The sequence below is a fragment of the Oncorhynchus clarkii genome, chromosome 6 (assembly GCF_045791955.1).
Source record: "Oncorhynchus clarkii lewisi isolate Uvic-CL-2024 chromosome 6, UVic_Ocla_1.0, whole genome shotgun sequence".
NCBI lineage: Eukaryota > Metazoa > Chordata > Actinopteri > Salmoniformes > Salmonidae > Oncorhynchus > Oncorhynchus clarkii.
Window position 1 is genome coordinate 79,075,171 of NC_092152.1, and position 122,500 is coordinate 79,197,670.

The 122,500-nt window shown below is 43.8% G+C and overlaps 3 protein-coding genes across 4 annotated transcripts; 2 read left to right on the top strand and 1 right to left on the bottom strand.

Annotated features, from left to right (window-relative positions):
- Positions 1–946: 946 nt before the first annotated feature.
- Positions 947–21,635, top strand: LOC139411672 (lactase-like protein). Its single transcript, XM_071158297.1, has 13 exons — positions 947–1,060; positions 2,764–2,926; positions 3,798–3,958; positions 4,107–4,194; positions 5,989–6,098; positions 8,064–8,192; positions 9,863–9,958; positions 10,074–10,290; positions 11,811–12,085; positions 13,224–13,353; positions 17,201–17,400; positions 17,562–17,625; positions 19,914–21,635. Exons 2-13 carry the CDS (start codon positions 2,806–2,808, stop codon positions 20,027–20,029), a joined length of 1,707 nt encoding a protein of 568 aa, XP_071014398.1. The 5' UTR covers positions 947–1,060; positions 2,764–2,805; the 3' UTR covers positions 20,030–21,635.
- A 3,020-nt stretch (positions 21,636–24,655) lies between these two features.
- LOC139412448 (TIMELESS-interacting protein-like) lies at positions 24,656–43,996 on the top strand. The gene is made up of 8 exons (XM_071159237.1): positions 24,656–24,669; positions 29,051–29,192; positions 29,569–29,662; positions 32,789–32,864; positions 33,284–33,406; positions 34,200–34,263; positions 38,608–38,970; positions 43,251–43,996. The coding sequence occupies exons 2-8, from the start codon at positions 29,072–29,074 to the stop codon at positions 43,994–43,996; spliced, it is 1,587 nt and encodes a 528-aa protein (XP_071015338.1). The 5' UTR covers positions 24,656–24,669; positions 29,051–29,071.
- A 4,104-nt stretch (positions 43,997–48,100) lies between these two features.
- Positions 48,101–90,355, bottom strand: LOC139411673 (DIS3-like exonuclease 1). Of its 2 annotated transcripts, none has more exons than XM_071158299.1 (20): positions 90,095–90,355; positions 89,412–89,565; positions 82,189–82,317; positions 79,160–79,295; positions 76,831–76,998; positions 75,162–75,240; positions 73,326–73,502; positions 72,757–72,926; positions 72,486–72,647; positions 71,423–71,682; positions 68,368–68,460; positions 67,528–67,682; positions 64,056–64,134; positions 62,467–62,596; positions 57,714–57,874; positions 55,576–55,730; positions 53,925–54,103; positions 53,517–53,662; positions 50,181–50,352; positions 48,101–49,966 (listed from the first exon to the last, which is right to left on the bottom strand). In XM_071158299.1, the coding sequence occupies exons 1-20, from the start codon at positions 90,222–90,224 to the stop codon at positions 49,598–49,600; spliced, it is 3,204 nt and encodes a 1,067-aa protein (XP_071014400.1). In that variant the 5' UTR covers positions 90,225–90,355; the 3' UTR covers positions 48,101–49,597. The 2 variants fall into 2 exon arrangements, with proteins under 2 accessions (XP_071014400.1, XP_071014399.1); XM_071158298.1 differs by having other exon boundaries at positions 49,438–49,966; positions 89,412–89,568.
- Between the last annotated feature and the right edge of the window lie 32,145 nt (positions 90,356–122,500).

Here is a 122,500-nt window from a genome sequence, read left to right on the forward strand (position 1 = left end):
AGGTACACCTCCAATTGACTCAAATGATGTCAATTAGCCTATCAGAAGCTTCTAAAGCCATGACATAATTTTCGGGAATTTTCCAAGCTGTTGAAAGGCACAGTCAACTTAGTGTATGTAAACTTCTGACCCACTGGAATTGTGATACAGTGAATTATAAGTGGAATACTCTGTCTGTAAACAATTGTTGGAATAATTACTTGTGTCATGCACAATATAGATGTCCTAACCGACTTGCCAAAACTATAGTTTGTTAACAAGAAGTTTGTGGAGTGGTTGAAAAACGAGTTTTAATGACTCCAACCTAGGTGTATGTAAACTTCTGACTTCAACTGTAAATCTAACATAATTTACATATAACATTCCTATATACACTCTTCAGCAGTTCTTCAGCTGTCCCCCTAGAAGAACCCTTGTTGGTTCCAGGTAGAACCCTTTTTGGTTCCAGGTAGAACTCTTTTAGGTTCCAGGTAGAACCCTTGCTGGTTCCAGGTAGAACCCTTTTTGGTTCCAGGTAGAACTGTTCCCTGGAGCCAAAAAAGGGTTCTTCAAATGGTTCTCCTATGGGGACAGCCGAAGAACCCTTTAATAGGTCTTAGATAGCATCTTTTTTTTTCTCCTAAGAGTGTAGAAATCAAATCCGGATATTTCAATGAATCTAATTGTAGACATAGTCCCATTGATATGAGCCTATAGTGAAACTCTCTGAGGCTGACCTGCATGTGTATAGATCACACTGTCTGACACTCACTTTGCTTACAGTGGGGAAACAACAAACCCATTTCCAAAAGATCTGTTTGCCCCAGCAGATTACGCTCACACTCCATTGGCTTTGAATGGGGTGGGGATGGGGGGGGGGGTCCTGACTGCTCGCCCAATGGGGCCCCTGAATAGAGGTAAAAACTTACTGGACGTTTCGCGGTGCCGTTCCTGTGACATCGGGTGCTGTAACCTCGACCCCTGAGGATCGGTGAGAATGAATTAGGTCCAGAAACCTGTGGATCTTTCTTCCATTTTTGGATTTGTTTCCAACGGGGACAAACGCAGGACCTTTAAACAGGTGGGCATGTAACTATATGTGGTTCTGGGGAGAGCTAGAGGACTGGTGATGAAAGACAGCAGGGACAGAAGGAACAGACAGAGAGACAGGGACAGAAGGAACAGACAGAGAGACAGGGACAGAGATAGCTACCTAGATACACTGTAGGTAGGCTGTGGAAGGGGGCATATTTTTTGGTCTATATTCGTAAACGTTTTCACTCACGTTTCTAAATGAGACACTGAAGGATGTTGATGATCAGTTACTAGACCTGGGTACCTCTGCCGGGACGGGATCAGTTTGACATGTCGCTGATACTGACTGTGTTAGACAAGTTGACGTACTTCCTGTCTTTAATTACGTTTTGCGTCAGTGTATCTCATGGCTGGTTGAAATGAGACTAGATCATTCCTTCAATCTTAATTTGGGGCCTGAGGATTACATGGTGTCAGTGTATCTCATGGCTGGTTGAAATGAGACTAGATCCTTCCTTCAATCTTAATTTGGGGCCTGAGGATTACATGGTGTCAGTGTATCCAATGGGCTGTTGCTAATTTCTGAGTTCAGTCCATTCTGTAGAGATGTTTTCCCGTGTGAGTTCATCAGGATGCTTTTATCCACAGGCGTGGGACACCTGTCACCTCTGTGTAAGTCTCTGTTCAATCTTCATTTGATAATGGAGCTGGAAGGCTTTTATTTGTGTCATTTCGATCAGTATTATATGCAAATATATTAGCATATTGTTTGTATCAACTCAGAGCGGTAGAATTGTCTTGAGATAATAAAAAAAAATATCTGCAGTTTGAGCTCTGCATCATATGAAGACAATGGTGTTAATTACACAGATGAGTGTTTATGTATGATCTGAGATCAGTTTTTACTCGTTGGCATTAAAGTTAAAGTTGTTAATTACACAGATGTAATTGTACCCATTAGATGAGTGTTTATGTATGATCTGAGATCAGTTTTTACTCGTTGGCATTAAAGTTAAAGTTGTTAATTACACAGATGTAATTGTATCCATTAGATGAGTGTTTATGTATGATCTGAGATCAGTTTTTACTCGTTGGCATTAAAGTTAAAGTTGTTAATTACACAGAGGTAATTGTATCCATTAGATGAGTGTTTATGTATGATCTGAGATCAGTTTAACCTCATTGGCATTAAAGTTAAAGTTGTTAATTACACAGATGTAATTGTATCCATTAGATGAGTGTTTATGTATGATCTGAGATCAGTTTTTACTCGTTGGCATTAAAGTTAAAGTTGTTAATTACACAGATGTAATTGTATCCATTAGATGAGTGTTTATGTATGATCTGAGATCAGTTTAACCTCATTGGCATTAAAGTAAAAGTTGTTAATTACACAGATGTAATTGTATCCATTAGATGAGTGTTTATGTATGATCTGAGATCAGTTTTTACTCGTTGGCATTAAAGTTAAAGTTGTTAATTACACAGATGTAATTGTATCCATTAGATGAGTGTTTATGTATGATCTGAGATCAGTTTTTACTCGTTGGCATTAAAGTTAAAGTTGTTAATTACACAGATGTAATTGTACCCATTAGATGACTGTTTATGTACGATCTGAGATCAGTTTTTACTCGTTGGCATTAAAGTTAAAAGAATAAGACTTTCTATGAAAGTGCAGTGTTTATGACACTGACTACGAGTGTCCATAGTAACCGTATGCCGTGTGGTTCTTCCTTCTATGTGCAGGTGTGACCGGAGACAGTGAGCCACCTGTGAGAAATCAACACCATGTCACTACAGCGGATGCTGAAGCTGCTCTATGCGCTGGTGCTGTGTGTGTCCGCCAACGAAGACTTCGACTGGACCAAGAATGAACGAGGATCATTCTACTACGGCACTTTCCCAACTGGTAGGCTACCGGACAGGGAGAAATGCAGAAGTGACTGAATCATTATTCTTTTTTAAATAAAGGTCTATTACTGACAGCAAAACATGGTTATAAAAAATATATATGATCTGCAGAGAAAAAAGATAAACAAACTGCTAAAAATATAAATTTAATGGCAGAAATTAAGATGAGAAAGAGAGAGCGCAAAGAGAGGACGAGAGAGAGAGAGAGAGAGAGAGAGGCCTACATTTTATCACAGAAATCAAGATTTTATAGCTAATAAAGAAGAGAGAGAGAGAGAGAGAGAGAGAGAGACAAAGAGAGAGAGAGAGAGACAGAGAGAGAGAGAGAGACAGAGAGAGAGAGAGAGAGGGAGAGGGAGAGGGAGAGAGAGAGAGAGAGAGAGAGAGGGAGAGGGAGAGGGAGAGGGAGAGGGAGAGGGAGAGGGAGAGAGACAGAGAGAGAGAGAGAGAGAGAGAGAGAGAGACAGAGACAGAGACAGAGAGAGACAGAGAGACAGAGAGAGAGAGGCCTATATTTTTCACAGAAATCAAGATTTTAGAGCTAATACAGAAGAGAGAGAGAGAGAGAGAGAGAGAGAGGGGGAGAGGGAGAAAGACAGACATAGAGACAGAGACAGAGACAGAGACAGAGAGAGACAGAAAGAGACAGAGAGAGAGAGACAGAGAGAGAGAGAGAGAGAGAGAGAGAGAGAGAGAGAGAGAGAGAGAGAGAGAGAGAGAGAGAGAGAGAGAAGAGAGAGAGAGACAGAGAGAGACAGAGAGACAGAGAGACAGAGAGGGAGAGGGAGAGAGACAGAGAGAGGGAGAAATTGTAAAGTATTTTCTCCCAGGAAGGAAGAGTTCTTGCTAACCTCTATATCTCTCTGAAGGGTTTTCCTGGGGGGCTGGGGGCTCTGCATACCAGACAGAAGGAGCCTGGGACAAGGATGGCAAAGGGATGAGCATCTGGGACGTGTTCGCCCACAAGAAGGGAAAGATCTTCCTCAACGACACCGCAGACCACTCCTGCGAAGGATACTACAAGTTCAAGGTGAATAGACTGAATAGATGGTAGATGCATTATCCCCATGTAGTCAGAAGTAGTGCACTGCACAGTGAATCGGGAGCCATTTGAGATTTGAACCATATGGCTCCGTCACAATTGACACCCTTGACATGTCATCGTCAATATCTCCTAGGATGACATCACCTTGATGAAGGACATGAAGTTTAACCACTATCGTTTCTCCATCTCCTGGCCAAGGATATTTCCTAACGGAATCAAAGGTAAATGCTCCATACCTCATAGACCAGATTCCCCACTGAAAATACTTCATACTCTCCACTGAACATACTTTAGATTCTCCACGGAACATACTTCACACTTTAGATTCTCCACTGAACATACTTCATACTCTCCACTGAACATACTTTAGATTCTCCATGGAACATACTTCATACTTTAGATTCTCCACGGAACATACTTCCGATTCTCCACTGAACATACTTCATGGACCAGATTCTCCAGTGAACATACTTCATAGTCCAGGTTCTCCACTGAACATACTTCATAGTTCCAGATTCTCCAGTGAACAGACTTCATCGTCCAGATTCTCCAGTGAACATACTTCATAGACCAGATTCTCCACTGAACATACTTCATACTCCAGATTCTCCACTGAACATACTTCATACTCCAGATTCTCCACTGAATCTACTTCATACTCCAGATTCTCCACTGAACATACTTTATACTCCAGATTCTCTACTGAACATACTTCATAGTCCAGCTTCTCCACTAAATCTACTTCATACTCCAGATTCTCCACTGAACATACTTTATACTCCAGATTCTCCACTGAACATACTTCATACTCCAGATTCTCCACTGAACATACTTCATACTCCAGATTCTCCACTGAACATACTTCATAGTCCAGATTCTCCACTGAACATACTTCATAGTCCAGATTCTCCACTGAATCTACTTTATACTCCAGATTCTCCACTGAACATACTTCATAGTCCAGATTCTCTACTGAACATACTTCATAGTCCAGATTCTCCACTGGACATACTTTATACTCCAGATTCTCCACTGAACATACTTTATACTCCAGATTCTCCACTGAACATACTTGATAGTCCAGATTCTCCACTGAACATACTTGATAGTCCAGATTCTCCACTGAACATACTTTATACTCCAGATTCTCCACTGAACATACTTCATACTCCAGATTCTCCACTGAATCTACGTTATACTCCAGATTCTCCACTGAACATACTTCATACTCCAGATTCTCCACTGAATCTACGTTATACTCCAGATTCTCTACTGAACATACTTTATACTCCAGATTCTCTACTGAACATACTTCATAGTCCAGCTTCTCCACTAAATCTACTTCATACTCCAGATTCTCCACTGAACATACTTTATACTCCAGATTCTCCACTGAACATACTTCATACTCCAGATTCTCCACTGAACATACTTCATACTCCAGATTCTCCACTGAACATACTTCATAGTCCAGATTCTCCACTGAACATACTTCATAGTCCAGATTCTCCACTGAATCTACTTTATACTCCAGATTCTCCACTGAACATACTTCATAGTCCAGATTCTCTACTGAACATACTTCATAGTCCAGATTCTCCACTGGACATACTTTATACTCCAGATTCTCCACTGAATCTACTTTATACTCCAGATTCTCCACAGAACATACTTTATAGTCCAGATTCTCCACTGAACATACTTTATACTCCAGATTCTCCACTGAACATACTTGATAGTCCAGATTCTCCACTGAACATACTTGATAGTCCAGATTCTCCACTGAACATACTTTATACTCCAGATTCTCCACTGAACATACTTGATAGTCCAGATTCTCCACTGAATCTACGTTATACTCCAGATTCTCTACTGAATCTACTTTATACTCCAGATTCTCCACTGAACATACCTTTTTGTCCAGGACAAATCTTAATAATCTGTGTCCGGGAAACAGGCCCTATACGTTCTCGTGAATGTTATAGCTAATGGTAATGTCCATTTCTCTTCTCCAGCTGATCACATCAATGAGAAGGGAATTAAATACTATGATGACCTGATCAACATGCTCCTGGACAATAACATCACACCAATAGTCACCCTGTACCACTGGGATCTGCCACAGGTGGGTACTGACTGACTGGGTACTGACTGACTGACTGACTGGGTACTGACTGACTGACTGACTGACTGACTGACTGGGTACTGACTGACTGACTGACTGGGTACTGACTGACTGACTGACTGACTGACTGGGTACTGACTGACTGACTGACTGACTGACTGACTGACTGACTGGGTACTGACTGACTGACTGACTGGGTACTGACTGACTGACTGGGTACTGACAGACTGACTGGGTACTGACTGACTGACTGACTGGGTACTGACTGACTGACTGACTGGGTACTGACTGACTGACTGACTGGGTACTGACTGACTGACTGACTGGGTACTGACTGACTGGGTACTGACTGACTGGGTACAGACTGACTGGGTACTGACTGACTGACTGGGTACTGACTGACTGACTGACTGACTGGGTAATGACTGACTGACTGGGTACTGATTGACTGACTGGGTACTGACTGACTGACTGGGTACTGATTGACTGACTGACTGGTTACTGACTGACTGACTGACTGACTGACTGGGTACTGACTGACTGACTGACTGGGTACTGATTGACTGACTGACTGGGTAATGACTGACTGACTGGGTACTGATTGACTGACTGGGTACTGACTGACTGGGTACTGATTGACTGACTGACTGGGTACTGACTGACTGACTGACTGACTGATTGACTGACTGACTGAGTACTGACTGACTGACTGACTGACTATGTGACCTATGGTAACCTTCCTCCCTGTTACCACCCAGGTCTTCTGTGACCTATAGTAACCTTCCTCCCTGTTACCACCCAGGTCTTAATTAAGTGACCTATAGTAACCTTCCTACCTGTTACCACCCAGGTCTTGTGTGACCTATAGTAACCTTCCTCCCCGTTACCACCCAGGTCTTGTGTGACCTATAGTAACCTTCCTTCCCCGTTACCACCCAGGTCTTGTGTGACCTATAGTAACCTTCCTCCCTGTTATCACCCAGGTCTTAATTAAGTGACCTATAGTAACCTTCCTCCCTGTTACCACCCAGGTATTAATTAAGTGACCTATAGTAACCTTCCTCCCTGTTACCACCCAGGTCTTGTGTGACCTATAGTAACCTTCCTCCCCGTTACCACCCAGGTCTTGTGTGACCTATAGTAACCTTCTTCCCCGTTACCACCCAGGTCTTGTGTGACCTATAGTAACCTTCCTCCCCGTTACCACCCAGGTCTTGTGTGACCTATAGTAAGCTTCCTTCCCCGTTACCACCCAGGTCTTGTGTGACCTATAGTAACCTTCCTCCCTGTTACCACCCAGGTCTTCTGTGACCTATAGTAACCTTCCTCCCCGTTACCACCCAGGTCTTGTGTGACCTATAGTAGCCTTCCTCCCCGTTACCACCCAGGTCTTGTGTGACCTATAGTAACCTTCCTCCCTGTTACCACCCAGGTCTTGTGTGACCTATAGTAACCTTCCTCCCTGTTATCACCCAGGTCTTGTGTGACCTATAGTAACCTTCCTCACTGTTACCACCCAGGTCTTGTGTGACCTATAGTAACCTTCCTCCCCGTTACCACCCAGGTCTTGTGTGACCTATAGTAACCTTCCTCCCTGTTACCACCCAGGTCTTGTGTGACCTATAGTAACCTTCCTCCCCGTTACCACCCAGGTCTTGTGTGACCTATAGTAACCTTCCTCCCTGTTACCACCCAGGTCTTGTGTGACCTATAGTAACCTTCCTCCCCGTTACCACCCAGGTCTTGTGTGACCTATAGTAACCTTCCTCCCTGTTACCACCCAGGTCTTAATTAAGTGACCTATGGTAACCTTCCTCCCCGTTACCACCCAGGTCTTGTGTGACCTATAGTAACCTTCCTTCCCCGTTACCACCCAGGTCTTGTGTGACCTATAGTAACCTTCCTCCCCGTTACCACCCAGGTCTTGTGTGACCTATAGTAACCTTCCTCCCTGTTATCACCCAGGTCTTACAGGAGAAGTACGGTGGATGGCAGAACGCCAGCATGGTGAACTATTTCAACGACTTTGCCAACTTATGCTTTGAGTGGTTTGGTGACAGAGTCAAATACTGGATCACCTTCAACAACCCATGGGTAAGACAATACATTACCCATAATGCATGATCATAACACATTATCCATAATACATTATCACAACACATTATCACAACACATTATAATAACACATTATCACAACACATTATCCACAATACATTATCACAACACATTATCACAATACATTACCCATAATACATTATCACAACACATTATCCATAACACATTATCATAACACATTATCACAACACATTATCCATAATACATTATCACAACACATTATCCATAACACATTATCCATAACACATTATCACAACACATTATCCATAATAAATTATCACAACACATTATCCATAACACATTATCACAACACATTATCCATAACACATGATTCAAAATACATTATCGATAACACATTGTATATAACACATTATCCATAACACATTATCACAACACATTATCCATAGCACATTATCACAACACATTACCCATAACACATTATCACAACACATTATCCATAATACATTATCACAACACATTAGCCATAACACATTATCACAACACATTATCCATAACACATGATTCAAAATACATTATCAATAACACATTGTATATAACACATTATCCATAACACATTATCACAACACATTATCCATAACACATTATCCATAACACATTATCACAACACATTATCACAACACATTATCCATAACACATGATTCAAAATACATTATCAATAACACATTGTATATAACACATTATCCATAACACATTATCACGACACATTATCCATAACACATTATCACAACACATTATCCATAACACATGATTCGAAATACATTATCAATAACACATTGTATATAACACATTATCCATAACACATTATCCATAACACATGACCCATAACACATTATCCAAAATACATTATCCATAATACATTGTATATAACACATTATCCATAACACATTATCCATAGCACATGATCCAAAATACATTATCCATCATACATTGTATATAACACATTATCCATAACACATTACCCATAATGCATGATCATAACACATGATCCATAACACATTATCCATAACACATTATCCATAATGCATGATCATCACACATTATCCATAATGCATGATCATAACACATTATCCATAATACATTGTATGTAACTCATTATCCATAACACATCCATAACACATTATCCTAAATACATTATCCATAACACATTGTATATAACACATGATCCATAACACATCCATAGCACATTATCCATAACACTTTACCCATAATACATTATCTATAACACATTATCCATAACACATTATCCATAACACATTACCCATAATGCATGATCATAACACATTACCCATAATACATTATCCATAACACATCCAAAACACATTATCCATAACACATTATGCTGTGGAGGACTATGAGACTGTGTTTATAGTCTAGTGCTGTGGAGGGCTATGAGACTGTGTTTATAGTCTAGTGCTGTGGAGGGCTATGAGACTGTGTTTATAGTCTAGTGCTGTGGAGGGCTATGAGACTGTGTTTATAGTCTAGTGCTGTGGAGGGCTATGAGACTGTGTTTATAGTCTAGTGCTGTGGAGGGCTATGAGACTGTGTTTATAGTCTAGTGCTGTGGAGGGCTATGAGACTGTGTTTATAGTCTAGTGCTGTGGAGGGCTGTGAGACTGTGTTTATAGTCTAGTGCTGTGGAGGGCTATGAGACTGGAGAACATGCACCTGGACTGAAGCTGAAGGGCACTGGGGCCTACAAAGCTGCCCACCACATTATCAAGGTAATCACTAATTGTTTATAATATAATTATATTTAATATTGTCAGTAATCTAATTCCATATATATTGGCCTAGTGTACTGTCCCCCTGATACAGAATAATATATAATTTGAACAGGCACATGCTAAGGTTTGGCACACCTATGACACTCAATGGAGAAGCAAACAGAAAGGCTTGGTTGGGATCTCGTTGTTGGCAGACTGGGGGGAGCCAGTGGACATCACCAACCAGAGAGACATCGAGGCAGCAGAGAGATATGTCCAGTTCTACATGGGCTGGTTCGCTACACCCATCTTCAACGGGGACTACCCTCAGGTCATGAAAGACTACATAGGTAAGTCACGTATTGTCACAGCTAGGTGTTCCATTTCCACGAACAACCCACGGGGTTTAAATGAAGCTTGCCCGCTAGGCTGAGGCTAGTACTGTTCAGACCAGGTTAGTAGAAAATGTACTCAACTAGCACGCTAGCCTGAGGCTAGTACTGTTCAGACCAGGCTAGTAGAAAATGTACCCAATTAGCCACCTAGCCCGAGGCTAGTACTGTTCAGACCAGGCTAGTTGAAAATACACGCAACTAGCCCGCTAGCCTGAGGCTAGTACTGTTCAGACCAGGCTAATAGAAAATGTATCCAACTAGCCCGCTAGCCTGAGGCTAGTACTGTTCAGACCAGGCTAGTAGAAAATGTACCCAATTAGCCCGCTAGCCTGAGGCTAGTACTGTTCAGACCAGGCTAGTAGAAAATGTACCTAACTAGCCCGCTAGCCTGAGGCTAGTACTGTTCAGACCAGGCTAGTAGAAAATGTACCCAATTAGCCACCTAGCCTGAGGCTAGTACTGTTCAGACCAGGCTAGTAGAAAATGTACCCAACTAGCCCGCTAGCCTGAGGCTAGTAATGTTCAGACCAGGCTAGTAGAAAATGTACCCAACTAGCCCGCTAGCCTGAGGCTAGTACTGTTCAGACCAGGCTAGTAGAAAATGTACCCAACGAGCCCGCTAGCCTGAGGCTAGTACTGTTCAGACCAGGCTAGTAGAAAATGTACCCAATTAGCCCGCTAGGCTGAGGCTAGTACTGTTCAGACCAGGCTAGTAGAAAATGTACCTAACTAGCCCGCTAGCCTGAGGCTAGTACTGTTCAGACCAGGCTAGTAGAAAATGTACCCGATTAGCCACCTAGCCTGAGGCTAGTACTGTTCAGACCAAGCTAGTAGAAAATGTACCCAATTAGCCACCTAGCCTGAGGCTAGTACTGTTCAGACCAGGCTAGTAGAAAATGTATCCAACTAGCCCGCCGGCTGTCTTTTTAAATATTGAATGGCACAGATTATAGACCCGGGATAGGAAGAAAAATGGTGGTTTACACTCCAAAATGGTTCTTCAGCTGTCTCCATAGGAGACCCCTTTTTGGTTCCAGGTAGAACTCTTTTGAGTTCCATGTAGAACCCTTTGTGGAAAGGGTTTTACATGGAACCCAAAAGGGTTCTTCAAAGAGGTCTCATATGGGGACAGCCGAAGAACCATTTTAGGTCCTAGATTTTTTTCTGAGTGTACTTGCCTGGTTGGCCAGTGTCCAAAATCCCTACCAATATGTAACAGGACATAGAAACGCATACGTGTCACTGTCACACCTGATGTCTCTTTCCACACAGACAAGATGAGTGCCCAGCAGGGTTAAGGGTCAGAGGTCAAAGGTTATGGTGTAATCTGGTCTCTCTCTCTCTCTGGTCTCCAGGTAGGAAGAGTGCCCAGCAGGGTCTGGGTAGGTCTTGCCTCCCCGTCTCTCCTCCCAATGTCAGGGTTAGAGGTCAACGGTCATAGTGTAATCTGGTCTCTCTCTCTCTCTGGTCTCCAGGTAGGAAGAGTGCCCAGCAGGGTCTAGGAACCTCCCGTCTCCCTGTCTTCTCTTCCCAGGAGAAGAGTTACATCAAGGGCACCTGTGACTTCCTGGGTATTGGCCACTTCACCACGCGCTATATCACCCAGAAGAACTACCCGTCTGGCCGTGGGAACAGCTACTTCACCGACCGTGACCTGGTGGAGTTGGTGGACCCTCGCTGGCCCGACCCCGGTTCTGAGTGGCTCTACTCTGTCCCCTGGGGATTCAGACGCCTGCTCAACTTCGTCAAGGTATAATACACTACTGTTAGTGTGGGCAGGTCCTCCCAGCCAGACTTGGGTTAAATATATGATGTATTTGTCTCCCTGTCTCCCTGCCTCCCCACCCCGTCTCCCTGCCTCCCCACCCCGTCTCCCTGCCTCCCCACCCCGTCTCCCTGCCTCCCCACCCCGTCTCCCTGTCTCCCCACCCCGTCTCCCTGTCTCCCCACCCCGTCTCCCTGTCTCCCCACCCGTCTCACCACCCCGTCTCCCTGTCTCCCCACCCCATCTCCCTGTCTCCCACCCCGTCTCCCTGTCTCCCCACCCGTCTCACCACCCCGTCTCCCTGTCTCCCCACCCCATCTCCCTGTCTCCCCACCCCATCTCCCTGTCTCCCCACCCCATCTCCCTGTCTCCCCACCCCATCTCCCTGTCTCCCCACCCCATCTCCCCACCCCATCTCCCTGTCTCCCCACCCCATCTCCCTGTCTCCCCATCTCCCTGTCTCCCATCTCCCCACCCCATCTCCCTGTCTCCCCACCCCATCTCCCTGTCTCCCATCTCCCCACCCCATCTCCCTGTCTCCCCACCCCATCTCCCTGTCTCCCATCTCCCCACCCCATCTCCCTGTCTCCCATCTCCCCACCTCATCTCCCTGTCCCCTATCTCCCCACCCCATCTCCCTGTCTCCCCACCCCATCTCCCCACCCCATCTCCCTGTCTCCCCACCCCATCTCCCTGTCTCCCCATCTCCCTGTCTCCCATCTCCCCACCCCATCTCCCTGTCTCCCCACCCCATCTCCCTGTCTCCCCACCCCATCTCCCCACCCCATCTCCCTGTCTCCCCACCCCATCTCCCTGTCTCCCCATCTCCCTGTCTCCCATCTCCCCACCCCATCTCCCCACCCCATCTCCCTGTCTCCCCACCCCATCTCCCTGTCTCCCATCTCCCCACCCCATCTCCCTGTCTCCCCACCCCATCTCCCTGTCTCCCCACCCCATCTCCCTGTCTCCCTGTCTCCCCACCCCATCTCCCCATCTCCCCACCCCATCTCCCCACCCCTTCTCCCTGTCTCCCCACCCCATCTCCCCACCCCGTGTCCCTGTCTCCCCACACCATCTCACCACCCTGTCTCCTCACCACCCTGTCTCCCTGTCTCTCCACTAGACCCAGTATGGGAACCCCATGATCTACGTGACAGAGAACGGGGTGTCAGAGAAGGTGCAGAGGTGCACAGACCTGTGTGATGAATGGAGGATGCAGTACTTCAAGGATTACATCAATGAGATGCTCAAGGGTGAGGAACCGATCTATCAGAGGAAATAACATCCTCTGAATATTACCTTGACGAAAGGTTTAGTACACTGTAGAGGAAATAAGATCCTCTGAATATTACCTTGACGAAAGGTTTAGTACACTGTAGAGGAAATAACATCCTCTGAATATTACCTTGAAGAAAGGTTTAGTAGAGAAAATAATCTAATACTATAGAGGTTTAGTAGAGAAAATAATCTAATACTATAGAGGTTTAGTAGAGAAAATAATCTAATACTATAGAGGTTTAGTAGAGAAAATAATCTAATAATCTAATACTATAGAGGTTTAGTAGAGAAAATAATCTAATACTATAGAGGTTTAGTAGAGAAAATAATCTAATACTATAGAGGTTTAGTAGAGAAAATAATCTAATACTATAGAGGTTTAGTAGAGAAAATAATCTAATACTATAGAGGTTTAGTAGAGAAAATAATCTAATACTATAGAGGTTTAGTAGAGAAAATAATCTAATACTATAGAGGTTTAGTAGAGAAAATAATCTAATACTATAGAGGTTTAGTAGAGAAAATAATCTAATACTATAGAGGTTTAGTAGAGAAAATAATCTAATACTATAGAGGTTTAGTAGAGAAAATAATCTAATACTATAGAGGTTTAGTAGAGAAAATAATCTAATACTATAGAGGTTTAGTAGAGAAAATAATCTAATACTATAGAGGTTTAGTAGAGAAAATAATCTAGTACTATAGAGGTTTAGTAGAGAAAATAATCTAGTACTATAGAGGTTTAGTAGAGAAAATAATCTAATACTATAGAGGTTTAGTAGAGAAAATAATCTAATACTATAGAGGTTTAGTAGAGAAAATAATCTAATACTATAGAGGTTTAGTAGAGAAAATAATCTAATACTATAGAGGTTTAGTAGAGAAAATAATCTAATACTATAGAGGTTTAGTAGAGAAAATAATCTAATACTATAGAGGTTTAGTAGAGAAAATAATCTAATACTATAGAGGTTTAGTAGAGAAAATAATCTAATACTATAGAGGTTTAGTAGAGAAAATAATCTAGTACTATAGAGGTTTAGTAGAGAAAATAATCTAGTACTATAGAGGTTTAGTAGAGAAAATAATCTAATACTATAGAGGTTTAGTAGAGAAAATAATCTAATACTATAGAGGTTTAGTAGAGAAAATAATCTAGTACTATAGAGGTTTAGTAGAGAAAATAACCTAATACTATAGAGGTTTAGTAGAGAAAATAATCTAATACTATAGAGGTTTAGTAGAGAAAATAATCTAATACTATAGAGGTTTAGTAGAGAAAATAATCTAGTACTATAGAGGTTTAGTAGAGAAAATAATCTAATACTATAGAGGTTTAGTAAAGAAAATAATCTAATACTATAGAGGTTTAGTAGAGAAAATAATCTAATACTATAGAGGTTTAGTAGAGAAAATAATCTAATACTATAGAGGTTTAGTAGAGAAAATAATCTAATACTATAGAGGTTTAGTAGAGAAAATAATCTAATACTATAGAGGTTTAGTAGAGAAAATAATCTAATACTATAGAGGTTTAGTAGAGAAAATAATCTAATACTATAGAGGTTTAGTAGAGAAAATAATCTAATACTATAGAGGTTTAGTAGAGAAAATAATCTAATACTATAGAGGTTTAGTAGAGAAAATAATCTAATACTATAGAGGTTTAGTAGAGAAAATAATCTAATACTATAGAGGTTTAGTAGAGAAAATAATCTAATACTATAGAGGTTTAGTAGAGAAAATAATCTAAGACTATAGAGGTTTAGTAGAGAAAATAATCTAACACTATAGAGGTTTAGTAGAGAAAATAATCTAATACTATAGAGGTTTAGTAGAGAAAATAATCTAACACTATAGAGGTTTAGTAGAGAAAATAATCTAATACTATAGAGGTTTAGTAGAGAAAATAATCTAATACTATAGAGGTTTAGTAGAGAAAATAATCTAATACTATAGAGGTTTAGTAGAGAAAATAATCTAATACTATAGAGGTTTAGTAGAGAAAATAATCTAATACTATAGAGGTTTAGTAGAGAAAATAATCTAATACTATAGAGGTTTAGTAGAGAAAATAATCTAATACTATAGAGGTTTAGTAGAGAAAATAATCTAGTACTATAGAGGTTTAGTAGAGAAAATAATCTAATACTATAGAGGTTTAGTAGAGAAAATAATCTAATACTATAGAGGTTTAGTAGAGAAAATAATCTAATACTATAGAGGTTTAGTAGAGAAAATAATCTAGTACTATAGAGGTTTAGTAGAGAAAATAATCTAATACTATAGAGGTTTAGTAGAGAAAATAATCTAATACTATAGAGGTTTAGTAGAGAAAATAATCTAATACTATAGAGGTTTAGTAGAGAAAATAATCTAATACTATAGAGGTTTAGTAGAGAAAATAATCTAATACTATAGAGGTTTAGTAGAGAAAATAATCTAATACTATAGAGGTTTAGTAGAGAAAATAATCTAATACTATAGAGGTTTAGTAGAGAAAATAATCTAATACTATAGAGGTTTAGTAGAGAAAATAATCTAATACTATAGAGGTTTAGTAGAGAAAATAATCTAATACTATAGAGGTTTAGTAGAGAAAATAATCTAATACTATAGAGGTTTAGTAGAGAAAATAATCTAATACTATAGAGGTTTAGCAGAGAAAATAATCTAATACTATAGAGGTTTAGTAGAGAAAATAATCTAATACTATAGAGGTTTAGTAGAGAAAATAATCTAATACTATAGAGGTTTAGTAGAGACAATAATCTAATACTATAGAGGTTTAGTAGAGAAAATAATCTAATACTATAGAGGTTTAGTAGAGAAAATAATCTAATACTATAGAGGTTTAGTAGAGAAAATAATCTAATACTATAGAGGTTTAGTAGAGAAAATAATCTAATACTATAGAGGTTTAGTAGAGAAAATAATCTAATATTATAGAGGTTTAGTAGAGAAAATAATCTAATACTATAGAGGTTTAGTAGAGAAAATAATCTAATACTATAGAGGTTTAGTAGAGAAAATAATCTAATACTATAGAGGTTTAGTAGAGAAAATAATCTAATACTATAGAGGTTTAGTAGAGAAAATAATCTAATACTATAGAGGTTTAGTAGAGAAAATAATCTAGTACTATAGAGGTTTAGTAGAGAAAATAATCTAATACTATAGAGGTTTAGTAGAGAAAATAATCTAGTACTATAGAGGTTTAGTAGAGAAAATAATCTAATACTATAGAGGTTTAGTAGAGAAAATAATCTAATACTATAGAGGTTTAGTAGAGAAAATAATATAATACTATAGAGGTTTAGTAGAGAAAATAATCTAATACTATAGAGGTTTAGTAGAGAAAATAATCTAGTACTATAGAGGTTTAGTAGAGAAAATAATCTAGTACTATAGAGGTTTAGTAGAGAAAATAATCTAATACTATAGAGGTTTAGTAGAGAAAATAATCTAATACTATAGAGGTTTAGTAGAGAAAATAATCTAATACTATAGAGGTTTAGTAGAGAAAATAATCTAATACTATAGAGGTTTAGTAGAGAAAATAATCTAATACTATAGAGGTTTAGTAGAGAAAATAATCTAATACTATAGAGGTTTAGTAGAGAAAATAATCTAATACTATAGAGGTTTAGTAGAACGTAAACGTTTCTTTATAACAAGTAATTGTTTTAGTGAACTGGCATCATTTTTAGGACAAAACAGGTGTTTTGAGTGTGTTTGAAGTTTGTTTCACGGTCTACTCTATTGATACCGGGCAAGTGAACCCCTACAGCACCCCCTGGTGGTCTTTTCTCCACATGACAGCCCTTAAGGACGGCGTGAACGTGAAGGGTTACACAGCCTGGTCGCTGCTGGACAAGTTTGAGTGGGACGAAGGCTTCTCTGAGAGGTTTGGCCTGTTCTACGTGGACTTCCTCAACAAGAATAAACCACGTTACCCAAAAGCCTCTGTTCAGTACTACAAACGCATCATCAGCTCCAATGGATTCCCCAACCAGAGAGAGGTACAGTCAGTCAGTCACAGACACCTTGTACACACCTGATATAGGCCTATTCTATTTGGCTGTTTTGTGACAGACTTTTTTTTTAATGGTATTTGTATTAATACATATTGATTGATTGGGTGGTTGGTTGATTAATACATGCATTTTGATGGTCTCTACAGGTGGAGAGCTGGAGAAGGAAAGCCACAGAGACGTGCTCCTCCAGTAACCAGCTGCTAGCTGCAGGTCAGTACAGAAGGCTACACTACACCCCAACACCACCAGACCGTAACACCACCAAACCCCAACACCACTAGACCCCAACACCACCAGACCCCAACACCACCAGACCCCAACACCACCAAACCCCAACACCACCAAACCCCAACACCACCAAACCCCAACACCACCAGACCCCAACACCACTAGACCCCAACACCACCAGACCCCAACACCACCAGACCCCAACACCACCAAACCCCAACACCACCAGACCCCAACACCACCAGACCCCAACACCACTAGACCCCAACACCACCAAACCCCAACACCACTAGACCCCAACACCACCAGACCCCAACACCACCAGACCCCAACACCACCAGACCCCAACAACACCAAACCCCAACACCACCAAACCCCAACACCACCAAACCACCAAACCCCAACACCACCAAACCCCAACACCACCAGACCCCAACACCACCAGACCCCAACACCACCAGACCCCAACACCACCAAACCCCAACACCACCAGACCCCAACACCACCAAACCCAAACACCACCAGACCCCAACACCACTAGACCCCAACACCACCAGACCCCAACACCACCAGACCGTAACACCGCCAGACCCCAACACCACTAGAACCCAATACTGACAGACCCCAACACCACCAGACCCCAACACTGACAGACCCCAACACCACAAGACCCCAACACCACCAGACCCCAACACCACTAGACCCCAACACCACCAGACCCCAACACAGACAGACCCCAACACCACCAGACCCCAACACTGACAGATCCCAACACCACAAGACCCCAACACCACCAAACCCCAACACCACCAAACCCCAACACCACCAGAGCCCAACACCACCAGACCCCAACACAGACAGACCCCAACACCACCAGACCCCAACACCACCAAACCCCAACACCACCAGAGCCCAACACCACCAGACCCCAACACTGACAGACCCCAACACTGACAGACCCCAACACCACAAGACCCCAACACCACCAAACCCCAACACCACCAGAGCCCAACACCACCAGACCCCAACACAGACAGACCCCAACACCACCAGACCCCAACACCACCAGACACCTACCTCAAAGACATCATGGCAAAGATTTTCCAATACTTGAGCTGCGATTGACTTGATTTTGTAAGCCCCAGTACAACGGACTCAAAAGAATAGTCCCAAAAATGCAAACTCCAACCTAAATCAAGCACATACGTTAAAACTTGAACTATATGAAAATATTTTACACAATGTATGTCAGTCAGCTCCAACAACTTCAGCGTGCAGGGACATCGGGCTGAATCTGGCTGCCAGGGCAAACAAAGGAACATTCTGGCTCTAATTGGCACTTTTCAACAAATAGTTGAACTACAAATAGTTGAACTACAAATAGTTGAACTACAAATAGTTGAACTACAAATAGTTGAACTACAAATAGTTGAACTACAAATAGTTGAACTACAAATAGTTGAACTACAAACAGTTGAACTACAAACAGTTGAACTACAAATAGTTGAACTACAAATAGTTGAACTACAAATAGTTGAACTACAAACAGTTGAACTACAAATAGTTGAACTACAAATAGTTGAACTACAAATAGTTGAACTACAAACAGTTGAACTACAAACAGTTGAACTACAAATAAGTTGAACTACAAATAGTTGAACTACAAACAGTTGAACTACAAACAGTTGAACTACAAATAGTTGAACTACAAATAGTTGAACTACAAATAGTTGAACTACAAATAGTTGAACTACAAATAAGTTGAACTACAAACAGTTGAACTACAAATAGTTGAACTACAAACAGTTGAACTACAAAACTACATGGGAAGACATTCTCTAACAGGACTCTTCTTTGTTTGCCCCTCCAGCTAGAAGAAAGTCCCAGCAGGACAGTAAGGAACAGGCAGGGATGCCAAAGGTTTGGCCAGTGCATGATGAAGTTTAGGTAGGCCTACGTAGGACTTCATTTACTTCTGCTTTTGATTGACTGACTGGTGCGTAGCAGACCTGGGTAGGAAATACATTCACCAAATACTTTTCAAATCATCTAAAGGGTTGAATTTGAGTTTTGTTTCATTTAGCACTTATCGGACTATTCGCTATTTGCCGCCGAGTACATTTCTGCTAGTAGTGCAAAGTGGTGTCGTCATCTATGTGTTATTATTTAAAAAAAATGGAGCCTCTGTTTGCTGTTTAGGGTGTAGACCTGTACTGTAAGGGTTTTATATAAGCATTTAATTTATTTATTGTGTTTAATGATTATTGCAGATCCGTTGACCAGCCACATGGAGATGGTAACAGAGATCGTGGTTCCTACAGTGTGTACTCTCTGCATTCTCCTGGCCGCTGTCTTCCTCATGTTCCTGCTGCGTGGACGCTTCTAGAACACCGCTGTCTTCCTCATGTTCCTGCTGCGTGGACGCTTCTAGAACACTGCTGTCTTCCTCATGTTCCTGCTGCGTGGACGCTTCTAGAACACTGCTGTCTTCCTCATGTTCCTGCTGCGTGGACGCTTCTAGAACACCGCTGTCTTCCTCATGTTCCTGCTGCGTGGACGCTTCTAGAACACCTCTGTCTTCCTCATGTTCCTGCTGCGTGGACGCTTCTAGAACACCTCTGTCTTCCTCATGTTCCTGCTGCCTGGACGCTTCTAGAACACTGCTGCCTTCCTCATGTTCCTGCTGCGTGGACGCTTCTAGAACACCGCTGTCTTCCTCATGTTCCTGCTGCGTGGACCCTTCTAGAACACTGCTGTCTTCCTCATGTTCCTGCTGCGTGGACCCTTCTAGAACACTGCTGCCTTCCTCATGTTCCTGCTGCGTGGACGCTTCTAGAACACCGCTGTCTTCCTCATGTTCCTGCTGCGTGGACCCTTCTAGAACACTGCTGTCTTCCTCATGTTCCGGCTGCGTGGACCCTTCTAGAACACTGCTGTCTTCCTCATGTTCCTACTGCGTGGACGCTTCTAGAACACTGCTGTCTTCCTCATGTTCCTACTGCGTGGACGCTTCTAGAACACCTCTGTCTTCCTCATGTTCCTGCTGCGTGGACGCTTCTAGAACACTGCTGTCTTCCTCATGTTCCTGCTGCGTGGATTCTAGAACACTGCTGTCTTCCTCATGTTCCTACTGCGTGGACGCTTCTAGAACACTGCTGTCTTCCTCATGTTCCTGCTGCGTGGATTCTAGAACACTGCTGTCTTCCTCATGTTCCTGCTGCGTGGATTCTAGAACACTGCTGTCTTCCTCATGTTCCTGCTGCGTGGATTCTAGAACACCGCTGTCTTCCTCATGTTCCTGCTGCGTGGACGCTTCTAGAACACCTCTGTCTTCCTCATGTTCCTGCTGCGTGGATTCTAGAACACTGCTGTCTTCCTCATGTTCCTGCTGCGTGGACGCTTCTAGAACACTGCTGTCTTCCTCATTTTCCTGCTGTCTGGACGCTTCTAGAACACTGCTGTCTTCCTCATGTTCCTGCTGCGTGGACCCTTCTAGAACACCTCTGTCTTCCTCATGTTCCTGCTGCGTGGATTCTAGAACACTGCTGTCTTCCTCATGTTCCTGCTGCGTGGACCCTTCTAGAACACTGCTGTCTTCCTCATGTTCCTGCTGTCTGGACGCTTCTAGAACACTGCTGTCTTCCTCATGTTCCTGCTGCCTGGACGCTTCTAGAACACTGCTGTCTTCCTCATGTTCCTGCTGCCTGGACGCTTCTAGAACACTGCTGTCTTCCTCATGTTCCTGCTGCGTGGACCCTTCTAGAACACTGCTGTCTTCCTCATGTTCCTGCTGCGTGGACGATGATAGCTGTATTTTTTATTACACACAGTTCATCTCTTTTATAGACATATTGCAACAGATACAAACCTGGACACCGGACACATTTTAAAATGGAACGATAGCTATTCCATGTTAATGAAGTGTTAGCATGCATTATTATCTGTATCTTTGAAAATCTAATTAAATTGCAATAAAGATTGTACAACCTGTTGTGGAACTGTTTGACTGCTTATAGGCTGCAGTTGTTGTAGAGAGAATTCAGTAGAAGAAGAGTCTTATATAATAGGCTATACAGTATCTACACTATAGTTTCGATTGAAACCTTAAGACTAGGCGTTTTGCTCAGCAGGATAACATAGTCTTGCAGCATAATAATATAAATGATCATATTGTAATCTGATTTCCGGATTTCATTAAGCAAGTACATGTGTAAACCTGTAAACAGACAGTATTGATCTGAATGAATTTGCCCACATAACGTTTATGAGGGGACAAAGTTTCAAAACCCTGTTTTATCGTAAAACATTCATAGTGAAAGTTAGAAAAGAACAGGGCATGGAAAGCAAGAGCAGGTGACACATTTCTGTCAGGTAAAATTGGTAGGCTTCTTCTCTCAGGTATGTAAACTTAACACAAAAAGAAACGTCCCTTTTTCAGGACCCTGTCTTTCAAAGATAATTTGTAAAAATCCAAATTACTTCACAGATGTTCATTGTAAAGGGTTTAAACACCGTTTTCCATGCTTGTTCAATGAGCCATAAACAATGAATGAACATGCACCTGTGGAACAGTCGTTAAGACACTAAAAGCATACAGACGGTAGGCAATTAAGGTCACAGTTATAAAATCTTAGGACACTAAAGAGGCCTTTCTACTGACTCTGAAAAACACCAAAAGAAAGATGCCCAGAGTCCCTGCTCATGTGTGTGAACGTGCCTTAAGCATGCTGCAAGGAGGCATGAGGACTGCAGATGTGGCCAGGGCAATAAATTGCAATGTCCGTACTGTGAGATGCCTAAGACAGCACTCTTCACTAACGAGGCGCGGTTTTGTCTCACCAGGGGCGGTAGGATTAGTGTTTATCGTCGAAGGAATGAGCATTACACCGAGGCCTGTACTCTGGAGCGGGATCGATTTGGAGGTGGAGGGTCCGTCATGGTCTGGGGCGGTGTGTCACAGCATCATCGGACTGAGCTTGTTGTCACTGCAGGCAATCTCAATGCTGTGCGTTACAGGGAAGACATCATCCTCCCTCATGTGGTACCCTTCCTGCAGGCTTATCCTGACATGACCCTCCAACAAGACAATGCCACCAGCCATGCTGCTCGTTCTGTGCGTGAATGTCAGTGTTCTGCCATGGCCAGCGAAAATCCCAGATCTCAATCCCATTGAGCATGCCTGGGACCTGTTGGATCAGAGGGTGAGGGCTAGGGCCATTCCCCCCCAGAAATGTCTGGGAACTCGCAGGTGCCTTGGTGGGGTAACATCTCACATTAAAAAACTGGCAAATCTGGTGCAGTCCACGAGGAGGAGATGCACTGCAGTACTTAATGCAGCTGGTGGCCACACAAGATACCGACTGTTACTTTTGAATACGAAGGAGCGAGGAGGGTAACCTTTGACCATGTATTATTTGATCTGACTTTATTAAACAACCTCATTCACCAGAGTAGCCTGTAATTCTCTGTAGATCAGAGAATGTGTGTAATGTTGATAATTCTGCACGGCAGATGCTCAGATATGTTGCTATAGGGACGAGGATTCCAGAGAATTCTGGAAAATGCAGCTTCTCGGTCATTAGTATTCTAATTAACAGAATTGAATATAATAGCGTAGTATTACGCTACTCCAAGACAACAAAAAAACACCACGTAATTTCAGGTTGATTGTGCGAATGGTCGCATTTCTCTCATGTGGCACGCCACTAGGTAAAATGTATGCTTTGATTGAAACAAAACAGTTAGAATAGGCCAACAGTTTGTTAAAAGCAGTTACTTTGGTAGCTATGTCTAATAAGGTGGAAATCAACAAAACAACATTGCCATTACACAGTCACATAACATAACATTCCAGACATATACAGAAGAGGGCAGTGTAACCTCAAAAAAACGTTTCTATTCCCAGCACGAACGGATAGTTTTGACGACACATGATTGGCTCTTGGTACAAGGAAGCAAACAGTTGATTGGTTCATTGTAAAAAAAACCCGGCAGAAGACAAGAGTGGACGAACAAAAATAACACAGGAGCCGCTGGAATAGCAACTGTTTATTTGCCAGGTAAAGTGCCCCGGCTATAGTTATTCTCCACGTACTAACGACGACACTGTCTTATGATATATTTCCCGCATCACATTGATGGGATGTCGCTTAATTTGTTGAATCTTATCAGTTTCCCCGCAACAAACAACAACTAGCTAGCTGGTTAGCATAGCGCGGTAACGAGCTACTTACTACACTATATCTACAGTAGGTTACTCATGAAATCTGGATAAATTAAGTTAGCTGCTAGCCAATCTATCTAGAAGCCTGGGTTTTTATTCGGGTTACGACTGTCTGTTTATATGTGTTGTAAACGTTGATTCCTCACACTTTGATGTGTGTAGCTAATATTGCACCTAGTTAGCTACCTTGGCTAAGTTAATATAATGTGAGCCAACCAGTCGGTAAGTTATTAGCTAACATTAGCTAGTAAAAGTCAAGAACGACACTGGCTGTAAGTCCGATGCAGAAGCCAGTGTTACAAAATGTCTCTTAGTCCTTGGATCATGACTCTGTTCCAATACATTACACATAAGTCATTGGATGAAGGCGTTTTCTACAAGGAGGGAGTTTTAAGATCCCAACGCTCAGTCTGAACATTTAACACGCGTCGCTGTTTTGGAAGAATATAAGGACCTTATCTTTCATATCAGCGAGACATATGTGTCAGAATGTAGTTGATACGTGCCCTGTTAGTGTTCCCCACACGGTCATTTCTCCATGTCACAGCGCTTGTTTACGAGGCAACAACCTGCGCTAATTAGCCATATACCATGCTCCAACACCTGTGTGGAAGTGTAGGTTCATCGGATAGAGGCACCCATAGCTGTTCAAAACTGCTGCAGGAACCCCCTGTTTGTTCTTCTATTTGTCCATTTTAAAGCTATGACTCTGGTAGGCAGAGGCTCTCCAGTACAGTAGCTGTCGGTAATACACCATAACGTTGGGATGCCGATAAATCCCACAGGAAGCGACGGGGACAACGGTAGCTAACTATAGATAGTACACGCCTGTAGACAGAGTCCTTCGCCCCAGTTTGTCGGGCACGGTTTCCCCCGATACACAGCAGGCGGGGTCTTGGCCCTGTATAACACATGTTTCCAACGCCATATCGCAAGTGACGATTATTCAATTTTCCAAACATTAAACAACGTTAGGTTTGTAGGGGGAGGCAGAATGGCCGGCAGACGACTGTAGGGGGGAGGCAGAATGGCCGGCAGACGACTGTAGGGGGGAGGCAGAATGGCCGGCAGACGACTGTAGGGGGGAGGCAGAATGGCCGGCAGACGACTGTAGGGGGGAGGCAGAATGGCCGGCAGACGACTGTAGGGGGGAGGCAGAATGGCCGGCAGACGACTGTAGGGGGGAGGCAGAATGGCCGACGACTGTAGGGGGGAGGCAGAATGGCCGACGACTGTAGGGGGAGGCAGAATGGCCGACGACTGTAGGGGGGAGGCAGAATGGCCGACGACTGTAGGGGGGAGGCAGAATGGCCGACGACTGTAGGGGGGAGGCAGAATGGCCGACGACTGTAGGGGGGAGGCAGAATGGCCGACGACTGTAGGGGGGAGGCAGAATGGCCGACGACTGTAGGGGGGAGGCAGAATGGCCGACGACTGTAGGGGGGAGGCAGAATGGCCGACGACTGTAGGGGGGAGGCAGAATGGCCGACGACTGTAGGGGGGAGGCAGAATGGCCGACGACTGTAGGGGGGAGGCAGAATGGCCGACGACTGTAGAGGGGAGGCAGAATGGCCGACGACAGTAGGGGGAGGCAGAATGGCCGACGACTGTAGAGGGAGGCAGAATGGCCGACGACAGTAGGGGGAGACAGGAGAGCCGACGACAGTAGGGGGAGACAGGAGAGCTAGGTGAAGTTATGGTAGCTGTATATATAGCTAGGTGAAGTTATGGTAGCTGTATTTATAGCTAGGTGAAGTTATGGTAGCTGTATTTATAGCTAGGTGAAGTTATGGTAGCTGTATTTATAGCTAGGTGAAGTTATGGTAGCTGTATATATAGCTAGGTGAAGTTATGGTAGCTGTATTTATAGCTAGGTGAAGTTATGGTAGCTGTATTTATAGCTAGGTGAAGTTATGGTAGCTGTATTTATAGCTAGGTGAAGTTATGGTAGCTGTATTTATAGCTAGGTGAAGTTATGGTAGCTGTATATATAGCTAGGTGAAGTTATGGTAGCTGTATATATAGCTAGGTGAAGTTATGGTAGCTGTATATATAGCTAGGTGAAGTTATGGTAGCTGTATTTATAGCTAGGTGAAGTTATGGTAGCTGTATTTATAGCTAGGTGAAGTTATGGTAGCTGTATTTATAGCTAGGTGAAGTTATGGTAGCTGTATATATAGCTAGGTGAAGTTATGGTAGCTGTATTTATAGCTAGGTGAAGTTATGGTAGCTGTATATATAGCTAGGTGAAGTTATGGTAGCTGTATATATAGCTAGGTGAAGTTATGGTAGCTGTATATATAGCTAGGTGAAGTTATGGTAGCTGTATATATAGCTAGGTGAAGTTATGGTAGCTGTATATATAGCTAGGTGAAGTTATGGTAGCTGTATATATAGCTAGGTGAAGTTATGGTAGCTGTATATATAGCTAGGTGAAGTTATGGTAGCTGTATATATAGCTAGGTGAAGTTATGGTAGCTGTATATATAGCTAGGTGAAGTTATGGTAGCTGTATTTATAGCTAGGTGAAGTTATGGTAGCTGTATATATAGCTAGGTGAAGTTATGGTAGCTGTATATATAGCTAGGTGAAGTTATGGTAGCTGTACATATAGCTAGGTGAAGTTATGGTAGCTGTATATATAGCTAGGTGAAGTTATGGTAGCTGTATATATAGCTAGGTGAAGTTATGGTAGCTGTATATATAGCTAGGTGAAGTTATGGTAGCTGTATTTATAGCTAGGTGAAGTTATGGTAGCTGTATATATAGCTAGGTGAAGTTATGGTAGCTGTATTTATAGCTAGGTGAAGTTATGGTAGCTGTATATATAGCTAGGTGAAGTTATGGTAGCTGTATTTATAGCTAGGTGAAGTTATGGTAGCTGTATATATAGCTAGGTGAAGTTATGGTAGCTGTATATATAGCTAGGTGAAGTTATAGTAGCTGTATATATAGCTAGGTGAAGTTATGGTAGCTGTATATATAGCTAGGTGAAGTTATGGTAGCTGTATATATAGCTAGGTGAAGTTATGGTAGCTGTATATATAGCTAGGTGAAGTTATGGTAGCTGTATATATAGCTAGGTGAAGTTATGGTAGCTGTATTTATAGCTAGGTGAAGTTATGGTAGCTGTATATATAGCTAGGTGAAGTTATGGTAGCTGTATATATAGCTAGGTGAAGTTATAGTAGCTGTATATATAGCTAGGTGAAGTTATGGTAGCTGTATTTATAGCTAGGTGAAGTTATGGTAGCTGTATATATAGCTAGGTGAAGTTATGGTAGCTGTATATATAGCTAGGTGAAGTTATGGTAGCTGTATTTATAGCTAGGTGAAGTTATGGTAGCTGTATATATAGCTAGGTGAAGTTATGGTAGCTGTATATATAGCTAGGTGAAGTTATGGTAGCTGTATTTATAGCTAGGTGAAGTTATGGTAGCTGTATATATAGCTAGGTGAAGTTATGGTAGCTGTATTTATAGCTAGGTGAAGTTATGGTAGCTGTATATATAGCTAGGTGAAGTTATGGTAGCTGTATATATAGCTAGGTGAAGTTATGGTAGCTGTATATATAGCTAGGTGAAGTTATGGTAGCTGTATATATAGCTAGGTGAAGTTATGGTAGCTGTATATATAGCTAGGTGAAGTTATGGTAGCTGTATATATAGCTAGGTGAAGTTATGGTAGCTTTATTTATAGCTAGGTGAAGTTATGGTAGCTGTATATATAGCTAGGTGAAGTTATGGTAGCTGTATATATAGCTAGGTGAAGTTATGGTAGCTGTATTTATAGCTAGGTGAAGTTATGGTAGCTGTATATATAGCTAGGTGAAGTTATGGTAGCTGTATATATAGCTAGGTGAAGTTATGGTAGCTGTATATATAGCTAGGTGAAGTTATGGTAGCTGTATATATAGCTAGGTGAAGTTATGGTAGCTGTATTTATAGCTAGGTGAAGTTATGGTAGCTGTATATATAGCTAGGTGAAGTTATGGTAGCTGTATTTATAGCTAGGTGAAGTTATGGTAGCTGTATATATAGCTAGGTGAAGTTATGGTAGCTGTATTTATAGCTAGGTGAAGTTATGGTAGCTGTATATATAGCTAGGTGAAGTTATGGTAGCTGTATATATAGCTAGGTGAAGTTATGGTAGCTGTATATATAGCTAGGTGAAGTTATGGGAGCTGTATATATAGCTAGGTGAAGTTATGGTAGCTGTATATATAGCTAGGTGAAGTTATGGTAGCTGTATTTATAGCTAGGTGAAGTTATGGTAGCTGTATATATAGCTAGGTGAAGTTATGGTAGCTGTATATATAGCTAGGTGAAGTTATGGTAGCTGTATATATAGCTAGGTGAAGTTATGGTAGCTGTATATATAGCTAGGTGAAGTTATGGTAGCTGTATATATAGCTAGGTGAAGTTATGGTAGCTGTATATATAGCTAGGTGAAGTTATGGTAGCTGTATATATAGCTAGGTGAAGTTATGGTAGCTGTATATATAGCTAGGTGAAGTTATGGTAGCTGTATATATAGCTAGGTGAAGTTATGGTAGCTGTATTTATAGCTAGGTGAAGTTATGGTAGCTGTATTTATAGCTAGGTGAAGTTATGGTAGCTGTATATATAGCTAGGTGAAGTTATGGTAGCTGTATATATAGCTAGGTGAAGTTATGGTAGCTGTATATATAGCTAGGTGAAGTTATGGTAGCTGTATATATAGCTAGGTGAAGTTATGGTAGCTGTATATATAGCTAGGTGAAGTTATGGTAGCTGTATATATAGCTAGGTGAAGTTATGGTAGCTGTATATATAGCTAGGTGAAGTTATGGTAGCTGTATTTATAGCTAGGTGAAGTTATGGTAGCTGTATATATAGCTAGGTGAAGTTATGGTAGCTGTATATATAGCTAGGTGAAGTTATGGTAGCTGTATATATAGCTAGGTGAAGTTATGGTAGCTGTATATATAGCTAGGTGAAGTTATGGTAGCTGTATATATAGCTAGGTGAAGTTATGGTAGCTGTATTTATAGCTTACCTCCTTTGCTTGTGTTTTTATATATTTTATAGTGCTATATATTGATTACTGCATTGTTGGGGAAAGAGTTGTCAAGAAAGGCATTTCACTGTACTCGTGAACACGACAATAAAACGTCACATGTAATCCCCCTCTTCTTCCTTGCAGGAGCCCAGTGATAAAGGAACCATGGTCGATCCAATGGAGAATGGCTTGTTTGACATTCCTGACTATGACAACACAGATGACGAGACCTTTCCTCCTCTCCCCCCTCCCTTCTCACCAGGAGAGGGAGGAGATCCTTTTACAGGTGAGGACAATGACAACTGTAGCTCACCAGTACCTAGCCTGGTTCCAGATCGGGTTGTGTTATTTTGCCGACTGCCATGGTTGCTGTCATGCTTATGATGATCTGGGACCAGACTAGACACACAATACCCAACACAAACCTGTGTGTCTACAGGTAGACTGATATGACATCATCATCATTATTACTATTATTATATACACAGCTGGGAGACTTCCTGCTTACTGACATCACAGACAATATAATGGGTAGATATAGATAAGACATCATTATTATTATTGTTATTATATACACAGCTGGGAGACTTCCTGCTTACTGACATCACAGACAATATAATGGATAGATATACTTTCCATTGATGGCTGTTAATGTTGTTCAGGGGAGGAGGGAGGAGAGATCTCCAAGCTGGCCGAAGTCCCTGTTGCCAAGAGGAGAGGCGTCAAGAGACCACAGCCGAAACTGGACTCTCAGAGGTACGTGTGTATTAGCCTGGAGACGGGCATAAATGAGCGTTTGGATCAGGAACCTCTACAGGCCAGAATGTTGAATAAAATTATATTTTCACGTACTTTACCGGTTGTCTGTGTGGCTGGTCCTTTTGATGGTAGAAATGTGAGAACCATGTGAACAGGCTGGGCTAGTGTGCATGTAGCAGAACCATGTCAACAGGCTGGGCCAGTGTGCATGTAGCAGAACCATGTCAACAGGCTGGGCCAGTGTGCATGTAGCAGAACCATGTGAACAGGCTGGGCCAGTGTGCATGTAGCAGAACCATGTCAACAGGCTGGGCCAGTGTGCATGTAGCAGAACCATGTGCACAGGCTGGGCCAGTGTGCATGTAGCAGAACCATGTGAACAGGCTGGGCCAGTGTGCATGTAGCAGAACCATGTGAACAGGCTGGGCCAGTGTGCATGTAGCAGAACCATGTCAACAGGCTGGGCCAGTGTGCATGTAGCAGAACCATGTCAACAGGCTGGGCCAGTGTGCATGTAGCAGAACCATGTCAACAGGCTGGGCTAGTGTGCATGTAGCAGAACCATGTGAACAGGCTGGGCCAGTGTGCATGTAGCAGAACCATGTGAACAGGCTGGGCCAGTGTGCATGCAGCAGAACCATGTCAACAGGCTGGGCTAGTGTGCATGTAGCAGAACCATGTGAACAGGCTGGGCCAGTGTGCATGTAGCAGAACCATGTCAACAGGCTGGGCCAGTGTGCATGTAGCAGAACCATGTGAACAGGCTGGGCTAGTGTGCATGTAGCAGAACCATGTGAACAGGCTGGGCTAGTGTGCATGTAGCAGAACCATGTGAACAGGCTGGGCCAGTGTGCATGTAGCAGAACCATGTGAACAGGCTGGGCTAGTGTGCATGTAGCAGAACCATGTGAACAGGCTGGGCCAGTGTGCATGTAGCAGAACCATGTCAACAGGCTGGGCCAGTGTGCATGTAGCAGAACCATGTCAACAGGCTGGGCCAGTGTGCATGTAGCAGAACCATGTGAACAGGCTGGGCCAGTGTGCATGTAGCAGAACCATGTCAACAGGCTGGGCCAGTGTGCATGTAGCAGAACCATGTGAACAGGCTGGGCCAGTGTGCATGTAGCAGAACCATGTGAACAGGCTGGGCTAGTGTGCATGTAGCAGAACCATGTGAACAGGCTGGGCCAGTGTGCATGTAGCAGAACCATGTGAACAGGCTGGGCCAGTGTGCATGTAGCAGAACCATGTCAACAGGCTGGGCTAGTGTGCATGTAGCAGAACCATGTGAACAGGCTGGGCTAGTGTGCATGTAGCAGAACCATGTGAACAGGCTGGGCCAGTGTGCATGTAGCAGAACCATGTGAACAGGCTGTGCCAGTGTGCATGTAGCAGAACCATGTGAACAGGCTGGGCCAGTGTGCATGTAGCAGAACCATGTGAACAGGCTGGGCTAGTGTGCATGTAGCAGAACCATGTGAACAGGCTGGGCTAGTGTGCATGTAGCAGAACCATGTGAACAGGCTGGGCCAGTGTGCATGTAGCAGAACCATGTGCACAGGCTGGGCCAGTGTGCATGTAGCAGAACCATGTAAACAGGCTGGGCTAGGGTGCATGTGTCTCCTGCATGTATCTTGTGAGCATGCATCAGGTGACATATGAACGTACAACCAGTGATTTGAACAGTTGTGTAATTCTACTTTCCTGTGGATATACTGAGTACGGTTACATACACACTAATAATGTGATTTATTATGGATAGTCAAATTATAAGGGCTCAATTAAAAAATGTTTACATGCTTTGTAAGAAGAAGGATTCCCCCTAATAACCCTGTTTCCACGGAGACGTCTGAAAAAGGCTCCCTGACAAATGCAGAACATCACCAGTCTAAATTAACATTCTACCACAGCGAACATGTTATTTTTTTGAGAAGCATATTTGATTCTGAGTTGGGACATTGTAAAGTTTGTACGTGAGAACTATTTCTAAAACCCGTACGTATATTCAGTTGTTCCGAACTCACTTCACTAAAGAGGGAGGCTCTCGGCTGGTGTCAGCACAGGTGCACATCAAACACACCACTGGAACAAGAGGGAGGCTCTCGGCTGGTGTCAGCACAGGCGCAGATCAAACATACCACTTCACTAAAGAGGGAGGCTCTCGGCTGGTGTCAGCACAGGTGCAGATCAAACATACCACTTCACTAAAGAGGGAGGCTCTCGGCTGGTGTCAGCACAGGTGCAGATCAAACACACCACTTCACTAAAGAGGGAGGCTCTCGGCTGGTGTCAGCACAGGTGCAGATCAAACACACCACTTCACTAAAGAGGGAGGCTCTCGGCTGGTGTCAGCACAGGTGCAGATCAAACACACCACTTCACTAAAGAGGGAGGCTCTCGGCTGGTGTCAGCACAGGTGCAGATCAAACACACCACTTCACTAAAGAGGGAGGCTCTCGGCTGGTGTCAGCACAGGTGCAGATCAAACACACCACTTCACTAAAGAGGGAGGCTCTCGGCTGGTGTCAGCACAGGCGCAGATCAAACACACCACTGGGACGCCGGTTTAAGGTGTTTACACGTCCTAATCATTTGAAAGACTGCTCAGAAAAGCAGGTGTTTTCATTGGCGTATGTTTACTTCAATTATGACCTCACGCCGATTTAAGAAAAGCAGAGTAAGGTGTTTACATGACTAATGCCATACTCGACCTTCTGACACAATCAGTTTAATATCAATAAATAATATCAAATATTTAAAAAACGATGTAAACATAGTCATTGTCTCAAATTCCTACCTGCAAAAGGACCAACCACACACACAACCGGTAAATCAAGTTCAAATATAATTGTATTCAACATTATAGCTTGTACAGGTCATGAGAGAGAGAGAGAACTTTCCTAATCCAAACGCTCATTTATGCCCGACCATGAAAATCGATGTCTGGTTTTGGCATATTGTCCCTGTTCTGTTACAACCGAAGGACTTAAAAAAAAAAACCACACAAAGGTTTTGATGATCAAGTCATTGTTGATTCTCTTTTGTCTTTGCAGCAACATTGCAGAGCTGTTTGATGTTTGGAAGTTGAATAGCCGGTGTTTTTGTTGACATGTTTTACTCCAGGCTGACATCAGAAAGAGGACTTCCGGCTCTTCGCAGCCTGTTTGACAACGTTCATTTCAAAGGCAAAGGACACGAGGTAAAGGCTAACGGCAGATTCAAGTATTGTGTCTCTGTTGGGCAGATGGGTCTGTTTTGTCTGTTGTTTTTTAACTCAAAGTGAAAGGCATCGATGTTTGCCGAAAGGTTATCCAGTTGACTCCCACTGCAGCCAAAGGGTGTGATGTATGTGTGTTTCCTACTCCCACAGCAGCCAAAAGGTGTTGATGTATGTGTTTCCCACTCCCACAGCAGCCAAAGGGTGTTGATGTATGTGTGTTTCCCACTCCCACAGCAGCCAAAGGGTGTTGATGTATGTGTTTCCCACTCCCACAGCAGCCAAAGGGTGTTGATGTATGTGTGTTTCCCACTCCCACAGCAGCCAAAGGGTGTTGATGTATGTGTGTTTCCCACTCCCACAGCAGCCAAAGGGTGTGATGTATGTGTGTTTCCCACCAGGCTGAGGACTTGCGGGTGCTGATGCAGAGGATGGAGAACTGGGCTCACAGGCTGTACCCCAAACTACCGTTTGAAGACTTCATAGACAAACTGGAGACGCTGGGCAGCAAGAAAGAAGTCCAGGTCAGACTGACACGCCCTTGTTGTTATAACCAGGCCCTTGTTGTTCTAACCAACATGCAGGTCAGACTGACAGGCCCTTGTTGTTATAACCAACATGCAGGTCAGACTGACAGGCCCTTGTTGTTATAACCAACACCCAGGTCAGACTGACACGCCCTTGTTGTTCTAATCAACACCCAGGTCAGACTGACAGGCCCTTGTTGTTATAATCAACATCCAGGTCAGACTGACAGGCCCTTGTTGTTATAACCAACATCCAGATCAGACTGACAGGCCCTTGTTGTTATAACCAGGCCCTTGTTGTTATAACCAACATGCAGGCCAGACTGACAGGCCCTTGTTGTTATAACCAACATCCAGGTCAGACTGACACGCCCTTGTTGTTATAACCAACATCCAGGTCAGACTGACAGGCCCTTGTTGTTATAACCAGGCCCTTGTTGTTATAACCAACATGCAGGTCAGACTGACAGGCCCTTGTTGTTATAACCAACATGCAGGTCAGACTGACAAGCCCTTGTTGTTATAACCAACATGCAGGTCAGACTGACAGGCCCTTGTTGTTATAACCAACATGCAGGTCAGACTGACAAGCCCTTGTTGTTATAACCAACACCCAGGTCAGACTGACAGGCCCTTGTTGTTATAACCAACACCCAGGTCAGACTGACAGGCCCTTGTTGTTATAACCAACATCCAGGTCAGACTGACAGGCCCTTGTTGTTCTAACCAACATCTCGAGGTGTGGTGGTGTCCGTGGAAGTCGTAAGGTCTGAATGTTTTGTTTTCTCAGACGTGTCTCAAGAGAATACGGTTGGACATGCCGCTAACACATGAAGACTTCATAGGAGACGACGGTGAGAGGACAACGTCACCAACTACATTTAGTGTTAGAAAGGATTCACTACGTGTCAAGTGACTCAGAGTGGGAGTGCTGATTTTAGGATCAGTTTTGCCTTGTACACAACAGTGAATAAGATTATACGTACAGGGAGGACCTGATCCGAGATCAGAACTCCTACTCTGAGACGCTTCACACATACAGTCCCAGATCAATAGTAGTGTCTAGAGGTAGATATAACACAGTCCCAGATCAATAGTAGTGTCTAGAGGTAGATATGACACAGTCCCAGATCAATAGTATTGTCTAGAGGTAGATATGACACAATCCCAGATCAATAGTAGTAGTATTGTCTAGAGGTAGATATGACACAGTCCCAGATCAATAGTAGTATTATCTAGAGGTAGATATGACACAGTCCCAGATCAATAGTATTATCTAGAGGTAGATATAACACAGTCCCAGATCAATAGTATTATCTAGAGGTAGATATGACACAGTCCCAGATCAATAGTAGTGTCTAGAGGTAGATATGACACAGTCCCAGATCAATAGTAGTGTCTAGAGGTAGATATGACACAGTCCCAGATCAATAGTAGTATTATCTAGAGGTAGATATGACACAGTCCCAGATCAATAGTATTATCTAGAGGTAGATATGACACAGTCCCAGATCAATAGTAGTGTCTAGAGGTAGATATGACACAGTCCCAGATCAATAGTATTGTCTAGAGGTTGATATGACACAGTCCCAGATCAATAGTAGTGTCTAGAGGTAGATATAACACAGTCCCAGATCAATAGTAGTATTATCTAGAGGTAGATATGACACAGTCCCAGATCAATAGTAGCAGTATTGTCTAGAGGTACAGTGCCTTGCGAAAGTATTCGGCCCCCTTGAACTTTGCGACCTTTTGCCACATTTCAGGCTTCAAACATAAAGATATAAAACTGTATTTTTTTTGTGAAGAATCAACAACAAGTGGGACACAATCATGAAGTGGAACGACATTTCTTGGATATTTCAAACTTTTTTAACAAATCAAAAACTGAAAAATTGGGCGTGCAAAATTATTCAGCCCCTTTACTTTCAGTGCAGCAAACTCTCTCCAGAAGTTCAGTGAGGATCTCTGAATGATCCAATGTTGACCTAAATGACTAATGATGATAAATACAATCCACCTGTGTGTAATCAAGTCTCCGTATAAATGCACCTGCACTGTGATAGTCTCAGAGGTCCGTCAAAAGCGCAGAGAGCATCATGAAGAACAAGGAACACACCAGGCAGGTCCGAGATACTGTTGTGAAGAAGTTTAAAGCCGGATTTGGATTCAAAAAGATTTCCCAAGCTTTAAACATCCCAAGGAGCACTGTGCAAGCGATAATATTGAAATGGAAGGAGTATCAGACCACTGCAAATCTACCAAGACCTGGCCGTCCCTCTAAACTTTCAGCTCATACAAGGAGAAGACTGATCAGAGATGCAGCCAAGAGGCCCATGATCACTCTGGATGAACTGCAGAGATCTACAGCTGAGGTGGGAGACTCTGTCCATAGGACAACAATCAGTCGTATATTGCACAAATCTGGCCTTTATGGAAGAGTGGCAAGAAGAAAGCCATTTCTTAAAGATATCCATAAAAAGTGTAGTTTAAAGTTTGCCACAAGCCACCTGGGAGACACACCAAACATGTGGAAGAAGGTGCTCTGGTCAGATGAAACCAAAATTGAACTTTTTGGCAACAATGCAAAACGTTATGTTTGGCGTAAAAGCAACACAGCTCATCACCCTGAACACACCATCCCCACTGTCAAACATGGTGGTGGCAGCATCATGGTTTGGGCCAGCTTTTCTTCAGCAGGGACAGGGAAGATGGTTAAAATTGATGGGAAGATGGTTGGAGCCAAATACAGGACCATTCTGGAAGAAAACCTGATGGAGTCTGCAAAAGACCTGAGACTGGGATGGAGATTTGTCTTCCAACAAGACAATGATCTAAAACATAAAGCAAAATCTACAATGGAATGGTTCAAAAATAAACATATCCAGGTGTTAGAATGGCCAAGTCAAAGTTCAGACCTGAATCCAATCGAGAATCTGTGGAAAGAACTGAAAACTGCTGTTCACAAATGCTCTCCATCCAACCTCACTGAGCTCGAGCTGTTTTGCAAGGAGAAATGGGAAAAAATGTCAGTCTCTCGATGTGCAAAACTGATAGAGACATACCCCAAACGACTTACAGCTGTAATCGCAGCAAAAGGTGGCGCTACAAAGTATTAACTTAAGGGGACTGAATAATTTTGCACGCCCAATTTTTCAGTTTTTGATTTGTTAAAAAAGTTTGAAATATCCAATAAATGTCGGTCCACTTCATGATTGTGTCCCACTTGTTGTTGATTCTTCACAAAAAAATACAGTTTTATATCTTTATGTTTGAAGCCTGAAATGTGGCAAAAGGTCGCAAAGTTCAAGGGGGCCGAATACTTTCGCAAGGCACTGTAGATATGACTCAGTCCCAGATCAATAGTAGTAGTAGTATTGTCTAGAGGTTGATATAACACAGTCCCAGATCAATAGTAGTGTCTAGAGGTAGATATGACACAGTCCCAGATCAATAGTAGTAGTATTGTCTAGAGGTAGATATGACACAGTCCCAGATCAATAGTAGTAGTAGTATTGTCTAGAGGTTGATATAACACAGTCCCAGATCAATAGTAGTGTCTAGAGGTAGATATAACACAGTCCCAGATCAATAGTAGTAGTATTGTCTAGAGGTAGATATGACACAGTCCCAGATCAATAGTAGTGTCTAGAGGTAGATATAACACAGTCCCAGATCAATAGTAGTAGTATTGTCTAGAGGTTGATATAACACAGTCCCAGATCAATAGTAGTGTCTAGAGGTAGATATAACACAGTCCCAGATCAATAGTAGTATTATCTAGAGGTAGATATGACACAGTCCCAGATCAATAGTAGTGTCTAGAGGTAGATATGACACAGTCCCAGATCAATAGTAGTAGTATTGTCTGGAGGTTGATATGACACAGTCCCAGATCAATAGTAGTAGTATTGTCTAGAGGTAGATTTGACACAGTCCCAGATCAATAGTGGTGTCTAGAGGTAGATATGACACAGTCCCAGATCAATAGTAGTGTCTAGAGGTAGATATGACACAGTCCCAGATCAATAGTAGTAGTATTGTCTAGAGGTAGATTTGACACAGTCCCAGATCAATAGTGGTGTCTAGAGGTAGATATGACACAGTCCCAGATCAATAGTGGTGTCTAGAGGTAGATATGACACAGTCCCAGATCAATAGTAGTAGTATTGTCTAGAGGTAGATATAACACAGTCCCAGATCAATAGTAGTAGTATTGTCTAGAGGTAGATATGACACAGTCCCAGATCAATAGTAGTAGTGTCTAGAGGTTGATATGACACAGTCCCAGATCAATAGTAGTGTCTAGAGGTAGATATAACACAGTCCCAGATCAATAGTAGTAGTAGTGTCTATAGGTAGATATGACACAGTCCCAGATCAATAGTAGTGTCTAGGGGTAGATATGACACAGTCCCAGATCAATAGTAGTAGTAGTAGTGTCTATAGGTAGATATGACACAGTCCCAGATCAATAGTAGTGTCTAGGGGTAGATATGACACAGTCCCAGATCAATAGTAGTAGTAGTGTCTAGAGGTAGATATGACACAGTCCCAGATCAATAGTAGTAGTAGTGTCTATAGGTAGATATGACACAGTCCCAGATCAATAGTAGTGTCTAGAGGTAGATATAACACAGTCCCAGATCAATAGTAGTAGTAGTGTCTATAGGTAGATATGACACAGTCCCAGATCAATAGTAGTGTCTAGAGGTAGATTTGACACAGTCCCAGATCAATAGTAGTGTCTAGAGGTAGATATGACACAGTCCCAGATCAATAGTAGTGTCTAGAGGTAGATATGACACAGTCCCAGATCAATAGTAGTGTCTAGAGGTAGATATGACACAGTCCCAGATCAATAGTAGTGTCTAGGGGTAGATATGACACAGTCCCAGATCAATAGTAGTGTCTAGGGGTAGATATGACACAGTCCCAGATCAATAGTATTATCTAGAGGTAGATATGACACAGTCCCAGATCAATAGTAGTGTCTAGGGGTAGATATGACACAGTCCCAGATCAATAGTATTATCTAGAGGTAGATTTGACTCAGTCCCAGATCAATAGTAGTAGTAGTGTCTAGGGGTAGATTTGATGTAGTAGTAGATTTGTATTGGTTTATAGCGGTCATGAACTGATTTTACAAAATGAGATTTGGGCATTCAGTATTTTATCTGACACATCCATTGATCCAGGTGAGGACGACACCGCGGCGTCGAGAGACGGGCGTGTCGTCAACCATGACGACCCAGACCCGTTTGGAGACGGAGGTTTCGCTGAAGACCCCCCAGGACGGGTCCCCTCTACCCCAGCCCCCTCCCTGTTCCCTTCCTCTCAGGCTGGCCCGGTCCACTCCACCCCAGCCCCCTCCCTGTTCCCTTCCTCTCAGGCTGGCTCGGTCCACTCCACCCCAGCCCCCTCCCTGTTCCCTTCCTCCCAGGCTGGCCCGGTCCACTCCACCCCAGCCCCCTCCCTGACAGAGGAACAGCAGAGACGTATAGAACTCAACAAACGGCTTGCCTTGGAGAGGAGACTGGCCCGCATGCAGCAACACACAGGTCAGACACGCAGCAACACACAGGTCAGACACGCAGCAACACACAGGTCAGACACGCAGCAACACACAGGTCAGACACGACATCACACTCAGAGAGGAGACTGGCCCGCATGCAGCAACACACAGGTCAGACACGAAATCACACTCAGAGAGGAGACTGGCCCGCATGCAGCAACACACAGGTCAGACACGACATCACACTCAGAGAGGAGACTGGCCCGCATGCAGCAACACACAGGTCAGACACGACATCACACTTAGAGAGGAGACTGGCCCGCATGCAGCAACACACAGGTCAGACACGACATCACACTCAGAGAGGAGACTGGCCCGCATGCAGCAACACACAGGTCAGACACGACATCACACTCAGAGAGGAGACTGGCCCGCATGCAGCAACACACAGGTCAGACACGACATCACACTCAGAGATGAGACTGGCCCGCATGCAGCAACACACAGGTCAGACACGACATCACACTCAGAGATGAGACTGGCCCGCATGCAGCAACACACAGGTCAGACACGCAGCAACACACAGGTCAGACACGCAGCAACACACAGGTCAGACACGACATCACACTCAGAGAGGAGACTGGCCCGCATGCAGCAACACACAGGTCAGACACGACATCACACTCAGAGAGGAGACTGGCCTGCATGCAGCAACACACAGGTCAGACACGACATCACACTCAGAGAGGAGACTGGCCCGCATGCAGCAACACACAGGTCAGACACGACATCACACTCAGAGAGGAGACTGGCCCTCATGCAGCAACACACAGGTCAGACACGACATCACACTCAGAGAGGAGACTGTCCCGCATGCAGCAACACACAGGTCAGACACGACATCACACTCAGAGAGGAGACTGGCCCGCATGCAGCAACACACAGGTCAGACACGACATCACACTCAGAGAGGAGACTGGCCCGCATGCAGCAACACACAGGTCAGACACGACATCACACTCAGAGAGGAGACTGGCCCGCATGCAGCAACACACAGGTCAGACACGACATCACACTCAGAGAGGAGACTGGCCTGCATGCAGCAACACACAGGTCAGACACGACATCACACTCAGAGAGGAGACTGGCCCGCATGCAGCAACACACAGGTCAGACACGACATCACACTCAGAGAGGAGACTGGCCCGCATGCAGCAACACACAGGTCAGACACGACATCACACTCAGAGAGGAGACTGGCCTGCATGCAGCAACACACAGGTCAGACACGACATCACACTCAGAGAGGAGACTGGCCCTCATGCAGCAACACACAGGTCAGACACGACATCACACTCAGAGAGGAGACTGGCCCGCATGCAGCAACACACAGGTCAGACACGACATCACACTTAGAGAGGAGACTGGCCCTCATGCAGCAACACACAGGTCAGACACGACATCACACTCAGAGAGGAGACTGGCCCGCATGCAGCAACACACAGGTCAGACACGACATCACACTCAGAGAGGAGACTGGCCTGCATGCAGCAACACACAGGTCAGACACGACATCACACTCAGAGAGGAGACTGGCCTGCATGCAGCAACACACAGGTCAGACACGACATCACACTCAGAGAGGAGACTGGCCCGCATGCAGCAACACACAGGTCAGACACGACATCACACTCAGAGAGGAGACTGGCCTGCATGCAGCAACACACAGGTCAGACACGACATCACACTCAGAGAGGAGACTGGCCCGCATGCAGCAACACACAGGTCAGACACGACATCACACTCAGAGAGGAGACTGGCCCGCACGCAGCAACACACAGGTCAGACACGACATCACACTCAGAGAGGAGACTGGCCTGCATGCAGCAACACACAGGTCAGACACGACATCACACTCAGAGAGGAGACTGGCCCGCATGCAGCAACACACAGGTCAGACACGACATCACACTCAGAGAGGAGACTGGCCCTCATGCAGCAACACACATGTCAGACACGACATCACACTCAGAGAGGAGACTGGCCCTCATGCAGCAACACACAGGTTAGACACGACATCACACTCAGAGAGGAGACTGGCCTGCATGCAGCAACACACAGGTCAGACACGACATCACACTCAGAAAGGAGACTGGCCCGCATGCAGCAACACACAGGTCAGACACGACATCACACTCAGAGAGGAGACTGGCCCGCATGCAGCAACACACAGGTCAGACACGACATCACACTCAGAGAGGAGACTGGCCCGCATGCAGCAACACACAGGTCAGACACGACATCACACTCAGAGAGGAGACTGGCCCGCATGCAGCAACACACAGGTCAGACACGACATCACACTCAGAGAGGAGACTGGCCCGCATGCAGCAACACACAGGTCAGACACGACATCACACTCAGAGAGGAGACTGGCCCGCATGCAGCAACACACAGGTCAGACACGACATCACACTCAGAGAGGAGACTGGCCTGCATGCAGCAACACACAGGTCAGACACGCAGCAACACACAGGTCAGACACGACATCACACTCAGAGAGGAGACTGGCCTGCATGCAGCAACACACAGGTCAGACACGACATCACACTCAGAAAGGAGACTGGCCCGCATGCAGCAACACACAGGTCAGACACGACATCACACTCAGAGAGGAGACTGGCCCGCATGCAGCAACACACAGGTCAGACACGACATCACACTCAGAGAGGAGACTGGCCCGCATGCAGCAACACACAGGTCAGACACGACATCACACTCAGAGAGGAGACTGGCCCTCATGCAGCAACACACAGGTCAGACACGACATCACACTCAGAGAGGAGACTGGCCCGCATGCAGCAACACACAGGTCAGACACGACATCACACTCAGAGAGGAGACTGGCCCGCATGCAGCAACACACAGGTCAGACACGACATCACACTCAGAGAGGAGACTGGCCCGCATGCAGCAACACACAGGTCAGACACGACATCACACTCAGAGAGGAGACTGGCCTGCATGCAGCAACACACAGGTCAGACACGACATCACACTCAGAGAGGAGACTGGCCCGCATGCAGCAACACACAGGTCAGACACGACATCACACTCAGAGAGGAGACTGGCCCGCATGCAGCAACACACAGGTCAGACACGACATCACACTCAGAGAGGAGACTGGCCCGCATGCAGCAACACACAGGTCAGACACGACATCACACTCAGAGAGGAGACTGGCCCGCATGCAGCAACACACAGGTCAGACACGCAGCAACACACAGGTCAGACACGCAGCAACACACAGGTCAGACACGACATCACACTCAGAGAGGAGACTGGCCCGCATGCAGCAACACACAGGTCAGACACGACATCACACTCAGAGAGGAGACTGGCCCGCATGCAGCAACACACAGGTCAGACACGACATCACACTCAGAGAGGAGACTGGCCCGCATGCAGCAACACACAGGTCAGACACGACATCACACTCAGAGAGGAGACTGGCCTGCATGCAGCAACACACAGGTCAGACACGACATCACACTCAGAGAGGAGACTGGCCCGCATGCAGCAACACACAGGTCAGACACGACATCACACTCAGAGAGGAGACTGGCCCGCATGCAGCAACACACAGGTCAGACACGACATCACACTCAGAGAGGAGACTGGCCCGCATGCAGCAACACACAGGTCAGACACGACATCACACTCAGAGAGGAGACTGGCCCGCATGCAGCAACACACAGGTCAGACACGACATCACACTCAGAGAGGAGACTGGCCCGCATGCAGCAACACACAGGTCAGACACGACATCACACTCAGAGAGGAGACTGGCCTGCATGCAGCAACACACAGGTCAGACACGCAGCAACACACAGGTCAGACACGACATCACACTCAGAGAGGAGACTGGCCCGCATGCAGCAACACACAGGTCAGACACGACATCACACTCAGAGAGGAGACTGGCCCTCATGCAGCAACACACAGGTCAGACACGACATCACACTCAGAGAGGAGACTGGCCCGCATGCAGCAACACACAGGTCAGACACGACATCACACTCAGGCAGACATTTTGTACAGTGCAAAACATCTAAACTACCTGACATTGAGCTTGTTGGTGAGGATCGGCCTGATCAAGGCACAATCACTCATCTATTTGGGATGCGAGATGATTTGTAGATCAGTGATGCGCTGACCCTGTCAATCACACTGACTAACTTCATGTGCTGCATTGTTGACAATCCAATACATACATTTCCATTTTACCCTTGATGGAGGACAATAAAGTGTCTCCCTCCCTCTCAGATGGCTCCCAGGAGATGGCCACCCAATCAGCAGACGGACCATCTACCTCCCAGTCCCAGGAGATGGCCACCCAGTCAGCAGACGGACCATCTACCTCCCAGTCCCAGGAGATGGCCACCCAGTCAGCAGACAGACCATCTACCTCCCAGTCCCAGGAGATGGCCACCCAGTCAGCAGACGGACCATCTACCTCCCAGTCCCAGGAGATGGCCTCCAGCCAGTCAGCAGACGGACCATCTACCTCCCAGTCCCAGGAGATGGCCTCCACCCAGTCAGCAGACGGACCATCTACCTCCCAGTCCCAGGAGATGGCCTCCAGCCAGTCAGCAGACGGACCATCTACCTCCCAGTCCCAGGAGATGGCCACCCAGTCAGCAGACGGACCATCTACCTCCCAGTCCCAGGAGATGGCCTCCAGCCAGTCAGCAGATGGACCATCTACCTCCCAGTCCCTGGAGATGGCCACCCAGTCAGCAGACGGACCATCTACCTCCCAGTCCCAGGAGATGGCCACCCAGTCAGCAGACGGACCATCTACCTCCCAGTCCCAGGAGATGGCCACCCAGTCAGCAGACGGACCATCTACCTCCCAGTCCCAGGAGATGGCCACCCAGTCAGCAGACGGACCATCTACCTCCCAGTCCCAGGAGATGGCCTCCAGCCAGTCAGCAGACAGACCCTCCATGGTGTGTGAGGGAGCAGTAACCAGCCCTGTTCCTGAGATGAGCAACGGCAGCAGGGCCTGAGACACACACAGAACCGCTGACTCCCTGGTGTGTGAGGGAGCAGTAGCCAGCCCTGTTCCTGAGATGAGCAACGGCAGCAGGGCCTGAGACACACACAGAACCGCTGACTCCCTCCACATCCATGGCTCCAACTGTCAGCATACATACTCACCCAGCACCAAGGGACGCTGTCTTCTAGGACTGACAACTCATCCGAGGATGTTTTCTCTCTGTTCAAGTACACTTTCAATTACGTTTATACAAATCTAAAACATGGTCATGTGTTGTCAACCATTTTTACTCTTTAATAAATGTTGCCATACGGGCCAAACATCCTGTTGTGGAGCTGATGTCCTGTTTCCTGTTTCCTTTCCTTGTTGCTTTTCTGAGCAAAACACCTCATCACCAGCCATACAAAACACCTCATCACCAGCCATATAAACACCTCATCACCAGCCATACAAAACACCTCATCACCAGCCATACAAAACGCCTCATCACCAACCATACAAAACGCCTCATCACCAGCCATACAAAACACCTCATCACCAGCCATACAAAACACCTCATCACCAGCCATACAAAACGCCATATAAAACACCTCATCACCAGCCATACAAAACACCTCATCACCAGCCATACAAAACACCTCATCACCAGCCATACAAAACGCCATATAAAACACCTCTTCACCAGCCATACAAAACACCTCATCACCAGCCATACAAAACGCCTCATCACCAACCATACAAAACGCCTCATCACCAGCCATACAAAACGCCATATAAAACACCTCATCACCAGCCATACAAAACACCTCATCACCAGCCATACAAAACACCCCATCACCAGCCATACAAAACGCCTCATCACCAACCATACAAAACGCCTCATCACCAGCCATACAAAACGCCTCATCACTAGCCATACAAAACACCTCATCACCAGCCATACAAAACACCTCATCACCAGCCATACAAAACACCTCATCACCAGCCATACAAAACGCCTCATCACCAGCCATACAAAACACATCACCAGCCATATAAAACACCTCATCACCAGCCATACAAAACACCTCATCACCAGCCATACAAAACAGAAAGATAGGGCTATTTAATTAAGGTTCCCTGGACCCTCTGTGTTGGGTAAAGACAGGGCTATTTAATTAAGGTTCCCTGGCCCCTCTGTGTTGGGTAAAGACAGGGCTATTTAATTCAGGTTCCCTGGCCCCTCTGTGTTGGGTAAAGACAGGGCTATTTAATTAAGGTTCCCTGTCCCCTCTGTGTTGGGTAAAGACAGGGCTATTTAATTAAGGTTCCCTGTCCCCTCTGTGTTGGGTAAAGACAGGGCTATTTAAGGTTCCCTGTCCCCTCTGTGTTGGGTAAAGACAGGGCTATTTAAGGTTCCCTGTCCCCTCTGTGTTGGGTAAAGACAGGATTTTTATCCCCCCCCTGGCCGTCAAGAGGAGTGCACCAGCCTTGGCGTCTACTCTGAGCCACTCCTGTAGCTTCGTTTCACTGAGACCTATTCTATCATTTCAGATCTAAAGGAGTGGGGATACAGAGGGGTAGTTTGGGCATTTAGAAAGGGTTGAGACATGGACATGTGGACCCTGTATGTATCAATGGTGATCCTGAACTGGCAGATCTCAAACATCTAGTCTGTCTTGTTCAGATCACTGTGTCTCAAACATCTAGTCTCTCTCGTTCAGATCACTGTCTCAAAACATCTAGTCTCTCTTGTTCAGATCACTGTGTCTCAAACATCTAGTCTCTCTTGTTCAGATCACTGTGTCTCAAACATCTAGTCTCTCTTGTTCAGATCACTGTGTCTCAAACATCTAGTCTCTCTTGTTCAGATCACTGTGTCTCAAACATCTAGTCTCTCTTGTTCAGATCACTGTGTCTCAAAACATCTAGTCTCTCTTGTTCAGATCACTGTGTCTCAAACATCTAGTCTCTCTTGTTCAGATCACTGTGTCTCAAAACATCTAGTCTCTCTTGTTCAGATCACTGTGTCTCAAAACATCTAGTCTCTCTTGTTCAGATCACTGTCTCAAACATCTAGTCTCTCTTGTTCAGATCACTGTGTCTCAAAACATCTAGTCTCTCTTGTTCAGATCACTGTGTCTCAAAACATCTAGTCTCTCTTGTTCAGATCACTGTGTCTCAAAACATCTAGTCTCTCTTGTTCAGATCACTGTGTCTCAAACATCTAGTCTCTCTTGTTCAGATCACTGTCTCAAACATCTAGTCTCTCTTGTTCAGATCACTGTGTCTCAAAACATCTAGTCTCTCTTGTTCAGATCACTGTGTCTCAAAACATCTAGTCTCTCTTGTTCAGATCACTGTGTCTCAAAACATCTAGTCTCTCTTGTTCAGATCACTGTGTCTCAAAACATCTAGTCTCTCTTGTTCAGATCACTGTGTCTCAAACATCTAGTCTCTCTTGTTCAGATCACTGTGTCTCAAACATCTAGTCTCTCTTGTTCAGATCACTGTGTCTCAAACATCTAGTCTCTCTTGTTCAGATCGCTGTGTCTCAAACATCTAGTCTCTCTTGTTCAGATCGCTGTGTCTCAAACATCTAGTCTCTCTTGTTCAGATCACTGTGTCTCAAACATCTAGTCTCTTGTTCAGATCACTGTGTCTCAAACATCTAGTCTCTCTTGTTCAGATCGCTGTGTCTCAAACATCTAGTCTCTCTTGTTCAGATCACTGTGTCTCAAACATCTAGTCTCTCTTGTTCAGATCACTGTGTCTCAAACATCTAGTCTCTTGTTCAGATCACTGTGTCTCAAAACATCTAGTCTCTCTCGTTCAGATCACTGTCTCAAACATCTAGTCTCTCTTGTTCAGATCACTGTGTCTCAAAACATATAGTCTCTCTTGTTCAGATCGCTGTGTCTCAAACATCTAGTCTCTCTTGTTCAGATCACTGTGTCTCAAACATCTAGTCTCTCTTGTTCAGATCACTGTGTCTCAAAACATCTAGTCTCTCTTGTTCAGATCACTGTGTCTCAAAACATCTAGTCTCTCTTGTTCAGATCACTGTGTCTCAAACATCTAGTCTCTCTTGTTCAGATCACTGTCTCAAAACATCTAGTCTCTCTTGTTCAGATCACTGTCTCAAAACATCTAGTCTCTTGTTCAGATCACTGTCTCAAACATCTAGTCTCTCTTGTTCAGATCACTGTGTCTCAAAACATCTAGTCTCTCTTGTTCAGATCACTGTGTCTCAAACATCTAGTCTCTCTTGTTCAGATCACTGTGTCTCAAACATCTAGTCTCTCTTGTTCAGATCACTGTGTCTCAAAACATATAGTCTCTCTTGTTCAGATCGCTGTGTCTCAAACATCTAGTCTCTCTTGTTCAGATCACTGTGTCTCAAACATCTAGTCTCTCTTGTTCAGATCACTGTGTCTCAAAACATCTAGTCTCTCTTGTTCAGATCACTGTGTCTCAAAACATCTAGTCTCTCTTGTTCAGATCACTGTGTCTCAAACATCTAGTCTCTCTTGTTCAGATCACTGTGTCTCAAACATCTAGTCTCTCTTGTTCAGATCACTGTGTCTCAAAACATCTAGTCTCTCTTGTTCAGATCACTGTGTCTCAAAACATCTAGTCTCTCTTGTTCAGATCACTGTGTCTCAAACATCTAGTCTCTCTTGTTCAGATCACTGTGTCTCAAACATCTAGTCTCTCTTGTTCAGATCACTGTGTCTCAAACATCTAGTCTCTCTTGTTCAGATCACTGTGTCTCAAACATCTAGTCTCTCTTGTTCAGATCACTGTGTCTCAAACATCTAGTCTCTCTTGTTCAGATCACTGTGTCACAAAACATCTAGTCTCTCTTGTTCAGATCACTGTGTCTCAAACATCTAGTCTCTCTTGTTCAGATCACTGTGTCTCAAACATCTAGTCTCTCTTGTTCAGATCACTGTGTCACTTGCATCATGCTTGTATTAATGCTTTTATAAAAATCTCCCGTCATCATTTCTAGCCTTTTTCCCATCCTAAATAAATACAATGTAAACATATTTACCTGGAGCCTTGTGGACATTTGACTTAACAGCATGATACGATCTTCACCCAGATCAATAAACATTTCACTGCTCAACAAGTTTGGTAATGCACTTTAATTCACTTAAAACATACAGTGGAATAGAGCACTTGACAATACTTGTTTTTCCACAAGATACCAACTGCCAAAAAATATTACCAAAATAGAATTAGGTTAAAATACAATACCAGGCTGTGCATTGTTCTCAGTGCCAGAGGTCATTATACAGTTCAGTGTAAAAACGATGGCCTGAGAATCGATTTGTGTGCAATCTGTTCTACATCTCCCCCAAATGTGTTCAATCAAATACGGAAAATTAGAAATGTTTTGTAAAAACTGTAGCTGCTTGTTCCAGGTGTTGTTTCCATGGTAACTGTCCTGTTGAGTTAAGACCAGAGCTGCTGTTTGTTCCAGGTGTTGTTTCCATGGTAGCTGTCCTGTTGAGTTAAGACCAGAGCTGCTGTTTGTTCCAGGTGTTGTTTCCATGGTAACTGTCCTGTTGAGTTAAGACCAGAGCTGCTGTTTGTTCCAGGTGTTGTTTCCATGGTAACTGTCCTGTTGAGTTAAGACCAGAGCTGCTGTTTGTTCCAGGTGTTGTTTCTATGGTAACTGTCCTGTCCTGTTGAGACCAGAGCTGCTGTTTGTTCATGGTGTTGTTTCTATGGTAACTGTCCTGTCCTGTTGAGACCAGAGCTGCTGCTTCTTCCAGATGTTTCTATGGTAACTGTCCTGTTGAGACCAGAGCTGCTGCTTCTTCCAGATGTTTCTATGGTAACTGTCCTGTCCTGTTGAGACCAGAGCTGCTGTTTGTTCATGGTGGTGTTTCTATGGTAACTGTCCTGTTGAGACCAGAGCTGCTGCTTCTTCCAGATGTTTCTATGGTAACTGTCCTGTCCTGTTGAGACCAGAGCTGCTGTTTGTTCATGGTGGTGTTTCTATGGTAACTGTCCTGTTGAGACCAGAGCTGCTGCTTGTTCCAGATGTTTCCATGGTAACTGTCCTGTTGAGAGTTATTCATGTATATAATATTACATGCATCCATCTCATCTCACAACTTCAATCATCTGATCATTTTCCAAATAAGACTAAAGATGTACCTAAGTAGAGTCTGGTAACCATGGTGATAACACCCAGGATGTATAGTCAGATGGTCAGTCCAGAGGGTCTGTCTGCATGCTGGTTAAGTCCATGAAAAGCACCACAATCTGATCCTGAGTCAGTGTTAAAGTTTGATGCTGATGTTGACCTGTTGCTTTGCCTCCTGTACGTCCTTACTCTTCAAACGCCCCCCTCCTCCACAATAACCTGACCCAGAATCAGAAGTTTTATGTAGTTCTATGCTGATGTACCGCAGACCAAAGCAGCTGTTCCCAGACCTGTTGTTCCTCCTGCTCCTCCACCACCACCTCATCCATGTTGATGTATCGCAGGGATGAGCAGCTGTTCCCAGACCTGTTGTTCCTCCTGCTCCTCCACCACCACCTCATCCATGTTGATGTATCGCAGGGCTGAGCAGCTGTTCCCAGACCTGTTGTTCCTCCTGCTCCTCCACCTCATCTATGCTGATGTAGCACAAGCCTGAGCGGCTGCTCCCAGACCCCCGCCTCCTGCTCCACAGGCAGCAAGGTCCAGCAAGGCCAGCTCCCTGACCTCCTCCAGGAGAGAGTAGAGGTTGGGACATTTACTCTGTCTGAACTCTCTCTCCTCCGTGGACAGTTTGGAGGCCCGGCCCCTCTTCTCCTCCGCCTGCTGAGAGGCCTCCTCTGCCTGCCGAACCACCTCCTGGACCAGCTGGGACCGGCCCCTAGCACCCTGGGGCTGGGAGGTCTGGACCTGAGTCTCGGGGGCCTGGTGGGGCCTGTTGCTGACCACTTCCAGACGGATTGTGTCTGAGTGACAACGTGATGGTTGTACTGAGATACGCACCTGAGGGGAAGAGGGGGAAGGGAGGAGGGGGGTAGAACTAGCATTAGTTCTTCTGTTAAGACCTGAAGCCTGAGTAGCAGCTGGTTAGACGAATCAGAGGTGTTAAGAGTAGGGCGGGAACAAAATCCTGCGGGAAGATCGCTCTCTATGGGGAACGTGGGCCCCCTCGGGGCCTGTATTCACAAAGATTCTAAAGTAATTGTGTAGAACTCACGGTGATGTGTTGGAACAGGTTGAAGGTTGAGGTGCCAGCAGCAGTAGTGGTAGTGATGTGGTCCAGGTATCTCTGTAGAGAACCAGTCTGCCAGTCACATCCTCCATCTTGTCTCTCACTCACCACCTGGCCCTCTCTGTTCTTCAGGTACACTGCCCCCTTCAGGCCATACCTGGGAACACACACAGTTGTCAGTGTGTTACGGTACTCTTTTTAAATCAATCTATTTATGGATATTTGTTTGAGAAATATCTCAACATAAATCACTGTAGTGATTTCTACTGTATGTTTTTGCTCAGTTCAATGCTAGCCTGGTCTCAGATCTATTTGTGCTGTCTTGTCAACTCCTATGATTTACTGGTTGGCAATGACCATATGAGTTGGTAAGACAGCACCAACTGATCTGGGACCAGCTCTACTGTTATGACCTTACTGTGGTATGAAGACCAGCTCTACTGTGGTATGAAGACCAGCTCTACTGTGATGACCTTACTGTGGTATGAAGACCAGCTCTACTGTTATGACCTTACTGTTATGACCTTACTGTGATGACCTTACTGTTATGACCTTACTGTGATATGAAGACCAGCTCTACTGTTATGACCTTACTGTTATGACCTTACTGTGATGACCTTACTGTGATATGAAGACCAGCTCTACTGTTATGACCTTACTGTGGTATGAAGACCAGCTCTACTGTGATGACTTTACTGTTATGACCTTACTGTAATGACCTTACTGTGGTATGAAGACCAGCTCTACTGTTATGACCTTACTGTGGTATGAAGACCAGCTCTACTGTTATGACCTTACTGTGATGACCTTACTGTTATGACCTTACTGTGGTATGAAGACCAGCTCTACTGTGATGACCTTACTGTGGTATGAAGACCAGCTCTACTGTTATGACCTTACTGTGGTATGAAGACCAGCTCTACTGTGATGACCTTACTGTGGTATGAAGACCAGCTCTACTGTGATGACCTTACTGTGGTATGAAGACCAGCTCTACTGTTATGACCTTACTGTGGTATGAAGACCAGCTCTACTGTTATGACCTTACTGTGATGATCTTACTGTTATGACCTTACTGTGGTATGAAGACCAGCTCTACTGTGATGACCTTACTGTGGTATGAAGACCAGCTCTACTGTTATGACCTTACTGTTATGACCTTACTGTGGTATGAAGACCAGCTCTACTGTTATGACCTTACTGTGGTATGAAGACCAGCTCTACTGTTATGACCTTACTGTGATGACCTTACTGTTATGACCTTACTGTGGTATGAAGACCAGCTCTACTGTGATGACCTTACTGTGGTATGAAGACCAGCTCTACTGTTATGACCTTACTGTGGTATGAAGACCAGCTCTACTGTTATGACCTTACTGTGGTATGAAGACCAGCTCTACTGTTATGACCTTACTGTTATGACCTTACTGTAATGACCTTACTGTGGTATGAAGACCAGCTCTACTGTTATGACCTTACTGTGGTATGAAGACCAGCTCTACTGTTATGACCTTACTGTTATGACCTTACTGTGGTATGAAGACCAGCTCTACTGTTATGACCTTACTGTTATGACCTTACTGTTATGACCTTACTGTGATATGAAGACCAGCTCTACTGTTATGACCTTACTGTGGTATGAAGACCAGCTCTACTGTTATGACCTTACTGTGGTATGAAGACCAGCTCTACTGTTATGACCTTACTGTGATGACCTTACTGTTATGACCTTACTGTGGTATGAAGACCAGCTCTACTGTGATGACCTTACTGTTATGACCTTACTGTGGTATGAAGACCAGCTCTACTGTTATGACCTTACTGTGGTATAAAGACCAGCTCTACTGTGATGACCTTACTGTTATGACCTTACTGTGGTATGAAGACCAGCTCTACTGTTATGACCTTACTGTTATGACCTTACTGTGGTATGAAGACCAGCTCTACTGTTATGACCTTACTGTTATGACCTTACTGTGGTATGAAGACCAGCTCTACTGTTATGACCTTACTGTGATGACCTTACTGTGGTATGAAGACCAGCTCTACTGTGATGACCTTACTGTGATGACCTTACTGTGATGACCTTACTGTGATGACCTTACTGTTATGACCTTACTGTGATGACCTTACTGTGATGACCTTACTGTGATGACCTTACTGTGATGACCTTACTGTGATGACCTTACTGTGGTATGAAGACCAGCTCTACTGTGATGACCTTACTGTGGTATGAAGACCAGCTCTACTGTTATGACCTTACTGTGATGACCTTACTGTGATGACCTTACTGTGATGACCTTACTGTGGTATGAAGACCAGCTCTACTGTTATGACCTTACTGTGATGACCTTACTGTGGTATGAAGACCAGCTCTACTGTGATGACCTTACTGTGATGACCTTACTGTGATGACCTTACTGTGATGACCTTACTGTGGTATGAAGACCAGCTCTACTGTTATGACCTTACTGTGGTATGAAGACCAGCTCTACTGTTATGACCTTACTGTGATGACCTTACTGTGATGACCTTACTGTTATGACCTTACTGTGGTATGAAGACCAGCTCTACTGTTATGACCTTACTGTGATGACCTTACTGTGGTATGAAGACCAGCTCTACTGTGATGACCTTACTGTGATGACCTTACTGTGATGACCTTACTGTGATGACCTTACTGTGGTATGAAGACCAGCTCTACTGTTATGACCTTACTGTGATGACCTTACTGTGGTATGAAGACCAGCTCTACTGTGATGACCTTACTGTGATGACCTTACTGTGATGACCTTACTGTGATGACCTTACTGTGGTATGAAGACCAGCTCTACTGTTATGACCTTACTGTGGTATGAAGACCAGCTCTACTGTTATGACCTTACTGTGATGACCTTACTGTGATGACCTTACTGTTATGACCTTACTGTGGTATGAAGACCAGCTCTACTGTTATGACCTTACTGTGATGACCTTACTGTTATGACCTTACTGTGGTATGAAGACCAGCTCTACTGTTATGACCTTACTGTTATGACCTTACTGTTATGACCTTACTGTGGTATGAAGACCAGCTCTACTGTTATGACCTTACTGTGGTATAAAGACCAGCTCTACTGTGATGACCTTACTGTTATGACCTTACTGTGATGACCTTACTGTGATATGAAGACCAGCTCTACTGTTATGACCTTACTGTGGTATGAAGACCAGCTCTACTGTTATGACCTTACTGTGGTATGAAGACCAGCTCTACTGTTATGACCTTACTGTAATGACCTTACTGTGGTATGAAGACCAGCTCTACTGTTATGACCTTACTGTGGTATGAAGACCAGCATGCCGTTGGCTCTGATGGTGTAGATGACCGCGTCGGCCACACAGCGCTCATCTGTCTCTGGGTCTTTGTCTCTGAAGTAGAGGCACTGGAATAGCTCTGTGGACACCTTCTGGGCATGCTGTGCTGCCTAGGGTGTCAGAGGGTAGAGGTTAGAGTTCAGGGGTCAATGTCAGAAGATAACCATCCTCACAGGGGACTTTCTACAGTAAAAGACTCCACACACTGTGCTCTATGCTCCCATGGTATTTATTGAAACAAAGTTGACCCTTAGGTCTTCATCACCCCCAAGTCGTCCGTTTGGAGATGAATGATATCTTCTCTTATCTCATTGGATCTTTATTTCCTTTTTTAATGCTATTGTGGATGTTTGGTATTGCTACAATACTGACCCTGTTCTTGTTGTTGATTTGCTGAGCCACCTCCTCCAACTCTTTGTTACTGGCTAAGGCCTTGGCTGGCCCCGCCCCCTTCTCCATGGCGATGGCTGCGGTGAGCAGGCGGTGGACGATCATGTCGGCATAGCGACGGATGGGAGAGGTGAAGTGGGTGTATCGGTCCAGAGCCAGACCTGAAGGAAGAGACACAGAGGTAAACAAATCATCTCTGTCCAGATATAACCTGGGCCCTGAGAGTAAACCTGTCCAGATATAACCTGGGCCCTGAGAGTAGATCTGTCCAGATATAACCTGGGTCCTGAGAGTAGATCTGTCTAGATATAACCTGGGCCCTGGGAGTAGATCTGTCCAGATATAACCTGGGCCCTGAGAGTAGATCTGTCCAGATATAACCTGGGCCCTGAGAGTAGATCTGTCCAGATATAACCTGGGCCCTGAGAGTAGATCTGTCTAGATATAACCTGGGCCCTGGGAGTAGATCTGTCCAGATATAACCTGGGCCCTGAGAGTAGATCTGTCCAGATATAACCTGGGCCCTGAGAGGAGATCTGTCCAGATATAACCTGGGCCCTGGGAGTAGATCTGTCTAGATATAACCTGGGCCCTGAGAGTAGATCTGTCCAGATATAACCTGGGTCCTGAGAGTAGATCTGTCCAGATATAACCTGGGCCCTGAGAGTAGATCTGTCCAGATATAACCTGGGCCCGGAGAGTAGATCTGTCCAGATATAACCTGGGCCCTGAGAGTAGATCTGTCCAGATATAACCTGGGCCCTGAGAGTAGACCTGTCCAGATATAACCTGGGCCCTGAGAGGAGATCTGTCTAGATATAACCTGGGCCCTGAGAGTAGATCTGTCCAGATATAACCTGGGTCCTGAGAGTAGATCTGTCTAGATATAACCTGGGCCCTGAGAGGAGATCTGTCCAGATATAACCTGGGCCCTGAGAGGAGATCTGTCCAGATATAACCTGGGCCCTGAGAGTAGATCTGTCCAGATATAACCTGGGTCCTGAGAGTAGATCTGTCTAGATATAACCTGGGCCCTGAGAGGAGATCTGTCCAGATATAACCTGGGCCCTGAGAGTAGATCTGTCCAGATTTAACCTGGGCCCTGAGAGTAGATCTGTCCAGATATAACCATACTGATAGTACTGGTCTTGAGGACATTAGTTACCATAGTAATAGCACTGGTCCTGAGGACATTAGTTACCATAGTGATAGCACTGGTCCTGAGGACATTAGTTACCATAGTGATAGCACTGGTCCTGAGGACATTAGTTACCATAGTGATAGCACTGGTCCTGAGGACATTAGTTACCATAGTGATAGTACTGGTTCTGAGGACATTAGTTAACCTAGTGATAGTACTGGTCCTGAGGACACTAGTTACCATAGTGATAGCACTGGTCCTGATGACATTAGTTACCATAGTGATAGCACTGGTCCTGAGGACAGTAGTTACCATAGTGATAGCACTGGTCCTGAGGACAGTAGTTACCATAGTGATAGCACTGGTCCTGAGGACATTAGTTACCATAGTGATAGTACTGGTTCTGAGGACATTAGTTACCATAGTGATAGCACTGGTCCTGAGGACATTAGTTACCATAGTGATAGTACTGGTCCTGAGGACATTAGTTACCATAGTGATAGTACTGGTCGACAGGGCAGGCTCCGGTAGAGAAGTAGAGGGCATTAGACATGGCCATGGTAGCCATCACCCTCAGCAGCCGGTTCACCAGCGGGTCCCGGGGGTCCACGGCCCGGTCCAGGGAGTCAGCCAGGGCCTTGTTTGACCTGGGACAGGGAGTCAAGGTTATGGGTTGAACTTTACTGCTATTTGATCTAGCCTGTACGTTTGAATTAGTTGTTCTTTTGGTTGACTGGTGTGCAGACATGGGATCAAACACATTTGTCAAATACTTGGGAGTTTTCACTTTTGGGAGTATTCCATTCGTTCCATTGCACAAGGCAAAACTACATGAAGTGCAAGTCAATCATTTGACATATTTAATATGATACATGTCTGGAATGTTCCACGTCTCTGTTCAAAGATGATAATAATTCCATCCATATCGATGCATATCCATATCGATACATATCCATATCGATAGATATCCATATCGATACATATCCATATCGATGCATATCCATATCGATCCATATCCATATCGATGCATATCCATATCGATGCATATCCATATCGATGCATATCCATATCGATCCATATCCATATCGATGCATATCCATATCGATGCATATCCATATCGATAGATATCCATATCGATGCATATCCATATCGATGCATATCCATATCGATCCATATCCATATCGATGCATATCCATATCGATGCATATCCATATCGATGCATATCCATATCGATGCATATCCATATCGATAGATATCCATATCGATGCATATCCATATTGATGCATATCCATATCGATCCATATCCATATCGATGCATATCCATATCGATGCATATCCATATCGATGCATATCCATATCGATAGATATCCATATCGATGCATATCCATATCGATCCATATCCATATCGATGCATATCCATATCGATGCATATCCATATCGATGCATATCCATATCGATGCATATCCATATCGATAGATATCCATATCGATGCATATCCATATCGATGCATATCCATATCGATAGATATCCATATCGATGCATATCCATATCGATGCATATCCATATCGATACATATCCATATCCATATCGATGCATATCCATATCGATGCATATCCATATCGATCCATATCCATATCGATCCATATCCATATCGATGCATATCCATATCGATCCATATCCATATCGATGCATATCCATATCGATGCATATCCATATCGATACATATCCATATTGATGCATATCCATATCGGTGCATATCCATATCAATGCATATCCATATCGATACATATCCATATCGGTGCATATCCATATCGGTGCATATCCATATCGGTGCATATCCATATCGATGCATATCCATATCGATACATATCCATATCGGTGCATATCCATATCGGTGCATATCCATATCGATGCATATCCATATCGATAGATATCCATATCGATGCATATCCATATCGATGCATATCCATATCGATGCATATCCATATCGGTGCATATCCATATCGGTGCATATCCATATCGATGCATATCCATATCGATACATATCCATATCGATGCATATCCATATCGATGCATATCCATATCGGTGCATATCCATATCGATACATATCCATATCGATGCATATCCATATCGATGCATATCCATATCGATGCATATCCACATCGATAGTTCAACGGCTTATAACATAGTTAATAGAAGTGTTATTAACACAGCTTATAACCTGTACCTGGTGTCTATGTATCGTTAAATGGCTGGTTAGTTAGTGACACCATAGTAACAGTCTACCTGGTATCTATGTATCGTTAAATCGCTGGTTAGTTAGTAACAGTCTACCTGGTGTCTATGTATAGTTAAATGGCTGGTTAGTTAGTGACACCATAGTAACAGTATACCTGGTGTCTATGTATAGTTAAATGGCTGGTTAGTTAGTGACACCATAGTAACAGTCTACCTGGTGTCTATGTATAGTTAAATGGCTGGTTAGTTAGTGACACCATAGTAACAGTCTACCTGGTGTCTATGTACAGTTAAATGGCTGGTTAGTTAGTGACACCCTAGTAACAGTATACCTGGTGTCTATGTATAGTTAAATGGCTGGTTTGTTAGTGACACCCTAGTAACAGTATACCTGGTATCTATGGTGAAGCCGCGTGCTCGGGCACTGTCCTGCAGCTGGTTGAAGAACTCCTGGCGTGGGGGCGGGTGGTGGCGCAGCAAGGCCTGCTGGGGGAAACTCTCCTGGATCTTACGGGCCACCCAGTGGTTGGCATAAATCATGCACTCTGCCACCTGGAAACACACCCATCTCCATCTTGTTAGCTAGGATGTGCATTGGCTAGCTCCTTGATAGGAATGACAAGCAGGATTCGTTGGCGAACATACTATGGTTTCTACTTCTTCAAATAGTCAGTTACAACAGTCAAACATTACAACAGTCAAACATTACCACAGTCAAACATTACAACAGTCAAACATTACAACAGTCAAACATTACAACAGTCAAACATTACAACAGTCAAACATTACAACAGTCAAACATTACAACAGTCAAACATGACAACAGTCAAACATGACAACAGTCAAACATGACAACAGTCAAACATGACAACAGTCAAACATTACAACAGTCAAACATGACAACAGTCAAACATTACAACGGTCAAACATTACAACAACAAACATGACAACAGTCAAACATTACAACAGTCAAACATGACAACAGTCAAACATGACAACAGTCAAACATTACAACAGTCAAACATTACCACAGTCAAACATTACAACAGTCAAACATTACAACAGTCAAACATTACAACAACAAACATTACAACAGTCAAACATTACAACAACAAACATTACAACAGTCAAACATTACAACAGTCAAATATTACAACAGTCAAACATTACAACAGTCAAACATTACAACAGTCAAACATTACAACAGTCAAACATGACAACAGTCAAACATTACAACAGTCAAACATTACAACAACAAACATTACAACAGTCAAACATTACAACAGTCAAACATTACAACAGTCAAACATTACAATAACAAACATTACAACAGTCAAACATTACAAAAACAAACATTACAACAGTCAAACATTACAACAGTCAAACATTACAACAGTCAAACATTACAACAGTCAAACATTACAACAGTCAAACATTACAACAGTCAAACATTACAACAGTCAAACATTACAACAGTCAAACATTACCACAGTCAAACATTACAACAGTCAAACATTACAACAGTCAAACATTACAACAGTCAAACATTACAACAGTCAAACATTACAACAGTCAAACATTACAACAGTCAAACATTACAACAGTCAAACATTACAATAACAAACATTACAACAGTCAAACATTACAATAACAAACATTACAACAGTCAAACATTACAAAAACAAACATTACAACAGTCAAACATTACAACAGTCAAACATTACAACAGTCAAACATTACAACAGTCAAACATTACAACAGTCAAACATTACAACAGTCAAACATTACAACAGTCAAACATTACAACAGTCAAACATTACAACAGTCAAACATTACAACAGTCAAACATGACAACAGTCAAACATTACAACAGTCAAACATTACAACAACAAACATTACAACAGTCAAACATTACAAAAACAAACATTACCACAGTCAAACATTACAACAGTCAAACATTACAACAGTCAAACATGACAACAGTCAAACATTACAACAGTCAAACATTACCACAGTCAAACATTACAACAGTCAAACATTACAACAACAAACATTACAACAGTCAAACATTACAACAGTCAAACATTACAACAACAAACATTACAACAGTCAAACATTACAACAGTCAAACATGACAACAGTCAAACATGACAACAGTCAAACATTACCACAGTCAAACATGACAACAGTCAAACATTACAACAGTCAAACATTACAACAACAAACATTACAACAACAAACATTACAACAACAAACATTACAACAACAAACATTACAACAACAAACATGACAACAACAAACATTACAACAGTCAAACATTACAACAGTCAAACATTACAACAACAAACATTACAACAACAAACATTACAACAGTCAAACATTACAACAACAAACATGACAACAACAAACATTACAACAGTCAAACATTACAACAGTCAAACATTACAACAACAAACATGACAACAACAAACATTACAACAGTCAAACATTACAACAGTCAAACATTACAACAGTCAAACATTACAACAGTCAAACATTACAGCAGTCAAACATTACAACAGTCAAACATTACAACAACAAACATTACAACAACAAACATTACAAAAACAAACATTACAACAACAAACATTACAACAGTCAAACATTACAACAGTCAAACATTACAGCAGTCAAACATTACAACAGTCAAACATTACAACAACAAACATGACAACAACAAACATTACAACAGTCAAACATTACAACAGTCAAACATTACAGCAGTCAAACATTACAACAGTCAAACATTACAACAACAAACATTACAACAACAAACATTACAACAACAAACATTACAACAGTCAAACATTACAACAGTCAAACATTACAACAGTCAAACATTACAACAGTCAAACATTACAACAGTCAAACATTACAACAGTCAAACATGACAACAGTCAAACATGACAACAGTCAAACATGACAACAGTCAAACATTACAACAGTCAAACATGACAACAGTCAAACATTACAACGGTCAAACATTACAACAACAAACATGACAACAGTCAAACATTACAACAGTCAAACATGACAACAGTCAAACATGACAACAGTCAAACATTACAACAGTCAAACATTACCACAGTCAAACATTACAACAACAAACATTACAACAGTCAAACATTACAAAAACAAACATTACAACAGTCAAACATTACAACAGTCAAATATTACAACAGTCAAACATTACAACAGTCAAACATTACAACAGTCAAACATTACAACAGTCAAACATGACAACAGTCAAACATTACAACAGTCAAACATTACAACAACAAACATTACAACAGTCAAACATTACAACAGTCAAACATTACAACAGTCAAACATTACAATAACAAACATTACAACAGTCAAACATTACAAAAACAAACATTACAACAGTCAAACATGACAACAGTCAAACATTACAACAGTCAAACATGACAACAGTCAAACATTACAACAGTCAAACATTACCACAGTCAAACATTACAACAGTCAAACATTACAACAACAAACATTACAACAGTCAAACATTACAACAGTCAAACATTACAACAGTCAAACATTACAACAGTCAAACATTACAACAGTCAAACATGACAACAGTCAAACATGACAACAGTCAAACATTACCACAGTCAAACATGACAACAGTCAAACATTACAACAGTCAAACATTACAACAACAAACATTACAACAACAAACATTACAACAACAAACATTACAACAACAAACATTACAACAACAAACATGACAACAACAAACATTACAACAGTCAAACATTACAACAGTCAAACATTACAACAACAAACATTACAACAACAAACATTACAACAGTCAAACATTACAACAACAAACATGACAACAACAAACATTACAACAGTCAAACATTACAACAGTCAAACATTACAACAACAAACATGACAACAACAAACATTACAACAGTCAAACATTACAACAGTCAAACATTACAACAGTCAAACATTACAACAGTCAAACATTACAACAGTCAAACATTACAGCAGTCAAACATTACAACAGTCAAACATTACAACAACAAACATGACAACAACAAACATTACAACAGTCAAACATTACAACAACAAACATTACAAAAACAAACATTACAACAACAAACATTACAACAGTCAAACATTACAACAGTCAAACATTACAGCAGTCAAACATTACAACAGTCAAACATTACAACAACAAACATGACAACAACAAACATTACAACAGTCAAACATTACAACAGTCAAACATTACAGCAGTCAAACATTACAACAGTCAAACATTACAACAACAAACATTACAACAACAAACATTACAACAACAAACATTACAACAACAAACATTACAACAACAAACATTACAACAGTCAAACATTACAACAGTCAAACATTACAACAGTCAAACATTACCACAGTCAAACATGACAACAGTCAAACATTACAACAGTCAAACATTACAACAGTCAAACATTACAACAGTCAAACATGACAACAGTCAAACATGACAACAGTCAAACATTACCACAGTCAAACATGACAACAGTCAAACATTACAACAGTCAAACATTACAACAACAAACATGACAACAGTCAAACATTACAACAGTCAAACATGACAACAGTCAAACATGACGACAGTCAAACATTACAACAACAAACATGACAACAGTCAAACATGACAACAGTCAAACATTACAACAACAAACATTACAACAGTCAAACATTACAACAGTCAAACATGACAACAGTCAAACATTACAACAGTCAAACATGACAACAACAAACATTACAACAGTCAAACATTACAACAACAAACATTACAATAACAAACATTACAACAACAAACATGACAACAGTCAAACATGACAACAGTCAAACATTACAACAGTCAAACATTACAACAACAAACATTACAATAACAAACATTACAACAACAAACATGACAACAGTCAAACATGACAACAACAAACATGACAACAGTCAAACATGACAACAGTCAAACAATTGTATGTATGTTGTTTTTTCAACGTCTTGTCGCACAAGAAAACAGTGAACAGAAATATGAATTCGAACGTCTGTTGCTACAATGATTTGTTCCCCACCGTCTCATGGACCTCCAGTGGCTGTCTGGGCACCAGGGCTGTGATGTTCCTGTCCTCATCCAGCTGCGCCCTCACCTCTACCCCCTCCAGCTCCAACGCTCCTCCCTTGTCCCTCTGGGCACGCAGCTGTCTGGTGGACAGATGTATGGTGCATTTATGGAAGTGTTATCTAATCATTGTTAAATAATGATTAACAGAAACCCTCTCTAGTACCTACCTGGTCACGTGGGTGAGACAATGATTAACAGCAACACTCTAGTACCTATCTGGCCACGTGGGTGAGACGATGATTAACAGAAACCCTCTAGTACCTATCTGGCCACGTGGGTGAGACGATGATTAACAGAAACCCTCTAGTACCCACCTGGCCACGTGGGTGAGACGATGATTAACAGAAACCCTCTAGTACCCAACAGACCACGTGGGTGAGACAGTGATTAACAGAAACACTCTAGTACCCACCTGGCCACGTGGGTGAGACGATGATTAACAGAAACTCTCTAGTACCCAACAGACCACGTGGGTGAGACAGTGATTAACAGAAACCCTCTCTAGTACCTACCTGGTCACGTGGGTGAGACGATGATTAACAGAAACCCTCTAGTACCCACCTGGCCACGTGGGTGAGACAATGATTAACAGAAACACTCTAGTACCTATCTGGCCACATGGGTGAGATGATGATTAACAGAAACCCTATAGTACCTACCTGGTCACGTGGGTGAGACAATGATTAACAGAAACCCTCTAGTACCCAACAGACCACGTGGGTGAGACAATGATTAACAGAAACACTAGTACCCCCCTGGCCACGTGGGTGAGACAATGATTAACAGAAACCCTCTAGTACCTACCTGGCCACGTGGGTGAGACAATGATTAACAGAAACCCTCTAGTACCCAACAGACCACGTGGGTGAGACAATGATTAACAGAAACACTAGTACCCCCCTGGCCACGTGGGTGAGACAATGATTAACAGAAACCCTCTAGTACCTACCTGGCCACGTGGGTGAGACAATGATTAAGAGAAACCCTCTAGTACCCAACAGACCACGTGGGTGAGACAATGATTAACAGAAACACTAGTACCCCCCTGGCCACGTGGGTGAGACAATGATTAACAGAAACCCTCTAGTACCTATCTGGTCACGTGGGTGAGACAATGATTAACAGAAACCCTCTCTAGTACCTACCTGGCCACGTGGGTGAGATAATGATTAACAGAAACCCTCTAGTACCTACCTGGCCACATGGGTGAGATAATGATTAACAGAAACCCTCTCTAGTACCTGGCCACGTGGGTGAAACAGTGATTAACAGAAACCCTCTAGTACCTACCTGGTCACGTGGGTGAGACAATTATTAACAGAAACCCTCTCTAGTACCTACCTGGCCACGTGGGTGAGACAATGATTAACAGAAACCCTCTCTAGTACCTACCTGGTCACGTGGGTGAGACAATTATTAACAGAAACCCTCTAGTACCTACCTGGCCACATGGGTGAGACAATGATTAACAGAAACCCTCTAGTACCCACCTGGCCATGTGGGTGAGACAATGATTAACAGAAACCCTCTAGTACCCACCTGGCCACGTGGGTGAGGGTCTCCAGGGCCTGGGTGAGCTGGGCCAGCTTGGCATCCCTCTCCCCAGGTGGTAGCTGGGCTATAGAATAATAATAATATAACTTTATTGACAACACAATGAAGAAATCACTTTGGCTTTAATTATTATTATTAATTAAACCAGAACATAAAAACACATCTGTTCTATTCCCTCTATAGTGCACTACTTTAGACAGTCTGGAGAAGGGTAGTGCACTACTTTAGACAGTCTGGAGAAGGGTAGTGCACTACTGGAGAAGGGTAGTGCACTACTTTAGACAGTCTGGAGAAGGGTAGTGCACTACTTTAGACAGTCTGGAGAAGGGTAGTGCACTACTTTAGACAGTCTGGAGAAGGGTAGTGCACTACTTTAGACAGTCTGGAGAAGGGTAGTGCACTACTTTAGACAGTCTGGAGAAGGGTAGTGCACTACTTTAGACAGTCTGGAGAAGGGTAGTGCACTACTTTAGACAGCCTGGAGAAGGGTAGTGCACTACTTTAGACAGCCTGGAGAAGGGTAGTGCACTCCTTTAGACAGTCTGGAGAAGGGTAGTGCACTACTTTAGACAGTCTGGAGAAGGGTAGTGCACTACTTTAGACAGTCTGGAGAAGGGTAGTGCACTACTTTAGACAGTCTGGATGGAGAAGGGTAGTGCACTACTGGAGAAGGGTAGTGCACTACTTTAGACAGTCTGGAGAAGGGTAGTGCACTACTTTAGACAGTCTGGAGAATGGTAGTGCACTACTTTAGACAGCCTGGAGAATGGTAGTGCACTACTTTAGACAGCCTGGAGAATGGTAGTGCACTACTTTAGACAGTCTGGAGAAGGGTAGTGCACTACTTTAGACAGTCTGGAGAAGGGTAGTGCACTACTTTAGACAGTCTGGATGGAGAAGGGTAGTGCACTACTGGAGAAGGGTAGTGCACTACTTTAGACAGTCTGGAGAAGGGTAGTGCACTACTTTAGACAGTCTGGAGAATGGTAGTGCACTACTTTAGACAGCCTGGAGAATGGTAGTGCACTACTTTAGACAGTCTGGAGAAGGGTAGTGCACTACTTTAGACAGTCTGGATGGAGAAGGGTAGTGCACTACTGGAGAAGGGTAGTGCACTACTTTAGACAGTCTGGAGAAGGGTAGTGCACTACTTTAGACAGTCTGGAGAATGGTAGTGCACTACTTTAGACAGTCTGGAGAAGGGTAGTGCACTACTTTAGACAGTCTGGAGAAGGGTAGTGCACTACTTTAGACAGTCTGGAGAAGGGTAGTGCACTACTTTAGACAGTCTGGAGAAGGGTAGTGCACTACTTTAGACAGTCTGGAGAAGGGTAGTGCACTACTTTAGACAGCCTGGAGAAGGGTAGTGCACTACTTTAGACAGTCTGGATGGAGAAGGGTAGTGCACTACTGGAGAAGGGTAGTGCACTACTTTAGACAGCCTGGAGAAGGGTAGTGCACTACTTTAGACAGTCTGGAGAAGGGTAGTGCACTACTTTAGACAGTCTGGATGGAGAAGGGTAGTGCACTACTGGAGAAGGGTAGTGCACTACTTTAGACAGTCTGGAGAAGGGTAGTGCACTACTTTAGACAGTCTGGAGAATGGTAGTGCACTACTTTAGACAGTCTGGAGAAGGGTAGTGCACTACTTTAGACAGTCTGGAGAAGGGTAGTGCACTACTTTAGACAGTCTGGAGAAGGGTAGTGCACTACTTTAGACAGCCTGTAGAAGGGTAGTGCACTACTTTAGACAGCCTGGAGAAGGGTAGTGCACTACTTTAGACAGCCTGGAGAAGGGTAGTGCACTACTTTAGACAGCCTGGAGAAGGGTAGTGCACTACTTTAGACAGCCTGGAGAAGGGTAGTGCACTACTTTAGACAGCCTGGAGAAGGGTAGTGCACTACTTTAGACAGTCTGGAGAAGGGTAGTGCACTACTTTAGACAGCCTGGAGAAGGGTAGTGCACTACTTTAGACAGCCTGGAGAAGGGTAGTGCACTACTTTAGACAGCCTGGAGAAGGGTAGTGCACTACTTTAGACAGTCTGGAGAAGGGTAGTGCACTACTTTAGACAGCCTGGAGAAGGGTAGTGCACTACTTTAGACAGCCTGGAGAAGGGTAGTGTACTACTTTAGACAGCCTGGAGAAGGGTAGTGCACTACTTTAGACAGCCTGGAGAAGGGTAGTGCACTACTTTAGACAGTCTGGAGAAGGGTAGTGCACTACTTTAGACAGCCTGTAGAAGGGTAGTGCACTACTTTAGACAGTCTGGAGAAGGGTAGTGCACTACTTTAGACAGTCTGGAGAAGGGTAGTGCACTACATTAGACAGTCTGGAGAAGGGTAGTGCACTACTTTAGACAGTCTGGAGAAGGGTAGTGCACTACTTTAGACAGTCTGGAGAAGGGTAGTGCACTACTGGAGAAGGGTAGTGCACTACTTTAGACAGCCTGGAGAAGGGTAGTGCACTACTTTAGACAGTCTGGAGAAGGGTAGTGCACTACTTTAGACAGCCTGGAGAAGGGTAGTGCACTACTTTAGACAGCCTGGAGAAGGGTAGTGCACTACTTTAGACAGCCTGGAGAAGGGTAGTGCACTACTTTAGACAGTCTGGAGAAGGGTAGTGCACTACTTTAGACAGTCTGGAGAAGGGTAGTGCACTACTTTAGACAGTCTGGAGAAGGGTAGTGCACTACTTTAGACAGTCTGGAGAAGGGTAGTGCACTACTTTAGACAGTCTGGAGAAGGGTAGTGCACTACTTTAGACAGCCTGGAGAAGGGTAGTGCACTACTTTAGACAGCCTGGAGAAGGGTAGTGCACTACTTTAGACAGTCTGGAGAATGGTAGTGCACTACTTTAGACAGTCTGGAGAAGGGTAGTGCACTACTTTAGACAGTCTGGAGAATGGTAGTGCACTACTTTAGACAGTCTGGAGAATGGTAGTGCACTACTTTAGACAGCCTGGAGAAGGGTAGTGCACTACTTTAGACAGTCTGGAGAAGGGTAGTGCACTACTTTAGACAGTCTGGAGAAGGGTAGTGCACTACTTTAGACAGCCTGGAGAAGGGTAGTGCACTACTTTAGACAGTCTGGAGAAGGGTAGTACACTACTTTAGACAGCCTGGAGAAGGGTAGTGCACTACTTTAGACAGTCTGGAGAAGGGTAGTGCACTACTTTAGACAGTCTGGAGAAGGGTAGTGCACTACTTTAGACAGTCTGGAGAAGGGTAGTGCACTACTTTAGACTGGGACCTCTGTCTCCTCTCCATTCAGCAGTATTAAAACATGATGGTACCTAGTTCTGGGACCTCTGTCTCCTCTCCAGCAGTATTAAAACATGATGGGACCTAGTTCTGGGACCACTGTCCCCTCTCCATTCAGCAGTATTAAAACATGATGGGACCTAGTTCTGGGACCTCTGTCTCCTCTCCATTCAGCAGTATTAAACATGATGGTACCTAGTTCTGGGACCTCTGCCTCCTCTCCGTTGAGCAGAGCCTGGGCCAGTTCATAGTAAAGCTGGTAGGAGGATTGGATTAGTGTACGCCCGTACCAGACCTTGTTCACCGCCAGGGTCTGGGCATCCAGGTCCCACATGACGCTCATGGCATACCTGGACACACGGACACGCACAGAGGGACACACACAGAGGGACACACGGACAGCTGTTAATGAGGCACGGACATACAGCCTCAGACTACTGGATAGTTCCAACCAACGTTATGAGAGTGACCTAAGACTAAATGAATCATCCTGATGAACTTCACTGAGGTTTACAGAGCAGAGGTCAGAGGTCAGTGTGTAGTGGTGTCAGTAAGTGTTATTCCTTCACCTGTCCACTCCTCCCAGCAGAGAGCAGAGGTCAGAGGTCGGTGTTTTGTGGTGTAAGTAGGTGTTGTTCCTTCACCTGTCCACTCCTCCCAGCAGAGGTCAGAGGTCATTGTGTTGTGGTGTCAGTAAGTGTTGTTCCTCTACCTGTGCACTCCTCCCAGCAGAGGTCAGAGGTCAGTGTGTTGTGGTGTCAGTAAGTGTTGTTCCTTCACCTGTCCACTCCTCCCAGCAGAGGTCATTGTGTTGTGGTGTCAGTAAGTGTTGTTCCTCTACCTGTGCACTCCTCCCAGCAGAGGTCAGAGGTCAGTGTGTTGTGGTGTCAGTAAGTGTTGTTCCTCTACCTGTGCACTCCTCCCAGCAGAGGTCAGAGGTCAGTGTGTTGTGGTGTCAGTAAGTGTTGTTCCTTCACCTGTCCACCCCTCCCAGCAGAGGTCAGAGGTCAGTGTGATGTAGAGTTGATCTCTCACCTGTCCACCCCTCCCAGCAGAGAGCAGAGGTCAGCACTGAGGACAGCAGGCAGCATGTCATACCTGCGGTCGGCCAGGTAGTACGTGGTGGCCCTGAGAACATGACAGAAGAAAGAGTTTACTGGAGCTAACACAGTCACCAGCAGGGGGCGACTGACCCCACAACATCAGACCGTACTGACTGTCAGACTGGGGGAGGGAGACGGACAGGAGGGATGTGTCAGAACTGTTGACTTTTGGGGAAGTGGGTATTCCATGATTCACCAAATTATATTTTGAAAGAGGAAGCAAAATATTTTAAGCATTGGTTTTCTTTTCAGTCTGGAAAAACACCAGGGCTTGATGGTAAAACACCAGGGCTTGATGGTAAAACACCAGGGCTTGATGGTAAAACACCAGGGCTTGATGGTAAAACACCAGGGCTTGATGGTAAAACACCAGGGCTTGATGGTAAAACACCAGGGCTTGATGGTAAAACACCCGAGCTTGATGGTAAAACACCAGGGCTTGATGGTAAAACACCAGGGCTTGATGGTAAAACACCAGGGCTTGATGGTAAAACACCAGGGCTTGATGGTAAAACACCCGAGCTTGATGGTAAAACACCAGGGCTTGATGGTAAAACACCAGGGCTTGATGGTAAAACACCAGGGCTTGATGGTAAAACACCAGGGCTTGATGGTAAAACACCAGGGCTTGATGGTAAAACACCAGGGCTTGGTAAAACACCAGGGCTTGATGGTAAAACACCAGGGCTTGATGGTAAAACACCAGGGCTTGATGGTAAAACACCAGGGCTTGATGGTAAAACACCAGGGCTTGGTGGTAAAACACCAGGGCTTGATGGTGAAACACCAGGGCTTGATGGTAAAACACCAGGGCTTGATGGTAAAACACCAGGGCTTGATGGTAAAACACCAGGGCTTGATGGTAAAACACCAGGGCTTGATGGTAAAACACCAGGGCTTGATGGTAAAACACCAGGGCTTGATGTTAAAACACCAGGGCTTGATGGTAAAACACCAGGGCTTGATGGTATACCAGTAGAAGTATATCAGACCTTTTTTTTTTTGACGTACTCAACAATCCATTATTAGCATGTTTTAATTACTCTTATACAAACGGTAGACTTTCAGGTACTCAACAAGAAGGTCTGATTTCATTACTACTAAAACAGGACCCAGTTGGTATGTATAAAGATCCAGTCTATTTTAAAAAAAACTGGAGGCCTCTAACACTTCAATGTTGTGATGCGAGAAGCCTGGTAAAATGTATAGCACATAGAATAAAAAAGGTTTTACCAAATATTGTTTTTTACATGGACGATATATTGGAGATAATGTACGACAATTTCTTGAAATAATTGAACATTATGAAACATCGAAGATACCAGGTCTGGTCTTCATAGCAGATTTTGGAAAAGGCGTTTGATAAAGCACGACGAGAATTAATGGATTACTTTAACTTTTGGTGAATCTCTTATCCAATGGGTTAAAGTTATGTATAGCAACCCCAGATGTAAAATAGTAAATAATAGTTACTTCTCAGAAAGTATTGAGCTTTTAAGAGGAGTAAAACAAGGCTGTCCGTTGTCTCCATATCTATTTATTATGGCCATTGAAATGCTAGCTATTCAAATTGGATCCAACAAGAACATCAAGGAGTTAGAAATCCAGGGGGTAAAAACTAAAGTGTCAATGTATTCCGATGACTCTAGTTCTTTTCTTAAGTCCGCAATCTGGATCCCTGTACAGTCTCAATCTGGATCCCTGTACAGTCTCAATCTGGATCCCTGTACAGTCTCAATCTGGATCCCTGTACAGTCTCAATCTGGATCCCTGTACAGTCTCAATCTGGATCCCTGTACAGTCTCAATCTGGATCCCTGTACAGTCTCAATCTGGATCCCTGTACAGTCTCAATCTGGATCCCTGTTCAGTCTCAATCTGGATCCCTGTACAGTCTCAATCTGGATCCCTGTACAGTCTCAATCTGGATCCCTGTACAGTCTCAATCTGGATCCCTGTACAGTCTCAATCTGGATCCCTGTACAGTCTCAATCTGGATCCCTGTACAGTCTCAATCTGGATCCCTGTACAGTCTCAATCTGGATCCCTGTACAGTCTCGTTGAATATCTTGTTCCCTTTTCTAGCCTCTCTGGACTAAAACCTAATTATGACAAGCGTACCATATTACGTATTGGATCGTTAGAAAATACAGTGTTTACACCACCTTGTAGTTTACTAATAAAATGGGCGGATGGTGAAGTAGACGTACTTGGTATTCTCAAAAAAATATTAATGGACTTACCACAATTAATTTCAATAGAACGTTAGCAAAAAATAGATAAGATTCTGCAACCACGGAGAGGTAAATAGTTGTCTATTTCTGGTAAATACTTGTCTATTTCTGGTAAATACTTGTCTATTTCATCACATTGATGAACTCTTTGGTCCGATCCCAGTTGACTGACTAATGGCACTGCCTACTCCAGATGACTCGTTTTTAAATCATATGAGCAAAAAAATATTTCATTTTATTTGGAATGCTAAGCCAGACAAAATTAAACGTGCCTATAATGAATATGAGTTTGGGAGGCTAAAATGATTCAATATTAATGCTTTCGACCGCTCACTAAAAGCTTTATTCAAACATAAATTAAACTTCAGTAGATTATTAAGAAAAGCTCGTCCTTTGGTTCAAAAATGCCTTTTTTGCCTTTATACAGAATACAACTTCTAATTTCCGACTAATTATTATTATTATGAGAGGGTGGAAGATATATGTCCTCCGACGAGGAGGAAGATATATGTCCTCCGACGAGGAGGAAGATATATGTCCCCCGACGAGGAGGAAGATATATGTCCCCCGACGAGGAGGAAGATATATGTCCCCCGACGAGGAGGAAGATATATGTCCTTCGACGAGGAGGAAGATATATGTCCTTCGACGAGGGGGGGGGTTAATACATGTTTTCTTTATTTAAATAGAGGGAGGACCTGGCACATGCCTCACAGACACTCAAACACATTCACTCCCTCCCCCTCCCTCTCACCTAGCGCGAGCCTCCAGGTCTGTCAGGGACCCCTCTTTAACGAAGTGTGTGACGTCAGCGATGTGAACGCCCAGCTCTAACCTCTCCCCCCGCGGGCCGGGGGGGAGGCTGCGTATGGACAGGGTGTCGTCTACGTCCTCACAGCCCCGAGGGTCGACGCTGAACACCAGGTGGGTTTGTCTCAGATCCCGTCTGGTAATCACCTCGGCGGGGTCTACTGACCAGGGGCTCTCGGGGGAGGACACTGGCATCTCACCGAGCTAGAAACACACAAATAGATACGCAGTGACGCATACATCAACATAGAGACATGTAGACACACACAACAAGAGATATACATTTAAAAAACTAACAAAAAAAGCCTAATTTCGACATAAGTACTCCGCTGCATCTCCCAACAGGACACATTTACAGAAGTAAGCACAACAGTTTACATCTTAGTGCAAAGACTGACTTTACTAGAACCTACCTGGATACAGATCTCTATGAGGATGGTGTATTATACTATAACCTGCCTGGATACAGATCTCTATGAGGATGGTGTATTATACTATAACCTGCCTGGATACAGATCTCTATGAGGATGGTGTATTATACCATAACCTGCCTGGATACAGATCTCTATGAGGACGGTGTATTATACTATAACTGGATACAGATCTCTATGAGGACAGTGTATTATACTATAACTGGATACAGATCTCTATGAGGACGGTGTATTATACTATAACTGGATACAGATCTCTATGAGGACGGGGTATTATACTATAACTGGATACAGATCTCTATGAGGACGGTGTATTATACTATAACTGGATACAGATCTCTATGAGGGCAGTGTATTATACTATAACTGGATACAGATCTCTATGAGGACAGTGTATTATACTATAACTGGATACAGATCTCTATGAGGACAGTGTATTATACTATAACTGGATACAGATCTCTATGAGGACAGTGTATTATACTATAACTGGATACAGATCTCTATGAGGACAGTGTATTATACTATAACTGGATACAGATCTCTATGAGGACAGTGTATTATACTATACCCTACCTGTGCCTCAGAGAAAGGAGGTACGTGGATGCAGTTCTCTATGAGGATGGTTTGGACCTCAGTCTCCAGCTCCCCAGCCCGGCCCAGAACCCTGACACTGTGTCCGTTAGGGTAGAGGGAGGTGCTGTCCCACGAGTCCAGACGAACTATCACCCGGTGATCCTGGAGAGACGGAGGAGATGACAGGCTTCATGTCCTTTCAACAGTCAGAGACTTAAAGCAAGTTCACCTGATTCAACCACTCTACTAATCATCAAGTCCTTAGTCTGACCTGTAGTTTGTCAGCCTGTTGGGTGCTGATTCGGATCTTAGGGATGCGTTGGTCCCAGGGCGTGGCCAGGATACGCTGGGAGTTCCTGCTCTGTGATTGGGTCTCCTCCTTGGGGGGAAAGGTCACGACATAGTCCCTCCAGTTCCTCTGAAGGATCCCTACCACACGACCTGGAGGGAGGAGGGAGGGGTGAGAGAGGTAGGGAGGGAGGAGAGAGGGAGAAGATAGAGGAGGGGGAGAGAGAGGGAGAAGGAGGGAGAAGAGAGAGAGGAGGGGGAGAGAGAGGGAGAGAGAGGGAGAAGAGAGAGAGGAGGGGGAGAGAGAGGGAGAGAGAGGGAGAAGAGAGAGAGGGAGAAGGAGAAGGAGGGAGAAGGAGGGAGAAGAGAGAGAGGAGGGAGAGAGAGGGAGAAGAGAGAGAGGAGTAAATTATATTTTACATTAATGTAATTCTAGTCTTTATACCGTATGTACTGTCTAGTATCTCCTCCATTCAGTCTAGGAAAGACAGAGGTGAGTAATTGAGACAGGAATTAGGTCAGTAGTGTGTGTGTGTGCGCGTGTGTGTGTACCTGTGGCCATGGGTTGGCTCTGTGTCTCGTCTCCCTTCTCCTCCCCCTGTCCCTCCGTCAGGGCCGTGGTTCTCCCCCTCCACTCCCCCTTCGGCAACAGCTCCACGGCAACCATATCGCCATGCACCGCCCGGTTACGATTCTTCCCCCCACACACCAGCACATCACTGTTCAGCTCTGGGAGAGGATGTACAGTGACACACGTTGTTGTGTTGTTTTTGGCTCTGGTCCTCCAGCACTTTGGATTTGATATGAACTGACGATGATGAGGTTAACGTGCAGACTGGCAGCTTTCATTTGAGGGGATTTTATCATCTATATATTTGTGTACAGGGGCGGCAGGGTAGCCTAGTGGTTAGAGTGGAGGGGCGGCAGGGTAGCCTAGTGGTTAGAGTGGAGGTGCGGCAGGGTAGCCTAGTGGTTAGAGTGGAGGGGCGGCAGGGTAGCCTAGTGGTTAGAGTGGAGGGGCGGCAGGGTAGACTAGTGGTTAGAGTGGAGGGGCGGCAGGGTAGACTAGTGGTTAGAGTGGAGGGGCGGCAGCGTAGACTAGTGGTTAGAGTGGAGGGGCGGCAGGGTAGACTAGTGGTTAGAGTGGAGGGGCGGCAGGGTAGACTAGTGGTTAGAGTGGAGGGACGGCAGGGTAGCCTAGTGGTTAGAGTGGAGGGGCGGCAGGGTCCCCTAGTGGTTAGAGTGGAGGGGCGGCAGGGTAGCCTAGTGGTTAGAGTGGAGGGGCGGCAGGGTCCCCTAGTGGTTAGAGTGGAGGGGCGGCAGGGTAGCCTAGTGGTTAGAGTGGAGGGGCGGCAGGGTCCCCTAGTGGTTAGAGTGGAGGGGCGGCAGGGTAGCCTAGTGGTTAGAATGGAGGGGCGGCAGGGTAGCCTAGTGGTTAGAGTGGAGGGGCGGCAGGATAGCCTAGTGGTTAGAGCGTTGGACTAGTAACCGGAAGGTTGCAAGTTCAAACCCCCGAGCTGACAAGGTACGAATCTGTCGTTCTGCCCCTGAACAAGGCAGTTAACCCACTGTTCCTAGGCCGTCATTGAAAATAAGAATTTGTTCTTAACTGACTTGCCTAGTTAAATAAAGGTAAAAAAAACAAACATAGTCCCATCATTTTAGGGGACCAAACGTTTTGGGACAAATTCACTTCTATGTGTATTAAAGTTGTAAAAAGTGAAGTATTTGGTTCATGGTACTCAATGACGACATCAAGCTTGTGACTCTACACATTTGCTGTTTGTTTTGGTTGTTTTTTGTGCCCAATAGAAATGATTGGTAAATCATGTTTGATTGTAAATAAGAATAGTCTACATTCATGTGGAACCTACCCTGATTAAGGATAATCCTGAATGTGAATAATGATGAGTGAGAAAGTTACAGACCCACAAAATATCATACCCCCAAGACATGCTAACCTCCCCCCTATTACAATAACAGAGGAGATTAGCATTTTTAAGGGGGTATGATATTTGTGCGTCTGTAACTTTCTCTCTCATCATTATTCCTGATTCATGTAGGATGACCTGTAATCATGGTATCAGTAATAAACTCAACTGGGTCAGAACGTCTGCAGGTACTCCTGAACATAGAAACAGAATCTCATTATGCCCTGATTGACTTGAATGGGCAGGGCCTGTTCTACTCATTCTAGTTCTGTGCTCCTGAAGACCAAGAGACATGCACAAGGTATGATACACTGGCTGATAATATAGGAGATGTTTTATCCTGTGTTTAGTAGGTGTAGGCTATGTGATCCCTGCGAGGGAATTGAACCCACAACCTTACGCTGAAGGTCAAACAGAACAGTTTGAGGTCATAGGTCAGTTTTGTTGTGGAACTCACCTGAGCTCTTGTTAGAAGAGCCCTCAAAGCGGACGAAGGCTTCATGCTGGGCCCTGTGCTTGTTCACATTCAGAGTGCCCTGGAATGGAAGGACAGAGACACAGAAGACTTAGCACCCTGGAATGGAAGGACAGAGACACAGAAGACTTAGTACCCTGGAATGGAGGGACAGAGACACAGAAGACTTAGTACCCTGGAATGGAAGGACAGAGACACAGAAGACTTAGTACCCTGGAATGGAGGGACAGAGACACAGAAGACTTAGTACCCTGGAATGGAGGGACAGAGACACAGAAGACTTAGTGCCCTGGAATGGAAGGACAGAGAGACAGAAGACTTAGTTCCCTGGAATGGAAGGACAGAGAGACAGAAGACTTAGTTCCCTGGAATGGAAGGACAGAGAGACAGAAGACTTAGTGCCCTGGAATGGACGGACAGAGAGACAGAAGACTTAGTGCCCTGGAATGGACGGACAGAGAGACAGAAGACTTAGTACCCTGGAATGGAAGGACAGAGAGACAGAAGACTTAGTACCCTGGAATGGAGGGACAGAGAGACAGAAGACTTAGTACCCTGGAATGGAAGAGAAGGACAGAAGACTTAGTACCCTGGAATGGAAGGACAGAGAGACAGAAGACTTAGTGCCCTGGAATGGAAGGACAGAGAGACAGAAGACTTAGTGCCCTGGAATGGAAGGACAGAGAGACAGAAGACTTAGTACCCTGGAATGGAAGAGAAGGACAGAAGACTTAGTACCCTGGAATGGAAGGACAGAGAGACAGAAGACTTAGTACCCTGGAATGGAAGGGAGGGACAGAGAGACAGAAGACTTAGTACCCTGGAATGGAAGGACAGAAGACATAGAAGATTTAATACCCTAGAATGGAATGACAGAATACTTAGTACCCTGGAATGGAAGGACAGAGAGACAGAAGACTTAGTACCCTGGAATGGAAGGACAGAGAGACAGAAGACTTAGTACCCTGGAATGGAAGAACAGAAGACTTAGTACCCTGGAATGGAATGGAAGAACAGAGGGACAGAGAAGAAAACTTTTTTTAAATGTTTTTTTTTAATGTAATTTAGCAGACGCTCTGATCCAGAGCAACTTACAGGAGCAATTAGGGTTAAGTGCCTTGTTCAAGGGCACATCGACAGATTTCACCTAGTCAGCTCTACGATCCGAATCAGCAACCTTTTGGTTCCTGGCCTAACCGCGTAACCGCTAGGCTAGCACCCAGCCCACATTGGGGGGACATTTTCATTTCACAGAAATTTATATTTTTTTGTGTTTTCAGTGTCTTCTCCAGAGTTGTTGTGTTTGTAGGCCTCAAAATGGCTGTCGAGGAGGACCTTCACATCTGGGTGTAGTTTGGAATAAAGAGGAGGACCTTCACATCTGAGTGTAGTTTGGAGTAAAGAGGACCTTCACATCTGAGTGTAGTTTGGACTAAAGAGGGGGACCTTCACATCTGACACAGTCTGCTCTTCATGACATTACGTGTTCCATTGAGGAGAGATGTTACAGTGTGCTTCTGAGACACACACACACACACACACACACACACACACACACACACACACACACACACACACACACACACACACACACACACACACACACACACACACACAGCTGTTCAAACACAGTCATGCCCCCTCCACCTGCCTGTATGTATCGGCCAGACTTAATGCCAGCCTCCAGGACCTCGGCAGGCAGGTGTTCAGTGTACTCTCTCTCCGTCCCCTCGCTCCCTTTCTCCTGCAGGGACTGAGCGATGGAGCAGTACAGCTCCAGGGCAGCCTGCAGCTCCGGCCAGAACGTCTGCAGGTACTCCTGAACATAGAAACAGAATCTCATTATCTCCTGATTGACTTGAATGGGCAGGGCCAGTTCTACTCATTCTAGTTCTGTGCTCCTGAAGACCAAGAGACATGCACAAGGTAACGATACACTGGCTGATAATATAGGAGATGTTTTATCCTGTGTTTAGTAGGTGTAGGCTATGTGATCCTGCGGGGGAATTGAACCCACAACCCTGGGTCTCACTCTTACCAACGGAGCCACACAAGACCGACAACATAGTATACACTATACCAACGGAATGAAAACTGATCTGAACCCAACCCGGCTTCTTGTATGGGTCCTTTTGACTAAGGTTCCATTACCCAGGTATTCTCCTATAGAGGAGTATTCAGCAGGGTTCTCATTACCCAGGTATTCTCCTATAGAGGAGTATTCAGCAGGGTTCTCATTACCCAGGTATTCACCTATAGAGATTCAGTATTCAGCAGGGTTCTCATTACCCAGGTATTCATCTATAGAGGTCTAGTATTCAGCAGGGTTCTCATTACCCAGGTATTCACCTATAGAGATTCAGTATTCAGCAGGGTTCTCATTACCCAGGTATTCACCTATAGAGGTTCAGTATTCAGCTGGGTTCTCATTACCCAGGTATTCTCCTATAGAGGAGTATTCAGCAGGGTTCTCATTACCCAGGTATTCACCTATAGAGGTCTAGTATTCAGCAGGGTTCTCATTACCCAGGTATTCACCTATAGAGATTCAGTATTCAGCAGGGTTCTCATTACCCAGGTATTCATCTATAGAGGTCCAGTATTCAGCAGGGTTCTCATTACCCAGGTATTCACCTATAGAGATTCAGTATTCAGCAGGGTTCTCATTACCCAGGTATTCACCTATAGAGGTTCAGTATTCAGCTGGGTTCTCATTACCCAGGTATTCTCCTATAGAGGAGTATTCAGCAGGGTTCTCATTACCCAGGTATTCACCTATAGAGGTCTAGTATTCAGCAGGGTTCTCATTACCCAGGTATTCACCTATAGAGGTTCAGTATTCAGCAGGGTTCTCATTACCCAGGTATTCACCTATAGAGGAGTATTCAGCAGGGTTCTCATTACCCAGGTATTCATCTATAGAGGATCAGTATTCAGCAGGGTTCTCATTACCCAGGTATTCACCTATAGAGGAGTATTCTGCAGGGTTCTCATTACCCAGGTATTCACCTATAGAGATTCAGTATTCAGCAGGGTTCTCATTACCCAGGTATTCACCTATAGAGATTCAGTATTCAGCAGGGTTCTCATTACCCAGGTATTCACCTATAGAGGTTCAGTATTCAGCTGGGTTCTCATTACCCAGGTATTCACCTATAGAGGAGTATTCAGTAGGGTTCTCATTACCCAGGTATTCACCTATAGAGGAGTATTCAGCAGGGTTCTCATTACCCAGGTATTCACCTATAGAGGATCAGTATTCAGCAGGGTTCTCATTACCCAGGTATTCACCTATAGAGGATCAGTATACAGCAGGGTTCTCATTACCCAGGTATTCACCTATAGATGATCAGTATTCAGCAGGGTTCTCATTACCCAGGTATTCACCTATAGAGGATCAGTATTCAGCAGGGTTCTCATTACCCAGGTATTCACCTATAGAGATTCAGTATTCAGCAGGGTTCTCATTACCCAGGTATACACCTATAGAGGTTCAGTATTCAGCTGGGTTCTCATTACCCAGGTATTCACCTATAGAGATTCAGTATTCAGCAGGGTTCTCATTACCCAGGTATTCACCTATAGAGGATCAGTATTCAGCAGGGTTCTCATTACCCAGGTATTCACCTATAGAGATTCAGTATTCAGCAGGGTTCTCATTACCCAGGTATACACCTATAGAGGTTCAGTATTCAGCTGGGTTCTCATTACCCAGGTATTCACCTATAGAGATTCAGTATTCAGCAGGGTTCTCATTACCCAGGTATACACCTATAGAGGTTCAGTATTCAGCAGGGTTCTCATTACCCAGGTATACACCTATAGAGGATCAGTATACCATGGATTCATCTTTAATCATGTTAGCACCATTGAAGGGCAATGGGACAGAACAGGCATTTGGGTACCTGGTGTGTACTATAGTGTACCTGTGTACAGAGGACGTAGTCACCACAGTTGAGGCTGTGTGTACTCTAGTGTACCTGTGTACAGAGGACGTAGACACCACAGTTGAGGCTGCTGTACTCTGCCACAGCGGTCTGGTCTTCAGTGATCATCACTACTGGCTTCAGACCTGCCAGGTGGTCATGGTACCACACCGCAGCATGGTACACACACCTACAGGGAGGGAGACGAGGACACACCTGCATTACCACACACCTACAGATACACACACCTACAGGGAGGGAGACGAGGACACACCTGCATTACCACACACCTACAGATACACACACCTACAGGGAGGGAGACGAGGACACACCTGCATTACCACACACCTACAGGGAGGGAGACGAGGACACACCTGCATTACCATACAGATACACACACCTACAGGGAGGGAGACGAGGACACACCTGCATTACCATACAGATACACACACCTACAGGGAGGGAGACGAGGACACACCTGCATTACCATACAGATACACACACCTACAGGGAGGGAGACGAGGACACACCTGCATTACCACACACATACAGGGAGGGAGACGAGGACACACCTGCATTACCACACACCTACAGGGAGGGAGACGAGGACACACCTGCATTACCACACACCTACAGGGAGGGGGACGAGGACACACCTGCATTACCACACACCTACAGGGAGGGAGACGAGGACACACCTGCATTACCACACACCTACAGGGAGGGAGACGAGGTCACACCTGCATTACCACACACATACAGATACACACACCTACAGGGAGGGAGACGAGGACACACCTGCATTACCATACAGATACACACACCTACAGGGAGGGAGACGAGGACACACCTGCATTACCACACACCTACAGATACACACACCTACAGGGAGGGAGACGAGGACACACCTGCATTACCATACAGATACAGGGAGGGAGACGAGGACACACCTGCATTACCACACACCTACAGATACACACACCTACAGGGAGGGAGACGAGGACACACCTGCATTACCACACACCTACAGATACACACACCTACAGGGAGGGAGACGAGGACACACCTGCATTACCACACACCTACAGATACACACACCTACAGGGAGGGAGACGAGGACACACCTGCATTACCACACACCTACAGATACACACACCTACAGGGAGGGAGACGAGGACACACCTGCATTACCACACACCTACAGATACACACACCTACAGGGAGGGAGACGAGGACACACCTGCATTACCACACACCTACAGGGAGGGAGACGAGGACACACCTGCATTACCATACAGATACAGATACACACACCTACAGGGAGGGAGACGAGGACACACCTGCATTACCACACACATACAGATACACACACCTACAGGGAGGGAGACGAGGACACACCTGCATTACCATACAGATACAGATACCTAAACACACACACACACACACACACACACACACAATTCCAATGTACGTATTATGTACCTACAAGTGGCAACAAACTTGACTTGCATTAACTGGCTTAATATTGGGTTTTACAGTCGGAGGAGGAGGATGAAGAGGAGGATGAAGGCAGAGGAGTAGGAGAAGGAGGAAGAAGGCGGAGGAGGATGAAGGCAGAGGAGTAGGAGAAGGAGGAAGAAGGCGGAGGAGGATGAAGAGGAGGATGAAGACAGAGGAGGATGAAGGCAGAGGAGTAGGAGAAGGAGGAAGAAGGCGGAGGAGGATGAAGAGGAGGATGAAGGCAGAGGAGGATGAAGACAGAGGAGGATGAAGGCAGAGGAGTAGGAGAAGGAGGAAGAAGGCGGAGGAGGATGAAGAGGAGGATGAAGGCAGAGGAGGATGAAGGCAGAAGGCAGAGGAAGAAGAAGGCAGAGGAAGAAGAAGGCAGAGGAAGAAGAAGGCAGAGGAGGATGAAGGCAAAATAGGATGAAGAGGATGAAGGCAAGGAGGATGAAGGCGGAATAGGATGAAGAGGATGAAGGCAGCGAGGATGAAGAAGGAGGAGGATTTTATTTGATTTATTTTACCAGTCAAGTCAGTTAAGAACAAATTCTTATTTACAATGACGGCCTAGGAACAGTGGGTTAACTGGTCTAGGAACAGTGGGGTTAACTGGTCTAGGAACAGTGGGTTAACTGGTCTAGGAACAGTGGGTTAACTGGCCTAGGAACAGTGGGTTAACTGGCCTAGGAACAGTGGGTTAACTGGTCTAGGAACAGTGGGTTAACTGGTCTAGGAACAGTGGGTTAACTGGCCTAGGAACAGTGGGTTAACTGGCCTAGGAACAGTGGGTTAACTGGTCTAGGAACAGTGGGTTAACTGGTCTAGGAACAGTGGGTTAACTGGTCTAGGAACAGTGGGTTAACTGGCCTAGGAACAGTGGGTTAACTGGCCTAGGAACAGTGGGTTAACTGGCCTAGGAACAGTGGGTTAACTGGTCTAGGAACAGTGGGATAACTGGTCTAGGAACAGTGGGTTAACTGGCCTAGGAACAGTGGGTTAACTGGCCTAGGAACAGTGGGTTAACTGGTCTAGGAACAGTGGGTTAACTGGTCTAGGAACAGTGGGCTAACTGGTCTAGGAACAGTGGGTTAACTGGTCTAGGAACAGTGGGTTAACTGGCCTAGGAACAGTGGGTTAACTGGTCTAGGAACAGTGGGTTAACTGGTCTAGGAACAGTGGGTTAACTGGCCTAGGAACAGTGGGTTAACTGGCCTAGGAACAGTGGGTTAACTGGTCTAGGAACAGTAGGTCAACTGCCTTGTTCAGGGGAACAGTGGGTTAACTGCCTTGTTAAGGGGAACAGTGGGTTAACTGCCTTGTTCAGGGGAACAGTGGGTTAACTGCCTTGTTCAGGGGAACAGTGGGTTAACTGCCTTGTTCAGGGGAACAGTGGGTTAACTGCCTTGTTAAGGGGAACAGTGGGTTAACTGCCTGTTCAGGGGCAGAACGACAGATTTTAACCTCGTCAGCTCAGGGATTCGATCTAGCAACCTTTCAGTTACTGGCCACTAGGCTACCTGCCACCCCAGGATGAAGGAGGAGGATGAAGACGGAGGAGGTGGTGTAGGAAGGCCACTCACCTGGTCTGCCATTTGTCCTGCGGCTCTCCCTTTTCTCTGGGGCAGTAGGAATACTCCTGGAACTCGTTGGCAAACAGGATACAGTGATGACGGGGGTCCTTCAGCAAGCTGCGTAGCCGGTTGTACTGCCTGATAGAAACAATTCATTTTCTACTCAAAGTGCATCGTTGTGCTGATATAAAGTGGGATAAAACAAATACCTTAAAATAGTAGAGAAGAAATAAACAACGTAAAAGTTAAAAAGATAACAAGAAATAGCAGAGAGGGCAACTCATGAAGTATGGTCTCATGAAGTACCATGAAGTATGGTCTCATGAAGTACCATGAAGTACATGAAGTATGGTCTTATGAATTACCATGAAGTACCATGAAGTATGGTCTCATGAAGTACCATGAAGTACCATGAAGTATGGTCTCATGAAGTACCATGAAGTACCATGAAGTATGGTCTCATGAAGTACCATGAAGTATGGTCTCATGTAGTACCATGAAGTATGGTCTCATGTAGTACCATGAAGTACCATGAAGTATGGTCTCATGAAGTACCATGAAGTGCCATGAAGTATGGTCTCATGAAGTACCATGAAGTATGGTCTCATGTAGTACCATGAAGTACCATGAAGTATGGTCTCATGAAGTACCATGAAGTACCATGAAGTATGGTCTCATGAAGTACCATGAAGTATGGTCTCATGTAGTACCATGAAGTATGGTCTCATGAAGTACCATGAAGTACCATGAAGTATGGTCTCATGAAGTACCATGAAGTACCATGAAGTATGGTCTCATGAAGTACCATGAAGTACATGAAGTATGGTCTCATGAAGTACCATGAAGTATGGTCTCATGAAGTACCATGAAGTACATGAAGTATGGTCTTATGAATTACCATGAAGTACCATGAAGTATGGTCTCATGAAGTACCATGAAGTACCATGAAGTATGGTCTCATGAAGTACCATGAAGTACCATGAAGTATGGTCTCATGTAGTACCATGAAGTATGGTCTCATGTAGTACCATGAAGTATGGTCTCATGTAGTACCATGAAGTACCATGAAGTATGGTCTCATGTAGTACCATGAAGTATGGTCTCATGTAGTACCATGAAGTATGGTCTCATGAAGTACCATGAAGTATGGTCTCATGAAGTACCATGAAGTACATGAAGTATGGTCTCATGTAATACCATGAAGTACCATGAAGTATGGTCTCATGAAGTACCATGAAGTACATGAAGTATGGTCTCATGAAGTACCATGAAGTACATGAAGTATGATCTCATGTAGTACCATGAAGTATGGTCTCATGTAGTACCATGAAGTATGGTCTCATGAAGTACCATGAAGTATGGTCTCATGAAGTACCATGAAGTACATGAAGTATGGTCTTATGAATTACCATGAAGTACCATGAAGTATGGTCTCATGTAGTACCATGAAGTATGGTCTCATGTAGTACCATGAAGTACCATGAAGTATGGTCTCATGAAGTACCATGAAGTACCATGAAGTATGGTCTCATGAAGTACCATGAAGTACATGAAGTATGGTCTCATGAAGTACCATGAAGTACATGAAGTATGATCTCATGAAGTACCATGAAGTACCATGAAGTATGGTCTCATGAAGTACCATGAAGTACATGAAGTATGATCTCATGTAGTACCATGAAGTACCATGAAGTATGGTCTCATGAAGTACCATGAAGTACCATGAAGTATGGTCTCATGTAGTACCATGAAGTATGGTCTCATGTAGTACCATGAAGTATGGTCTCATGTAGTACCATGAAGTACCATGAAGTATGGTCTCATGAAGTACCATGAAGTACCATGAAGTATGGTCTCATGAAGTACCATGAAGTACCATGAAGTATGGTCTCATGTAGTACCATGAAGTACCATGAAGTATGGTCTCATGAAGTACCATGAAATACCATGAAGTATGGTCTCATGAAGTACCATGAAGTACCATGAAGTATGGTCTCATGAAGTACCATGAAGTACCATAAAGTATGGTCTCATGAAGTACCATGAAATACCATGAAGTATGGTCTCATGAAATACCATGAAGTATGGTCTCATGAAGTACCATGAAGTATGGTCTCATGAAATACCATGAAGTACATGAAGTATGGTCTCATGTAGTACCATGAAGTACATGAAGTATGGTCTCATGTAGTACCATGAAGTATGGTCTCATGTAGTACCATGAAGTACCATGAAGTATGGTCTCATGAAGTACCATGAAGTACCATGAAGTATGGTCTCATGAAGTACCATGAAGTACCATGAAGTATGGTCTCATGAAGTACCATGAAATACCATGAAGTATGGTCTCATGAAGTACCATGAAGTACCATGAAGTATGGTCTCATGTAGTACCATGAAGTACCATGAAGTATGGTCTCATGTAGTACCATGAAGTATGGTCTCATGAAGTACCATGAAGTATGGTCTCATGTAGTACCATGAAGTATGGTCTCATGTAGTACCATGAAGTATGGTCTCATGAAGTACCATGAAGTATGGTCTCATGTAGTACCATGAAGTACCATGAAGTATGGTCTCATGTAGTACCATGAAGTGCCATGAAGTATGGTCTCATGAAGTACCATGAAGTATGGTCTCATGTAGTACCATGAAGTATGGTCTCATGAAGTACCATGAAGTATGGTCTCATGAAGTACCATGAAGTATGGTCTCATGAAGTACTCATGAAGTATGGTCCTAGATCTGACACCAGCTACAGCAGTAGCTTTAAAGTACTTACGTAAAAAATACTTTAAAGTACTACTTAAGTAGTTTTTTGGGGTTATCTGTACTTTACTATTGTCACGTTCGTTGAATGGAGGATGTGATGTGAATACATTCTTCTTTTTAATGAAACGAAGAACACTTAAACTTGACAAAACAACAAAACGAACGTGACGCTATATATATAAACAAATGCAGACACAGGCACCTAACACATAGACAATAACCCACAAAATAACCCAAGGAATATGGCTGCCTAAATATGGTTCCCAATCAGAGACAACGATAAACAGCTGCCTCTGATTGAGAACCAATCTAGGCAACCATAGACATACATAACACCTAGACTACTAAACACCCATAGACATACAAAACCCCTAGACGGGGTCAAAAACACATACATCACCCATGTCACACCCTGACCTAACCAAGATAATAAAGAAAACAAAGAATACTAAGGTCAGGGCGTGACAACTATTTATATTTTTGACAACTTTAACGTCCTTACATTCCTAAAGAAAATTATGTATTTTTTATTGCATACATTTTCCCTGACACCTAAAAGTACTCGTTCAATTTTTAAATGTTTAGCAGGACAGGAAAGTTGTCTAATTCACACACTTGTCAAGAGAACATCCCTGGTCGTCCCTACAGCCTCTGATCTGGTGGACTCACTAAACACATGCTTGGTTTGTAAACGATGTCTGGGTGTTGGAGCGTGCCCCTGGCTATTTGTAAATTAAAAACACAAGAAAATGATGCCGTCTGGTCTTGCTTTATATAAGGAATTTAAATGATTTATACTTTTACTTTGACTTTTGATACTTGAGCATATTTTAGCAATTATATTTATTTCTAATACTTAAGTATGTTTAAAACCAAATACTTTTAGACTTTTACTCAAGTAGTATTTTACTGGGTGACTTTCACTTTTACTTGAGTCATTTTCTATTAAGGTATCTTTACTTTTACTGAAGTATGACAAGTGGGTGCTTTTTCCATCACTGCTAATAACCTTGTAGCCTAATAACCTTGTAGCATACAGTATGTAGCCTAATAACCTCGTAGCCTACAGTATGTAGCCTGATAACCTTGTAGCCTACAGTATGTAGCCTAATAACCTCGTAGCCTACAGTATGTAGCCTGATAACCTTGTAGCCTACAGTATGTAGCCTAATAACCTTGTAGCCTAATAACTTGTAGCATACAGTATGTAGCCTAATAACCTCGTAGCCTACAGTATGTAGCCTAATAACCTTGTAGCCTACAGTATGTAGCCTAATAACCTTGTAGCCCAATAACCTTGTAGCCTACAGTATGTAGCCTAATAACCTTGTAGACTAATAACCTTGTAGCCTACAGTATGTAGCCTAATAACCTCGTAGCCTACAGTATGTAGCCTAATAACCTTGTAGCCTACAGTATGCAGCCTAATAACCTTGTAGCCTAATAACCTTGTAGCCTAATAACTTGTAGCATACAGTATGTAGCCTAATAACCTTGTAGCCTAATAACTTGTAGCATACAGTATGTAGCCTAATAACCTTGTAGCCTAATAACCTTGTAGCATACAGTATGTAGCCTAATAACCTTGTAGCCTAATAACTTGTAGCATACAGTATGTAGCCTAATAACCTTGTAGCATACAGTATGTAGCCTAATAACCTCGTAGCCTACAGTATGTAGCCTAATAACCTTGTAGCCTACAGTATGTAGCCTAATAACCTTGTAGACTAATAACCTTGTAGCCTACAGTATGTAGCCTAATAACCTTGTAGCCTACAGTATGTAGCCTAATAACCTTGTAGCCTACAGTATGCAGCCTAATAACCTTGTAGCCTAATAACCTTGTAGCCTAATAACTTGTAGCATACAGTATGTAGCCTAATAACCTTGTAGCCTAATAACTTGTAGCATACAGTATGTAGCCTAATAACCTTGTAGCCTACAGTATGCAGCCTAATAACCTTGTAGCCTAATAACCTTGTAGCCTACAGTATGTAGCCTAATAACCTTGTAGCCTAATAACTTGTAGCATACAGTATGTAGCCTAATAACCTCGTAGCCTACAGTATGTAGCCTAATAACCTTGTAGCCTACAGTATGTAGCCTAATAACCTTGTAGCCTAATAACCTTGTAGCCTACAGAATGTACCCTAATAACCTCGTAGCCTACAGTATGTAGCCTAATAACCTTGTAGCCTACAGAATGTACCCTAATAACCTCGTAGCCTACAGTATGTAGCCTAATAACCTTGTAGCCTACAGTATGTAGCCTAATAACCTCGTAGCCTACAGTATGTAGCCTAATAACCTTGTAGCCTACAGTATGCAGCCTAATAACCTTGTAGCCTAATAACCTTGTAGCCTAATAACTTGTAGCATACAGTATGTAGCCTAATAACCTAGTAATCTACAGTATGTAGCCTAATAACCTAGTAACCTACAGTATGTAACCTAATAACCTTGTAGCATACAGTATGTGATAACCTACAGTATGTGATAACCTACAGTATGTGATATCATACAGTATGTGATAACCTACAGTATGTGATAACCTACAGTATGTGATAACCTAACTCAATACAAAGCTTTCCTACCCACAGGATAGCGTGTCAGTGGGTATAACAGAGTCTCCCTGAATCCCTGACTCAGCGGTTCGTCCTGGGGTCCCCTGTGTGTTGTAGTGAATAGAGCTCTGCAATTTAACCAACTACACAGCATGACATCAGCACAACACACACGGTCGCACGCATACACACACACACACACGCACAAAACCGAAGACTCTGAAAAGTGAAGCCTCGTCACGTTAACGATGCAACAGATTTATAAAACGGGAGCTAACGTAAACAAAAGGAGACCAGGACGAGGCTGCTGAAAGTCTACCGGGACTGTTATTTACACTAAGTCATCAACTTTGAAACAGGAACAAACACCAATGTGTGTGTATTGTATAAGAAGCCGTATACTGTATACTGTTAGAAGCGGCTACATTATTCATCCACAGGCCACATCCTGTTTAAGCTTGATCAGCATAGCCGTGCTGTAATGAGGTTGTTTTTTTTACCCACTCCCGATAGGTGGACTTCTATTGAAGGTAATATGGAGGAAGTTGCCCTCTACGTGTCACTCGATCACCTCTGACGAGGACTTGAGCCTACACGACACGTCGCCTCAGAGAGGTCGCGGCATGGCCGTGGCTGTGCGGACACCTAAAGAGCTGTCTCTGAGGCGGTGTTGAGAATGCGCCATTGGCCATTTAGGTCTACTACACCTGTGTCCTCCGCTAAGATAGATATGTCATAAGATATAGGTATAACACACCTGTGTCCTCCACTATGATAGATATGTCATAAGGTGTAGGTTTAACACACCTGTGTCCTCCACTATGATAGATATGTCATAAGGTATAGGTTTAACACACCTGTGTCCTCCGCTATGATAGATATGTCATAAGGTGTAGGTTTAATACACCTGTGTCCTGCATCACTCACGTCAGCAACTGGCATCACTCACATCACTCACATCAGCAACTGGCATCACTCACATCAGTAACTGGCATCACTCACATCAGCAACGGGCATCACTCACGTCAGCAACTGGCATCACTCACATCAGTAACTGGCATCACTCACGTCAGCAACTGGCATCACTCACGTCAGCAACTGGCATCACTCACATCACTTGGTGTCACTGATCTATGGGGCTGCAGTCTCTACGGTTTACCTTGGTGTCACTGATCTTTGGGGCTGCAGTCTCTACGGTTTACCTTGGTGTCACTGATCTTTGGGGCTGCAGTCTCTACGGTTTACCTTGGTGTCACTGATCTTTGGGGCTGCAGTCTCTACGGTTTACCTTGCTATTATGTATTGTTCTTTGCTGATAAAAGTATCAAACTATTTGTTGTGGAATCGTATTCCAGTGGGTGTACCCAGCAAGAAGGCAGTAACTGCCGTCTAGGGTCAAAGGTCATGTCAGAGGTCAGGGTCAATATGAATAAAAAGTAACCTCGTAGTAAGACATCTGATCTAACTACAATTCATTTGGCTGGACAATAAAAACAACCTTGAAGTCATTTTTCTCTGTTACACTCTATGAGCAGTTACTGTTATTTTGCTTGGTAGGACAGTACTGTTCTGTCCCCATGACATAGTCATTGGAGAGGTGTACTGTTCTGTCCCCATGACATAGTCATTGGAGAGGTGTAGCTACTCTATTCCCTCACACCAATGGTAGATGTCTCATTACTACTGTCTGCCCCAACACCAATGGTAGATGTCTCATTACTACTGTCTGCCCCAACACCAATGGTAGATGTCTCAGTACTACTGTTTGCCCCAACACCAATGGTAGATGTCTCATTACTACTGTCTGCCCCAACACCAATGATATGAAGGCCTAGTTACTCAACATGTGTTACAGTAATTATCTAATTGTAGGGTGAAGGCATGTAGCTCCTGTACCTGCGTCCTCTGCTGTGTTGGACAGCCTGGCAGGCAGTCTGAGTGAACACTATCCCCTGGATCTCTCTAAACTCCAGAATCTCCATAAAGTCCCTCGCCACGCCTGCATCAGGCATCACATAGTGAGTCACCTCTCCAGACAGCACCTTGCCCTCTGCTGGGACAGAACAGAGAGAGAGAGAGAGAGAGAGAGAGAGAGAGAGAGAGAGAGAGAGTTAATCTGTCAACTAATCAATCTAGAAAAGGGATAGTGTATGATGAGGGTGTTTGAGCAGGTGTACTCTGTCTCTGTAGGTATGAACAGGTTCAGACTCTACCATGTATTGATGGAGATCATTTCAAACACAGCAACACTGTTGTCAACAACATCCACGTCTATTCTTAGCTATATAAATGTATGCACAGGAGTCTAATTCGTCTTATCTACCTTTACTGTGAAGGCCATCATCATTATTTTCTTGCTATTTTACTCAGGAACTAGCGGTTAAAAGGGTGACACGTGTTGTTACGGTGTAACAACTAACATCACGTGACAGTGTGATACAAAAGAGAAACATCATAGTTTACCTTATGCCTTGTTGTAATTTAGCTAGTTAGCATGTTACATTTACATTTGCCTAAAATTTGACGGACATCAGAAGGAAGACTTATAGAGTATTTTATTTTGTAAAACCTGACTTTACCGTTGGCGCATTGTGCCTGACAGAGAGAGCTGTAGCAGGGAACATGTTCTCTCAAATAATGTTCCCGGACCACACGGACCTTCCGTCCTCGGGAACTCTTCAAATGCAACACCTTCTCGGTCTTAATCATTGTCACCCCGCTTCATAGAAAACGCTTTTGGGGACGATTGTTTTTGAAAGATTAGCTGCTGTTGACAAGACAAGCGGGAACCGATTCCGAAGTTGTAAACAAAACCATTGAAGTCCAGGAAGCAAACTGCGCAAACGCGGCGGGCTCGTCGAGTTGACGTCATCAATTCCACACACACACACACACACACACACACACACACACTTTTTCTTACAGATTATAAATGCTAGTGTCTTTAAAAAAGCGGAAAACGATATGTTAACATATCCCGTTTAAACCTTTGTTGGATGCAGTGCACTGTCATGAGTGATTTGAATGTGCTTGTATATCCCTGCCCTGACACCAGAAATTAAATTCCCTTTGGAAAATAAAGTTATTTAAGTCCATTTAAAGCCAAAGCGAATTGCACCGATGATTGATCTCTCAACTGATTCATTGTGACAATACACAACAGTTTGTTTCTCCACCGATGTTAATGTTCTATGCTAATTTTTTTTTTTTTAGATATGAGTTAATCAAACTATATAATAATCATATCCAAACCAATGTGATCTTTTGATGTTAAAATTAATTATTATCGTTATATTACGTGATATTGTTTAATTTATTTTTTATTTTTAATCCCAGGACCCCGTCCCCGTTTTAGGTATCTCTTTATATAGTGTTGTGTTGTCTCTCGTGTTATGATGTGTCTCTAGTGTTGTGATGTGTGTTTTGTCCTATATATATATATATTGTATTTATTTATTTATTTTAATCCCAGGACCCTCGTTCCCGCAGGAGGTCCTTGCCTTTTGGTAGGCCGTCATTGTAAATAAGAATTTGTTCTTAATTAACTGACTTTCCTAGTTAAATAATATTTTTTATAAATATATATATATATATATTTATGAATGGGCACATGTCCATGTAGGCCTGGCCAATTCGAATAGAAGTCAGTCAATTCAGGAGGTTAATTTAAATAACAATTTTTTAAAAGTATTTTAAAAACTGCATCTATTTTCAAACTGACAGCAGAAGCTATTTATGTCAAAAGTGTTTCAATAATTTTTATTTTGAATAAAAATCCCTTTCTGAACTGACTGCTTTCAACCCGAATTGACCCCAGCCCTGGTACCAGAGATGAGAGCGTATCTGAATTGACCCCAGCCCTGGTACGGGAGATGAGTGTGTATCTGAACTGACCCCAGCCCTGGTACGGGAGATGAGAGCGTATTTGAATTGACCCCAGCCCTGGTACATGAGATGAGAGCGTATTTGAATTGACCCCAGCCCTGGTACATGAGATGAGAGCGTATCTGAATTGACCCCAGCCCTGGTACCAGAGATGAGAGTGTATCTGAATTGACCCCAGCCCTGGTACCAGAGATGAGAGCGTATCTGAATTGACCCCAGCCCTGGTACCAGAGATGAGAGCGTATCTGAATTGACCCCAGCCCTGGTACGGAAGATGAGAGTGTATCTGAATTGACCCCAGCCCTGGTAGGGGAGATGAGAGCGTATCTGAATTGACCCCAGCCCTGGTACAGGAGATGAGAGCGTATCTGAATTGACCCCAGCCCTGTTACCAGAGATGAGAGTGTATCTGAATTGACCCCAGCCCTGGTACAGAAGATGAGAGTGTATCTGAATTGACCCTAGCCCTGGTACCGGAGATGAGAGTGTATCTGAATTGACCCCAGCCCTGGTACAGAAGATGAGAGTGTATCTGAATTGACCCTAGCCCTGGTACGGAAGATGAGAGTGTATCTGAATTGACCCCAGCCCTGGTACCAGAGATGAGAGCGTATCTGAATTGACCCCAGCCCTGGTACCAGAGATGAGAGCGTATCTGAATTGACCCCAGCCCTGGTACGGAAGATGAGAGTGTATCTGAATTGACCCCAGCCCTGGTAGGGGAGATGAGAGCGTATCTGAATTGACCCCAGCCCTGGTACAGGAGATGAGAGCGTATCTGAATTGACCCCAGCCCTGTTACCAGAGATGAGAGTGAATCTGAATTGACCCCAGCCCTGGTACAGAAGATGAGAGTGTATCTGAATTGACCCTAGCCCTGGTACCGGAGATGAGAGTGTATCTGAATTGACCCCAGCCCTGGTACAGAAGATGAGAGTGTATCTGAATTGACCCTAGCCCTGGTACGGAAGATGAGAGTGTATCTGAATTGACCCCAGCCCTGGTAGGGGAGATGAGAGCGTATCTGAATTGACCCCAGTCCTGTTACCAGAGATGAGAGCGTATCTGAATTGACCCCAGCCCTGGTACCGGAGATGAGAGCGTATCTGAATTGACCCCAGCCCTGGTACAGAAGATGAGAGCGTATCTGAATTGACCCCAGCCCTGGTACCAGAGATGAGAGCGTATCTGAATTGACCCCAGCCCTGGTACGGAAGATGAGAGCGTATCTGAATTGACCCCAGCCCTGGTACAGAAGATGAGAGCCGTCGTGACGTCACTGGTATTTAAATGATCCGCGCTCGAGCGCCAGTTGCAGTGTGGATAGAAGCGATGCGCGAGAGAAGTGAGGAGCGAAGATCATTGAAGCTTTAGGGGCTTGACTGTACAACCTTACGCGACAATTTATCCACAATTTAATCGACTTTCGCCACAGGAAATATACTATCCTTATTTACCTGGTGCGTAAGACACTGTTGAACGATAGGCTACACAGCTAAAGACTGTCTCTGGGAAGGAAGAGATCACAGAACACAGAAAAGGTAGGCTTCTCTGTCTCCGGGAATTTTTCTAATGCCATTGAGTTCAGCAAAGTTCTCCAGAATATGTTTTAATGCCCATTAATTGCTCGTCTTTGGTAAGTGTCACGTCTCAAGTGCTGCTGGGATAATTGCTATGTCTCAAGTGTTGTTGCAAGGTCTGATTATGCTTGTTAATTAGTTGCGGTGTGATAGAGTAGTCTATAATGTGATTGGGTCCTTCAAAGATATTGATGCTGAGAAGTATTGTGTTTGTGAGTAGGCTTCTGTTAGGTTGAATTGTGTTTTGTAGCCTATCTGCTTCTAGTCGAGTTAAATTGTAAATGTAATGTCTATTGAACTATTTGAAACTGTTAGGCTATATTTCTAAAAAACCTCTGTAGCAGAGGGTGCATTTTTTTTAAAAGGGGTAATTTCTGCATTTGATTAGAATTACCACGTTATTAGCATGTTGCCACGTAACAATGAGACAGGAAGTGCTTACATCTAAAGAAGACCACGCTATATCATCATACCTCCAGCTGAGAGGTATTGTATTGATGAGTTGTTTGATTATTTGGATCTCCTTGAGCCCACAACGGGGGACTTATCTCCCAACAGTCCTATGAAAAACCATAAATCACATCAAATATGTTACAGTGTTAAAGTATTTTACAGTAGCCTAGAACCCCCGTTGGAGTTGAATCCCCTTGAATTATCACTGTCTTTGTGGCACGAGATTCAAGAACATTCACTTTATTCACAAGTTGCTGTGAGAAAGTGAATGTACAAAGCAATAGGAGGGTTTTTGATGTTGATGAGGTCTGACAGGAGGCCGTCATGGTCTAAAATGAGGTGGGTTTCGTTCCCAAAAGGCTCCCTTAAATTACCAATATAGTGCACTACTTTAGACCAAAGCTGATCGAAAGCAGTGCACTATGTAGGGAATAGGGTGCCAGAGTCCTACTGACCCTGGTCTAAAGTAGTGAACTATATAGGGAATAGGGTGCCAGAGTCCTACTGACCCTGGTCTAAAGCAGTGCACTATATAGGGAATAGGGTGCCATTTGGGACAGACCCGTGATCTTCTGCTCTGACCTTCAAGTTGAATGAGGCACCAATCAAATCACTATTGATCCCTGCGTGGAAGCTGTAAATTCAGGCATTGTTGTGCAGCAGAGAGAAAGAGGGGTGTTTTGCATAGTGACACGCGGGACAGATTCACCACTAACACTATAGGTGGATGGCTATATAGCTTAAGGCTCTAGTACTGTTGCTGTTTTTGGTTACTTAGAACAGATGAGGACAGTTTCATTTCAAACGCCAGCTGCTTTTTTAAGTCTGTATTGCTAATCAGGCTATTTGCTAGAATTCCCTTTCCTTTCCTTTGTCAGATAAAAAGAGAAAAACATTTACTAACCATGTTCTTACACCACTGGCAGTTTCTCCAGAATCCTACCAGGTCTGAGTTTGGCCCAATACTGATCTTTAGAATGCTGGCTGCTCGGCAACAATGGAATTACTTGTTCAGTAATTAAAGTGAGAAAGTCGAACGTTGTAGATTGTGAAAATGAATTTCCGATGCAACAGCGTACTAAAGCAATAAGGCCAGGAACAAATGTTATATGTTATCATGTTACAACCTGTGTGTTGTGATACTTCAAATCTAATTTTATTTGTCACATGCGCCAAATACAAACAAAATAATCCATCCACTTACCGTGAAATGCTTACTGACAAGCCCTTAACCAACAGTGCCGTCCAAGAAATAGAGTTAAGAAAATAAAGGAGAAATGTAAAGTAGCACAGTAGAATTACATAACAATAACGAGGCTGTTTGTTCCTTAACCTGTTAGTTCATATGCCTTGCCACCGTGATATAGAGGCCTAACGGCCGAGACGATAAGAAGACACAGTGGCAGAATAAATTCAACCACACCTTTGTTTCATTACGAAACCAGAGAGCAACATTTGATCTGTGAAGTCCACAAAACAGATTGGGTGGAACAAACAGTTCCACGTCCTACAGCATGGTCAATCAAGGTAATGTTTCCAACATTTTGGGACTAGCCACCAGAAGACAACGACACAACGAGATGCAACAATATACTTTTTTTTTTTTTCCGTCAATGAGTTTGGCTTCGGATGTGATGTGATTGGTCTGAAGCCAAATCCAAACTGGCTTCCCTTCCCTTTCCATTCACAGCTGAGCTCACTCAGTTTAGAGCAACGCTGATTGGCCACCCATAGCATTCAATGCTACGGTTGGCAACAATGTAATACTCTTTTTTTTTTGGACCAGACAGCGTCAGATAGATACGCTACACATACTGAGACAGAGGGGCGCTGATTCATTTGATCGTCTGCTTTCTCCGGTGACATACATTCAGCCTCTTGCGAATTTAAGGAAATTTATGAAACACAGAGAGATGTATGGGGGGGGGGGGGTTTGTAATTTTTTTGGGGGGTTAACCTGGCATCCCGTGGCATCCATGAATGCACCCCACTACAAATAATACAACCAGTCCACCATCAAAACAATAGTTTAGCATGGATTGTTTATGCAGACATTGCAGTCTAGCCTACTAGCCTATCTATAGCTATACATAGTATTTATCTGGTAGCCTATTATATTACACATTGGAGCTCAGACTCCACGCTGTCGGGGCTATCCGTCTCATCACTCGTAGATTTACAAGTGTCCACAGAAGGGGGTGTCGCTCTCATGAGCGCCACTGGGTCTCTGGCAGTCGACAGCTGTGAGGAGGAGAAGGGTGGGGGCCGGCATCTCACTAGAGGAACTGTCACTATTCTCGGGGGGAAGGAAGAAGAGGAGGTGCAAGGCCACTGTCATTGCCAGGCCGTGCAGTGAGGTCTCTGTCTAATCCTGCTACTGCATAAGACCTACTAGCAAGGGGGGTAGCTTTGCTGATGTGGTCTGATCTGATCTTCGGTAATTTGGCACGAGCTTGAAGAACGCACTCACTCTCCATCCGAGTCCGACCTGATTCACCTAACTTTTTAAAAAGATTTAATAGCCAATTAGGTGAGGAGGACGAGGTAGGGTTGCCGTCGGCGCCGGAGAAACAGGCTAACTAGATGTGTGACAACTATACTGAACAACAATATAAAAGAAGCATGTAAAGTGTTGGTCCCATGTTTCATGAGCTGAAATATAAGATCACAGAAATGTTCCATATGAACAAAAATCTTATTTCTGTCAAATTGTTGAGCACAAATTTGTTTACATCCCTGTTAGTGAGCATTTCTCCTTTGCCAAAATTATCCATTCACCTGACATGTGTAGCATATCAAGAAGCTGATTAAAGAGCATGATAATTACACAGGTGCACCTTGTGCTGGGGGACAATAAAAGGCCACTCTAAAATGTGCAGTTTTATCACACAACACAATGTCACATGTCTTAAATTTTGAGGGAGTGTACAATTGGCATGCTGACTGAAGGAATGTCCACCAGAGCTGTTGCCAGAGTATTGAATGTTAATTTCTCTACCATAAGCCGCTTCCAACGTCATTTTAGAGAATTTAGCAGTATGTCCAACTGGCCTCACAACCGCATGACCATGTGTAACCATGCCAACCCAGAACCTCCACATCCGGCTTCTTCACCAGCGGGATCGTCTGAGACCAGCCACCCGGTCAGATGATGAAACTGTGGGTTTGTCTGAGACCAGCCACCCAGACAGATGATGAAACTGTGGGTTTGCACAATCGAAGAACATCCGCACACACTGTCAGAAACCGTCTCAGTGAAGCTAATCTGCGTGCTTGTCATCCTCACCAGGGTCTTGACCAGACTGCAGTTCAGCGTTGTAACCAACTTCAGTGGGCAAATGCTCAACTTTGATGGCAACTGGCACACTGGAGAAGTGTGCTCTTCTCTGATGAATCCCTGTGTCAACTGTACCGGGCAGACAGCAGACTGTGTATATGGCGTTGTGTGGGTGAGCGGTTTGCTGAGATCCTGATGCCCATTGTCGTGCCATTCATCCCTCGCCATCACCTCATGTTTCAGCATGATAATGCACGGCCCCATGTCGCAAGAATCTGTACTGAATTCCTAGAAGTTTCTCAAATTCCTATTTCTTCCATGGCCTGCATACTCACCAGACATGTCACCCATTGAGCATATTTGGGATGCTCTGGATCGACGTGTACAACAGCGTTCTCCAGTTACTGCTAATGTCCAGCAACTTCACACAGCCATTGAAGAGGAGTGGGACAACATTCCACAGGCCACAATCAACTGCCTGATTAACTCTATGTGAAGGAGATGTGTCGCGCTGCATGAGGCAAATGGTGGTCACCCCAGATACGGACTGGTTTTCTGATCCACACCCCTACCTTTTTTTTAAGGTATCTGTGACCAACATATCAAATCAAATTGTATTTATATAGCCCTTCGTACATCAGCTGATATATCAAAGTGCTGTACAGAAACCCAGCCTAAAACCCCAAACAGCAAGCAATGCAGGTGTAGAAGCACGGTGGCTAGGAAAAACTCCCTAGAAAGGCCAAAACCTAAGAAGAAACCTAGAGAGGAACCAGGCTATGAGGGGTGGCCAGTCCTCTTCTGGCTGTACCGGGTGGAGATTATAACAGAACATGGCCAAGATGTTCAAATGTTCATAAATGACCAGCATGGTCAAATAATGGTAATCACAGTGAACTGGTCAGGGTTCCGTAGCCGCAGGCAGAACAGTTGAAACTGAAGGTGGACTGGGGACAACAAGGAGTCATCATGCCAGGTAGTCCCAAGGCCTGGTCCTATGGCTCAGGTCCTCCGAGAGAGAGAGAGAAAGAGAGAGAGAGAGAGAGAGAGAATTAGAGAGAGCATACTTAAATTTATACAGGACACTGGATAAGACAGGAGAAATACTCCAGATATAACAGACTGACCCTAGCCCCCCGACACATAAACGACTGCAGCATAAATACTGGAGGCTGAGACAGGAGGGGTCAGGAGACACTGTATGTACACCTGTATTCCCAGACATGTGAAATCCATAGATTAGGGCCTAACTTATTTAAATTGACTGATTTCCTCATATGAACTGTAACTGTTGCATGCTGTGTTTATATTTGTGTTCAGTGTATATTGTCTGTCTGGTTCAACTGTTACATGTGGAAATTAAAAAAGAGGGTTACCTTCAAAATGATTTATAAAAAAAATTATATATATATATATATATATATATATATATATATATATATATATATATATATATACAATTTAGATATAGATGTGAGATGACGGTTGCGTGGGGCCCCACCGCCTTGCGGGTGCTGTGGGTGCTGTGGGTGCTGTGGGTGCTGTGGGTGCTGTGGGTGCTGTGGGGGCTGTGGGGGCTGTGGGTGCTACGCCAGTGACGTATGAAACAGAACAGAACAGAAGAGACTGACTTTTCTATCAGGTTAACTTCTAAGAACCAGAGGTGGCCTATTACGACAATGAGAAGCATTTTAACAGAACAGCACTGTGCCGGTGAACGTTATGGGTCCCCACTGGGTTGGTGCATTTTGAAATAGTTTTATTACACTATGTCACAGATTCATCACAACCGGACTTTGGCAATCAGAGTAATGCAGCTTTTGACGACTGAGGCTCTTAGCCTAATTAAGCAGGCTTTTTATTCTGCTTTGAGGATGCTGCTCAACAGTGTGTGTGTGTGTGTGTGTCTGTGTGTGTGTGTGTGTGTGTGTGTGTGTGTGTGTGTGTGTGTGTGGCTTTGGAAAAAATATATGATGGCGTCCAACGAGATTTTTGCTCTTCTAAATGTTTTCGAACCAGTTGTAATTATCATATACTGTACCTATTTCCTCTTAAATGATTAATGTCTCCTCCTGTTCCTGAATAGAGCTGTATAAATGACTCATAGGATTCATGCCATTTTTAATCAAAGCAATGAATAATGTTGAATCATTAATTAAATTTAATGATAAGACCTTGGTCAAGCTGAAGATTAATGAATATGAGTTGTACAGCGGTACGACAACATGCCCTTGTAGGCTTCCGAAATGGCACCCTATTCCCTATGAAGTGCACTACTTTTGGCCACGGCCTATAGGGCTCTGGTCTAAAGTAGTGCACTATAAAGGGCATAGGGTGCCATTTGACAGAGACGTTATGAGTTGTACAGCACCGACGACAACTAGATGCCCTTGAATCAGGACTAGCCCCTCCATCCTATGAATAATACTATACGTGTGTGTGTGTGTGTGTGCGCGTGCGTGCGTGCGTGCGTGTGTGTGTGTGTGTGCGTGTGTGTGTATGGAAAAACAAATAGAGCATGCTGGGAAATATGATAATGCTGGTCATGGTTTTGGTTCAACTGTGGTTGAGTTGTTAATCTAACTTTTTACAGTGTTCATTTAACCTTTTACAGTGTTAATCTAACTTTTTACAGTGTTAATTTAACTCTTGAATCAATGTTAGAAAATGTGTCACTGAAAAACCATCACAAGTTAACACTGGCCGATTTGCTGGGTTCTATGAAAGGGACACAACTGGATCCTTCCATACATTTCCAGAAGCTTTTAGAATTTTGAATAACCATAAATGCCACGCCAAGAACCCCCCACTTAAGGTTCTTTATCGGGTAAGAGTTCTCCAAGGAACCTTAAGAGCTGAGGAAGAACCATTTAAATCCCTTCCTTTTTTCAGTGTATGATAGACCATTATATTAACTAGGTACCAGTCTGATAGACCATTATATTAACTAGGTACCAGTCTGATAGACCATTATATTAACTAGGTACCAGTCTGATAGACCAGTATATTAACTAGGTACCAGTCTGATAGACCATTATATTAACTAGGTACCAGTCTGATAGACCATTATATTAACTAGGTACCAGTCTGATAGACCATTATATTAACTAGGTACCAGTCTGATAGACCAGTATATTAACTAGGTACCAGTCTGATAGACCATTATATTAACTAGGTACCAGTCTGATAGACCAGTATATTAACTAGGTACCAGTATGATAGACCATTATATTAACTAGGTACCAGTCTGACAGACCAGTATATTAACTAGGTACCAGTCTGACAGACCATTATATTAACTAGGTACCAGTCTGATAGACCAGTATATTAACTAGGTACCAGTCTGATAGACCATTATATTAACTAGGTACCAGTCTGATAGACCATTATATTAACTAGGTACCAGTCTGATAGACCATTATATTAACTAGGTACCAGTCTGTCAGACCATTATATTAACTAGGTACCAGTCTGATAGACCAGTATATTAACTAGGTACCAGTCTGATAGACCATTATATTAACTAGGTACCAGTATGATAGACCAGTATATTAACTAGGTACCAGTCTGATAGACCAGTATATTAACTAGGTACCAGTATGATAGACCAGTATATTAACTAGGTACCAGTCTGATAGACCATTATATTAACTAGGTACCAGTCTGATAGACCATTATATTAACTAGGTACCAGTCTGATAGACCATTATATTAACTAGGTACCAGTCTGATAGACCAGTATATTAACTAGGTACCAGTCTGATAGACCAGTATATTAACTAGGTACCAGTCTGATAGACCATTATATTAACTAGGTACCAGTCTGATAGACCATTATATTAACTAGGTACCAGTGGGTTATACAGGTAATACATTAACTTGTTGAGCTGAACTCTGTAATTGGTGGGGAGATTCCCCATGTTGGATAGGCTTCTTTTAGCTTAAATGATGCAGGCAGGGGTAGGCTAATGCAGGGGTAGGCTAATGCAGGCAGGGATAGTCTAATGCAGGCAGGGGTAGGCTAATGCAGGGGTAGGCTAATGCAGGCAGGGATAGGCTAATGCAGGGGTAGGCTAATGCAGGCAGGGATAGTCTAATGCAGGCAGGGGTAGGCTAATGCAGGGGTAGGCTAATGCAGGGGTAGGCTAATGCAGGTGTAGGCTAATGCAGGCAGGGATAGTCTAATGCAGGCAGGGGTAGGCTAATGCAGGGGTAGGCTAATGCAGGGGTAGGCTAATGCAGGCAGGGATAGTCTAATGCAGGCAGGGGTAGGCTAATGCAGGCAGGGATAGGCTAATGCAGGGGTAGGCTAATGCAGGGGTAGGCTAATGCAGGCAGGGGTAGGCTAATGCAGGGGTAGGCTAATGCAGGGATAGGCTAATGCAGGCAGGGGTAGGCTAATGCAGAGGTAGGCTAATGCAGGCAGGGATAGTCTAATGCAGGCAGGGGTAGGCTAATGCAGGCAGGGATAGGCTAATGCAGGGGTAGGCTAATGCAGGGATAGGCTAATGCAGGCAGGGGTAGGCTAATGCAGAGGTAGGCTAATGCAGGCAGGGGTAGGCTAATACAGGAATAGGCTAATGCAGGCAGGGGTAGGCTAATGCAGGGGTAGGCTAATGCAGGCAGGGGTAGGCTAATTTAGGGGTAGGCTAATGCAGGCAGGGGCAGGCTAATGCAGGCAGGGGTAGGCTAATGCAGGGGTAGGCTAATGCAGGGGTAGGCTAATGCAGGCAGGGGTAGGCTAATTCAAGGGTAGGCTAATGCAGGCAGGGATAGGCTAATTCAGGGGTAGGCTAATGCAGGCAGGGGTAGGCTAATGCAGGGGTAGGCTAATGCAGGCAGGGGTAGGCTAATTCAGGGGTAGGCTAATGCAGGCAGGGGTAGGCTAATGCAGGGGTAGGCTAATGCAGGCAGGGGTAGGCTAATGCAGGGGTAGGCTAATGCAGGGGTAGGCTAATGCAGGCAGGGGTAGGCTAATTCAGGGGTAGGCTAAGGCAGGCAGGGGTAGGCTAATGCAGGCAGGGGTAGGCTAATGCAGGCAGGGGTAGGGACATCATAAGAGTGGATTGATATACAACTTCCTTTATTTATGTTAATAAGATTACATAGTCATGGAAACGGATCAAATTACTTACAGGGCATTGATATTTGAGTAGTAACTGTTGTTTCTAGTTGACTGAGCCAAAAAGTTGTCTCAGTCACGTCAATTGACCCATTGTCAAGCCCCACCCTCTTTATCTACCCGGAGAGCTGCAATTGGTTCGTCAGCCAATCAATCAAATGCCTAAAAACATCTGGGGCGGGACTTGACAATGGGTCAATTGCCAGTTCTTCCAGGCTGTTGAACCTATTCAACTGGGACAACCTGATCAATAACATGTAATCAGTGTTGATTAATGAGTGATCACTGGACAGGCTGGCTGTTAGTATCCCAAGGACATCCTACTAGAGCATCAATGTACAGGGATCTGTAGACTGTAGTAGTATAGTATAGTTGTAGTAGTTTATAGTTATTAGGTATAGGTATAGGATCTCCACAGTGTAGTTACAGGGATCTGTAGACTGAGGTAGTATAGTATAGGAGGATCTGTAGACTGTAGTAGTATAGTTGTAGTAGTTTATAGTTATTAGGTATAGGTAAAGGAGGGTAATAGACTGTAGACTGTAGTAGTATAGTATAGTTATAGTAGTTTATAGTTATTAGGTATAGGTAAAGGAGGATCTGTAGACTGTAGTAGTATAGTATAGTTGTAGTAGTTTATAGTTATTGGGTATAGGAGGATCTGTAGACTGTAGTAGTATAGTATAGTTATATTAGTTTATAGTTACTGGGTATAGGTATAGGAGCTCCACAGTCCTCCAACGCTTCGCCCCAACGCTTCGCTTCGCAATGAATGGGGCGGAACTACTCCTGCTGAATTGGTTGTTGGTGAAAACCCACTGTTAGCCTGCTATGAACTGAGCCACACAGGAACTGTCTTTGATTTCATCACACACGTGTCCCCAAAGATGATCAGCTAGCTACTGTACAGCAGCTTATGGTTCATTTATCGCTTCTCTGCACTGATTGGATTTATTTATTTATACTGAAGTCATTGATGCATGACGTATGTCCTTAGACAGATATATGCCAATATAAACGTGCTGTTTCAACGTCCTTAGTTTTGAGCCTTTCAGATACAGGCGTTCATAAATATGGAGGCTTTTGTTAATTTAAGGAGTTGTTGTTCCCCCTCCTTTACTCATTGGTGAGAACTTTTAGAGGTTGTGTTTCATGTCAGATATAGAGGTCAAAGTCTGAATCTTTATTTATTACAGTATACCTGAAGGAGATAGCAGGCTGGTTGGCAAGGAGCAGAAGTTATGAATTATGGAAGTTCCACATTCCGCCTTCTTTCTCATTCTAGAACTCAGACGGTAAACAACGGTCATGAAATTCAAATCCTTCATAACGTCAAGAGGAAGATAAAAAACAACCGAACCCATTAAGACCAGGAGCCCTTGGCTTTATCCATTTTATTCATCTGCCAACAAAGAGCGAAGAAAGGGGGGGGGGGGGATAAGGAGAAAGAGACAGACTGAGAAAAGAATAAAGGCAACATGAAAGACTTAAAGTGGTCGTCTTTCTGCCTGGTGGGCACCTCGGTCAAGACAGGAGGTCTCGCTGGACAACGGAACCATTACAGAACTGTCCTCAATGCCCTGCTCTCCTCTCCTCTCCTCTCCTCTCCTCTCCTCTCCTCTCCTCTCCTCTCCTCTCCTCTCCCCTCCCCTCCTCTCCTCTCACCAGGTCCAACACACAGAGTGCTGTGCTATGGACAAAGGGTCTGGGGATGCATCTCAAATAGCACCCTATTCCCTATATAGTGCACTTCTTTAGACCAGAGCCCTATTCCCTATATAGTGGTACTACTATAGACCAGAGCCCTATTCCCTATATAGTGGTACAACTATAGACCAGAGCCCTATTCCCTATATAGTGGTACTACTATAGACCAGGGTCCTATTCCCTATATAGTGGTACTACTATAGACCAGAGCCCTATTTCCTATATAGTGGTACTACTATAGACCAGAGCCCTATTCCCTATATAGTGGTACTACTATAGACCAGAGCCCTATTCCCTATATAGTGGTACTACTATAGACCAGGGCCCTATTCCCTATATAGTGGCACTACTATAGACCAGGGCCCTATTCCCTATATAGTGGCACTACTATAGACCAGAGCCCTATTCCCTATATAGTGGTACTACTATAGACCAGGGCCCTATTCCCTATATAGTGGTACTACTATAGACCAGAGCCCTATTCCCTATATAGTGGTACTACTATAGACCAGGGCCCTATTCCCTATATAGTAGTACTACTATAGACCAGAGCCCTATTCCCTATATAGTGGTACTACTATAGACCAGAGCCCTATTCCCTATATAGTGCACTACTTTTGACCAGAGCGCTATGCAGTGTGAAGCCATCAGCGAGGAGGGAGGGAGGGAGGGATGGGGGAGGAAGGGGAGAAGTGGGAGAGGAGTATGGAAGGGGGTGGGGAGGGGTGCAGTGGGAGAGGAGCATTATGGGTGAGGAGGGTGGGAGCGGTGGGAGAGGAGTATGGAAGGGGGTGGGGAGGGGTGCAGTGGGAGAAGAGCATTATGGGTGAGGGTGGGAGGGGGGAGGAAGGGGAGAAGTGGGAGAGGAGTATGGAAGGGGGTGGGGAGGGGTGCAGTGGGAGAAGAGCATTATGGGTGAGGGTGGGAGGGTGGGAGCAGTTGGAGAGGTGTATGGAAGGGGGAGGAGTATGGAAAGAGGAGGGGGGCAGTGGGAGAGGAGTATGGAAGGGGGAGGAGTATGGAAGGGGGAGGAGGAGTATGGAAGGGGGAGGAGTATGGAAGGGGGAGGAACGTGTATGGAGGCAATGTAGGCTAATCAACCAATTATTCTCTTGTTATTATCATGGTGAAAGTCCCATTGGTGAAAGTCTGTGTGATGATTTGTAAAACAGTTTCTCCTCCATTGGCTATGTGATTGAACATCCTGAACCACGTGGATAGTATAACCACTCTGGTGTCAGCGGTGGGATGGTGTCACCAGAGAGGTGTGTACATCATGAACCACGTGGATAGTATAACCACTCTGGTGGGATGGTGTCACCAGAGAGGTGTGTACATCATGAACCACGTGGATAGTATAACCACTCTGGTGTCAGAGGTGAGATGGTGCCGTGTCACCAGAGAGGTGTGAACATCATGAACCACGTGGATAGTATAACCACTCTGGTGTCAGCGGTGGGATGGTGTCACCAGAGAGGTGTGTACATCATGAACCACGTGGATAGTATAACCACTCTGGTGTCAGAGGTGAGATGGTGCCGTGTCACCAGAGAGGTGTGTACATCATGAACCACGTGGATAGTATAACCACTCTGGTGTCAGAGGTGAGATGGTGCTGTGTCACCAGAGAGGTGTGTACATCATGAACCACGTGGATAGTACAACCACTCTGGTGTCAGAGGTGAGATGGTGCCGTGTCACCAGAGAGGTGTGTACATCCTGAACCACGTGGATAGTATAACCACTCTGGTGTCAGAGGTGAGATGGTGCCGTGTCACCAGAGAGGTGTGTACATCATGAACCACGTGGATAGTACAACCACTCTGGTGTCAGCGGTGGGATGGTGCCGTGTCACCAGAGAGGTGTGTACATCATGAACCACGTTGATAGTATAACCACTCTGGTGTCAGAGGTGAGATGGTGCCGTGTCACCAGAGAGGTGTGTACATCATGAACCACGTGGATAGTATAACCACTCTGGTGTCAGCGGTGGGATGGTGTCACCAGAGAGGTGTGTACATCATGAACCACGTGGATAGTATAACCACTCTGGTGTCAGCGATGGGATGGTGCCGTGTCACCAGAGAGGTGTGAACATCATGAACCACGTGGATAGTATAACCACTCTGGTGTCAGCGGTGGTGCCGTGTCAGAGAGGTGTGTACATCATGAACCACGTGGATAGTACAACCACTCTGGTGTCAGCGGTGGGGTGGTGTCACCAGAGAGGTGTGTACATCATGAACCACGTGGATAGTATAACCCCTCTGGTGTCAGCGGTGGGGTGGTGTCACCAGAGAGGTGTGTACATCATGAACCACGTGGATAGTATAACCACTCTGGTGTCAGCGGTGGTGCCGTGTCAGAGAGGTGTGAACATCATGAACCACGTGGATAGTATAACCACTCTGGTGTCAGCGGTGGGGTGGTGTCACCAGAGAGGTGTGTACATCATGAACCACGTGGATAGTATAACCACTCTGGTGTCAGCGGTGGTGCCGTGTCAGAGAGGTGTGAACATCATGAACCACGTGGATAGTATAACCACTCTGGTGTCAGCGGTGGTGCCGTGTCAGAGAGGTGTGTACATCATGAACCACGTGGATAGTATACCCACCCTGGTGTCAGCGGTGGGGTGGTGCTGTGTCACCAGAGAGGTGTGTACATCATGAACCACGTGGATAGTATACCCACTCTGGTGTCAGTGGTGAGATGGTGCCGTGTCACCAGAGAGGTGTGTACATCATGAACCACGTGGATAGTATAACCACTCTGGTGTCAGCAGTGGGATGGTGCCGTGTCACCAGAGAGGTGTGTACATGTGAGGGGTCAGTGAAGCACTGATATTTCTCATGCATGAAAATACATTCTTTGGACCCAGTAAATAACATGTTTCTTACACGCTAGTGGTGGAGGCACATTTCAGTGCCATTTCAGTGCCACATTTCAGGGCCTGTCAATGACATGTTCTGAACGTGTCGTCTTGACCACGATCCTCTCAGAATCTAGAAAAGAGTTGCTGACTGAATGGAAAACCTGTCCTTCCTCTTCCTCATATTTAGTTGACTTTTCAGGATATTTCTTCTTGGATTAGAGGATGAAAATGAAGTTGTCGACTGAAAAGTGAAACAGCTTTGACAGCTTGCTTCAGTGAAAGACCTCCGGAGAGGAGGAGAAGAGAGGAGAAGAGAGGAGAAGAAGAGAGGAGAAAAGGAGAAGAGAGGAGAAGAGAGGAGAAGAGAGGAGAAAAGGAGAAGAGAGCAGGAAGCATTTTACTGTGGATTAGAGTTAAGTCCAGCAGAACCAAAGCACAGCGAGACTCTTTGTGCGTCCCAAATAGAACCTTATTCCCTACATAGTGCACTACGGTCTAAAGTAAGTGCAGTATATAGGAAATAGGGGGCCATTTGGGAAACACTCTCTCCCGCTGCAAAAAGTGAGAGTGATCTTCCTAAATGTGTGCCAATCATATGTTCCAACTTCCGCAGTGTGAGTCATAGCTTCAGTGATTGAATAGGGATTGTTGGTTGTGAAACTGAAACTTTGTACATTTTATTTTAATGAGAGAGAGAGAGACCTCCCCTAACCTACGCTGGGAGACCTCCCCTAACCCACACTGGGAGACCTCCCCTATAACCCACACGGGGAGACCTCCCCTAACCCTAACCCACGGTGGGAGACCTCCCCTAACCCACACTAGGAGACCTCCCCTAACCCACGGTGGGAGACCTCCCCTAACCCTAACTCACGGTGGGAGACATCCCCTAACCCTAAACCACGGTGAGAGATTTACCCTAAACCACACAGGGAGGGAGATGTGTGCTGCAGGCCACAGACGTATCTGCTAGACCAGCCCCAACCCACACTGGGAGGGAGATGTGTGCTGCAGGCCACAGACGTATCTGCTAGACCAGCCCCAGGGCACATACTGATGTTAGTGGTGTGGAGTTTGGACTTGTGTGGTTTTGCAAAACAAGAAGTACTTTATATTCTATTGGCACAGGACAACACAGTACTAATAATGGTTTTGTTTTCTTCAGTGTGTTCAAGGCATACTGTACAATGATATGACTGTACAATGATATGACCTGTACAATGATATGACTGTACAATGATATGACTGTACAATGATATGACTGTACAATGATATGACTGTACAATGATATGACTGTACAATGATATGACTGTACAATGATATGACCTGTACAATGATATGACTGTACAATGATATGACTGTACAATGATATGACTGTACAATGATATGACTGTACAATGATATGACTGTACAATGATATGACCTGTACAATGTTATGACTGTACAATGATATGACTGTACAATGATATGACCTGCACAATGATATGACTGTACAATGATATGACTGTACAATGTTATGACCTGTACAATGTTATGACCTGTACAATGTTATGACTGTACAATGATATGACTGTACAATGTTATGACTGTACAATGTTATGACCTGTACAATGTTATGACTGCACAATGATATGACTGTACAATGATATGACTGTACAATGTTATGACCTGTACAATGTTATGACCTGTACAATGTTATGACTGTACAATGATATGACTGTACAATGATATGACTGTACAATGATATGACTGTACAATGTTATGACCTGTACAATGATATGACTGTACAATGATATGACTGTACAATGATATGACTGTACAATGATATGATCTGTACAATGTTATGACTGTACAATGTTATGACCTGTACAATGTTATGACCTGTACAATGTTATGACCTGTACAATGTTATGACCTGTACAATGTTATGACTGTACAATGATATGACTGTACAATGTTATGACCTGTACAATGATATGACCTGTACAATGTTATTCCTTGTATTTTGAACTGCCAAGTTAAAAGCTGTAGAAACTAGGGCCGGGACACGACCAGTATCGCAGTAATCGTTAGTATCGTGACATGAAAAACAAAACACCAAGCAGATTTAACTTCTTTAGGAAAACAGCCGTAATGTTGGAAACAGACATCATTATGATGTCTTCCAGAGTCACATGTATTTATTTACCAAACAGGTTTAGGACCAGGCTATAGTACACACTATGTTCCATACAGCAGGTTTAGGACCAGGCTATAGTACACACTATGTTACATACAGCAGGTTTAGGACCAGGCTATAGTACACACTATGTTCCATACAGCAGGTTTAGGACCAGGCTATATCACACACTATGTTACATACAGCAGGTTTAGGACCAGGCTATATCACACACTATGTTCCATACAGCAGGCTTAGGACCAGGCTATAGTACACACTATGTTCCATACAGCAGGTTTAGGACCAGGCTATATCACACACTATGTTACATACAGCATGTTTAGGAGCAGGCTATATCACACACTATGTTCCATACAGCAGGTTTAAGACCAGGCTATATCACACACTATGTTCCATACAACAGGTTTAGGACCAGGCTATATCACACACTATGTTACATACAGCAGGTTTAGGACCAGGCTATATCACACACTATGTTCCATACAGCAGGCTTAGGACCAGGCTATATCACACACTATGTTCCATACAGCAGGTTTAGGACCAGGCTATATCACACACTATGTTCCATACAGCAGGTTTAGGACCAGGCTATATCACACACTATGTTCCATACAGCAGGTTTAGGACCAGGCTATATCACACACTATGGTCCATACAGCAGGTTTAGGACCAGGCTATATCACACACTATGGTCCATACAGCAGGTTTAGGACCAGGCTATATCACACACTATGTTACATACAGCAGGTTTAGGACCAGGCTATATCACACACTATGTTCCATACAGCAGGTTTTTAAAGGACCAGGCTATATCACACACTATGTTCCATACAGCAGGTTTAGGACCAGGCTATATCACACACTATGTTCCATACAGCATGTTTAGGACCAGGCTATATCACACACTATGTTCCATACAGCAGGTTTAGGACCAGGCTATATCACACACTATGTTCCATACAGCAGGTTTAGGACCAGGCTATATCACACACTATGTTACATACAGCATATTTTTAACGGACCAGGCTATATCACACACTATGTTCCATACAGCAGGTTTAGGACCAGGCTATATCACACACCATGTTCCATACAGCAGGTTTAGGACCAGGCTATATCACACACTATGTTCCATACAGCAGGTTTTTAAAGGACAACAGTTTGATCTGCTTCCTGTTTTTATTGTTGCCATGGAAAATGTGATATTGGTATCTTCACAACCCTAGTAGAAACACTACATCAAAGTTAGCATCGTCTTAATAAAGCCACAGGAAGGCCAAATTTAATATGATTATGAAATATATATATATATATTTATATATTATATTTCATATGGTGATATGTTATTAGTGAGTAATCAGAAAAGACAGATTATGTTTTTCCCATTCTGTTGGCATTAAAGGTTTTTTTCTGGGATTTGGTTTAGGATTAGCTACTTTGAGTTCAGTACAGAAGTAATTTCTGAAACTGGCTTAGTCAGGACCACCGTGCTGTTAGCTGATTGGCCGGACAGGGAGCTTGGGGAAATGCAAAGCTGTCCTCATCAGGAAGTTTTGGAAGTATTTTTACCGTCATCATCGGGTCAAAGACATCATCAGGGTCGTGTTCATAACGACACGCTTGGAAAACGTTTTTAAAACGTTTTTCCAGAAAAATGTTAAATGAGCGTTTCTTATTGGACAAGTCTGGTTAGTTCCTCCCTGTTCCAGTCTTGTTTTCTACAGTTTGTTGCCTAATGAACATGACCCATTCTTGTGTCTTTAAATAGCGACTCTGATCCCGTAAAACAGGCTGTTGAAGAAGTCTGTATCTTCTCTTCCATCTGTCTAAGACTGATCAGTTTTATTGAACATAAATATAGATCGGAAAGTTCTGGACCAATATTCAGCTAATCCAGGGTAGGCACATTTCCCCAATAAGCAAATCCCCCACAATGTAGAGGGGTCAGCCAAGTCTCCTCCCTTCCCAATATACAATACACACACACACACACACACACACACACACACACACACACACACAAACAGGGAAACTTGAAAAACCCTTACTTCAGCCTTCAATGCCCTCCCCCTCATTAATTCAGAGATCAATGATTGGACAGTTTGTCTGATTGACAGGTGGACTCCCACAGGGATTGGGAAATGTGACTTTTTACAGATAGTGCTGATCAGAGCCATATAGGCTGTGGTGCAGATAGGACACACACACACACACAAACACACACACACACACACACACACACACACACACACACACACACACACACACACACACACACGGCTGATAGGCCTTATGTCTGTCAGTTCCCAAGGGAGTAGCACCACAATCCCACAGCCTCCTTCTCTCTTGTCTTACTGCCTGTCGCTGTGAACGACTGGGTTTTGAACCCAAGTCATCTGTCACTGTGAACGACTGGGTTTTGTTCCCAAGTCATCTGTCACTGTGAACGACTGGGTTTTGTACCCAAGTCATCTGTCACTGTGAACGACAAGTCACCTGTCACTGTGAATGACTGGGTTTTGAACCCAAGTCATCTGTCACTGTGAACGACTGGGTTTTGAACCCAAGTCATCTGTCACTGTGAACGACTGGGTTTTGAACCCAAGTCACCTGCGCACCACGGGACTATGTTAGCCCGCTGAGATAAAGCCCTGAGGCATTATTTTTGAGGTGCTTACGTAAATCTTTCCAATCTCATGCAAGGTTACACAACTGTACTCGCCAACCCGAAAGCTGAAGTCTTAGCTCTGTGCAGATGAGCCTTTACCTGGAAAGAAATCAACAGTGATTTCATGCAGCAGAGTCCTCTGCACACTGAAACAGAATTACCCTCCCCTTGTGTGCTACAAATAAAGACATCGCTAGTGTGATACGGAGTATGTTGACGTCAGCTCTTCACAGGATCAACGGGTGTGAAAGACTGCCGTTGTATGTTGGAGTGTTTTTTACTCATGAAAATAATGCAAGTTAAGTCAATGGAAAGGACTGTCTCAGCAAACATAGTCCCAGTGTTATCTCCATGGTACCTGTTAGGAAACCAGCATCTGGTGTGATGATGCTACCATGTTAGCTAAACCAACATCTGGTGTGATTATGCTACCATGTTAGCTAAACCAACATCTGGTGTGATAATGCTACCATGTTAGAGAAACCGACATCTGGTATGATTATGCTACCATGTTCGCTAAACCAACATCTGGTGTGAATATGCTACCATGTTAGAGAAACCGACATCTGGTATGATTATGCTACCATGTTCGCTAAACCAACATCTGGTGTGAATATGCTACCATGTTAGAGAAACCGACATCTGGTGTGATTATGCTACCATTTTAGAGAAACCAACATCTGGTGTGATTATGCTACCATGTTAGAGAAACCAGCATCTGGTGTGATAATGCTACCATGTTAGCTAAACCGACATCTGGTGTGATTATGCTACCATGTTAGCTAAACCAACATCTGGTGTGAATATACTACCGTGTTAGGAAACCAACATCTGGTGTGATTATGTTACCATGTTAGCTAAACCAACATCTGGTGTGATTATGCTACCATGTTAGAGAAACTGACATCTGGTGTGATTATGCTACCATGTTAGAGAAACCAACATCTGGTGTGAATATGCTACCATGTTAGCTAAACCAACATCTGGTATGATTATGCTACCATGTTAGCTAAACCAACATCTGGTGTGATTATGCTACCGTGTTAGAGAAACCGACATCTGGTGTGATTATGCTACCATGTTAGCTAAACCAACATCTGGTGTGATTATGCTACCATGTTCGCTAAACCAACATCTGGTGTGATTATGCTACCATGTTCGCTAAACCAACATCTGGTGTGATAATGCTACCATGTTAGAGAAACCAACATCTGGTATGATTATGCTACCATGTTCGCTAAACCAACATCTGGTGTGAATATGCTACCATGTTAGCTAAACCAACATCTGGTGTGATCATGCTACCATGTTAGCTAAACCAACATCTGGTGTGATAATGCTACCATGTTCGCTAAACCAACATCTGGTGTGATTATGCTACCATGTTAGCTAAACCAACATCTGTTGTGATTATGCTACCATGTTAGCTAAACCAACATCTGGTGTGATTATGCTACCATGTTAGCTAAACCAACATCTGGTGTGATTATGCTACCATGTTAGCTAAACCAACATCTGGTGTGATCATGCTACCATGTTCGCTAAACCAACATCTGGTGTGATCATGCTACCGTGTTAGCTAAACCAACATCTGGTGTGATTATGCTAGTGTTAGAGAAACCCGACATCTGGTGTGATTATGCTACCATGTTAGCTAAACCAACATCTGGTGTGATTATGCTACCGTGTGTCCTTCTCTACTCAGCACTTTAAATCCATGCTGACTGTGTCCAACATGATTGTCCATGCAGTCTAAACGTCATGTAGATCTGCCTTGCCTCACTGTGTGTGTGTGCGTGTGTGTGTGTGTGTGCTGAGCCATGAAATCACCACCAGATGAAATCAATCGCTCACAAATTACACTTCCTGACTGTTTGAACATGATTCTACTGTTCAGCAGAACAACTGTCAATCACATATCAACAGCATTGATATGAAGGTTTAGAAACTACGTCTATCTACAGTGCCTTGCGAAAGTATTCGGCCCCCTTGAACTTTGCGAACTTTTACCACATTTCAGGCTTCAAACATAAAGATATAAAACTGTATTTTTTTGTGAAGAATCAACAACAAGTGGGACACAATCATGAAGTGGAACGACATTTATTGGATATTTCAAACTTTTTTAACAAATTAAAAACTGAAAAATTGGGCGTGCAAAATTATTCAGCCCCCTTAAGTTAATACTTTGTAGCGCCACCTTTTGCTGCGATTACAGCTGTAAGTTGCTTGGGGTATGTCTCTATCAGTTTTGCACATCGAGAGACTGAAATTTTTTCCCATTCCTCCTTGCAAAACAGCTCGAGCTCAGTGAGGTTGGATGGAGAGCATTTGTGAACAGCAGTTTTCAGTTCTCTCCACAGATTCTCGATTGGATTCAGGTCTGGACTTTGACTTGGCCATTCTAACACCTGGATATGTTTATTTTTGAACCATTCCATTGTAGATTTTGCTTTATGTTTTGGATCGTTGTCTTGTTGGAAGACAAATCTTCGTCCCAGTCTCAGGTCTTTTGCAGACTCCATCAGGTTTTCTTCCAGAATGGTTCTGTATTTGGCTCCATCCATCTTCCCATAAATTTTAACCATCTTCCCTGTCCCTGCTGAAGAAAAGCAGGCCCAAACCATGATGCTGCCACCACCATGTTTGACAGTGGGGATGGTGTGTTCAGCTGTGTTGCTTTTACGCCAAACATAACGTTTTGCATTGTTGCCAAAAAGTTCAATTTTGGTTTCATCTGACCAGAGCACCTTCTTCCACATGTTTGGTGTGTCTCCCAGGTGGCTTGTGGCAAACTTTAAACTACACTTTTTATGGATATCTTTAAGAAATGGCTTTCTTCTTGCCACTCTTCCATAAAGGCCAGATTTGTGCAATATACGACTGATTGTTGTCCTATGGACAGAGTCTCCCACCTCAGCTGTAGATCTCTGCAGTTCATCCAGAGTGATCATGGGCCTCTTGGCTGCATCTCTGATCAGTCTTCTCCTTGTATGAGCTGAAAGTTTAGAGGGACGGCCAGGTCTTGGTAGATTTGCAGTGGTCTGATACTCCTTCCATTTCAATATTATCGCTTGCACAGTGCTCCTTGGGATGTTTAAAGCTTGGGAAATCTTTTTGTATCCAAATCCGGCTTTAAACTTCTTCACAACAGTATCTCGGACCTGCCTGGTGTGTTCCTTGTTCTTCATGATGCTCTCTGCGCTTTTAACGGACCTCTGAGACTATCACAGTGCAGGTGCATTTATACGGAGACTTGATTACACACAGGTGGATTGTATTTATCATCATTAGTCATTTAGGTCAACATTGGATCATTCAGAGATCCTCACTGAACTTCTGGAGAGAGTTTGCTGCACTGAAAGTAAAGGGGCTGAATAATTTTGCACGCCCAATTTTTCAGTTTTTGATTTGTTAAAAAAGTTTGAAATATCCAATAAATGTCGTTCCACTTCATGATTGTGTCCCACTTGTTGTTGATTCTTCACAAAAAAATACAGTTTTATATCTTTATGTTTGAAGCCTGAAATGTGGCAAAAGATCGCAAAGTTCAAGGGGGCCGAATACTTTCGCAAGGCACTGTATGTATGGAACGGGTTTACCTCAGGAAAAAAAAATCACTTGGCTTAGAGTTGAGCTTTTAAGTCTGAACGTGATGGGTTTCTCTGTTGGTGAGGTGTTGTGTTAGTTGTGTTAGACTAGGCATTATCAGGCTGATATTGGGTAAGGTGTTGTGTTAGACTAGCCATTATCAGGCTGATATTGGGTAAGGTGTTGTGTTAGACTAGCCATTATCAGGCTGATATTGGGTAAGGTGTTGTGTTAGACTAGCCATTATCAGGCTGATATTGGGTAAGGTGTTTTGCTGGGCTAGGCATTATCAGGCTGATATTGGGTAAGGTGTTGTGTTAGACTAGGCATTATCAGGCTGATATTGGGTAAGGTGTTTTGCTGGGCTAGGCATTATCAGGCTGATATTGGGTAAGGTGTTTTGCTGGGCTAGGCATTATCAGGCTGATATTAGGTAAGGTGTTTTGCTGGGCTAGGCATTATCAGGCTGATATTGGGTAAGGTGTTTTGCTGGGATAGGCATTATCAGGCTGATATTGGGTAAGGTGTTTTGCTGGGCTAGGCATTATCAGGCTGATATTGGGTAAGGTGTTTTGCTGGGCTAGGCATTATCAGGCTGATATTGGGTAAGGTGTTTTGCTGGGCCAAGCATTACACTAAGCTCTCTGTGAGTGTAATATTGGTGATGGGTGTCTTTTAAGCCAGGCATTAGGCTATGTGCTTATTCAGCGCTATACGGTGCAAGTCCCTGATCAATGGGGGTCTGTCTGTTTGTCTGTCTGTCTGTTTGTCTGTCTGTCTGCTTGTCTGATTTAAATGATCAACTCATCATCAAGCCCTTGATAGTGATGCATTTAATCAGGTAGGCTGGTGTTTAACTAGATCTGTCTGTCTGGATGGATGGGAGGTGGGCTGTCTGTCTGTTTGGATGGGGGGCAGGTATTCTGTCTGGATGGGTTGGGCGGGCAGTCTGTCTGTCTGGATGGGGGGCAGGCAGTCTGTCTGGATGGGGAGCGGGCAGTCTGTCTGGATGGGGGGCAGGCAGTCTGTCTGGATGGGGGGCAGGCAGTCTGTCTGTCTGTCTGGATGGGGTGGGCAGGCAGTCTGTCTGTCTGTCTGGATGGGGGGCAGGCAGTCTGTCTGTCTGTCTGGATGGGGGGCAGGCAGTCTTTCTGTCTGTCTGGATGGTTGAATTAAACACAGTAGGTTGTAGTTTTGTGTCTGTCTGGATGGGGGGCAGGCAGTCTGTCTGTCTGTCTGGATGGTTGAATTAAACACAGTAGGTTGTAGTTTTGTGTCTGTCTGGATGGGGGGCAGGCAGTCTGTCTGTCTGTCTGGATGGTTGAATTAAACACAGTAGGTTGTAGTTTTGTGTCTGTCTGGATGGGGGGCAGGCAGTCTGTCTGTCTGTCTGGATGGTTGAATTAAACACAGTAGGTTGTAGTTTTGTGTCTGTCTGGGTAAGAAATACTTGTATTTTTTATTAGAAGGCAGGTCAGCTTTAATAGTGCAGATAGAGTGTGGCTTCTACCAATGTCATCGTCTGCATCATTTCCATTTACCAAGAGTGTGCAGAGCTGTCATCAAGGGGGGCTACTTTGAAGAATCTCAAATATAAAATATATTTGTATTTGTTTTAACACTTTTTTGGTTACTACATGATTCCATATAGCATTTCATAGTTTTGATGTCTTCATTATTATTCTACAATGTAGAAAATAGTAAAAATAAAGAAAAACTCTTGAATGAGTAGGTGTGTCCAAACTTTAGACTGGTACTGTATATATATATATAATTTGACTGGTACTGCATATCTTAATTGATTCCCACAATTGACTAATGATATGCATAATAATATGATTAATAATATAAGCAGTTCTATGAAGGATGTTGAAATCAAGTGGCCTACCCTGTTTAATGCCTCCCCCCCATACAGGCAAACACACTCAACCACATTAGAGACTTTATAAAGGGAGGATGGACTTTATAAAGGGAGGAAAGACTTTATATAAAGGGAGGAAAGACTTTATAAAGGGAGGAGGGACTTTATAAAGGGAGGAGATACTTTATAAAGGGAGGAGGGACTTTAAAAAGGGAGGAGAGACTTTATAAAGGGAGGAGAGACTTTATAAAGGTAATGGCTGTAGGCCTGGGCGATATTTCAAACTAATTCAATTCATTCAGATGTATGTTAATCAATGTTTAAAAAAAAAAAAAAAAGTGTTTCTGGATTTATGTTCGCTTGTTCTCATGTTGTCTTTTTGGTCTCGTCTCCTTCGTTTCTCTGTGCTGTGTGCACCTTCCCTTTGACACCAAAGATCTGTAATGATGAGATGCTCATGTCTCCGCCCTAACAATGGGAATCGTTGTCCCAAAGGCGGGAAGGCAGGCGACAAGCAGGCAGGCGACACATTAAGCCCATAGAAACGCATTGGGCTTATTGTGGACAGATTTTGGAGTAAAACCTCTTGCTTCTCCCCTTCCTCTATGGTTTACACACACCAAGCCCCTCCCCCTGCCACTCACACCAAGCCCCTCCCCCTCCCCTCACACCAAGCCCCTCCCCCTAAGAAGCTCCTCCCCCTCCTCACACCAACAGAGTTGAGAGATCTCATCTTCCTCTCTGAAAAGCAGTTTCAACTCCCTATTAGCATTTGAGGTTCGGTCCAACAGAATGGGTCATATTGACACCACAACACACTCAGACATTATTTTACTGTAAGAGAAGAGAACCTAACCTTTCTAAATGACACCCTTATTTTTCATGTCTCAACTCATTTAATCGCGTGCAGAGCAGACACTACCAAAACAGGAGTATCAAGGAACATTGATTCTGTAAAATGAATGCTCAGTTTGTTGAGCGCGGCATTACCGCGAGCTGCTGCATTTTAGCCAAAGACTGTTATACTACTTGCTGTCTAGTCTGTCTTTTATAAATGTGCAATAAGCATTAAACACAATTATATACAGTTGAAGTCGGGAAGTTTACATACACCTTAGCCAAATACATTTCAACTCAGTTTTTCACAATTCCTGACATTTGTCTTAGGTCAGTTAGGATCACCACTTTATTTTAAAAATGTGAAATGTCAGAATAATAGTAGAGAGAATTTCTTTCATCACATTCCCAGTGGGTCAGAAGTTTACATACACTCAATTAGTATTTGGTAGCATTGCCTTTAAATTGTTTAATATGAGTCAAACGTTTCGGGTAGCCTTCCACAAGCTTCCCACAATAAGTTGGGTGAATTTTGTCCCATTCCTCCTGACAGAGCTGGTGTAACTGAGTCAGGTTTGTAGGCCTCCTTGCTCGCACACGCTTTTTCAGTTCTGCCCACAAATTTTTATTGGGATTGATGTCAGGGCTTTGTGATGGCCACTCCAATACCATGACATTGTTGTCCTTAAGCCATTTTGCCACAATTTTGGAAGTATGCTTGGGGTCATTGTCCATTTGGAAGACCCATTTGCGACCAAGCTTTAACTTCCTGACTGATGTCTTGAGATGTTGCTTCAATATATCTACATAATTTTCCTTTCTCATGATGCCATCTATTTTGTGAAGTGCACCAGTCCCTCCTGCAGCAAAGCACCCCCACAACATGATGCTGCCACCCCCGTGCTTCACGGTTGGGATGGTGTTCTTCTGCTTGCACCAAAGTACGTTCATCTCTAGGAGACAGAACGCGTCTCCTTCCTGAGCGGTATGACGGCTGCATGGTCCCATGGTGTTTATACTTACGTACAAATGTTTGTACAGATGAATGTGGTATCTTCAGGCATTTAGAAATTGCTCACAAGGATGAACCAGACTTGTGGAGGTCTACAATATATTTTCTGAGGTCTTGGCTGATTTCTTTTGATTTTCCCATGATGTCAAGCAAAGAAGCACTGAGTTTGAAGGTATGCCTTGAAATACATCCACAGGTACACCTCCAATTGACTCAAATTATGTCAAATATCCTATCAGAAGCTTCTAAAGCCATGACATACTTTTCTGGAATTTTCCAAGCTGTTTAAAGGCAGTCAACTTAGTGTATGTAAACTTCTGACCCACTGGAATTGTTATACAGTGAATTATAAGTTAAATTATCTGTCTGTAAACAATTGTTGGAAAAATTACTTGTGTCATGCACAATGTAGATGTCCTAACCAACTTGCCAAGACTATAGTTTGTTAACAAGAAATGTGTGGAGTGGTTGAAAAACGAGTTTTAATGACTCCAACCTAAGTGTATGTAAATTTCCAACTTCAACTGTGTTTACATTTTCATTCATCAATGTTCTTGTTGAGACAACTAATGAATGTTTTCCCTGTTATTAGTGCTGCTCTATGTAGATCTGTAGCTCTAGATCAGAGGAGATGGAACCTCTATAGATAGAACCTACATAGATAGCTCTATGTAGGGTCGTCTATAGTGTCTCTATGTCGATAGCTCTAGGTAGGGTCATCTATAGTGTCTCTATGTAGGGTCTTCTATAGTGTCTCTATGTAGATAGCTTTTATGTAGGATCATCTATAGTGTCTCTATGTAGGGTCTTCTATAGTGTCTCTATGTAGGGTCTTCTATAGTGTCTCTATGTAGATAGCTCTTATGTAGGGTCGTCTATAGTGTCTCTATGTAGGGTCTTCTATAGTGTCTCTATGTCGATAGCTCTATGTAGGGTCCTCTATAGTGTCTCTATGTAGACTACTCTACGTAGGGTCCTCTATATAGTGTCCCTATGTAGACAGCTCTATGTAGGGTCCTCTATAGTGTCTCTATGTAGACTACTCTACGTAGGGTCCTCTATAGTGTCTCTATGTAGGGTCTTCTATAGTGTCTCTATGTCGATAGCTCTATGTAGGGTCCTCTATAGTGTCTATGTAGATAGCTCTATGTAGAGTCCTCTATAGTGTCTCTATGTAGGGTCTTCTATAGTGTCTCTATGTCGATAGCTCTATGTAGGGTCCTCTATAGTGTCTATATATAGATAGCTCTATGACAGACATAAGGGTGTGTTTATAACCATTCAACTGTTCTGCCTTGTTAGCTAGCAAAACGATCCAAGTTAACCTAACTTGATATATAAAGATTAGCTGACTCACTAGCATGTTGGCTTGTGCTTGAGAGATTGTTTATGAGACCTTGTGTTGAATTTCTATAATACGTGCTACTAGAGGTTAGTCGGTATTAGTGAATATTCATTATTCATGGATCTGGTTAAATTTGTAACAACAAGGGTATTTTCATAGACAGACTTGAAAGCCAAATCAACGATTATTGTAACAAAAAAAAGCAGGTTAAATTATTTTAGACAAAATACCTCACCGCTTGTATTCATCATCTCCAGCAAAACCACGACGATGTCTTGGTCCTCAGAGGAGAAGGACTTTAAGATACAAGGCAGAATCTGATAAAAGACAGAATCTGGGGCAGCAGCCCCTCTTCAGAATGCTCTCTGTGAAACTCAGTTTGCCTGGTGGTACAATGTCTGTTAGTCTCAGCCAGGCCATATCAACTATTAATGACCTGTTGGCCTCATTGTCCCGTTTCAGACCAGCTTGTTATTACTGACCTGTTGGCCTGACAGTCCTGTTTCAGACCAGCTTGTTATTAATGTTTAAGACCAGCTTGTTATTAATGTCCTGTTGGCCTGACAGTCCTGTTTCAGACCAGCTTGTTATTAATGTCTTGTTGGCCTGATAACCCTGTTTCAGACCAGCTTGTTATTAATGTTTCAGACCAGCTTGTTAGTAATGTCCTGTTGGGCTGACAGTCCTGTTTCAGACCAGCTTGTTATTAATGTCCTGTTGGGCTGACAGTCCTGTTTCAGACCAGCTTGTTATTGATGTTTCAGACCAGCTTGTTATTAATGTCCTGTTGGCCTGATAACCCTGTTTCAGACCAGCTTGTTATTAATGTCCTGTTGGGCTGACAGTCCTGTTTCAGACCAGCTTGTTATTGATGTTTCAGACCAACTTGTTATTAATGTCCTGTTGGGCTGACAGTCCTGTTTCAGACCAGCTTGTTATTAATGTCCTCTTGGCCTGATAACCCTGTTTCAGACCAGCTTGTTAGTAATGTCCTGTTGGGCTGACAGTCCTGTTTCAGACCAGCTTGTTATTAATGTCCTGTTGGCCTGATAACCCTGTTTCAGACCAGCTTGTTAGTAATGTCCTGTTGGGCTGACAGTCCTGTTTCAGACCAGCTTGTTATTAATGTCCTGTTGGCCTGATAACCCTGTTTCAGACCAGCTTGTTATTAATGTTTCAGACCAGCTTGTTATTAATGACCTGTTGGCCTGACAGTCCTGTTTCAGACCAGCTTGTTATTATTGTTTCAGACCAGCTTGTTATTATTGTTTCAGAACAGCTTGTTATTAATGTTTCAGACCAGCTTGTTATTAATGTCCTGTTGGCCTGATAACCCTGTTTCAGACCAGCTTGTTATTAATGTTTCATACCAGCTTGTTATTATTGTCCTGTTGGCCTGATAACCCTGTTTCAGACCAGCTTGTTATTAATGTTTAAGACCAGCTTGTTATTAATGTTTCAGACCAGCTTGTTATTAATGTCCTGTTGGCCTGATAACCCTGTTTCAGACCAGCTTGTTATTAATGTTTCAGACCAGCTTGTCATTAATGTTTCAGACCAGCTTGTTATTAATGTCCTGTTGGCCTGATAACCCTGTTTCAGACCAGCTTGTTATTAATGTTTCAGACCAGCTTGTTATTATTGTCCTGTTGGCCTGATAACCCTGTTTCAGACCAGCTTGTTATTAATGTTTCAGAGCAGCTTGTTATTAATGTTTCAGACCAGCTTGTTATTAATGTCCTGTTGGCCTGATAACCCTGTTTCAGACCAGCTTGTCATTAATGTTTCAGACCAGCTTGTTATTAATGTTTCAGACCAGCTTGTTATTAATGTTTCAGAGCAGCTTGTTATTAATGTTTCAGACCAGCTTGTTATTAATGACCTGTTGGCCTGACAGTCCTGTTTCAGACCAGCTTGTTATTAATTTTCAGACCAGCTTGTTATTAATGTTTCAGACCAGCTTGTTATTAATGTTTCAGACCAGCTTGTTATTAATGACCTGTTGGCCTGATAACCCTGTTTCAGACCAGCTTGTTATTAATGTTTCAGACCAGCTTGTTATTAATGACCTGTTGGCCTGACAGTCCTGTTTCAGACCAGCTTGTTATTAATGTTTCAGACCAGCTTGTTATTAATGTTTCAGACCAGCTTGTTATTATTGCCCTGTTGGCCTGATAACCCCGTTTCAGACCAGCTTGTTATTATTGTTTCAGACCAGCTTGTTATTAATGTTTCAGACCAGCTTGTTATTATTGTCCTGTTGGCCTGATAACCCTGTTTCAGACCAGCTTGTTATTATTGTTTCAGACCAGCTTGTTATTGATGTTTCAGACCAGCTTGTTATTGATGTTTCAGACCAGCTTGTTATTAATGTTTCAGACCAGCTTGTTATTAATGTTTCAGACCAGCTTGTTATTAATGTCCTGTTGGCCTGATAACCCTGTTTCAGACCAGCTTGTTATTAATGTCCTGTTGGCCTGATAACCCTGTTTCAGACCAGCTTGTTATTAATGTTTCAGACCAGCTTGTTATTAATGTTTCAGACCAGCTTGTTATTAATGTCCTGTTGTTCTGACAGTCCTGTTTCAGACCA

What these genes read in the sequence shown, in the direction of transcription:
- LOC139411672 (XM_071158297.1), top strand. Translation starts at nt 2,806, where the DNA reads ATGTCACTACAGCGGATGCTGAAGCTGCTCTATGCGCTGGTGCTGTGT. An exon ending in ATTTCCTAACGGAATCAAAG is followed by an intron (nt 4,195 to 5,988) that starts GTAAATGCTCCA and finishes TCTCTTCTCCAG; the next exon opens with CTGATCACATCAATGAGAAG. An exon ending in TCACCTTCAACAACCCATGG is followed by an intron (nt 8,193 to 9,862) that starts GTAAGACAATAC and finishes CTGTGTTTATAG; the next exon opens with TCTAGTGCTGTGGAGGGCTA.
- LOC139412448 (XM_071159237.1), top strand. Translation starts at nt 29,072, where the DNA reads ATGGTCGATCCAATGGAGAATGGCTTGTTTGACATTCCTGACTATGAC. An exon ending in CCGAAACTGGACTCTCAGAG is followed by an intron (nt 29,663 to 32,788) that starts GTACGTGTGTAT and finishes GTTTTACTCCAG; the next exon opens with GCTGACATCAGAAAGAGGAC. An exon ending in CCGCATGCAGCAACACACAG is followed by an intron (nt 38,971 to 43,250) that starts GTCAGACACGCA and finishes CCTCCCTCTCAG; the next exon opens with ATGGCTCCCAGGAGATGGCC.
- LOC139411673 (XM_071158298.1), bottom strand. Translation starts at nt 90,224, where the DNA reads ATGATTAAGACCGAGAAGGTGTTGCATTTGAAGAGTTCCCGAGGACGG. An exon ending in TCTACGTCCTCTGTACACAG is followed by an intron (nt 76,999 to 79,159) that starts GTACACTAGAGT and finishes TTCTATGTTCAG; the next exon opens with GAGTACCTGCAGACGTTCTG. An exon ending in GAGCCAACCCATGGCCACAG is followed by an intron (nt 72,927 to 73,325) that starts GTACACACACAC and finishes TCCTCCCTCCAG; the next exon opens with GTCGTGTGGTAGGGATCCTT.